Source organism: Oncorhynchus tshawytscha, linkage group LG07 (assembly GCF_018296145.1).
Source record: "Oncorhynchus tshawytscha isolate Ot180627B linkage group LG07, Otsh_v2.0, whole genome shotgun sequence".
In the NCBI taxonomy this organism is placed as follows: Eukaryota; Metazoa; Chordata; class Actinopteri; order Salmoniformes; family Salmonidae; genus Oncorhynchus; species Oncorhynchus tshawytscha.
In genome coordinates, this window is record NC_056435.1 from 46192442 (window position 1) to 46336620 (window position 144179).

General features: G+C 42.5%; 6 protein-coding genes across 9 annotated transcripts in view; 4 read left to right on the plus strand and 2 right to left on the minus strand.

Annotated features, from left to right (window-relative positions):
• Positions 1-847: 847 nt before the first annotated feature.
• LOC112254645 (protein mono-ADP-ribosyltransferase PARP3) lies at positions 848-19291 on the plus strand. The gene is made up of 11 exons (XM_024427371.2): positions 848-985; positions 1526-1741; positions 4446-4571; positions 4731-4913; positions 12785-12923; positions 13458-13675; positions 13881-14039; positions 14244-14330; positions 14546-14723; positions 14910-15053; positions 18440-19291. Exons 2-11 carry the CDS (start codon positions 1547-1549, stop codon positions 18607-18609), a joined length of 1599 nt encoding a protein of 532 aa, XP_024283139.1. The 5' UTR covers positions 848-985; positions 1526-1546; the 3' UTR covers positions 18610-19291.
• Positions 19292-20449: 1158 nt separating this feature from the next.
• LOC112255495 (probable G-protein coupled receptor) lies at positions 20450-26360 on the plus strand. Its single transcript, XM_024428474.2, has 2 exons — positions 20450-20865; positions 24143-26360. The coding sequence occupies exon 2, from the start codon at positions 24245-24247 to the stop codon at positions 25538-25540; it is 1296 nt and encodes a 431-aa protein (XP_024284242.1). The 5' UTR covers positions 20450-20865; positions 24143-24244; the 3' UTR covers positions 25541-26360.
• A 9159-nt stretch (positions 26361-35519) lies between these two features.
• Positions 35520-37186, plus strand: LOC112255282 (caveolin-2-like). Its single transcript, XM_024428305.1, has 4 exons — positions 35520-35580; positions 35810-35859; positions 36667-36854; positions 37036-37186. The coding sequence occupies exons 1-4, from the start codon at positions 35520-35522 to the stop codon at positions 37184-37186; spliced, it is 450 nt and encodes a 149-aa protein (XP_024284073.1).
• A 4157-nt stretch (positions 37187-41343) lies between these two features.
• On the plus strand, positions 41344-46270 carry LOC112255496 (caveolin-3). Its single transcript, XM_024428475.2, has 2 exons — positions 41344-41570; positions 45231-46270. The coding sequence occupies exons 1-2, from the start codon at positions 41454-41456 to the stop codon at positions 45570-45572; spliced, it is 459 nt and encodes a 152-aa protein (XP_024284243.2). The 5' UTR covers positions 41344-41453; the 3' UTR covers positions 45573-46270.
• A 2877-nt stretch (positions 46271-49147) lies between these two features.
• LOC112254647 (isotocin receptor-like) lies at positions 49148-68783 on the minus strand. Its single transcript, XM_024427372.1, has 3 exons — positions 68699-68783; positions 66991-68163; positions 49148-50665 (listed from the first exon to the last, which is right to left on the minus strand). The coding sequence occupies exons 2-3, from the start codon at positions 67910-67912 to the stop codon at positions 50412-50414; spliced, it is 1176 nt and encodes a 391-aa protein (XP_024283140.1). The 5' UTR covers positions 67913-68163; positions 68699-68783; the 3' UTR covers positions 49148-50411.
• A 70306-nt stretch (positions 68784-139089) lies between these two features.
• Positions 139090-144179, minus strand: part of LOC112254648 (E3 ubiquitin-protein ligase RAD18) — an 84366-nt gene continuing 79276 nt past the window's right edge. For 2 of the 4 annotated variants that reach the window (XM_024427375.2, XM_024427374.2), the window contains one exon: positions 139090-139966. In XM_024427375.2, coding sequence (XP_024283143.1) covers positions 139840-139966 — 127 coding nt within the window. In that variant the 3' untranslated portion in view covers positions 139090-139839. The remainder of the gene's footprint in view (positions 139967-144179) is intronic. The other 2 variants (XM_024427373.2, XR_002954175.2) reach the window with 2 other exon arrangements.

A 144179-nucleotide genomic window follows, 5' to 3' on the forward strand; every position in this document is an offset into this window, starting at 1 on the left:
CAACTCTGATCAGAACAACTCTAATTATGCCATCTGTTGCAGTGTTCTTCTTCTTCTGTATAATGGTGTTTGCAACAATTGCCTACCTGTAGTAGTATGTTAGCAGTTCCTTATTTATGAGGACCAATTGCCAATGCGTTTTCAATGCCTGATAATACTTTTGTATTCAATACAGAATGGCACAACATTGAATTCAGAAATTCAGATTGATTTCCCTATCAAATAAAGTGCACATGAAGGTCTCAGTGTGTAATATGAATTACGGACCACACCTTGAACGGACAGTCTCTCTGATGGGAAACATTGATGGGGGTGTTGGCCACAAAAAAATCTGAACTCATCATGAGGGGCCACAGTGGCTCGTGGGTCTGCAGTACCCACGTCCATACCCACACATGCACTCAGAGCCAGCACTAGCACTAGCCTTTTTCCCCCAAAGCATTTTAGCGGCCCCCCTCTTGACAGCAGAGAGAATGTTTCAGAGTTAATTTTCTGCAATTCTACACATTTTGCCATGGGGCATAGCATTTTTTTTTGTACTTATAAAGCAAGTTTGTTGCAAGTCTACACACTGCCATGGGGTGGAGAGAAATGTTAGCAGTTTTTGTTTATATGATATCTGAGTGAGAGTGACTAACATTCCCTCGACCATGATTACTACCATTTTAGATAGATGGCTAGACTAATTTACCAATCTAAAATGTTTTAGCTGACTTGGTCTAATGGAGTGACTGTCAGTGACTAACATAATAAGAGAAAAACTGCGGATGAACAATAACATTTCAAAACTGCACCTTGTGTGCGTGTGTGCTCTATAATGTACATTTGTATCTGCAACTTTCTGAATGCCGCTTACCCCGCCCCCCCTCCCTCTAAAAGCGGAAGTGGAACTTCCTCGACAGTCGTTGAGAAGTGTGCCTGTCAAAATATTTTGTTCTGCTACTTCTGACAGTGACCGCTCGAGCTGCCGAATACCTGCTCTAAGGTAAGTAGCAAGTCGATAAAGGTTCGCAAATTATTTAGCTAGCTTCCAATTCCTGTCAACTGTAGCGGCATCCATAGCCTTGTAGTTAGCTAGCTAACACTAGTGCGTGAACTTCTCGATACCAACGGCGTTAAGCTAACGTTAGCTAGATAGCTACACACCCACAAAATGAAGTTACTGGACTTTGCGCCAAGCTAACTAAACTAGGTAGCTATATACCTAACCATTACTGAGGGGTTGTACATGGAAATACAGCTAGGACCGCTGCTATAGCTAGCTAATTAGCACTCGCTCAACCTTCTCAGTGCCTCAGACAGGTCAGGGAATTTACCAGCCACGTCAAAGCTTGTCTGCTGTTTCTGCTGTGTCTGCTGCTACTTCTGTGTTACTGGAAGTACCACGCCTCACTCAGCTGTATCAAAACACCACTGCCATTGGCCAGTGAGGCAGAAAAGGTGAAAAGCGCCTGCCTCAAGTGCATCAATACTATCTTCAAAATGTAGTGTTTTGTTGGATGCATAATGTTTCTCTTTTCTGCAGTGATTGAAATATAGATAAGGGATGGCACCAAAGAGAAGGGCTGCTTCATCCACCAAAGCCAATAAAGCGGGTGGAAAGAAGGTCAAGCAAGAGCCTGACACACCAAAGGATGCATTTACCTCTGCCAAAGAGGCTCTGAAGGCTGCAGGGCCAGAAGTGAAGGGCAAAAGGAAGGCTGATGAGCACTGCTTGCTGTCAGAACAGCATTCAGGAAGGGTGAGTTGGACATCATGCCGTATCAAGGCAGGGAGTAGGCTATTTATTGGGCTGCCTGTGCCACCAATCATACATATATATTGTATACTATTTCAGCTCAAAAGTCCTCCTGTGCAGTCAGTAGTACTCATTGAGGTACTTTGAAAGTGTTACTGTGATTGAAGCACTTGTCAGTAGAGGTAGACAGATTTATGATTTTTCAACGCCGATACCGATTATTGGAGGACCTAAAAAAAAGCCAAAACCGATTAATCGGCCGATTTAATTAAATAAAAAACTATTTATTTAATTGTAATAATGACAATTACAACAATACTGAATGAACACTAACTTAATATAATATATTAATAAAATCAATTTAGCCTCAAATAAATAATGAAACATGTTCAATTTGGTTTAAATAATGCAAAAACAAAGTGTTGGAGAAGAAAGTAAAAGTGCAATATGTGCCATGTAAGAAACCTAACGTTTATGTTCCTTGCTCAGAACATGAGAACATATGAAAGCTGGTGGTTCCTTTTAACATGAGTCTTCAATATTCCCACGTAAGAAGTTTTAGGTTGTAGTTATTATAGGAATTATAGGACTATTTCTCTCTATACCATTTGTATTTCATTAACCTTTGACTATTGGATGTTCTATAGGCACTTTAGTATTGCCAGTGTAACAGTATAGCTTCCGTCACTCTCCTCGCTCCTCCCTGGGCTCGAACCAGGAACACAATGACAACAGCCATCCTCGAAGCAGTGTTACCCATGCAGAGCAAGGGGAACAACCACTCCCAAGTCTCAGAGCGAGTGACGTTTGAAACTCTATTAGCGCGCACCCCGCTAACTAGCTAGCCATTTCACATGGTTACACAAGCCTAATCTCGGGAGTTGATAGGCTTGAAGTCATAAACAACGCAATGATTGACGCACAACGAAGAGTTGCTGGCAAAACGCATGAAAGTGCTGTTTGAAAGAATGCTTACGAGCCTGCTGCTGCCTACCACTGCTCAGTCAGACTGCTCAGTCAGACTGCTCTATCAAATCATAGACTTAATTATAACATAATAACACACAGAAATACGAGCCTTAGGTCATTAGGGGCGGCAGGGTAGCCTAGTGGTTAGAGCGTTGGACTAGCAGCCGAAAGGTTGGAGATTCAAATCCCCAAGCTGACAAGTTTACAAATCTGTCGTTCTGCCCCTGAACAGGCAGTTAACCCACTGTTCCGAGGCCGTCATTGAAAATAATAATTTGTTCGTAACTGACTTGCCTAGTTAAATAAAGGTAAAATAAAAATAAATAATATGGTCGAATCTGGAAACTATCATCTCGAAAACAAGACGTTTATTCTTTCAGTGAAATACGGAATCGTTCCGTATTTTATCTAGGGGTCCATTAGTCTAAATATTCCTGTTACATTGCACAACCTAAAATGTTATGTCATAATTACGTAAAATTCTGGCAAATTAGGCAGCCCAAACTGTTGGTTAATATTGCCTGCTAACCTGGATTTATTTTAGCTAAATATGCAGGTTTAAATATATATATACTTCTGTGTATTGATTTTAAGAAAGGCATTGATGTTCATGGTTAGGTACACATTGGAGCAACGATACGCACCGCATTGATTATATGCATCGCAGGACACGCTAGATAAACTAGTAATATTATCAACCATGTGTAGTTAAGTAGTGATTATGATTGATTGGTTGTTTTTTATAAGATAAGTTTAATGCTAGCTAGCAACTTACCTTGGCTTACTGCATTCGCGTAACGTGGAGTGCATTGCACACCTCGTGGAGTGCAATGAGAGGCAGGTGGTTAGAGCGTTGGACTAGTTAACTGTAAGGTTGCAAGATTGAATCCCCCGAGCTGACAAGGGTTTGGCAATTTTATGTATCAATGATGTTTGACAGTCATTGTCGATGTCGTTCTGCCCCGGAACGAGGGGGTTAACCCACCGTTCCTAGGCCGCCATTGAAAATAAGAATTGTGTTCTTAACTGACTTGCCTAGTTAAATAAAGGTGTAAAAAAAATACAATTTAAAAAATCGGCCAAATCGGTGTCCAAAAATACCAATTTCCGATTGTTATGAAAACTTGAAATCGGCCCTAATTAATCGGCCATTCCGATTAATCGGTCGACCTCTACTTGTCACACACTGACTGTAAAGGCTATGACAATGAATGGCTTTTTTTTGTTCACTTCAGCCACACCCTTCATTTAGAATCAATGAGGTTTGACTACTTTCCAATATACAAACCTTAGAAGTGACATGTAGGGTACAGTAATAGTTTCAGTTGGAAGTAAACTCCCTGAGAGTGAGAGACACTTGCCCCTTGAATTCATCTAATGCAGAAGGGGACTATTCTCTTCTTTCCTTGTTCAAGACATTACCTCTGCTCAGTTGTAGTGTACGCTCCCCCAAGATACCTGAGATAATGAGTGTGTAAGGTCAATGTATACTGTATATGCTGCATTCAGTTATAGCTGTTTCAAAAGACCAATGTGTTGCTACACCATGTTTGCTAATCATTCATATATAGCAGAATCTGAGAAACTGTCACTAGTTACAGGTATTTGACTTGAATTGTTTGATCAGCCTTGCAGTCATATCAGCAGGACAGACTGCTGTGCAGTGCAATAGAGGAATGTGCTCATTTTTATCTGACTGCTTTCCTGAATCATGTTCCTCCTTTAATCTCCCCCACAGGTGTATGAAGATTATGATTGCATGCTGAATCAGACCAACATTGGAAATAACAACAACAAGTTTTATGTCATTCAAGTGTTGTGTATAGATGACTCTTACTACTGCTGGACCAGATGGGGAAGAGTGGTAAGCTTAATTTTTGACAGACACGATGGTAGTTTACTAGACATTCCTGTGTATACTTAAGTAGTAAATCTACATTTTCGTTAATTATGTTAAATACTAAGCTATTCATTTCTTGAGCACCCAGAATTGAAGCATCATCTTCTCCTCTCTCCCTTACAGGGGGAAACGGGCCAGTCAAACCTATCAGACCTCTCCAACAGCCCAGACAAAGCCATCAAAGACTTTGAAAAGAAGTTCAAAGACAAGACGAAGAACAGCTGGAAGGAGCGGGACAACTTTGTGTCTCACCCGGGGAAGTACACCCTGATAGAGGTGGATGGAGACCAGGATGCAGAGGTCAAGGTAAAGTGGTGGCTGGGTCTCAGTAGGACCACGGATTCTAAAGTAGGGTTTGGCAATTGTATGTATCAATGATGTTTGACAGTTATTGTCGATGGTAATGACATTGTAATATCATAAACTATGTTTTAGCATATTTGAACTTGATTTCACCACCGGAGTCTGGCAGCGCAATGCTGAATACACAGCATTGCGACAAGCCAAATGGCCTATTCCCTATTTGCCATAGCGTACATTTTTAGTAAACTTAGCAAAAAAACGAAACGTCCACTCACCGTCAACTGCGTTTATTTTGAGAACTTAACATGAGTAAATATTCGTATGAACATAACAAGATTCAACAACTGTGACATAAACTGAACAAGTTCCACAGACATGTCACTAACAGAACTGGAATAATGTGTCCTTGAACAAAGGGGGGGGGGTCAAAATCAAAAGTAACAGTCAGTATCTGGTGTGGCCACCAGCTGCATTAAGTACTGCAGTGCATCTCCTCCTCATGGACTGCACCAGATTTGCCAGTTCTTGCTGTGAGATATTACCCCTCTTCTACCAAGGCATCTGCAAGCTCCCAGACATTTCCGAGGGGAATGGCCCTAGCCCCTCACCCTCCGATCCAACTGTTCCCAGATGTGCTCAATGGGACTCGTCAAATGAAGAGCACTTTTTGCCGGTCCTGTCTGGTCCGGTGACAGTGGGTTTGTGCCCATAGGCAACGTTGTTGCCGTTGATGTCTGGTGAGGACCTGCCTTTACAACAGGACTACAAGCCCTCAGTCCAGCCTCTCTCAGCCTATTGCGGACAGTCTGAGCACTGATGGAGTGATTGTGCATTCCTGGTGTAACTCGGGCAGTTGTTGTTGCCGCCATCCTGTACCTGTCCTACAGGTGTGATGTTTGGATGTACCGATCCTGTGCAGCTGTTGTTATACGGGGTCTGCCACTGCGAGGACGATCTGCTATCCGTCCTGTCTCCCTGTAGCGCTGTCTTAGGCGTCTCACAGTACGGACGTTGCAATTTATTGCCCTGGCCTCATCTGCAGTCCTCATGCCTCCTTGCAGCATGCTTAAGGCACGTTCACGCAGAAGAGCAGGGACCCTGGGCATCTTTCTTTTGGTGTTTTTCAGAGTCCGTAGCAAGGCCTCTTTAGTGTCCTAAGATTTCATTACTGTGACCTTAATTGCCTACCGTATGTAAGCTGTTAGTGCCTTAATGACTGTTCCACAGGTGCATGTTCATTAATTGTTTATGGTTCATTGAACAAGCATGGGAAAGAGTGTTTAAACCCTTTACAATCAAGATCTGTGAAGTTATTTGGATTTTAATGAATTATCTTTGAAAGACAGGGTCCTGAAAATGGGATGTTTCTTTTCTTTCTTTCTTTTTAGTTTACATACAGTGCCTTTGGAAAGTATTCAGACCCCTTGACTTTTTCCACATTTTGTTACGTTACAGCCTTATTCTAAAATGCTTTAAATAAATTATCATTCTCAGTCTACACACAATATCCCATAATGACAAAGCAAAAACCTCATATTTATTACAAATAAAAACATAAATGCCTTTACTATGCTTTGCTATGAGATTAGAATTTGAGCACAGGTGCATCCTGTTTCCATTGATCATCCTTGAGATGTTTCTACAACTTGATTGGAGTCCACCTGTGATAAATTCAGTTGATTGGACATGATTTGGAAAGGCACACACATATAAGGTTCCACAGTTAACCGTGCTTGTCAGAGCAAAAAAAGTAATGAGGTCAAAGGAATTGTCTGTAGAGCTTTGAGACACACTTCGAGGGATAGATCTGGGGAAGGGTACCCAAAAATATCTGCAGCATTGAAGGTCCCCAGGAACACAGTGGTCTCCATCATTCTTAAGTGGAAGAAGTTTGGAACCACCAAGACTTTTCCTAGAGCTGGCCGCCCTGCCAAACCGAGCAATCGGGGTTGAAGGGTCTTGGTCAAGCAAGTGACCAAGAACCCTATGGTCACTCTTGACAGAGCTCCAGAGTTCCTCTGTGGAGATGGGAGAACCTTCCAGAAGGACAACCATCTATGACGCACTCCACCAAACAGGCCTTTTTGCTAGAGTGGCCAGACAGAAACCTCCTCAGTAAAAGGCACAAGACAGCCTGCTTGGAGTTTTCCAAAAGGCACCTAAAGACTCTCAGACCATGAGAAAAAAAGATTCTCTGGTCTGATGAAACCAACTCTTTGACCTGAATGCCAAGTGTCACGTCTGAAGGAAACCTAGCACCATCCCTACAGTGAAGCATGGTGGTGGCAGCATCATGCTGTGGGATGTTTTTCAGTGACGGGGACTGGGAGACTAGTCAGGATCGAGGGAAAGATTAACAGAGAAAGTACAGAGATTGATGAAAACCTGCTCCAGAGCGCTCAGGACCTCAGACTGGAGAGAAGGTTCACCTTCCAACAGGACCATGACCCTAAGCACCCAGCCAAGACAATGCAGGAGTGGCGGCTTTGGGTCAAGTCTCTGAATGTCCTTGAGTGGCCCAGTAAGAGCCCGGACTTGAACCCGATCAAACATCTGGAGAGACCAGAAAATAGCTATGCGGCAACGCTCCCAATCCAAGCTGACAGAGCTTGAGAGGATCTGCAGAGAAGAATGGGAGAAACTCGCCAAATACAGGTGTGCCAAGCTTGTAGTGGCATACCCAAGACGACTCAATGCCGTAATCGCTGCCAAAGGTGCTTCAATAAAGTACTGATTAAAGGGTCTGAATACTTACAGTACCAGTCAAAAGTTTGGACATACCTACTCATTCCAGGATTTTCTTTAATTTTCCTTTTTTTTTCTTTTTTTTTTTTACTTTGTAGAATAATGGTGAATACATCAAAACTATGAAATAACACATAACCAGGCAAGTGTTAAACAAATCATAATGTTGAATATTTGAGGTTATTTGAAGTACCCACCCTTTACCTTGAGGACAGCTTTGCGCACTCTTGGCATTCTCTCAACAAGCTTCATGAATTAGTCATCTGGAATGCATTTCAATTAACAGGTGTGCCTTGTTTAAAGTTATTGGTGGATTTACTTTCCATAATGAGTTTGTGCCAATCAGTTGTGTTGTGACAAGGTTGGAATACAGATGATAGCCCTATTTGGTAAAAGACCAAGTCCATATTATGTCAAGAACAGCTCGAATAAGCAAAGAGAAATGACAGTCCATCATTACTTTAAGACATGAAGGTCAGTCAATCTGGATATTTTCAAGAATTTGAACGTTTCTTCAAATGCAGTTGCAAAAACCATCAAGTGCTATGATGAAACTGGCTCTCATGAGGACCGCCACAAGAATGGAAGACCCAGAGTTACCTTTACCATATGCATGCAGTCCATATAAATGCTTCAAAGAGTTCAAGTAAGACACATCTCAACATCAACTGTTCAGAGGAGACTGCGTGAATCAGGCCTTCATGGTCAAATTGCTGCATAGAAACCACTACTAAAGGACACCAACAAGACAAAGAATTGCTTGGGCCAAGAAACACGAGCAATGGACATTAGATCGGTGGAAATCTTTCCTTTGGTCTAATGAGTCCAAATTTGAGATGTTTGGTTCCAACCGCCGTGTCTTTGTGAGACGCAGAGTAGATGAACAGATGATCTCCGCATGTTTGGTTCCCACCGTGAAGGATAGAGGAGGAGGTGTGATGGTGACACTGTCTGTGATTTATTTAGAATTCAATGCACACTTAACCAGCATGGCTCCCACAGCATTCTGCAGCAATACGCCAGTCCCACTAAGCCCAAACCAGATAGGTCATTGTCCTGTTGAAAAACAGATGATATCCCAACACACCTCCAGGCTGTGTAGGGGCTATTTGACCAAGGAGTGTAATGAGTGCTGCATCAGATGACCTAGCCTCCCCAATCACCCGACCTCAATCCATTTGAGATGGTTTGGGATGAGTTGGACCACAGAGTGAAGGAAAAGCAGCCAGAATGTGCTCAGCATATGTGGGAACACCTTCAAGACTGTTGAAAAACATTCCTCCTGAAGCTTGTTGAGAGAATACCAAGAGTGTGCAAAGCTGTCAAGGCAAAGGGTGGCTATTTGAAGAATCTCAAATATAAAATATATTTTGAATTGTTTAACACTTTGTTGGTAACATGGTTCCGTATGTGTTATTTCATAGTTTGATGTCTTCACTATTCTACAATGTTGAAAATGGTAAAAATAAATAAACTTTTGTTGTGTGTGTATAAATTGAGAAGAGCTTGGGGCCTAGGATCGAGCCTCCTTATTTTATTGTTTTGATGTCTTCACTGCCTGTCACCAAGGGAGTACCCCCAAGGCTCGATACTAGGCCCCACACTCTTCTCAATTTACATCAACAACATAGCTCAGGCAGTAGGAAGCTCTCATCAATTTTTATATGCAGAAGATAATCTTATACTCACCTGGCCCCTCCCCGAATTTTGTGTTTAACGCTCTAAAACAAAGCTGTCTTAGTGTACAACAAGCTTTCTCTGCCCTTCACCTTGTTCTGAACATCTCCAAAACAATGGTCATGTGGTTTGGTAAGAATAATGCCCCTCTCCCCACAGGTGTTAATTACTACCTCTGAGGGCTTAGAGCTTGAGGTAGTCCCCTCATACAAGTACTTGGGAGTGTGGCTCGACTTTACACTGTCCTTCTCTCAGCATATATCAAAGCTGCTGGCTAACGTTAAATCTAGACTTGGTTTCCTCTATCGTAATCACTCCTCTTTCACCCCAGCTTGCAAACTAACCCTGATTCAGATGACCATCCTACCCATGCTAGATTATGGAGACATGATTTATAGTAAGGGTGCTCTTGAGCGGCTGAATGTTCTTTACCATTCAGCCATCCTATTTGCCACCAATTCGCCTTATAGGCCACATCACTGCACTACTCTGTATACTCGTCGCAAGACCCACTGGTTGATGCTTGTTTATAAAACCCTCTTAGGCCTCACTCCCCCCTATCTGAGATATCTACTGCAGCCCTCATCCTCCAACACCCGTTCTGCCAGTCACATTCTGTTAAAGGTCGCCAAAGCGCACACATCCCTGGGTTGCTTGTTTTTTCAGTTCGCTGCACCTAGCGACTGGAACGAGCTGCAACAAACACTCAAACTGGACAGTTTTATCTCCATCTCTTCATTCAAAGACTCAATCATGGACCATCTTATTGACAGTTGTGGCTGCTTTGAGCGATGTATTGTTGTCTCTACCTTCTTGACCTTTGCTGTTGTCTGTGCCTAATAATGTTTGTACCATGTTTTGTGCTGCTGCCATGTTGTGTTGTGTTGCTCCCATGCTGTGTTATCATGTGTTTATGCCTTGCTATGTTGTCTTAGGCCTCTCTTTATGTAGTGTTGTCTCTCTTGTTTAAAATAACATAAGGTTGTCATTGGTAGGCCGTCGTTAATAAGAATTTGTTCTTAACTGACTTGCCTAGTTAAATAAATACAAATTCTACAATGTAGAGTAATTGGATAATAACAAATACATATATCACACACACAGTCGTGGCCTATAGTTTTGAGTGACACAAATATACATTTAAGTCTGCTGCCTCAGTTTGTATGATGGCAATTTACATATACTCCAGAATGTTATAAAGAGTGATCAGATGAATTGCAAAGTCCCTCTTTGCCATGCAAATGACATGAATCCCCAAAAAAACATTTATACTGCATTTCAGCCCTGCCACAAAAGGACCAGCTGACATCATGCCAGTGATTCTCTAGTTAACAGGTGTGAGTGTTGATAAGGACAAGGCTGGAGATCACTCTGTCATGCTGATTGAGTTCGAATAAAAGACTGGAAGCTTCAAAAGGAGGGTGGTGCTTGGAATCATTGTTCTTCCTCTGTCAAACACGGTTACTTGCAAGGAAACACATGCCGTCATCATTGCTTTGCACAAAAAGGGCTTCACAGGCAAGGATATTGCTGCAAGTAAGATTGCACCTAAATCAACCATTTATCGGATCATCAAGAACTTCAAGGAGAGCGGTTCAATTGTTCGGCGCCCAAGAAAGTCCAGCAAGCGCCAGGACCGTCTATTTAGTCAGCCACCAATTGTGCATGTTCTCCCACTTAAAAAGATGAGAGGCCTGTACTTTTCATCATAGGTACACTTCAACCAAGACAGACAAAATGAGAAAAAAAATCCAGAAAATCACATCGTAGGATTTTTAATGAATTTATTTGCAAATTATTACAAGTCCTCAACTGGTAGCTTCATTAAATACTACCCGCAAAACACCAGTCTCAATGTCAACAGTCAAGAGGTGACTCTGGGATGCCAGCCTTCTAGGCAGAGTTGCAAAGAAAAAGCCATATGCCAAACTGGCCAATAAAAGTGGTGTTTTTTTAAGATTAAGATGTGCAAAATAACACAGACACACAAGTCAGCTCCTGAAAATCTAATTATTTAGCCTATAACATTATTTTTAACACTTGAATAAACACTGGCTTTGGCAAAAAATGAATAGGCCAATTAGCATATGCTTTTTTGCATTTCGAACTGTACACGCGCTCCAGCAGGTGTATCTCACTGATCATCCCTAAAGCCAACACCTCATTTGGCCGCCTTTCGTTCCAGTTCTCTGCTGCCTGTGACTGGAACGAATTGCAAAAATCGCTGAAGTTGGAGACTTATCTCCCTCACCAATTTCAAACATCTGCTATCTGAGCAGTTAACCGATCGCTGCAGCTGTACATAGTCTATCGGTAAATAGCCCACCCATTTTTACCTACTTCATCCCCATACCGTTTTTATTTATTTACTTTTCTGCTCTTTTGCACACCAATATCTCTACCTGTACATGACCATCTGATCATTTATCACTCCGGTGTTATTAATCTGCAAAATTGTAATTATTCGCCTACCTCCTCATGCCTTTTGCACACAATGTGTATATAGACTCCCCTTTTTTTTCTCTACTGTGTTATTGACTTGTTAATTGTTTACTCCATGTGTAACTCTGTTGTCTGTTCACACTGCTATGCTTTATCTTGGCCAGGTCGCAGTTGCAAATGAGAACTTGTTCTCAACTAGCCTACCTGGTTAAATAAAGGTGAAATATTTTTTATTTTTTTGTAATCCTAAGTATAGGCCAAGTTACAAAATAAATAAAGTAGCCTGAACAAAAGTACTAAAATAACAAATGAGTCCAAAAAAACTATGCATGTAAGTCTAAGGGTTTGACAGAATATTTTAGTTTAATCTATAGGCTATGTCTTTCAAATAAGTTGCATCTGGATCTGAATATAGGCTACATTTAAATAAAGTGCAATGAGGAACTATTAGGTTTAGTTTTTTTTTTACCATGTCTTAGACCTACCTAAAGGTTTTTGGCAGCAAACACCATGTTCACCTTTTCTGCCCAGAGTAGCAAACTCTGCAGGATGATGGACTTGTAAATGTTGGAGGTTTGTAGTCTGTCCATCCATTGCCTGAAACCGAAGGACTGCTTAACACCACCAAGTCAGCCATTGTTTTTTTTTTTTCTGATTTAGGAGAAGGCAGACTATTCTATAGTTACTAAGTGAAATGCCTTTTTATTTTTATTATTTACAGTCTGAAGTAGCCTAAAGGAAGAATTACGCAAATGCCCTTACCCAGATGCTTAAGATGATGCAATAGCCTGCACTTGATATGGCTGTAATATTAGTTTTTAAAAGGTAGGCTAAAATGTAATTTCAGACATCGCCCATCCATACTCTAAAGAATAACAACATTTTACCTTCCTGGCTCCTGTAATTAGTATGTCTTACAATACACTCAGGTGGTCAGGCTGACTCATTATAGTTTTGCTGTGTCCAATTTTGTTCCCTTTCTAGAACATGCTCTCTTCTGGCTTTTGCAGGTGGACTGTGTTGATGGGAAGATTGGCAAAGGCCCCAGAAACATCCTCCCTTGCACCCTGGACAGCCCCACGCAGAAGCTCATCCAGCTCATCTTCAGCAATGACATGTTCAAAGAGGCCATGGAGTGCATGAACCTGGGTGGGTGTCAATCTGTCCATCATACCACCTGTACCCCTCCAGCACTGAAGCAACTTTCTGTTCCTCAGACAGTAAGCCTGGGTGTGGTCTATGTACACATGGTCTGTTATGTAACATACCTGTTGGACTGGACTGCTTGTTGTATTGTGTTTTACTCTGTCAGTGCAATGATATACTTGGCTGTTAAACTGAAGTCAGGGAAGCCCAGGCATCTGCTCTATGTGATCAGAGAAGAGCATCCTAAATCATTTGTTATTTTAAATGGGGGGGGTAAAGCCTGGCGATCTGGAGCTAAATGTCTAATCCATATAAAAACCTAGTCTGTCTGATCGATAATGTAAGTAGGACTGTAAAATGTATACAATGTTTATTCAGCTGTTGCAAGTTCCCTAACTACCACATTTACTAATGTAGAGGAGAGCAGTCAACAGACACCTGCACAGTTTATATAGGCCTAACATGTGAACTCAGACAGAGCAGTGATATGTGTGTAATTATATCCCCCTTATTGCTTCTCTCTCTTTGGGCCACCAGACATAAAGAAGATGCCCCTGGGGAAGCTGAGCAAGATGCAGATTGCTAAGGGCTTTGAGGTGCTGGAGGAGATTGAGGGAGCCATAAACGCCAGCAGGCCCAAACTGGAGGAACTCTCCTCCAAGTTCTTCACTACCATCCCACACAACTTTGGACGCACCAGGCCCCCGGTCATCGACAGTTCTGAGATCGTGGAGAAGAAGAAGGAGATGCTTCTGGTGAGATCACCTTGTACTTGATTAGACGCTGTCACCGTATTGTGCTTTATGGAATGACGGTACTATTTAGGGCCAATAGTTTTTTAATAGCCTACAATAAGAACCCAGTTTTCCCTGATCAAGTCTGGTGAAACTCCTGGCCCTAATCATGATGAGTGGTCTTGTCCAGGCCTGATCCCATTCCTGACTGTGCTGTCCCCTGCAGGTGTTGGCTGATATAGAGATAGCCCAGAACTTGAAGGCTGAGACTGAGAAGGCCCAGGAGCAGATGGAGGTGGAGAAAGTACCTCATCCACTGGACCAAAACTATCTGTCTCTCAGCTGCAAACTTGCTCTACTACAAAGAGATACACAGGAATTCAAGGTACCGTGGTCTCTAATAGAAGTTCAATTCTATACAAACACCACTGTATTGTTTCAAATCAGACAAGTCTTTAGTGATATGCGGATGGTCATATTTAAATGGGTGACTATATTTACTGTGACAAAGCATAATTTATACTACAAAAGAGAAGAATATTGTAAATGTTAAGCTTCCATTGTATTTCCATTCTTGCCTCATTTAAAGCTAATAGAGAGATACCTGAAGGCCACTGCATATAGCCACAACCAGCCAAAGATTATAGATGTCTGGGAGGTGGACAGAGAGACTGAGGTGGGTAACATATGGCACAACAACTTCATGTCATAATTCTTGTAGTATGTAATACAGCATTCATTGTTTTACTAATTTGCTGTGATCTTGATTTTTGTGCTGATGCATGTACAAAATAAATTTAAAAAATAATATATTGTTATAACTGTAGGTTTGTTTGACTAGGCGTTAGTATTTAAGGTGATTGATCTTTCTGTGGGGATTGTTCTCCCCAGGCGGAGAGATTCAGGGAGAACGACGGTCTAGAGAACCGGCGTCTGCTGTGGCATGGTACCAATGTGGCGGTGGTGGCAGCCATCTTGAAGGGCGGGCTGCGGATCATGCCCCAGTCAGGGGGCCGTGTGGGCAGGGGCATCTACTTTGCCTCGGAGAACAGCAAGTCAGCTGCATACGGTGAGGCTATAGCTACCATGTGGCTGAACTACCGGGATCTATTTTAGACGTCATCTTCGGAATATCCAGTCAATTTCCAAATGTATGTTCATGTAGTGAGTATAAGACTGTTAGGTACTACGACACTGTTCGTTTTGTGAAGAAATACCGTGCTACTTACTACATATGTGTCCTGTCCCTGTGTAGTGCGTACATCTAAAGACAGGGGGGTGATGTTTCTGAACGAGGTGGCGCTGGGGAAGGAAAACACCATCACTAAGGACGACAGCTCCCTGAAGGAGGCTCCTACCGGCTACGACTGCGTGGTGGCTAGAGGACAGTTGGAACCAGGTACAGTAGTCTGAGCTATGTTAATGTACATTAAGAAGAGCGTGGGTCCTAGGATTGAGCCTTAGGGTACTCCCTTGTTGACAGGCAGTGGCTGAGACAGCAAACGTTCTGACTTTATACACTGCACACTCTGAAGAGGTAGTTGGCAAACCAGGCCAAATACTCCTCAGAGACACCAATATTCCTTAGCCGATCCACAAGAATGGAATGGTCTACCGTATCAAAAGCTTTGGCCAAGTCAATAACTGTAGCAGCACAACATTGCTTAGAATCAAGAGCAATGGTGACATAATATAAGACCTTTACGTTGCAGTGACACATCCATAACCTAAGCAGAAACCAGATTGCATACCATAGAGAATACTATAGACCAAGAAAGCCAGTCAGTTGACTTTTGATAAAAAGGACAAGATAGGTCAATTTCTATGACAGTTAGGATTTTCCCAGTGCCTTCCAAGCACTGGGAAACTCCCCAGAGAGGAACGACATGTTAAAAAGGTGAAAGAGGCTCAACTATGATAGGGGCCACAACTTTAAAGAAGGAAGGGTCTAAACCATGTTAGGTAGGGCAGTTTGGGTACAGGTGGGTGCTGATGGTGGGTGATAGCATTCAGCAACAGTCAACAAATAGCTATTTGAAAGCTTAAAACCAGCTAATCAAGTTGGTTGGGAACAGACTACCCATCACTGAATGTGTTCCTTGGTAAAGATTGCCACGCCACCACCACCTTTGGAAGATCTGTCTTGCCGAAAAATATTATAACCAGAAAGGTTAACATCAGTGTTCAGCACACTCTTTCTTAACAATGTCTCAATAATGACCAACACATCTGGATTGGAGCTGTGAACCCACACTTTCAATTGATACATTTTGGGTAATAAGCTTCTAGTGTTAATGTGCAGAAAACCCAGGCATTTACGTAAGCAGAAATCAGTGAAGCAGAATTCGGAGCACAAGTCAGAATTGTGGCTAGCAACCATAGACGGACCAGTGTGTACATGCACATTTCCAGATATCATCAGCAGTAATACAATCAGTGCACGGCAAAGAACGGGGAGATCTGCGGGTTGATTTTTCTATGACATTTTGAATGTGCATCAGATGGCAACAAGATCATATGTGACTCACCACCTGGATTCGGTCTTATGTAGCAAACATTTTTATTGTTTTTTTTCCATTGGATAAAGTAAAGACTGAGCTACAAAATGGGATATCATACAGCATTTTTGTCAAACAATGGGGAAAGTTATTCTGCTTTGAAAGTTGATACACTTGTAAACTTAGTTTTGAGAAAAGGGCCTTGGAATGTTTTGGTACCTACTGGAGAGCTCTCCTTTGACTACACCCAACTGGAAGCTTCATTAAATATTACCTGCAAAACACCAGTCTCAATGTCAACCGTGAAGAGGTGACTCCGGGATGTTGGCCTTCTAGGCAGAGTCCCTCTGTCCAGTGTCTGTGTTCTTTTGTCCATCTTAATCTTTTATTTTTATTGACCAGTCTGAGATACGACTTTTTCTTTGCAACTCTGCCTAGAAGGCCTGCATCACTGTTGACGTTGAGACTGGTGTTTTGCAGGTACTATTTAATGAAGCTGCCAGTTGAGGACTTGTGAGGCGTCTGTTTCTCAAACTAGATACTCTAATGTACTTGTCCTCTTGCTCAGTTGTGCACCGGGGCCTCCCACTCCCCTTTCTATTCTGGTTAGAGCCAGTTTGCGCTGTTCTGTGAAGGGAGTAGTACACAGCGTTGTACGAGATGTTCCGTTTCTTGGCAATTTCTCGCATGGAATAGTCATCATTTCTCAGAACAAGAATTGACTGACGAGTTTCAGAAGTAAGGTCTTTGTTTTTGGCCATTTTGAGCCTGTAATCGAACCCACAAATGCTGTTGCTCCAGATACTCAACTAGTCTAAAGAAGGCCAGTTGTATTGCTTCTTTTATTAGCACAACCGTTTTCAGCTGTGCTAATATAATTGCAAAAGGGTTTTCTAATGCTCAATTAGCCTTTTAAAATGATAAACTTGGATTAGCTAACACAACGTGCCATTGGAACACAGGAGTGATGGTTGCTGATAATGGGCCTCTGTACACCCAAGTACAGAATCTGCCATTTCCAGCTACAATAGTCATTTACAACATTAACAATGTCTACACTGTATTTCTGATTAATTTGATGTTATTTTATTGGACCAAATTTTTTATTTTCTTTAAAAAATAAAGGAAATTTCTTAGTGACCCCAAACATTTGGACGGTAGTGTACACTCTGAAACTGTAGTTAGATTCTTACCCCTATACATGGATGAAAGCTTCACGGCAGCCTGCAACCCCTTTCATTAAATAAGACATCCTATGTCTTTTCCATTTAGTTTGCACAGCTTGTTTGGCCCGTTGTGATCCACTGATTTCAAAACTCAGGTTAATGTCTTCCGTGACAACACTGTTGATCGCCGTTTCTTCCCCATCACAGTCATCAGAAGACTCTACAATGTCTTCTTCAATTAAATGTTTTTACTTAAATCAGGGATTTCCTCATCTGATACATTTACAGAGTCCTAGAGAAAGTCAGCATGGCACGGTCGTCCTCCAGAAAGTAGTCCATCACAACTTTTTCCCACTGACCTTTGTCGATAGCGCCTGATAAATTCTGGGCAGCGGTGTTATTGAGAGCAGTAGCAACATATTTGCAGTTTTCCATGGCTAAAGTTATATCTTTCGAACAAACTGCAGTAGAAAGGATTATCTACGCATAACGAGCAGCTCATTTTATAGACACAAGATGCTACACCACAGAATCTGAAACTCATCTCTCGGCATGTCCGGCCCACTCATTATCTCAGCCAGTCATGGTTAGCGGGAATGTTCTTGGCTTTTTCTTTGGCTAAACCAACTAGGCTATTAATTTAACAACTTTATTTGTGTTTACAGGTGGCATAAAAGTTTGTTATTAAGGCACTTGAAAGTTCATGTTCTTGAAGACATTTCTGCCAGAAAACGCATTTTGATCAAGTATTTTTTACTTTCTAAAGTCTCTCCTGTGAAGTCGTGACTTGCGACATATGCCTAGTTTCCTGAATCGGGTCACATATTGTACAGCATTTATCAGGTAACGTGAATAAAAAGCCGGAGGGACGTAGTTGAATAGGATGGGAAACCAAGATTCTGTGTAACTGAAAAAGTTGTAGTTGCAAGTGTCTTTCTCCATATACACTACTGAAGTGGTTACTGTATGTCTAAACATCTGGTAGATGATTAGCAGATATCCAGAAGACTGCATAAGTCTAGTGAACACTTTTGTTGTTTATATCAGTACAGTGTCTGTATAGTAAACACTTGTGTGTTTCAGCTGTATGGTTGTGTAGTGAACACTGTGTGTTGTTTCAGACCCCTCTAAGGACATCTTCCTGACTCTGGATGGGAAGCAGGTGGCTGTGCCTCAGGGTGAGCCCATTAAGCAGCCCCAGTACAAGGACAGCTGCTTTTCCAACAGTGAGTATTTGGTCTACAAGGAGAACCAGTGTCGCATCCGCTACCTGCTGGAGCTCAAGTTTTAACCGGAGAGAGGAGAGGCACCTATGCACTCTAGGAGAGAGATGTCTCCTACTCTGTCTAATTGGTAGAATATCAAGAGTATTGATCAAATGAAGGTGGTTGTTGTTAGACCTCACTGTCACTGAGTACCATATTCAACCAAAGTTGTCTATAATGTATCAGATATACTTCTCTGTGCCTTATGCTTTACACAACAGGCTTTGAAGTCTTCCATTGTCAGTTTTAGTTGCAAGTCATTGGTGATTCTACTCTTAAACAGAGTATAAATACTGCACTCTCACTTAAAATTATAATCCTTATTGTAATTCCATTAGTCTACAATATTTACTTTGAGCAGACCATAGTATTGTGGATTTTCAATGTTATTGTACTATTTGGCCACTCATTTCTGTTATGGGAGAACTATTCTCTTTACCTTTACTGGATGTAGTGTGAATACTGTACCTTTACTAATATGCAATACAATATCTACCTGTATCTTTATTCTGCACTATATGTTTTCATTTAGCTGTGAGTATTTCCTACTCTGAATATACTTGTATAAAGCTTTATTTTCACTTACCTACTTTGTGAAAACATCTCTCTTCAGTAACTGTTTGAATGTTAGTGCATGCAACATAATTCAATACACTACATAGGCCTATATGCTGTATTGGCATGAAATAAAATGCATGATTGAAGGAATAACTGTAGAGTTGATCTGTATGTTTATAGAAGTTTGATTTGTATGTAGTGTGCGTCTATGAAGGAGATTTGTGCAGCTTTGAAAATCTATAATCCCAGTGCACTGTGTATGTTAATAATATTCATGTGTTACCTAGCAAGGCTCTGAAAGTTCCTGTGGTGATGATCAATGCTCTTGTCTCAGTTTATACATTTTCCTGGGCCAGGGTCCAGATTCACAAAGCGTCTCGAGTAGGAGTCGTGATCTAGGATCAGTTTTGCCTTTTGAATCGTAATGAATAATTGGAGGGTGATCTGATTCTAGATCAGCACTCGAACTCTGAGACACTATAAGACTATGGGGCTGTCTATTGCACACAGCAGCCTGTTGAGAGAATGTCCTTCTGCCTTGTAACCAGGAGGTGTCACTAGTGAACACTCAGTCTCAGACCACCTCTCTGAGCCTTTTTGCACCTGATCTATTTACTTGAAGGCTCAATAAACAAATAACCCTCCAGCTGGCTGTCAGACCTCTCTCCTTGAGGAGACTGCATATGCTTTCACCTATTTATGTAACTCAGCCCAGACCCCAGTGTTTTGACCAATCACTCTTAAGTTATTTTTTTCAGCACTTTTGATGTTACTTCTGTGGGTTGCCACTATTTAGTGGTTGTTGCCCAACATGTTTGCAACATGCTGTAGATGCACAGTTGGATGTGTTGACCACATTCTTCAGACAACACATTTCGATAAACCGCAACACCAACACAGTGTTGCTTACCATTAGTTTCTTCCATAAACCTATATTTTGAACAGTGTCATCCAGAGATTGGTGGAAATGTTCTCATATCACCACAGCTGGGTCAATCACTAAATCCAATATAGGAAAGTTCATGAGTCACGACAAGATTATACCTCATGTTTTTATAACCCTCACTGAGTAATGTGCTATTTGGTTGTAAAAAAACAAAACATGTATTTGCATCGAAATAATACAGACACACATTGTTGGAAAAAGCCAACATGTTAACTGCAACTGGCATTTACATGTTAACGCAGAGCTTTTGAATTGGTGTGCTCTAGGACCCAGGGAAAAACTCTCTTTAGTGGACAGTGGAGTGTGTGTCTGTCTGGGAGGGAGGGAGGGAATCACACAGTGCACAATGTGTGACAGTCACTGCCTTACACAGTGATAGAGAGGAGGAGGAGGGATGGAAAGCGCATCCTCACATCTATCAGGGACAGACACCATCCTGAGTGAAGTGAAGTGATCACCCTCTACTCACCTGCTCTCACACTAGTGTCCCTCTGTGATCACAGCCTGGTCTGGACCAGGGAGATTCCCTCTACACCTATACCAGAGACTTCAAAACCTCTGGAAAACCCACTGGCTAACTCTATCCTCAGCAGTGTGTATCTTGTCCTGCTCATCCAGTGGAAATACCCAGTGTAAATGGTCTATGTGGACCTGTTCACGTCTGGATCTGCTTAACTGATGTCTCCTCACTAAAACAACACCTGGGATACCCAGAAAGGACGAATCATAATATCCTGGTCTCTTTGAATTGGACTGGACATATCATAATCTCATATGGGTAGGTTACAAGACTTATTATCGTTCTACTCATTTTGGCTCACAAATCCATAAAATGTATCCTCGACAGGGGTCGTAGCTAACAGGTGTACATTCTGTTGGAGATGCACTGTGCATTTTTACATAGAGTGAAATCACTTTGAATGTTTCATCAGACAGTCATATAGATGAGCTGAAAGTTGAGGCAACAAGCTATTTTAAAGAGTTATTGTTTTTTGGGGAGTGGGTTTTCTAGTTCAGGTGCATGTATTTCAAATGCAAGGTAATGTACAGTATATCTCCAGTGTCCACTATATGTATGTTCTCTTAAGAAATTACTTATCTTTTGAGTAGAATAGTATACCTTATGAATGGAAATTTAACAGAAATGTTTTTATATCCCATCTATTCTCATTCATAATATACAGCCTTACAAAACATTTGCCTCTAAATCTATCTTTAGTTACATCCTAAATACAAAATGTAAATTTTAAGAAAATACTTTTAATATATTAACATTGAAGGATATTATACTGACTCATCTCAGTGGGTTACCCAGTTGACAGTAGCTGTGCAGGGACAGCTCGAGCTGAAATGGCTGGGGGAGAGGGAAGGGGTGGGCTCAGAGAAGGACAGGAAGTGGGGTGGGGGCAGTGAGGGGTACATTGGAGGGATAAGCATGGGTGACTCGTGTGACCTCTCAGAAAATAGCGCCATTTAACAGAAGTCATTGATCTTTCAGTGCAAAACATTATTTTTAAGTGTTATACTTTTTCTCCTGTCTGTAGAAAATACACCTTTCTAAAGATGGAAAGGACCAGGACATTCATTAAAGGGACTAATAACGGGCTTATGAATCAAAGTCAAAAGGCAAGGATAGAGTTGTTTTGCTTTCCTCTGTGAGTGAAAAGCACCACAATCCATCCATTGGCCCTGTGCACCACATCGTATCTAATGTTCCCTTTACTGTTACCTACTTCGTGTTCCCCAAATCCATGCAATGCTGACACCATGTAGCAAGGAGTAAGGACTATATGTTTTAGACATACTGTAGTAACCCACTGGGCATAGACGGCAGTTCATCTAGTTTTGATTTACGTTCAACTAACATGAATTCAACATGAAATTTAAACCAATTATTCACCATGTCATTATATTTAGGTTAAAAGTTAGGTAAAGAAAATATGATATGCCCTTATGTTGATAACTGTTTGGAAATCTAATAATTTTTCCAAGTTGGTTCATCTTCATCACATTTTTGGGGGGTTGAAATGACATATAAACAACATTGATTCAACCAGTTTTTGCCCAGTGGGAAGTACTTTATCTGAACTAAAACAGTTTTTTTCTAATTCCGAATCAACTTGTGCATCTGTTTTTCTTATCAAAACAGTGAAAATGCATGTGTATTCTCATTTCTTTAGCTGTCTTGGTTTTAGGTCCATGTGATCTGGTAATTTGGCTTCTCAGATAACGTCCAGGCAGTGAAATAGAGAGCGCTCAGGCCATCCTCTTGTGACAATAATGCTGTAGAAATGTAAATAATATCCAACATTTTACAAATTAATTTGCTTTGTTTTATTTTTATTCTAACTTCATTACTATATTAGATTATACACTGAGTGTACATAACATTAAGAACATCTTACAAATATTTTGCCCTTAGTACAGCTTTAATTCATCAAGGCATGGACTCTACAAGGTTTTCGAAAGCGTTCCACAGGGATGCTAGCCCATGTTGACTCCAATGTTTCCCACAGTTGTGTCAAATTGGTTGGATTTCATTTGAGTTTGAGTTTATTTTTATTTTTACAGGGACAGTGCACATTAATCAACGTTTCAGTAAAAGTGCCGGTTTTAGCCAGCCGGCTAATTTTCAACCGCAGTCCCTGGGCAGGTTATTAAAAACAATTACAATATAGACAATAGCAACATAGAACAAGCAAGACATAGCAACATAGGACAAGCAAGACATAGCATACAGACAGAGCAACATAGGACAAGCAAGATGTAGCATACAGACAGAGCAACATAGAACAAAAAGCAGCAAGACAAAATTCATAAAAGCAACAAAGTGTTTCCACACCTCACAAGCTACAGACAACAGACAACATGGAGAGCGGCAACACACAGCTAGGGACCATGTTCACAAATCTGATTGACCTTTAGCCATGTCTTCAAGCATTTTGTGAAAGTGTGATATGTGGTGCAGTTATGTGTGTCTGATGGCAGTGTATTCCAGACATGGGAAGCTCTCACAGAGAAAGCAGATTTACTAAAGGTGCTTTTCCTTAGGGGAACTATACAGTCACCTCTCATGGCAGACCTTGTGGATCTGCTGCCATATGTCTGGGTTTTCTGTTTAACAAAAATATTGAGTGGAGGGGGAGCCAGGCCATTAAGGATCTTGAATACAAGACATGCGTCGGTGTATTGCACAAGATTTTCCCAACTCAAGAGCTCATGCTTTCTAAGGATGTGACAATGATGATGGCTATTGGGCTTCCTATCAAGCACTTTGAGAGCCTGTTTGTAGACAGACTGAATAGGTTTTAATGTTGTACAGCAAGCTTGGGCCCAACTAGTCAAGCAGTATGTTAAATGGGGGAGTATCATAGATTTGAAGTACAGTTTTGCTACCTCTGTAGTCAAACAATTTCGTATAAATCGGAAATTAGCTAGGTTGAATTTGGGTGATTTAATGTTGTATTTAATTTAGTGTTTTACCCCCTAATTTCATGATATACAATTGCGATCCAATTACAATCTTGTCTCACAAACAGCTATTTTGACTCTTATTTTACCCTAAATGTTTTTTTGATTACCCTCTCATCCTCTTGTGTTTGAGCAAGGCATGAGATAGAAAGTACAGTATATTTCCACTCTTACCTTGGGCTAATTATCAACTCACCCCTAAATACGTTTTCTTTTTAGAACAAGACCTGAAAGAAATATAGAAATGCTCAGTGCAGCCTAGAGCAAAGACGTCATGAATATTCAACTTGTAGAAGGCTTAAAGGGTTATTTAATGTAGAACATATTCCTTGTTAATACAATGCGGTCTCCAGGGCCGTCTGAAATGGAATAAATCAATTAGGTCGTCCCTCACATGACAGGGATGAAGACTGATTTAATAGAAAAAGATTACCAGGCATCAAAGCAACATGTACTGTGAGAGTAAACCATATGTTCAAAGCAACATGTACCGTAGGAGCAAACCATATGTTAAGCTACATCAGCATGACATTTCAAGCTCCTATACAGTAAATGTTTAAATTGTGTTTTTGTCTCCTTAACAGGACATATCCAACATGATGACAAGTACGTGAAAAGAGAAGAAAGTTAACATTGCAATGGGGCCTGCTGCTGTAGTGATGCCTCTGACTAGTTTTCTGTGAAATATGGAGAAATCTGGTCTGATGCTGGCCTCTATTCCCAATCGCACAGGGGCCAACCTCACAACTGGCCTATGGGGACCCAACCCCACAGTCCCCGCAGAGGTGGGAGTGGTCACCAGCTCCCAGTCTCAGATCAAAGATCTGATTGGGCTGTTTGCAATGGTGACCCTTAATCTCATCGCCCTATTGGCCAACACTGGAGTCATGGTGGCCATCGCCCGCGCCCCTCACCTGAAGAGGTTTGCCTTTGTGTGCCACCTGTGTGCAGTGGACCTGCTGTGTGCCATCCTCCTCATGCCCCTGGGCATCATCTCCAACTCACCCTTCTTTGGCACCGTGGTGTTCACCGTGTTGGAATGCCAGGTCTACATCTTCCTCAATGTGTTCCTCATCTGTGCCTCCATCCTCACCATCACCGCCATCAGTGTGGAGCGCTACTACTACATCGTCCATCCCATGCGCTATGAGGTGAAGATGAGCATCAATCTAGCCATCGGCATAATGCTCCTCATATGGGTCAAGTCCATCCTTCTGGCCCTGGTCACCCTGTTTGGTTGGCCTGCCTACGGGGCCCACAGCTCCATCGCTGCCAACCACTGCTCCCTCCACTGGAGCCACAGTCGGTTGAGGAAGGTGTTCGCTGTGCTCTTCAGCGTGGTGTGTTTCCTGTTACCTGCCATTGTCATCTTTGCTGTCTACTGTAACGTGTACAAGGTGGCGCGCTCAGCTGCCCTGCAGCACGCACCCGCGACAACCACCTGGGCCTTGTCCAACCCAGCCAAACGTGCCAACCGTTCTGACTCCATCAACAGCCAGACCACCATCATCACCGCCACACGCAGCCTGCCCCAGAGACTGTCCCCTGAGAGGGCATTCAGCGGGGGTAAGGCTGCCCTCACCCTGCTGGTCATTGTGAGCCAGTTCCTGCTCTGCTGGCTGCCTTACTTCTCCTTCCACCTGCACTTGTCCTTCAGATCGTCCCTGCAGAGTCCCGGGGACGTGGAGGAGGCCGTCACTTGGCTGGCCTACTCCTCCTTTGCTGTCAACCCTTTCTTTTATGGCCTTCTCAACAGACAGATCAGGGAGGAGTTGGTCAAGTTCCGGCGCTGCTGCTCCTCCGGGCCGGTGGAGCTGGTGGCCTCCAGCCATGAGGGCTCCTTTCAGGAGAACTTCCTCCAGTTCATTCAGAGAACCAGCAGCACGGCCGACAAGCGCTCCAGCTGCACCACCTCCAGCCCCAGGAACACTCTGGACCAGGGGATCAGAATACCTGGCCAGATACCAGAGGAGCATGGCTAAACAGAGGCCAGTGGATAGCACACTTCAATTTGGACTGTTAATATGACAGCCATCGGTACTCGTAGCACCCTGAGTTTTTCCTGATTATGTGTCCTGACCAGGAAAACTATAGGGCCCTGAGATTTTTCAAGTCAGATCATGTGGTTGGTAAAAACTCAAGCCCCTACTCATAAGCTGTGCATAATATGCCTCTGAGTAGGTGTCCATTATTTATTGGTAAGGTCTCCAACACAAGACCAGTGTTTTAATGTGAAATATGAAATTATTGTGACAGAATTTCATTGACTTTACCATTGTTTCATGACAGGCCTAAACCGAAACATTCTGTTACAGTCTCCATATATACTTCCATTCATTTTTTCAGCTGGTACCAAGGGACCTTCAGATGAGTTTTGTAAGGCCTGTGGCCTCAACATCATGTTCGTTAGTCTCATCTTTCCATAGTTTGTAGGCCAAACCATTGGTAAGCTACAGATGATTTTGTGAGCAGACCGATTTTCGGGATTGTCTTGTGGTCTGACAAACATCGCTCTAGTTTTGTCACCTTTCACCACAGATGCAGAATTGTGATATAGGCAGATGTGGTGGATTGAGATGAGAGGCATCCAATCCCAAAACAAACACATCCCTATCTTAAATTGACAGATTTTTATGGGGATTGTTTTATTATTACAATTAGACTGACACAGGGGCGCGGAGATCGACCTTAGGGGGTTAAAGTGTATGCTTGTTTCATACAATGTTGAATGAATTGTAAACTCAGCAAAAAAAGAAACGTCCTCTCACTGCCACCTGCGTTTATTTTCAGCAAACTCAACATTTGTAAATATTTGTATGAACATAAGATTCAACAACAGAGACATAAACTGAACAAGTTCCACAGACATGTGACTAGTCCCTGAACAAAGGGGGGGTCAAAATCAAAAGTAACAGTCAGTATCTGGTGTGGCCACCAGCTGCATTAAGTACTGCCGTGCATCTCCTCCTCATGGACTGCACCAGATTTGCCAGTTCTTGCTGTGAGATGTTACCCCACTCTTCCACCAAGGCACCTGCAAGTTCCTGGACATTTCTGGGGGGAATGGCCCTAGCCCTCACCCTCCAATCCAACAGGTCCCAGACGAACAGTATGGCTGGTGGCATTATCATGTCAGGATGAGCCAGGATGTCAGGATGAGCCTGCAGGAAGGGTAGAACATGAGGAGGAGGATGTCTTCCCTGTGATGCACAGCGTTGAGATTGCCTGCAATGACAACAAGCTCAGTCCGATGATACTGTGACACACTGCCCCAGACCATGACGGACCCTCCACCTCCAAATCGATCCCGCTCCAGAGTACAGGCCTCGTGTAATGCTCATTCCTTCAACGATAAACGCAAATTCGACCATCACCCCTGGTGAGACAAAACCGCGACTCGTCAGTCCTGTCTGGTCCAGCGACGGTGGGTTTGTCCCCATAGGCAACATTGTTGCACGTGATGTCTGGTGAGGACCTGCCCTACAACAGGTCTACAAGCCCTCAGTCCAGCCTCTCTCAGCCTATTGAGGACAGTCTGAGCACTGATGGAGGGATTGTGCATTCCTGGTGTAACTCGGACAGTTGTTGTTGCCATCCTGTACCTGTCCCGCAGGTGTGATATTGGGATGTACCGATCCTGTGCAGGTGTTGTCACACGTGGTCTGCCACTGCGAGGACGATCAGGTGCCGTCCTGTCTCCCTGTAGCGCTGTCTTAGGCGTCTCACAGTTCAGACATTGCAATTTATTGCACTGGCCACATCTGCAGTCCTCATGCCTCCTTCCAGCATGCCTAAGGCACGTTCACACAGATGAGCAGGGACCCTGGGCAGCTTTCTTTTGGTGTTTTTCAGAGTCAGTAGAAAGGCCTCTTTAGTGTCCAAAGTTTTCATAACTGTGACCTTAATTGCCTACCATCTGTAAGCTGTTAGTGTCTTAACGACTGTTCCACAGGTGCATGTTCATTCATTGTTTGGTTCATTGAACAAGCATGGGAAACAGTGTTTAAACCCTTCACAATGATGATCTGTGATGTTAATTGAATTTTTTTGCTCAGTTTATATTCTGAAATAACATTTATGGACGTGTTTACTCATGTTTCCAATGAACAGGAAAAAAGGTATTGGAATACTTTCCTATTTTAAAATTGTACAGCAGGAATGTAAAGCTTCTAATTAACTTTCTCTCATTAACACATTATTTAAATAAAGTATAATTACAAGAGTAACAACAATAGATTTATCTTTTCTAATAATTACAATAATTAAAACCATCTTACAAGTGAAAAACTGTGTGTCATGTGCAAGTATATATTAATGCAAGGGATAAAAGGTAAAACTAGTATAAAACATCAAAACAGCAACATGGAGATTTAAAAATGGAACCATCCACCATGAATCTGAGGGATGCCTTAAATGTCGTCTGTGCCTGTCGTCATGGAAATGCAGTGAGGCAGTAGGCAGGGACACAGCAACAAGGTCCTCTGCTGCAGTGCTGGATGCTAGGCTTTTGATCCAGTTTGGGAGAGCATAGAGCGAAAGAGAGAGAGGCCTGAACCTGCTCTTCACATTACACAGGCTGTGTGTCTCATTACCCACAGCCTATAGCTACAGACATACAGAATGACAGAGCTTATTATCATCTGAATAAAGCCAGTGAAAAAGACAGGCCAGCATGAGACTTCTCAGTGATTGAATCTACCTGACTACATATAGTAGCCCTACTGAAGAGCTCAGTGACTTTCAACTTGGAACAGTCATAGGATGCCACCTTTCCAACAAGTCAGTTCATCAAAATTCTGCCCTGCTAGAGCTGCTCCGGTCAACTGTAAGTGCTTCTTATTGTGAAGTGGAAACATCTAGGAGCAACAATGGCTCAGCCGGGGTGGTAGGCCACACAAGCTCACCGAACGGGCCGCCGAGTGCTGAAGCATGTAATGTGTAAAAATCGTCTGTACTCAGTTGCAAAACTTACTACAGAGTTCCAAACTGCCTCTGGAAGCAACGTCAGCACAATAACTGTTCGGCGGGACATTCACAAAATGGGTTTCCATGGCCGAGCAGCCGCACACAATCCTAAGATCATCAAGTGCAATGCCAAGTGTCGGCTGGAGTGGTGTAAAGCTCGCCGCCATTGGACTCTGGAGCAGTGGAAATGTATTCTCTGATGAATCACGCTTCACCATCTGGCAGTCCTACGGACTAATCTGGGATTGGCGGATGCCATGAGAACGCTACCTGCCCCAATGCATAGTGCCAACTGTAAAGCTTGGTGGAGGAGGAATAATGGTCTGGGGCTATTTTTCATGTTTCGGGCTAGGGCCACCTTAATTCTACAGCATACAATGACATTCTAGACGATTCTATGCTTCCAACTTTGTGACAGTCTGGGGAAGGCCTTTTCCTGTTTCAGCATGACAATGCCCCAGTGCACAAAGTGAGGTCCATACAGAAATGGTTTGTCGAGATCGGTGTGGAAGAACTTGACTGGCCTGCACAGAGCCCTGACCTCAGCCCCGTCGAACACCTTTGGGATGAATTGGAACGCAGACTGCGAGCCAGGCCTAATTGCCCAACATCAGTGCCCGACCTCACTAATGCTCTTGTGGCTGAATTGAAGCAAATCTCCGCAGAAATGTTCCAACACCTAGTGGAAAGCCTTCCCAGAAGAGTGGAGGCTGTTATAGCAGAAAAGGGGGGACCAACTCCATATTGATGCCCATGATTTTGGAATGAGATGTTCGACGAACAGGTGTCCACATACTTTTGGTCATGTAGTGTATTTCATCCGTTAAAACATGTTTAAATTATTTATTTAAAGGTAGACTCAGCGATATTACATAGATGCATTAAGTAAACAGCCATTTCCGGAACAACTAAGAGCGTTGAACAGGCGCAACTTCTCTGCTGTTTTGGTTGCCTGGCTACCACACTGTACCAACGTGAAGTGAACCCGTGCACATGCGAAGATACTGTGTATGACGGTTTGTGAGTGCAGTCTTTCATCTCACTCATCTCAATATCTGCGGTGCTTGTGGCAATGTCTTTTCGCTGAATCTATCTACCTTTATGTCCATTATTTATTGAAATGTCTTTTAAAATGCCAGTCCAATGCATCCGGGGATCAGACATACACACTGGAGATCTACTAATGCGTCTAAAGGTTGGATAAAGCAGATGTTCCCCTTAAATCACCCGGGAAGCCAAAACTGGTAGGGGGTAATGTGCTCAGAGCAAATTCAAACAGAGTTGTCTATTTGAACCTGTAGTCAGCTGGAGGTCCTGGCCCAAAGCCCCTCTCCCTGATGATCTACAAAGATGATATAGAGTAGTGTCTGGCAAAGGTGAGGGCCACAAAGGGCTGCCTGCTAGCTTAGTAGTTGTATAATTCAATGTTTCTACACACACATTACTTAATTACAGTGCCTTCAGAAAGTATTCACACCCATTGACCTTTTCCACATTTTGTTGTTTAGTCTGAATTTAAAATTGATTAAAAATATTAACAATGTGTCACTGGCTTACACACAATACCCCATAATGTCAAAGTGGATTTTTTTTTTTTTTTAATGTTTACAAATTGATACAAAATAAAAGCTGAAATGTCTTGAGTCAATAAGTATTCAACTTCTTTGTTATTGCAAGCCTAAATAACTTCAGGAGTAAACAGGTTACATAATAAGTTGCATGGATGGTGCAATAATGGTGTTTAACATGATTTTTGAATGACTACCTCATCTCTGTACCCCACACATAGTTATCTGTAAGATCCCTCAATAGGGAGGGAATTTCAAACACAGATTCAACCACAAAGAGCAGGGAGGTTTTCCAATGTTTTGCAAAGAAGATGGGTTAAAAAAGAGGCAGATATTGAATATACTTTTGAGCATGGTGAAGTTATTAATTACACTTTGGATGGCGTATCAATACACCCAGTCACTCCACATATACAGGCGTCCTTCCTAACTCAGTTACCGGAGTGGAAGGGCACTCTGGGATTTCAGGGATTTCACCATGAGATCAATGGTGACTTGAAAAAAGTTATAGTTTAATGGCTGTGATAGGAGAAAACTGAGGATGTATCAACAACATTGTAGTTACTTCACAATACTAACCTGATTGACAGAATGAAAAGATGGAAGCCTGCACAGAATAAAAATATTCCAAAGCATGCATCCTGTTTGCAACAAAGCACTAAAGTAATACTGAAAAAAATGTGGCAAAGCAATTCACTTTTTGTTTGGAGCAAATACAATACCACACTTGCTGCGTACAACTCTCCATATTTTCAGTCATAGTTGTGGCTGCATCATGTTATGGTTATGCTTGTAATGGTTAAGGAATGGGGAGTTTTTAAAAATACAAAATGAATGGAATGGAGCTAAGCACAGGCAAAATTATAGAGGAAAACCTGTTTCAGTCTACTTTCCACCAGACACAGGGAGATGAATTCACCTTTCAGCAGGACAATAATCTGAAACACAAATCGGCCAAATCTATACTGGAGTTGCTTACCAAGAAGACAGTTCCTGAATGGCGGAGTTACAGTTTTGACTTAAATTTACTTGAAAATCTATGAAAAGACCTGAAAATGGTTGTCTTGCAATGATCAACAACAAATTTGACAGAGGTTGAAGAATTTTGAAAGGAATAATTGGCAAATGTTGCACAATCCAGGTATGGAAAGCTCTTGGAGACATACCCAGAAAGACTCACAGCTGTAATCACTGCCAAAGTAGCTTCTACAAAGTATTGACTTGGGGGTGTGAATACTTATGTAAATGAGATATTGCTATATTTAATTTTCAATACATTTGCAACATTTTTGAAAAACATATTTCACTTGTTCATTATGTGTTATTGTGTGTAGATAGATGGGTGAGACGTTTAAAAAAAAATCCATTTTGAATTCAGGTTGTAACTCAAATAAATGTGGAATAAGTCAAGGGGTATGAATACTTTATGAAGGCACTGTATATTATATGACAGATTAACAAAGCCACGGTGGCTTGAGTCACTTCTACATCATTTCTGTTATGTGATAAAGAGCAGGCACATCTCTGTCTCTGTCTGTGGGGCTCACCCACCAAGATGCCTGGTGCATTCCATCACCATGATTTCACCACACATCAATCATCACATCCAGTCTCAATACCCTACTCCAGAATGGCTGCTGTAAAAGCAATCCACCCATCAATACCTGGAGGAGACACTCCATTCAGTACACTATATCACCAAGTCGAAGCTTATTTCATGATGATTGTTGTCTGTATATTTATCTACACTTTGACTCAAGTCTGCAGTAAGCAGCAATGGGTAGTGGTACAGTACAGCAGACAAAGATGTGTGCAAAAACTAATTCACCCTGTCAGCTTGCATGTTTGGCAATTATGTTTCATGGGCTTCTAAATAGACAAATGCAGAGTAAAAAGTCTTGGCCAGCAGAGAGCGCTATAAAGCCATACATTATATCTCACTTCAATGGCTCTATTACAAGGCTTTGAACACACTGCTTGCTGGCTCTCCATGTCTGCAGACTGAAGGGCATACTGCGTCAGCGCCGTCTCCTGTGCTGTTCAACCAGGCGATGTGGATGACACCCCCAGCATGACAATAAAATCACATCACATCCATGTGAATCATGCTGGATGTGGATCTATTCAATCTATTGATCCAATTCAATGTCTGACACTTGTATATATATGCCCTGCGATACACTAGATGACCAAAAGTATGTGGACACCTGCTCAATGGACATCTCATTCCAAAATCTTAGGCGTTAATATGAAGTTGGTCCCCCTTTTGCTGCTATAACAGCCTCCACTCTTTTGGGAAGTCTTTACATTAAATGTTGGAACATTGCTGCAGGGACTTGCTTCAATTCAGCCACAAGAGCATTAGTGAGCCCAGGCACTGATGTTGGGAGTTTAGACCTGGCTTGCAGTCTACGTTCCAATTCATCCCAAAGGTGTTCGACGGGCTGAGGTCAGGGCTCTGTGCAGGCCAGTCAAGTTCTTCCACACCGAACTCGACAAACCGTTTTTGTATGGACCTCACTTTGTGCACGGGGGCATTGTCATGCTGAAACAGGAAAGGGCCTTCCCCAAACTGTTGCCACCAAGTTTGAAGCACAGAATCGTCTAGAATGTTATTGTATGCTGTAGCGTTAAGATTTCTCTTCACTGGAACTAAGGGGCCTAGCCCGAACCATGAAAAACAGCCCCAGACCATTATTTCTCCTCCACCAACCTTTACAGTTGGCACTATGCATTGGGGCAGGTAGTGTTCTCTTGGCATCCACCAATCCCAGATTCTTCCTTCAGACTGCCAGATGGTGAATCATAATTCATCACTCCAGAGAATGCGTTTCCACTGCTCCAGAGTCCAATGGCAGCGAGCTTAACACCACTCCAGCCATCACTTGGCATTGAGCATGGTAATTTTTAAAATTTATTTTACCTTTATTTTACGTTAAGAACAAATTCTTATTTTCAATGACAGCCTAGGAACAATGGGTTAACTGCCTGTTCAGGGGCAGAACGACAGATTTTGTACCTTGTCAGCTCGGGGATTTGAACTTGCAACCTTTCAGTTACTAGTCCAATGCTCTAACCATTAGGCTACCCTGCCTCAGAAGTGAGAGTTGCCACCGAGTACAGATGATTTTTACACGCTTCAGCACTTGACTGTCCCGTTCTGTGAGGCCTTCCACTTTGCAGCTGAGCCGTTGATGTTCCTAGAAGTTTCCACTTAACAATAACAGCACTTACAGTTTACCGTGGCAGCTCTAGCAGTGCAGAAATCTGACGAACTTGCATCCTATGATGGTGCCACGTTGAAAGTCACTGAGCTCTTCAGTAAGGCCATTCTACTGTCAATGTTTGTCTATGGATATTGCATGGCGGTGTGCTCGATTTGATATACTTGCCAGCAATGGGTGTGGCTGAAATAGTCAAATCCAATCATTTGAAGGGGTATATACTTTTGTATATACACTGCTCAAAAAAATAAAGGGAACACTTAAACAACACAATGTAACTCCAAGTCAATCACACTTCTGTGAAATCAAACTGTCCACTTAGGAAGCAACACTGATTGACAATACATTTCACGTGCTGTTGTTCAAATGGAATAGACAACAGGTGGAAATTATAGGCAATTAGCAAGACACCCCCAATAAAGGAGTGGTTCTGCAGGTGGTGACCACAGACCACTTCTCAGTTCCTATGCTTCCTGGCTGATATTTTGGTCACTTTTGAATGCTGGCTGTGCTTTCACTCTAGTGGTAGCATGAGACGGAGTCTACAACCCTCACAAGTGGCTCAGGTAGTGCAGCTCATCCATGATGGAACATCAATGCGAGCTGTGGCAAGAAGGTTTGCTGTGTCTGTCAGCGTAGTGTCCAGAGCATGGAGGTGCTACCAGGAGACAGGCCAGTACATCAGGAGACGTGGAGGAGGCCGTAGGAGGGCAACAACCCAGCAGCAGGACCGCTACCTCCGCCTTTGTGCAAGAAGGACCAGGAGGAGCACTGCCAGAGCCCTGCAAAATGACCTCCAGCAGGCCACAAATGTGCATTTCTCTGCTCAAACGGTCAGAAACAGACTCCATGAGGGTGGTATGAGGGCCCGACGTCCACAGGTGGGGGTTGTTCTTACAGCCCAACACTGTGCAGGATGTTTGGCATTTGCCAGAGAACACCAAGATAGGCAAATCCGCCACTGGCGCCCTGTTCCCTGTTCACAGATGAAAGCAGGTTCACACTGAGCACTTGTGACAGGCGTGACAGAGTCTGGAGACGCCGTGGAGAACGTTCTGCTGCCTACAACATCCTCCAGCATGACCGGTTTGGCGGTGGGTCAGTCATGGTGTGGGGTGGCATTTCTTTGGGGGGCCGCACAGCCCTCCATGTGCTCGCCAGAGGTAGCCTGACTGCCATTAGGTACCGAGATGAGATCCTCAGACCCCTTGTGAGACCATATGCTGGTGCGGTTGGCCCTGGGTTCCTCCTAATGCAAGACAATGCTAGACCTCATGTGGCTGGAGTGTGTCAGCAGTTCCTGCAAGAGGAAGGCATTGATGCTATGGACTGGCCCGCCCGTTCCCCAAATCTGAATCCAATTGAGCACATCTGGGACATCATGTCTCGCTCCATCCACCAACGCCACGTTGCACCACAGATTGTCCAGGAGTTGGCGGATGCTTTAGTCCAGGTCTGGGAGGAGATCCCTCAGGAGACCATCCGCCACCTCATCAGTAGCATGCCCAGTCGTTGTAGGGAGGTCAAACAGACACGTGGAGGCCACACACACTACTGAGCCTCATTTTGACTTGTTTTAAGGACATTAAATCAAAGTTGGATCAGCCTGTAGTGTGGTTATCCACTTTAATTTTGAGTGTGACTCCAAATCCAGACCTCCATGGGTTGATCAATTTGATTTCCATTGATAATTTTTGAGTGATTTTGTTGTCAGCACATTCAACTATGTAAAGAAAAAAGTATTTAATAAGAATATTTCATTAATTCAGATCTAGGATGTGTTATTTTAGTGTTCCCTTTATTTTTTTGAGCAGTGTATATATAGTGTATATCATTGTCTCACTATGTATTTTGTGTCTTGAAATCCGGCAAAATATGTTTTACAGGACGAAGCAGCATTACCAACATCATTATAATTAGCACAGTGTTATCAATGGACTCAAATCAACACATGTGCCTCAGATGTTTTTTGTATATAATTCGCAAATTTTACTCTGTCAATTACAATGTGGAGGACAGCTCCTCCTTTTGGAAAGTTCTCACACAGGTCAAAATTAGCTCCTTCATTTGGCTTGTCAGGCCTGTGAAAGCCAATTTGGGAATTCCACATTGAGGGAGTATGCACAGATGCAGTCACCAGTCCACTATGTCCCACTGGGGTGTCAGCGACTGGGCTGCTGGGGCGAGCGGAGTAGGATTGGTCTATGGTGGTCAACCTCCAGAGTGACCCCCCCGCCCTTCATCCTCTGTCCCAGCCCAGTGAAGGTGCACGCCACTGAGACACACACACCATGGCCACAGGGCGTTCACCAGCCAAGACCAGGCTAGACCTGGAGGACATAGTGGAGCAGGAGACTCCTCTGTGGGTCCCACCCCCGGGAATCCCTCCAGCCAGACACACAGCAGAGGGACTACTAGAGGAAGTAGTGGAGGTAGAAGCAGAGGAACCAGCCCAAGAGGATGACTCTGTCTCACTCTCCATCTCTATCCACAGTTACACCAGTGAAGGACAGGGACCCAAGGGGAGTCAACAAGTGTCTAAAGGTAACTGACACACACTGCTGCACAGCCCGGTAAACAGCGAGTTAAAGTGAAGGTTTATACAGACAGAGAGCACTCTGTGGGAGATAAAAGCACTGCGTGTGCTTGCAAATACTCCGATACCCCACATCCCCTGTCTGTTGACTTCCAGATAGGGGAAGGAGAGGTTTAAACACAGGCATGAAATAAGAGCAACAGTATGCATATAATCACGTATTGATGTTCTGAGATACTCTGGAAATGTTATGGTTGAGATAGGGAAGGATTTGGGTCACCTACATAGAGTTCTCTGTACACCATGAGCCATTAATGGTAAACTTGTTAGGTAATGTCTATACAATGCATACAATGTTCAGTGGTATGGATTAACTGGCTAGGATTTTATTGACATGAGCACTCATGTATCTCAAACCCCGTAGCTTTAATGGTAGACTGGACACACATCTGAAGGCAATAGAGAGGGAGATCTGGCATCCAACAAAGTGGAATCTGATGTTGAAAACTGGTGTGCTGAGCGACGCTGACCTCCTGTGGACACAGTTTGAACTATACCTCGTTTTTCATCTCGCCCCGTGACCATATTATAAGTAATGATTCAGTCCCATTGTAATGTGGTTATTGCAGTGAGTGTGATTCAGTTCATGTCTGTGGCTTCTCTGCATCACATTAAATAAATAAAAGATATGAAGTATTTGAGAACCTCCCAACATCCTTATTCTGACCATCCCTATACATAGAACTTCACTAAAGTCCCATGCTAAAGAGAGCTCCCACCAGGCCATGACCTGACTGTCCTCTGTGTCTCCTGAGGTGACGTTTGAGGACGTGATAGCTCAGCCCCCCTCGGTGCGGAGCTTCGATAATGTGTGGCTGTGGAGCCACGCCCTGTTTGAAGTGTCCCGTCTCTGGTGCTACCTGCTCATCTCCATCCTCCTGGCCGTACCCGTCTCTCTGGTAGCAGGGATCCTCTTCACTGTCCTCAGCTGCCTACACATCTGGTGGGTCCTCTCACCTTTGACCTCCTCTGATGTGGTCCATCCAATGTCTTCAGTTGGTGATTGATGGAGTCGAATGATGTGCCCATGGTTTCAATGAATTGTGTATAGTGTAAACTTGCTTTAAGAGATATTGCACTGGCCTGTTAATGCTCAGTCTGTCTGTCTGCCTGTCCGTCCCCAGGCTGATCATGCCCTGTATGCAGCTCTTCCTGATCAACATGCACTGGGTTCAGACTGTTTCGAGCAGTGTGTTAAACATCGCCATGACTCCCTTCTTTAAGAGTATGGGAAAGTGCTGTGGTAGCATCAACGTCCGACTAGCCAGGGACTGATGTTGGGCTCTGCCACCTTCTATGGGAGTGATGGTGGAGGGAGGGTGGAGGGAAGGAAGGAGGGAGGGAGGGAGGGAGGGAGGGAGGGAGGGAGGGAGGGAGGGAGGGAGGGAGGGAGGGAGGGAGGGAGGGAGGGAGGGAGGGAGGGAGGGAGGGAGGGAGGGAGGGAGGGAGGGAGAGGGAGGGAGGGAGGGAGGGAGGGGGGCTGGGCTGAAGCACACTACATTGGCACTGGTTGTTTGCAGTCATGTCTTATTTTCAAAGAAAAAATTACTTTGCAACCTTTACTCTGCAAAGGATGGATTTTAAAAAGTAGAACTTGTCATATTTATTTAGTAAATCTGTTCAATTATATTACACCGTATCTAAAAATAATATTATTTATTTTTTCTTATTTTAGTACAAAATACTAATATAGAACTATTATTGGTTCATTGGAGTCAGTTTCATCTCTAAACCATAGCTTGAAGAAATGTGTTAGCAATTAAGATAAAACATAATGAGCTACAGACTTGTCTCTGGAGCCTAAATAGACTTAGGCAATTATAGTTGCCCCAGCAATTCAAATTATGTAAACTTTAAAAGCACTGCACAGCTGTTGTGAGATGCTAATGCACTCTACCGTACTAATCATTGGGATTTCTGACCCTTAGCATGCATATACTACCATTCACAAACTTATGAAGCAACTATTTTTGTGATACAGTTCATTTTCAATGGAAATTGCAGTGAACCTTGCCTATACCACAGGGATACATTCTTCAATTTCTCTGGGATTGTAAGAAACCCTTTTAAGTTGTCTGGCAGACCCTACTGTTCAGTAAAGAAGTCAACATCAATGTCAAAACATCTAGGAGTCTTAGACGTTCAATTTTACTCCCATGCGGTCAATCTGTTGGGGTGCCATCTGTCTGTCTGTCTGGCTCAGTCTGTCGGTCAGGACCCACTGCAGTTTACAGCATTGACACACACAGGAGACACAGGCATGCCCTCCGTGACAATCAGGGATCTATTTCTGTCCCTCCTCCTTCTCCGTGCCCCGACCCCCAGCCCACCAGACCCCAGCCCACACTCTGATCCCATTCCACCACTCCCCCACCCCTATTTCCATCTCTCCCACTTTCTGTCTCTCTGCCCAAAGGGAACTGGTACAGGGAACATGGTCAAGCCACTGCTCTTCCCTAAAGACACAGTTCACTTGACTCAATACAGTATTTTTTGCATGCTACTGGACAGCAGTCTGTTGGTGGAGATAAATTGCAACAGGCTTACAATAGTGATACACTGCTATTACTGTTGCTTGCTTAGCTAACACTTCTTTTTCCTCCTCTCCTTCCTCTTTTCCATATCATCATAATGTTTCTATGGTCTTGTTTATGCAACAAGTAAATATAGGATGTAATGACTGATCGTGACAACTGCAAGAAATCCTAAAGATGATACATTTATTTTGAGAGAGTATTGTGTTTTATAGGGGTATTACAACAGAACATGGCCAAGATGTTCAAATGGAGGGTAAAAAAATAATAATCACAGTGGTTGTAGAGGGTGCAGGAGTAAATGTCAATTGGCTTTTCATAGCCAATCATTCAGAGTTAGAGACAGCAGGTGCGGTAGAGAGAGAGAGAGTCGAAAAAAGTAGTCCCGGGACAAGGTAGCACTTCCAGTGAACAGGTCAGGGTTCTATAGCCGCAGGCAGAACAGTTGAAACTGGAGCAGCAGCACGACCAGGTGGACAAGGGACAGGTAGTCCTGAGGCATGGTCCTCCGAGAGAGAGAGAGAGAGAGAGAGAGAGAGAGAGAGAGAGAGAGAGAGAGAGAGAGAGAGAGAGAGAGAGAGAGAGAGAGAGAGAGAGAGAGAGAGAGAGAGAGAGAGAGAGAGAGAGAATAATATCTACTTTAAAATACCACTAAAACACATGTCCATAAGAAGTAGAGATAATTTGTGCAGGCTTATAATACAAAATAGATACAAATTGCACTGGTGAGTTAGTTGAGCTTTTAAGGGTGATAAAGATAATTCATGAATAATAAAGGCTTATACGAAGTCAATGACAAGCTCTTGCTTTCTTCATACAGAATGCATACCATCAAAGAGGTGGATCCCTAGCGTCTATCACCTACAGTACAATGACGAGTTTGAGTATGCTCTTTCCCTGGTAGGTGATGGATGTGCCTGGGTTGACGGGAGCCATGGGATAAAACACTCCATTTCTTGTCTCCAAAGTACTCTAATTTAATATTGATTTTGATTTGTCAATGAAATCAGCTACTACTAACTAGGGTTGGAAAATTCTGGGTAAATTGAATGAATTCCCTGGTTTTCCAGAAATGTTCCATGGTCACTCTTGTTCTGTTCTGTCTTGCCCTGAGACTCATAAGGACAGGGTGTGAGGGTAGCAGGGTAACCTAGTGGTTAGAGTGTTGTACTAGTAACTGCAAGGTTGCAAGTTCAAATCCCTGAGCTGACAAGGTACAAATCTGTCATTCTGCCCCTGAACAGCCAGTTAACCCACTGTTCCAAAGCCGTCATTGAAAATAAGAATTTGTTCATAACTGACTTGCCTAGTTTTAAAAAATCTCTCTTTTACAGTAACTAGTCTTGCATTGGCACTGACTCACTACTATGTGCTGTCCAGCAATATGCCATAGGTTAAATTAAATACTTTATAGTGGACGTATTGAGACAGTGACACACTGCACAGTGTTCTACCACCAGTGAGGCTTGACTCATAAATGAAAATGTCATTTATTTTTTATTCTATTTGCTTGCTGTACAGCCCATAGAATTTGTTAATAGACATAATGGAAGTTGTCAATTATGTCACTGACTGCTTATTAACTGTAACATTTGCAATGTCAGCGGTAGTTTATCAATATAAAGCTAGACAAGATTCTCAATCAAATATATTTTTTATCACAGTGGGTGACAGCTTAATGATGACTGAAAATGAGCACCTCAAGAGGGCATTTGTCTACAGGGCTAGCTGAAACTCATTTGACATTGTATAATGATGGTCAGTTCACAGCTGAAATGCACATCATCCATTGCTTATTAAAAGTAATTACATTCCAAAAAATGCATATGTAAAGTGCATGTTTCTAATTCTTAATGTAGGTATGCATCAACACCTGCTGAACTACAATATGCTTTCTTGTGCTTTCATCAATACGTTGATGAGTAGAAGTGGACAAGTTTTACTTCAATGACCGGTGAGGATACAGAGAGAGGATCACGTTCATCTTTTCTGAATGAAGGGAAGAGGTAAAGACACCGAGCTGGGATTTACAACATAAACCTTGTGCTAGTGACCAGAGGGCTGAGGACTGTTACACAGTCAAACAACATTCAATGACTTTTGGCCTCGATAAAAACAAAAACAAATCATACAACAACAAAACATGGATGAATGATGAATGATCTGGTAAATCCAATATGTATACTTTCTCATTCTTTACTTGAACCCTTTATCAATTAAGTATCTTGTTTTGAAAATGTTCTATGCATTCACATATACTTTGTTGACTAAGCATAATACAGTGGATTACTGTTTATGACAAAGTCCTACATTCTTCCTGTCTGGAGGTTGTTGGTCAGCGCGGATGGTACTGTAGTGAACTGTTGGTGTTAGTGGGAGCAGGAGTAGGAGAGTCGTCACTGCATCACCCTAGAGTGGAAATTCATGCTACCATGTAAGCCCTGCCCTGCTGACCCCACAGCCCAGTGTGAAATTTGACACGGCTCTGGGGTCCCCTTTAAGACATGCTTTTGCTGTGTGTGTGTGTCTAGGTGTGTGAGTCTAGGTGTGTGGGTGTATAAGTGTGTGTGCATGTGTAGGTGTGTGTGTATAGGTGTATGTATATGTGTGTGTGTGTGTGTGTGTGTGTGTGTGTGTGTGTGTGTGTGTGTGTGTGTGTGTGTGTGTGTGTGTGTGTGTGTGTGTGTGTGTGTGTGTGTGTGTGTGTGTGTGTGTGTGTGTGTTTGTGTGTGTGTGTGTGTGTGTGTGTGTGTGTGTGTGTGTGTGTGTGTGTGTGTGTGTGTGTGTGTGTGTGTGTGTGTGTGTGTGTGTGTGTGTGTGTGTGTGTGTAGCAGCTGTCCACGGGAATTTCAGCCGTGTCGTCACAGTGGTAACAGGGAGGATCAGTGTGACTGAGGGGGCTGCCTGCAGTCTGCTTCAGTGGGTTCACACTCACTGTCCTCTGCCCCAGCCCTCCACCCCCCACTACTCTCCCTGCCTCTGCCCCAGCCCAGGCCCACGGCCCCACCATGGCCGACCAGTACCAGTTCAACACCAACGAGGAGAAATTTGTGAAAGACAGCCACACCAAGGAGATCGACCTGATCAACAGAGACCCTAAATTGATCAATGAGGATGTGATCAAGGTAGGTAAACCATGACGACGCCACCCACTCACACGCACACTGAATCTACAGGTTGAACTCGTTTTGCCTCAAGTAAGGAAAGACAAGTTTTAAACCTTAGTTTAAAATTAAGTCTAAAGTCTAAACTTAAACCCAACACTGAACACTTCAGTATGTTGCTGTGTTGCTGCCATGAATGTCCCAAAATAGTCCCAGGCCTGTTCCTTATGCCCCAGCACGGCACCCAGCGTTTATTTCTGGAATGGGGCTAAAGCGCTGTGACAGACAGGGATATTATGAGGTGGTTTCTTTTCAGAGCTTTATAGCTGCTTTTCCTGTGTTTGTCGTCATGTTTACATACAGTGAAATCTATCATGCGCTATATTTCCCCAGAGCTCAGGAGAGCGTGGAAGGAGATAGTCTACTGCCTGGCTAAACAGGGCATATGAAAAAACTTTTATTGACTTGAGTGAGTCATCTGTTAAGTATAAGTTATTGGTAATGGTTAGCCCCCAATACATGCTAACCTTTCCTGTTATTGATAATGGTTAGCTCCCAAGACATGCTAACCTTTCCTGTTATTGGTAATGGTTAGCCCCCAAGACATGCTAACCTTTCCTGTTATTGGTAATGGTTAGCCCCCAAGACATGCTAACCTTTCCTGTTATTGATAATGGTTATCATGTCTTGGGGGTGTGTTATTCACGATTCATTCAGGATTATCTGTAGTCATGGTATCACCCACATGTTAATGTGGAAGTGTTTAGAAACCCATTATTTACGATAAAAGTGACTCCAGAAGGACACAATACATTATTTTGCATTTCTATAGTGTACAAATAATCTGAAACCCAGTCATAATGAACTTCAAATGCATCCAAAACGTTTGTAGAGTCACAAGCTTGACGTAGTTACCACATGCTAGGAATATGGGACCAAATACTAATCTTTTGACTACTTTATTTCTAAGAATCTTTCAGGGTGTCAATATTTTTGAGAGAAATATTTTAGATATTTTAGATATTTTTAGAGAGAAAAAAGGTGTGACTTGTTACACTTTTTTTTCAGAGTATACTATAGCTCAGTATTTTCATTACTTACAGTGGCTTGCAAAATGATTCACCCCATTGGCATTTAACCTATTTTGTTGTCTTACAACCTAAAATTAAAATATATTTTTTTGGGGGGGTTGTATCATTTGATTTACACAACATGCCTAACACTTTGAAGATGAAAAATGTTTTTTTTATTATTGTGAAACAAGAAATAAAACAAAAAAACAGAAAACTTGAGCCTGCATAACTATTCACCCTCCCCCAAAGTCAATACTTTGTAGAGCCACCTTTTGCAGTAATTACAGCTGCAAGTCTCTTGGAGTTTGTCTCTATAAGCTTGGCACATCTAACAACTGGGAATTTTGCACATCCTTCAAGGCAAAACTGCTCTAGCTCCTTCAAGTCGGATGGGTTCCGCTGGTGTAAAGCAATCTTTAAGTCATGCCACAGCTTCTCAATTGGATTGAGGTCTGGGCTTTGACTAGGCCATTCCAAGACATTTAAATGTTTCCCCTTAAACCGCTTGAGTGTTGCTTTAGCAGTATGCGTAGGGTCATTGTCCTGCTGGAAGGTGAACCTCTGTCCCAATCTCAAATCTCTGGAAGAATGAAACAGGTTTCTCTCAAGAATTTCCCTGTATTTAGCACCATCCATCATTCCTTCAATTCTGACCAGTTTCCCAGTCCCTGCCAATGAAAAACATCCCCACAGCATGATGCTGCCACCATCATGCATCACTGTGGGGATGGTGTTCTCTGTTTGCTTTTTTCCCCTTTAATAATCAATGGCTTTTTTTCTGGCCACTCTTCCATTAAGCACAGCTCTGTGGAGTGTACGGCTTAAAGTGGACAGATACTCCAATCTCCGCTGTGGAGCTTTGCAGCTCCTTCAGGGTCAACTTTGGTCTCTTTGTTGCCTCTCTGATTAATGCCCTCCTTGCCTTATCCGTGAGTTTTGGTGGGCGGCCCTCTCTTGGCAGGTTTGTTGTGGTGCCATATTCTTTCAAATGTTTTTATAATGGATTTAATGGTGCTTTGTGGGATGTTCAAAGTTTCTGATATTTTTTTATAACCCAACCCTGATCTGTACTTCTCCACAACTTTGTCCCTGACCTGTTTGGAGAGTTCCTTGGTCTTCATGGTGCCACGTGCTTGGTGGTGTGCCTTGCTTAGTGGTGTTGCAGATTCTGGAGCCTTTCAGAACAGTTGTATATATACTGAGATTATGTGACAGATCATGGGACACTTCGATTGCACACAGGTGGACTTTATTTAACTAATTATGTGACCTTTGAAGGTAACTGGTTGCACCAGATCTTATTTAGGGGCTTCATAGCAAAGGGGGTGAATACATATGCACGCACCACTTTTCAGTTTGGAAAGCATGCCTACAACCAATTTTAAAGTTGTGATAATTAAAAGGAATAGACTGTGATTCAGTAGTAATATTTCAAATTCTAGAAATTGGTTTACATCTGTTAGGCATCTGTTGAGTGTAACAAGTGAATTACCATTCAGGGTTGAGTTGCAGATGTCTATGTAAGGACCAGGTGTTGGATACTGAATACAACAAGCAATTACAAACTGGGCCATCACAGACTTGCATTTTACGTGAAGAAACTCTGGGTTTCAGCCACTTTTCAGTAGACAACACAATGACGTCACACACTGACTTTTGGAGGCAGAAAATGAAAGCCATCACCATCTGCGCCCATTCAACATAGACCACATTTACATACTGTAGTTATTACTTCTAAATAAAACACGTTTTTGGGGTTCTCATACGCTTACAATGTTGTTTTGATTATTGCTTGAGCAGTTGCTAAGAGTATATTTAGTTGTGATCTTTGCCAAATACCTATTTTAGATTCAGTAGTTAACGCTCATTGATATAGTCTGTAGTAAAGTTAGCGAAGGGTATGTTTACCAGTTGAAGTTGAAGTGTTTCAAAAAAATGTTTTTTACGTATAATGCAGTTGATGGGCAACGATGACACACACATTATAATAAGCAGGTCATTCATGCAAGCTTTTACAATCCATTCATAATCCAAGGTAGTGGGAAATGCACTCATAAGCAACATGTAAATGGAGGCTTTTTTGCTAGCGGTCTATGAGAACTCCCTGTGTCCCTAGTGTGGCAATGTTTGCTAACACAGAAAGGGGTCTATTTGTTAGTACAGTACACAGAACAGATTGAAGTGTGGTATAGGCCCTCAGTATAGTTGTGTTTATTTCATCCACTATGTACCCCAGGCACTACTAATGATAACAGTAATGTTGTTAAGTCATAATATCACATGCATTTTTGCATAATCATATCCATTGATTTGTGAGGAAACTGGGCAAGGATTCAATCAAGGGTGCACTGTTGCTAAGCGCATTGTTCTTGACTTTAAAAGGGAATTTACACTTGTGCCGACATTCACAGCATTTACCATTACTTTTCCGTGAATATTAAGAAAATGACCTTCCAAAGGCATATTGTCGACAGTGCAATGGGTTTGTTGACAACACGTCGTTGATTAAATCCTGGCCCTGGTGTTAGGTACTCACTAGACTAAACACTAGACTTCCTTTCATCAGTGAGAATTCACTAACGTCGTCCATGGTATTCCTTCCCTGCAGGTAGAGTTTGAGGATGTAATCGCAGAGCCTGACGGCACACACAGTCTGGATGGGGTGTGGAAGCTCAGCTACACCACCTTCACCGTGTCCAAGTACTGGTGCTACCGCATCCTCTCAGCCATCTTCGGCATCCCTGTGGCCCTGCTCTGGGGCTTCCTCTTCGCCTGCATCTCATTCTGTCATATCTGGGCCGTGGTGCCCTGCATCAAGAGCTGCCTGATCGAGTCACAGTGCATCAGTCGTATCTACTCCCTCTGCATCCAGACCTTCTGTGACCCCTTCTTTGAAGCCTTGGGCAAAATCTTCAGCAGTGTGAAAGTGGCCCTGCGCAAAGAGGTCTAGACACTCACACCAGAGGTGGCTGGTGAGGGGAGGAAGGCTCATAATAATGAATGGAATGCAGTCAATGGAATGGATCAAACACATGGAAAGCCATGTGTTTAATGTGTTTGAGGCCATTCCATTATTCTGTTCCTGCCATTACTGTAAGCCTGTCCTCCCCATTTAAAGTGTCACCAGCCACCACTGACTCACACCCACCACAGTGTTTACATGTGTTTGGATGAAATGTTGCACCCTTTTTATATGCCAGACCAGATGACCAGTCCTGGTGTCCTCATATTTCCCAAGACACCCCCCGTTACCCTCACCCAGCCCGGAGCCCTGGGCCTCGCCCAGTCCATCTTGCCCTTTGAGTCCTGACATGCTCAGAGCGACCAGTGCCATTAGAGGCTCTGTGATAGCTGCAGCATGGTTGGGTGACAGCTCTGGCTCCGTTGGAAGGCAGAGAGCTGCCTGTTCATTGAGGGAATAGAGCGCTGGCAGCCATGGAATATATCTTGAGATGCTGAGGACAGTAGCTTCTCGGTCACATGACATAAACACCCCAGTCACTCTAACGACATTGCAGTGCCTGTAGGACAATACTGCCTACACAGGGCTACACAGGGCTCTCCAACCCTGTTCCTGAAGAGCTCCAACCCTAATCTAGTACACATGATTCTAATAATTAGCTGGTTGATAAGCTGAATCAGGTTAGTTACAACTAGGGATGGAGTGAAAACCTACAGGAGGGTCATTCACAGGAACAGGGTTGGAGAGCCCAATTCTGAATTGATATACAGTATATTAAACAGTCAGATGTGTGTGTGTGTGTGTGTGTGTGTGTGTGTGTGTGTGTGTGTGTGTGTGTGTGTGTGTGTGTGTGTGTGTGTGTGTGTGTGTGTGTGTGTGTGTGTGTGTGTGTGTGTGTGTGTGCGTGCATTTTGTGCCTGCTGATAAACTAGTTGATGTTGTACAATAGAAAAGAGAATTGTAGTGCTTCAACAAGATTATATCACCTTTTACAGAATCAATAAGATGCATTTTCTCAACTGAATAATTTTGATTAAACACATTCTAAATTGTACATTTTGCTTCACATTTCTTTCACATAAGCTACCAATAAATTGACTGTGTGGCTGTTGAAACTGTAAGAATGTTAGAAAGAAAGGAGACTCAGGTTTTAAAATGATAAGTAGAATTTTCTATTTGCAGGTCCTACAATTCAGCCAAGTATGTGGCATTAGAGTGTAGGCCAATTATCTCACTAAAGATATACGACATTGGTATTATTGCATTTGTTTATATATTGATTGAGAAAGAGAAGTACAAATATCTGTTGTCGATTTATGATGAGTGGGGCCTAACCTAATCTGTGGGGAATTTGCTCTATCGGCATTTGCACATAATTATTTGATGGATAAGACTGTGGCTATAAACATTCCAGAGCAGTATTTGGGTTTCTTTGAATTGATATCACAGATTATTATTATCCTCTTGGCCTCTATAGATGTAGGATCTTAATTTGATCCAGTTTACTACAGCAGTAAAATAATCCTGCAGCAACAGGAACTTTGAATTATTATGTGGATTATAATTCATTTTTGTATGGGTTGATACATTTTTCGTGAGGGAAAATCAAGTCTGAAATTTTAAAGTGGAAATTATAAACTTATTTTTGTAACCAGGTGGACCAGTCATTCTCATTGGAAGGTAAGGACAGAAAAGCCTATTGAGAACCAGTGGTCTGGAACCAGACACGTAAGGACATGCCTATAAAAGTAGCATTATCCCATCCCAAATATTTTTCCTATCTTTCAATGACATGTGCACATGAATTTAAATGTAAGATACAGAAGTTCAACATACTTTATGAGCTGGGTCATTCCTACAATGTGGTGCCTTTTCTGGCCCCAGGAAATATCACTTCTTATTTAGTGTAAAATGTGGATTCCAAAAGGCTTTAAGCAGAAGGTCGGTGTCCTTTACCTTAAAAACACAAATATATGGATCTTGAAAGGGAATTCTATGCATTTTTAACACTTTTTTTCAGTGGATATAGGCGTTTTTGACATGTCTCTGGGTGTTATCAAATCAAATCAAAGTTTATTTGTCATGCGCGCTGAATGCAACAGGTACCTGCTTACTTACAGGCTCTAACCAATAGTTTAAAAATGTGCTAGGTGAACATTAGGTAAGTAAAGAAATAAAACAACAGTAAAAAGACAGGCTATATACAGTAGCGAGGCTATAAAAGCAGCGAGGCTACATAAAGACATCGGTTAGTCAGGCTGATTGAGGTAGTATGTACATGTAGATATGGTTAAAGTGATTATGGATATATGATGAACAGAGAGTAGCAGTAGAGTAAAAGAGGGGTTGGCGGGTGGTGGGGGGGCGGGGCGGGACACAATGCAGATAGCCCAGTTAGTCAATGTGAGGGAGCAGTGGTTGGTCGGCCCAATTGAGGTAGTATGTACATGAATATATAGTTAAAGTGACTATGCATAAATGATAAACAGAGAGTAGCAGCAGCGTAAAAAGAGGGGTTGAGGGGGCACACAATGCAAATAGTCCGGGTAGCCATTTGATTACCTGTTCAGGATTCTTATGGCTTGGGGATTAAAAACTGTTGAGAAGCCTTTTTGTCCTAGACTTGGCACTCCGGTACCGCTTGCCATGCAGTAGTAGAGAGAACAGTCTATGACTGGGGTGGCTGGGGTCTTTGACAATTTTTAGGGCCTTCCTCTGACACCGCCTGGTGTAGAGGTCCTGGATGGCAGGCAGCTTAGCCCCAGTGATGTACTGGGCCGTACGCACTACCCTCTGTAGTGCCTTGCGGTCAGAGTCAGAGCAATTGCCGTACCAGGCAGTGATGCAAGCAGTCAGGATGCTCTCGATTTTGCAGCTGTAGAAACTTTTGAAGATCTCAGGACCCATGCCAAATGTTTTGAGTTTCCTGAGGGGGAATAGGCTTTGTCGTGCCCTCTTCACGACTGTCTTGTTGTGTTGGACAATTCTATTCATCAACTTCCACAAGAAATATAAGCATTAAAATAATAATACGTTTATTTTATAGTCCTAGTTAAATTCTCTATCATCAATAATGTTTTTTTCATGATTATTGTATTTATTATTATTTTATTTAAGATTTGCTGTGTGCCCCTGATATCACTTTGAACCGTATTAGTTTGTTATAGTTCACCAATAAAGAAAATAGCCCCTTTGTAAAATTAAACCACATTCAGAAATTGTCATAATTTCTTTGGTGGTAAAACAATGTTTTTGTTTTAAAATTGTATTGAACCTTTATTTAACTAGGCAAGTCAGTTAAGAACAAATTCTTACAAATTCTTAAATTCTTAAATTCTTACAATGACGGCCTACCGGGGAACCGTGGGTTAACTGCCTTGTTCAGGGGCAATTAATTAATGCCCCCCCCCAAAAGTACATGAGCTTGACTAGTATGATTTACTAAAAGTCAAACATGTCCTTTTTATCATAAAAAATATATATTTTTTAAATAAGTTAAGTTATGAGGTCCAAAAGGCTCAACTCCATTTGATGCACACAAAAATCATTTCAGACTCACTTGATAGAACACAAACAATTTATTTCAAATAAATAAGAGATACATACACTATGTACTTTAAATGCAAATAAGGAAATGATGTTTTCTATTAAATGTTCAGTAGGTTTAAGGAATGAAAACCAAGACGTTTACAGTAAAAGAAGAAGCCAACTTTGTAAAATAAAATAATACTGCCATTTGTGATGTGCACAAGGAACAGAGTTTCAAGTAGATTCATAATTAAGGCAGGTCACCCTCTTTATGCAATAGGTTCTACAATACATTGAATAATCCAGATAGTTCAAAGCAGGATTCATGGAATTGCTCTCCCAATTCTGAGTGTTCTGAGTGTCTGTAATCCATTTTCTCAATCCTATTTTGCAATGAAGAAGACGTCAGCCTACCACTCAAAAAGTACATACAGAGTAATTACGTAGGAGCATTTTTGCCAAAGTACACCACAATCTTCATAGAAATACATTTGGATGTTTATGTTCATCCTAGAAGAAAATGGTAGCTAGTTTATTGAGTTGCCTTCTGTAAAATTAAGTAAGTAAACATTTACAGCATGACAGATATGGCAGTTGTCATTTCACAAACTGTGTAATAATTGAAACGTACTGTGTGTGTGACCTAAAGGATGGTGTGATACAACAGACATGAGCAACATAGCACAGGAGACATCCTAAATGTCAATATGTGCAAAGCAATGCAAGAGGAGAGTAGCTTTACCTTCAGGCTGACAAAATGAATAAGAAATGTCACTGTCTTGGTCAGTATTCACAATCCAAACCACCATTACAGATCTGATTGACACAAAGTCTGTGGCATGGGAGGCCTATGTTAATGGACTTTAAGTCCATGGTGAGGAGAACACAGCTCCCTCCTCTCCTTGGTTGGGAGTGACAGACAGTCAGTGCTTAATTTTTCATTTACCATCTCCTGTCCTCCTCCACGGACCAAATATGTAAATCCATCAGTCTGAAAACACAATCAATGGATGACTCACTCTGAACTGCGACAGGACATTTGCCTGTAAGTGGAGACGTTCAACATGTCCCCAAATAAATCTCCATCTGTACAACAATCAATTTAAGTTCAATTTACTCTTGACAAACCATGTCTGAGACTAAATATAAAAATCAGTGCAATAGTTTTAGGTGAGCCTCCCCCGGAGCGGGACAACAGTAGGGGAAGGAGAAATGTGGGTTTGGGGCGGTGGTGGAGGGTGTGTGTGAGGGGTTTACAGTTCTGACTGGGGGGGTACCATTGTGGGAAGTGAGGGCGTCTCATGTGGTAGATGTCTGTGTGACGCTCCTCTGGCTACTGGTGCTCTTGATAACGTAGGTGGAGGAGTTGCTTTTGCGGCTGGAGTCGTTGTCACGCTCGCAGTGGCACTGGGATGACTTGAGGTAGCGGGCCGAGCAGCACACAAAGTTCTGCCTCAGGTCTGAGAACAGGTGGCCCGCAAAGCACATGTAGATCCACGGGTTACAGCAACTGTTCAGACTGGCCAGCAGCATGGAGATGATGAAGGGCATGGCTGGGGAAACAAGACACACACACACACACTTAGATTTTTATTGATTGCAAGTTGCCAATACATTAGGACGTCCTGCAACATTAGGACGTCCTACAGCATTAGGACATCCTGCAGCATTAGGATATCCTGCAGCATTAGGGTGTCCTGCAGCATTAGGGTGTCCTGCAGCATTAGGACGTCCTGCAGCATTAGGACATCCTGCAGCATTAGGATATCCTGCAGCATTAGGGTGTCCTGCAGCATTAGGACGTCCTGCAGCATTAGGACGTCCTGCAGCATTAGGACGTCCTACAGCATTAGGGTGTCCTGCAGCATTAGGGTGTCCTGCAGCATTAGGATATCCTGCAGCATTAAGGTGTCCTGCAGCATTAGGATGTCCTGCAGCATTAGGACGTCCTGCTGCATTAGGACGTCCTGCTGCATTAGGACGTCCTGCTGCATTAGGACGTCCTGCAGCATTGGAATGTCCTGCAGCATTAGGACGTCCTGCAGCATTGGAATGTCCTGCAGCATTAGGACGTCCTGCAGCATTAGGACGTCCTGCAGCATTGTAAAGTAGGTACTCTGTAATTCCATTGCTTTGTAGCTTACTTTGAGCCACAAAATGACACAACTTAAATCTCAAAGGAACACAATGATGATAGATGAATGAATAACTCAATACATTTCCTCTCATATTCATAACCTTGCTCTTGGATAGATGTGAGGTAGGGAAGGATATGAATGAATGAATACATCTTGGCATTGGATCAATTATCTTTTCACTGAGGCATGACAGGTGGTTGAGTCCCAGAGACACCACAAGGGGCACTAAGCAGCAGTCAAACAGACAAACACATTCTAACACTTACACACAGCTTTTTTGATCTAACTCTGTTAGGCAAAGCCAGAGCTTCCGTGTTTGGAAGTATTTACCAGTAATAATAATGGTCCAAATGTAAATGAATGTTCTGTATATGCTACAGTACATTCAATATATACTGTATGCCATGTTAAATAGCATTCAGTATATTGGGCTCCTGAGGGGCGCATTGGTCTAAGACATTGCATCTCAGTGCTAGAGGTGTCACTAAAGACACCCTGGTTCAAATCCAGGCTGTATCACAACTGGCTGTGATTGACAGACCCATAGGGCGGTGCACAATTGGCCCAGCATCATCCAGGTTTGGCCGGTGTAGGCAGTCATTGTAAATAAGAATTTGTTCTTCACTGACTTGCCTAGTTAAAAAAATGTCTTGCCAGATCATGTCTATAAAAATGTTTTATGGCTTTGTAAAAGGTGGATCACGGGTGAGAATGGGGCCAAGGAAGGAATTATGATGATAAATAACCTTTGGTAGATTAGCTCATGGTGCCGTTTACCAGGAGACGATCAATCACACTAAACTGGCAAATTAGAATCTTTCCCTTGATTCGTAAATCTGTTGTCGGGTGCTGTATTGACTGGTGGCCACATTTAAGCTCTTTAGCACATTCATAAAGGCTGACACAACATCAAACTATTTTATTTCCTCTTCTAAGAAAGACAATTATTTACAATCATCTGAGTTTAATATCAAGACTGCACTTCAGATGATTCACTGCCAGAGAAGCTAAGCAGTAGAATTCCAAAACAAGACTCTGTTTTGGCTCTCAGCCAACCACTGACCTGGCTATCAGATGCACTACACTATTAATTCCTTAAATGGAAGCTAGTACAATAACTCTCTATTTAGTATCTGATCACATGATTGTTTGAGTCGACACAACTGAAAAGGACTTCCGTGTTTTAATAAAAAGGCACATCTAACTTTATATTTAATAACACTTTACTAAGGCCTCCACAGTGCTAGCTGTGCCCCTAGAGATTCTGAGTTTGAGTCCAGGCTCTGTCGCAGCTGTCTGTGACCGGAAGACCTATGGGGCGGTGCACAATTGGCCCGGCGTTGTCCGGGTTAGGAGAGGGTTTGGCCGGCAGAGATGTCTTTGTCCCATCGTGTATGCACAGTGGTGCAGCTGGCTTCCTCTCCCGGTTGTACAGGGGCATTGTATACATGAAATTGAAGAAGTGCGGAAACAATTGAGTTGGGTTGAAAAGTTTCAAATGAGGATGCACGGCTCTGACGACCTTTGCCTCTCCCTGTTTATTAGTCTGTACAGGAGTTGCAATTGGATACCATGATCGGCAGGAATTTAGCTATGTGACAGAAACAATAATGTCTCAAAAGGAATTGCTGGGAGGAACAGAGAATGGTGGCAATATCAGCTATCTTGATCTACACAGACAAGCTAAATGATTTTTAACAACTCTGTTCCCTGCATATCTGCAGTCTCTCTTACTATAGAATTTCTACCACAGAATGCTGATTGATGGAGTCACTGCCAGTCAGCATCACACAGCAGAGCAGAGGGTGAGGCAACTTGGGGAGTATGAAGGCTGTACACTCAGGCATGGATGAGCATGGACACAACTCATAGATGGGATGCTGCAGATCAGCATCTGATAATCAATATTGAGACAACATAGGCAGCAAACTTTGTCTTGGTCCAAAAATGTTCTGGTTTAGCCAGTTTTCTTCATTATGTTGCCATTCAAAACAAATGACAATATCGTGTTAAACCCACAGGAGCAAGCTCAAAATACCCACATGAAAAAAGACTATAGTACTGTAGTATTACTATATGTATATATTATACAGTGAGTGTACAAAACATTAAGAACACCTTCCTAATATTGAGTTGTACCCCCAGGAGGTCACATACATAGCTTTCACCTGCATTTCACGGTAAGGTCTGTTGTTTTCGGCGCATGTGACAAATAACACTTGATTTCATTTGACTTGATTCACCTGGTTAGTCTATGTTTTGTACACTGTGTGTGTGTGTATGTGAATGTGTGTGTGTGTGATTATGTATTTACATGTGTGCACTCTAGAGTGTGTTTGTTTATATGAGTATGAGAAGGTAATCAAGTCCTAAATTCCTTAAATTTCAGCTATGGTACTGTTGTGTAGAAAGAGGGAAGAAGTACAGGTCCACATGAAGCTTCAATCAATGATATTGCTGTGGGTTGCTATGTTTGGGAATCATGTTTCTGCTGAGTTCACCCCTTTTCAGGGAAAGCAGGAAACAGAGAACTTGAACTTTTGTGTTTGCAGTTTGATTTTATTGCGAGAGTGGTGGAAAATTATCTTATTTGAGCCCATCTCTGGGGAGCCAATGTATAAAGTTTTTCGAGGAGGAAAAACACCACTGACAACCATTCTGTACTAACGGATGTTTTCAATTTATAGTTTAGCTTCTCTGTGGCAAGAAAAGGAAGCTACGGGTTATCTTAGCTCTATCAAGGGGTATGTCAAATAATCTGCTCTGTAATAAAGTGTCATGACTTAAATCCTACATTATAGTTTCATCAGAATAGTATTACAAGTGTGTCTTGATAGGTTGTTATCTGAATGTGAATAGGTGTAATGCTGACATCATTATCTGCCATGCTGGAGGTAATAGGCAGTGTGATGTGGTCCTTATCAAGCATTAGCAAAGTACTGCATGTGTTACTAATGGCCTCCTCAGTAATAGCCATTAGTCTGTACGGCTGTCTGGGCTCACTCTGCTGGCTGTGGTGCTGCTAGCTAATGGATACCTTATCTCTCCATAGCCACATGCAGCCAGGTTCTCTTCCATAATGGCTGCTTTCAAATAGTTTATAAGCTACTTTCTTTCCATTTTAAACCCAATATATTATGGATTTTCCAATTGTATTTTATGGAAACATATAGTGAAAATAAACTATTTGCACCATGTTGCATCCCATGCCCAATATGCCAATATAACTGCATTGGCCTTACTGCTGTTAGCTCATAGAAACTCAACAAATAAAAGATTCACTACATAGAACAACAGATAGTCTAACATGCGCTCTGGGAGTCGGGAAGCAAGTTCAGGGAAACACGAACAACGCACAGACATGAAACTGAAACAACAACCCCTGGGGAAGGAACCAAAGGGAGTGACATAAATAGGGCAGGTAATCTAGGAGGTGATGGCTTCCAGGTGAATGTCATTAGGCACTGATGCGTGTGACGATGGTGGCAGGTGTGCGCAATAATCAGCAGCCTGGTAACCTAGAGGCCGGAGAGGGAGCACACGTGACAGTACCCCCTACCTGGCACGGGGCTCCAGCCGCAGGACGCCAACCAAAGGGACGATCCCGGGGAACAGGAGCGGAACAGTTGCCTCCGCTGAGGAGCAGAAACCTGACAAACCGGCTGAGGCGTGAGATCCTAATGACCCAGCTGAAAACTCCCTGGTTGCATCGGCTGAGGCACGGGAACCTTTTCACCCAGCTGAGGCATGGGAGCCTATCGATCCCACTAAGGTATGGAAACCTGTCGATCCAGCTGATGCAGGGGAACCCGTCGAACCCGCCGAGGCATGGGAACCCGTCAAGCCAGCTGAAGCATGAGAGTCCGACGAACCGCCTGAGGCCTCCCTGGTAACTCGGGTACTGACACCCGAACCCGACATCACCTCCAACACAAAAACAAAACACCACCCCCTGATGCTTCCCTTTGGTGAGGCGTTATTCTGTAACGTTGCGCTGGGAGTTGGGAAGCAAGTCCAGGGAGTGAATTATTTAATCAATAAACATAAGCACACGTGACATAGTCCAAAAATAAAACAAAGGGAAGTTGGTTTTAAAGTGTCTGTTCTATATAAGAAAGATCAGGTAATTATTATTTATTATTTTTCCCATACAAAATATTTGGGGGCACTAAACCACTTCCATATATACTGTACTTCCTTCAGATGAGTCTTGTAAGGCTGGTGCAAAAAACGTCTCATCTTTCCATCGAGTGGTCATATTCATCTGTAGGCCAAACCGTTCTGACGCTACAGACGTTTCCGTGACAAGAACGATTTTCGGGATGTCTCATGGTTTGACAAACACAGCTGTAGCTTGGCAACCTTCCAACGCATACGGTTGAAGGCTGCCATTGGCGGATGCGGTGGATTGAGACGCAGGCCATGCAAAAACGGTTATCTCTAGCTTAAACAGGTGGATTGAGACGCAGGCCATGCAAAAACTGTTATCTCTAGCTTAAACAGGTGGATTGAGACGCAGCCCATGCAAAAACTGTTATCTCTAGCTTAAACAGGTGGATTGAGACGCAGCTCATGCAAAACTGTTATCTCTAGCTTAAACAGGTGGATTGAGACGCAGCCCATGCAAAAATTGTTATCTCTAGCTTAAACAGGTGGATTGAGACGCAGGCCATGCAAAAACTGTTATCTCTAGCTTAAACAGGTGGATTGAGACGCAGCCCATGCTAAAACTGTTATCTCTAGCTTAAACAGGTGGATTGAGACGCAGCCCATGCTAAAACTGTTATCTCTAGCTTAAACAGGTGGATTGAGACGCAGCCCATGCTAAAACTGTTATCTCTAGCTTAAACAGGTGGATGGAGACGCAGCCCATGCAAAAACTGTTATCTCTAGCTTAAACAGGTGGATTGAGACGCAGCCCATGCTAAAACTGTTATCTCTAGCTTAAACAGGTGGATTGAGACGCAGCTCATGCAAAAACTGTTATCTCTATCTTAAACAGGTGGATTGAGACGCAGCCCATGCAAAAACTGTTATCTCTAGCTTAAACAGGTGGATTGAGATGCAGCCCATGCAAAAACTGTTATCTCTAGCTTAAACAGGTGGATTGAGATGCAGCCCATGCAAAAACTGTTATCTCTAGCTTAAACAGGTTGATTGAGACGCAGCCCATGCTAAAACTGTTATCTCTAGCTTAAACAGGTGGATTGAGACGCAGCCCATGCAAAAACTGTTATCTCTAGCTTAAACAGGTGGATTGAGACGCAGCCCATGCAAAAACTGTTATCTCTAGCTTAAACTGGTGGATTGAGACACAGCCCATGCTAAAACTGTTATCTCTAGCTTAAACAGGTGGATTGAGACGCAGCCCATGCAAAAACTGTTATCTCTAGCTTAAACAGGTGGATTGAGACGCAGCCCATGCAAAAACTGTTATCTCTAGCTTAAACTGGTGGATTGAGACACAGCCCATGCTAAAACTGTTATCTCTAGCTTAAACAGGTGGATTGAGACGCAGCCCATGCTAAAACTGTTATCTCTAGCTTAAACAGGTGGATTGAGACGCAGCCCATGCAAAAACTGTTATCTCTAGCTTAAACAGGTGGATTGAGATGCAGCCCATGCAAAAACTGTTATCTCTAGCTTAAACAGGTGGATTTGGATTTTTTATTTTATTATGCTAATTATATTTCCATGGGGGAGCGGACATCTACTCTACTTTAAAAAAAAGATAACTTTGGCTGAGAATTGTTATTTCTATAGTTTTCCATACACTTGTAATGCAAGATTGTTTGGGGATTCTAATAACTGTTTACCACCTCCTTTTATTTCCTGGTGTTTGTCTTGAAATGTTGGGAAATAATTTGTGATGCTGCTGCTGTGGGAATCAGAAGGGAACAGAACAGAAGAGAGCAGTTGTGTTGAATATTATTATTTGACCCTGCTGGTCATCTATGAACATTTGAACATCTTGGCCATGTTCTGTTATAATCTCCACCGGCATAGCCAGAAGAGGACTGGCCACCCCACATAGCCTGGTTCCCCTCTAGGTTTCTTCCTAGGTTCTGGCCTTTCTAGGGAGTTTTTCCTAGCCACCATGCTTTTACACCTGCATTGCTTGCTGTTTGGGGTTTTAGGCTGGGTTTCTGTACAGCACTTTGAGATATCAGCTGATGTAAGAAGGGCTTTATAAATACATTTGAATTTGATTTGAATACATAGTGCTGTGCTGTACCTCTGATGTATTTCCAATGGATTGATGGTCTCACTTTGATTTACCATGCTCCTTAGCTGTTTACAGCAATACAGCTTAAATTATATATTATACCTCTTCAAAGGATAGAACATAAACAACATGGCAACCCCAAACAGTAGGCCATCTACTGTATTTAGTTCAGCGCAGATTGTCCAATCTCCCTCCCCTGCATACCAGAATCTGATTGTGAATAGGCCTGGCTAATGGGATACAGTATGTAAAGTGTGATTGATAAAGTGTGCCAATAATTACATATAAAGGGTTGGAGGATTCTAAAATAAAACCAAAAGCCACCTCATGGGTCTGCCAGAGGCAGCCAGCACAGGTATTGAACCCTCCATCTGTAGCAACACATTTTGAACTGCAATGCAGTATCTTAGACAGCTGCGCCACTCGAGAGGCCCCATCCACAATGTATCAAAATACAGAGAGATGTTGGCTTATATTCAGTCAACACACATATTTCAAGAATATCATGGAATATAATTGAAATTTTTTGTTTCTCCATGCTCAATGCGAAATGATACTGAAATAGTCATCCAGAGCGGGTAGGCTATATATAACGATATTTGAGATTATTTTGTTTTTTTTTAAAACGACAGTGAGTGATTGTAATCTGAATAGGCCAAAATAATATTTATTTAAAATAATATAAATATAGCCCTGCTAATAGCCATAATGGCGATGTACAACGTGACCATGTGTGTTTGAAAGAGTATTTTCCAGTAAGCAACAATTTGTTAACCTTCATTAGACAACATTGTTCTGATATTTCTCTAATTTAGTGATATTTATTCACATAGTAATTCGTTATGGATCCATAACTAAATAAACATTGGCATTTTGAAAGAGTATTTTCATCATTATTTTATTAACGAAAGCATAAATATGATGATTGAAGAAATACAGTACTGTACAGTATATGGTTTTACATTTGTATAATAAAGCATTAAAGGATTTTGAAGATATAAGCCACCTGCATTTATTTATTAGGCTGTAGCAGAACAGCATAATGGTCCAGACGGCCCTTGCTGTGCCTAGTGAGGAGTTGGTCAAGTTCTGTTGTCAGAAGAGGAATAGAAATGTCAGGGTGAACCGACGACCTGATGAACCCACCAGGTATGTTGACTCTGCCTGTCGGAGGTGAAGTTCCAGAGCTCACAAGTGTGCCTGGCATGGATCCTCGCCCTCTTCAACGCGTCATCCTCCGCCTGACTCTATGCCGATGCCGCCTGGCTCTGGACCAATGCATCAGCTGTCGCCCTTATCTCTGCCCTCAGATAATGTTTCTCTTTCTGCTGGTCTGTCTTCAATGACTCGATCTCGGTCTTCAAAGTTTGAATCGGATCCATGTGCACCTTCATCAGATGAGCAGAATGGTACCGCCCTGAGCCCCCATCGAATACAGTGGCCTATGATAGAAACGGTTGATCAATTAAGAATTAAAAGTGACTCCAACATACAAATGCTGCGTGTACATTTTAAGAATCTAGCAAAATGAGCCGTTTTCTTGGCAACCATGTGTTTTTTCGGGACGGTCCGTTGTCCAGCCGTTTGCTACCCAGTGGGGCGGGGTGGGGGTCCATCACCCCTCCCTTCCTCCTCCCCATTTCCCCATGGGGTAGGTCCGTCTTCTGTGCACGGCTCTGTGGCCCATCCCGTGCCCCCTGCCCTCGTGCCTTGAACCTTGCCCGTCCGTACATAATTCTAAATTAATAATACTAATCACTTTGTTTAAAAAATAACAATATTTTGGAGATTATTTTGTTTTCAAATAACGTAAAATTAGTGAACTTGGGGTGAGACATTGTTACTAATTCATAGCCAGTTTGTTATTTAGAATGATTTCTTTCTGTTTTTAGAGGGAGAGAAACCAAAAACCTACAGTCAGCCTTGATCTCCCTGTCAAGGACAGCACCGGGATTGAACCAGCATCAGTAGCAACATAGCTTCCACTCCAATGCAGTGTCTTAGACCTTTGCGCCACTAAGGAACATTACTGTACAGCATGACTGGTCAGGAGTAGGCTACAGTACTACAGAGACACAGAAACACCTTGGGACCCAAAGCATAATCAGTGCTCTAACACCCCCTTGCGCTGGTCTGGAGCAATGAAGTAGTGACGCAGGGTACTGTACTAAACCACAAATGAAGTCCCACAGCGTAAATTGCAAAACCTTTAGTGGAGCAACCACATTATTGGCTAATGGGGAGGCTATTTTTTAGAGGTGTAGGGTGGAAGCACGGATCTTTACAGGAAGCAGACAGACAGGAATTCCCTGTTACGCGGAGACCGTTACTACCCTACACCCCTAAAAAAGAGCCTCCAAATTAGCCAATACAGTCGCATACACATAATTTGTACTACACAAAGTGACTATGACAAACAAGCCGACTATCTGGATGAGCGTTTCAGACAACGGGGTTACCCAGAGGAATGGCTGCATGACGCAAGGGAACGTTATAAAAATAAGACCCAGGATGATAGCCTCACGCCCAAACCGCTGATCCACAACTGGAAAAGATGTTTAAAGAACCATGCACACAACATAATTCAATGGGTGGTGAGGTATGATCTTCCACCTGTGCCACGTAGTACCTTTCTTAACAATGTGGCCAGTGGTGGTTCTAGCTTCTATGGCTCCCAGGGTGAACTACCCTTCAGCCCCCCACCAACAACAAAGCACCAGTGTGCAGTAACTGTCATTTGTATTCAGACATTTGGAACAACACAAATAATTAATCATAACATTTAAAACTATATAAATATAAAAATATATACAAAAATAAGACTCGTAAATATCAAAAAGAAGTAACAAAGACAAATTGAAACAAATTCCCCACCCATTCCCCAACACTGTCAACCAAGACTCAAGACTAAACCAATTCACCTTGGTGGTGTACAGACTGGTTTTATATTATTCTTAACAATTTCGCACAACCCAGAAAAAATGCAACAATATGTCTGTGAACAATATTATGAATGAATTGTGGTTTATTTGGTAGCATTTCATAGTGTGACTGATTTTGCTAATTGCATTAGTACTGTACAAAGTTAGAGGTGCACTATTTCATAGATTCCGCGCTCCCCCTACCTCAGGCTTCCAGTGGGGAGACGTAAGGCTAACCTTGGTGTAATGTGTATGCCTTCCGGACAGCTATTATAGGCCAATTTGGTTGGAAAGGAATGTAAACAAAAATGGCATGCAAAACTCGAACTGCCAGCGGCGACCTGTCATTCAGGGCAGAGCCCCACCGGTTTCGAGCTCCACATTTTTAGCAAAAATAAATAAAGTACAATTTGGGCTTGCCTGTTTTACATGTTTTACAAACTTCTACAGATGCACAATCGAGAGCATCCTGGCGGGCTGTATCACCGCCTGGTACGGCAACTGCTCCACCCTCAACCGTAAGGCTCTCCAGAGGGTAGTGAGGTCTGCACAACGCATCACCGGGGGCAAACTACCTGCCTTCCAGGACACCTACACCACCCGATGTTACAGGAAGGCCATAAAGATCATCAAGGACATCAACCACCCGAGCCACTGCCTGTTCACCCCGCTATCATCCAGAAGGCGAGGTCAGTACAGGTGCATCAAAGCTGGGACCGAGAGACTGAAAAACAGCTTCTATCTCAAGGCCATCAGACTGTTAAACAGCCACCACTAACATTGAGTGGGTGCTGCCAACACACTGACAATGACACTGACTCAACTCCAGCCACTTTAATAATGGGAATTGATGGGAAATGATGTAAATATATCACTAGCCACTTTAAACAATGCTACCTTATATAATGTTACTTACCCTACATTATTCATCTCATATGCATACGTATACACTGTACTCTATATCATCGACTGCATCCTTATGTAATACATGTATCACTAGCCACTTTAACTATGCCACTTTGTTTAGATACTCATCTCATATGTATATACTGTACTCGATATCATCTACTGTATCTTGCCTATGCTGCTCTGTACCATCACTCATTCATATATCCTTATGTACATATTCTTTATCCCCTTACACTGTGTATAAGACAGTAGTTTTGGAATTGTTAGTTAGATTACTTGTTGGTTATTACTGCATTGTCGGAACTAGAAGCACAAGCATTTCGCTACACTCGCATTAACATCTGCTAACCATGTGTATGTGACAAATAAAATTTGATTTGATTTGATTTGATTTAGGCATTAATATGTGTCACATATCAGTTTGAAAACAATGTAAAAAAAATATACAGTGCCTTGCGAAAGTATTCGGCCCCCTTGAACTTTGCGACCTTTTGCCACATTTCAGGCTTCAAACATAAAGATATAAAACTGTATTTTTTTGTGAAGAATCAACAACAAGTGGGACACAATCATGAAGTGGAACGACATTTATTGGATATTTCAAACTTTTTTAACAAACCAAAAACTGAAAAATTGGGCGTGCAAAATTATTCAGCCCCCTTAAGTTAATACTTTGTAGCGACACCTTTTGCTGCGATTACAGCTGTAAGTCGCTTGGGGTATGTCTCTATCAGTTTTGCACATCGAGAGACTGAAATTTTTTCCCATTCCTCCTTGCAAAACAGCTCGAGCTCAGTGAGGTTGGATGGAGAGCATTTGTGAACAGCAGTTTTCAGTTCTTTCCACAGATTCTCGATTGGATTCAGGTCTGGACTTTGACTTGGCCATTCTAACACCTGGATATGTTTATTTTTGAACCATTCCATTGTAGATTTTGCTTTATGTTGTGGATCATTGTCTTGTTGGAAGACAAATCTCCGTCCCAGTCTCAGGTCTTTTGCAGACTCCATCAGGTTTTCTTCCAGAATGGTCCTGTATTTGGCTCCATCCATCTTCCCATCAATTTTAACCATCTTCGCTGTCCCTGCTGAAGAAAAGCAGGCCCAAACCATGATGCTGCCACCACCATGTTTGACAGTGGGGATGGTGTGTTCAGGGTGATGTGAGCTGTGTTGCTTTTACGCCAAACATAACGTTTTGCATTGTTGCCAAAAAGTTCAATTTTGGTTTCATCTGACCAGAGCACCTTCTTCCACATGTTTGGTGTGTCTCCCAGGTGGTTGTGGCAAACTTTAAATGACACTTTTTATGGATATCTTTAAGAAATGGCTTTCTTCTTGCCACTCTTCCATTAAGGCCAGATTTGTGCAATATACGACTGATTGTTGGACAGAGTCTGCCACCTCAGCTGTAGATCTCTGCAGTTCATCCAGAGTGATCATGGGCCTCTTGGCTGCATCTCTGATCAGTCTTCTCCTTGTATGAGCTGAAAGTTTAGAGGGACGGCCAGGTCTTGGTAGATTTGCAGTGGTCTGATACTTCTTCCATTTCAATATTATCGCTTGCACAGTGCTCCTTGGGATGTTTAAAGCTTTGGAAATCTTTTTGTATCCAAATCCGGCTTTAAACTTCTTCACAACAGTATCTCGGACCTGCCTGGTGTGTTCCTTGTTCTTCATGATGCTCTCTGCGCTTTTAACGGACCTCTGAGACTATCACAGTGCAGGTGCATTTATACGGAGACTTGATTACACACAGGTGGATTGTATTTATCATCATTAGTCATTTAGGTCAACATTGGATCATTCAGAGATCCTCACTGAACTTCTGGAGAGAGTTTGCTGCACTGAATGTAAAGGGGCTGAATAATTTTGCACGCCCAATTTTTCAGTTTTTGATTTGTTAAAAAAGTTTGAAATATCCAATAAATGTCGTTCCACTTCATGATTGTGTCCCACTTGTTGTTGATTCTTCACAAAAAAATACAGTTTTATATCTTTATGTTTGAAGCCTGAAATGTGGCAAAAGGTCGCAAAGTTCAAGGGGGCCGAATACTTTCGCAAGGCACTGTATATTGTTGAATTAATAAAGCTGCATACAAACGTGGTCTCTTTTCTGTTTTCTTGAGTAAGGCAGCTCCAAAATGTAGGTGATTCAGCCTAGCTCAGTGCTTTCTGTGGTGGTGGGGCAAGCCAGCAGAAAATACGGAGCGTTGTGCTGTGATTGGCTCTGTCACGCCTGCTCACGCTCTTCGCCCCCTTGTCACGCATATCAGTGATTTATTAGACTTACCTGGACTCAATCACATGTTTATTACCTCCCCTATATTTGTCAGTTCCCTGCTCTGTTCCCCTCTACTGCATTAATTGTCTTACGTCTGTATTACCAGGTTCTGACGCTGTTCCTGTCCTGTTCCATGTCTGTTCCTAATTAAATGTTGACTCCCCATACCTGCTTCTCTACTCTAGTGTCAGTCCTCACAGGCTCAGTGTTCTGTCACTCATGGGGACACTATGTCACCTCAAAAATTCAAGCCCCCTTGGGTGCTGCCATAGAATTACATTAGAAGTACCCAACCAAGAAGGCCTAAGGTCATTGGCCACAGATAAAATTACATCAAATCATGTTTTAACTACATTAGCTTTGATTGGACTGATCATGTCAACATCATACTTTAAAAATCTTAGCTCGCATTCATCATCCTCAATCAAGTCGACAATCTACTGGCAAATCATTTTTAATCCTTGTCATATGAAGATAAATAATTAATAGAAATTATAGATCAAATGTATCGGTGCTCATTGGCCATTGGACATAAACATTAACACACAACAAGTAGGAAATCGCAACTTCAACAATGCGTGGTTTGGAAGGAATCAGTGGCTAACTGCAAGCATTGCAAAGCAATCACTAGCCTGCTGTTCAGTGGAGTGGCCCCAAGTCTAAGATTAAGGGTCTCTTTTCCTAGTTTAAAATTATAAACATTCAACATTGGCCATGCTGTCAATGAAGCATGATTTGTGCAGCACTCAAAACAACTGTTAACTCAGAACTGCAAAATCTGACTTTAGTGAGTTCAAGATAACTGAGAACTCTGGGAAAAACGAGCCACGACTGGAAAAATATGTTTTAAACTTTTTTTTAAACTCAGAATTGTAAATTGGGAACTCAGGCCTCTTTCTAGAGCTATGACCTGACGTCATCATGATTCAAACTTTTTTTCTGCGAGTTCCCAGTTCTCCTGAAAGCACCATAAATCCAGAGAATGCCAGGCTTTGATGACAAAGTTTGATGACAAAATTTGCCCACAAAAGGACCACCGCACCACCTTCCTGTTCAAGTGAGCACAGCACAACAAGGTGAGTCCAAAAATGTATTGTATGCTGCTGCATAAATTATGTAATATGCCAGGGAGATATGTATACTGTAGCTAAGAAAGTAATACTCGGTCTATGTTATGTAGTAAGCTGTTAGTAGCCCATGTGACTCACTCTAATAATTTGGTTTATTTTCACCTCTTAAAATGTTGCTTACTGTTCTGACTTGGTGGTGCACATGTAGCCTATAACCTGTTTTTGAGAAATGTAATCATGAAATCAAATCAAATTTTATTGGTCACATAAACATGGTTAGCAGATGTTAATGTGTGTGTAGCGAAATGCTTGTGCTTCTAGTTCCGACCATGCAGTAATATCTAACAAGTAATCTAACAATTTCACAACAACTACCTTTTACACACAAGTGTAAAGGGATTAATAAGAATATGTTCATTTCAATATATGGATGAGCGATGGCCAAACGGCATAGGCAAGATGAGAATATTGTAAGAGCTTTCATTGTTTGCTTATATGCCCCATTTATTTATCTTATGGTTCTGACTTGGTGTACAGGGAGAACACTGTAAGAGCGGCCCATGTTCTGAATTCTTTATCTGTTCATTTCAAAAGTGTTGAACAAATAGTTATATTGACTATGTCTGTCCAAGCTCTCTCATTAATTAATCAAAATTATGGATTTCCTCTTATTCGCTTTTCGTCCCCTTATACCATAGTTTGTACATCTCAATTGTCCGTAGAAACCACATTTGTTTAAGCAAGTCAGCCATATCAGCTATGTTTTTTTAAAAGACAGTAAATGAGGCTGAATGAACTGTTTTGCTGCCAGACAAGGCTCAGCTGATAGCCAGGTGTAGCAGTGGTAAGATGTTGGACCTGCTGTTAGGACTCTGCTGTTGGGACAGCTTTATATAGGCCCTAACCGTTTGTGTGCACCGTTATCACCGTTATAGTGCAATTGATGTATTGTTTAGTGTTGTGTTGTGCACTGGCTTTGCTGGCATGCATCCCACTTTCTTTCTTTTTTGCACCACCAAGATTGATATGCTAAAATCGCCACTGCCAACAGCAATAGCATATTTGACGAAAACCAATGAATTAATGAATAACATTGGATGTGGCCATAAAGCGGGTCATTAAGAAATTAATTACAGTGGACTGTCTGCTGCTCCATCCAAGAGCTCTAGTGTGTCGTGCCGTGCCGCTGCCCTGTGTGCTGGACTGAGGAGATGACATGCGTGGCCCCACTCATGCGCACCGATGTGCCTCCCAGGTAACAATAGCTCGCGGTACATGTACACTCAGACTAATGATTAACTGCAGGCAGGCTCGGGAGGTTGGGCCTCAGAGAAGCACGCAAACCACGCAGGTTACACTCATGAAAGACTGCTTCCAGTGATTTATTTTGGTAGCATGTAAATTATCGTGCGTAGGATAATTTGCTTCGCTTTAGTGGAGGGGTGTTATAGCCTAATAAGATCACTGTTGTCAATGTTGTTGTTGTTCGTTACAGAGAGTGAATCAAATGTACGAGTGGTGGTGTTTTTTTGTCTTCATATAACAAACTGTACCAATTCTGGACAACCATTGTCAAATTCAAAACTTTTCAAAAATGAAGGATATGTTGATAGGACTATATGAAATTAATATAACGAATAATGTTTTTTTTGCAAATGTAACATTATCCCATACATATTCGGATCGTTGCACCCGCGTCTCCACAAGTCACAATACATTTCGATAGGTGGGCAGAGCTTCATTTGCAACATGGCATTTTGGTTGGCTGGAGGAATATAATGAGATGCTGCGAAATTATCTAAGTTTACATTGTCATTTTATCCACGGCGGCTACTCCATATGGTGCGTCTAATCTTACAATTGCATACATACTCTGATGTTCCTCAGGTTGGCCAACATTTCCTGGGTAAAAGTGCAGTGTCCAATATTGTGCGAATTTCATTTGACTGTCAATGGCAAAGGTTGTATAGTGTATCTTTGTATATTTGTATTATCATCGAGGCTATTTGCTATTCGTAATAATTAAAGTATTTACGTACACCATTACTGGAGCTGTGGGCTGCTCCGGTGCGCAGAATGCCGAAGTCTGATAAATAATACCACACCGCATGCAACATTACGCACGGCGTATGATAAACCCCAAGGCACAATACGTTCTGAGCGTTTTAAATTAACCATGGACATTCATTGTGGTTTAACTTTAAAATGTACATGTTAATAATTGCTTCAGTCTAGAATTGCGAAGTCCATCGTTAAAGTAGCTCCTATTACGCACATAATCTCACCACACTGCATTTTAATGGTTCTTTTCGAGGTGGAGTTTAAATTTACCTTCCCGGGGCGCCGCTGGATCCCAAGCCGTCCACATCTGCACGGTGAAGAAAGGTGTCCAGCAAACAATATACGCCAGGACTATGACAAATGTCATTTTAACGGTGGTTATCTTCGCTTTGGAGATGAGCTTTACACTGCTCACCCGGGCGAGCGCATGGCCTTTCGAAGTCTTCGGGGTGAGGCTTATACACTGCTCCCTCTTGGTTTTCATTCTAAAGTTTTGCCATATTTTAAAGCTTATTAGCCCATAGCAAAGGCTCAGTATGGCCACTGGTATGATGTAGATGGTAAGGCTAATCCAAGTTATATACGCTTTGGCACCCCAGGGCTCAACGAAGTCACCCCAGCAGTCATACACTCCGGCTCCAACGTCCTTCAGAGAAAATATGTACATCTGTGGGCTGCTGAACAATAGGCTTAGGACCCACGATATAATCACATAGAAGCGGTCCTTTCTCTTGTGCAGAGACCGAAGCGGCTGACAAATCGCCAAACACCTGTCTACGGACATCAAAACAAGCACATAGGTAGAGGCGAACATTCCGACGATTTGAAGGTATTTCACCAACCTGCACAGGATATCGGGTCCATAGAAACGGAAAGTAATGTCCCAGATAAGTTGTGGCAGGACCTGAAATATAGCCACCACCAGATCCGCGATGCTGAGGTGTTTCATGAAGTAATACATTCGGGACTGGGTGTGCTTGGTGGTGTGGATGGCCACCAGAACGCACAGGTTCCCAGCCAGGGCAAGGAACAGGACCAGGGCGAGCACGGTCACCTCCACTTTAGCCACCTCGTCGTTCCGTTTCAGGGGGTTAGTCTGGTTTCCCCCGGTGGTCCCGTTGCCAAGGGTTGAGTTCCTCCAGGATTTGTTGAATGACCAAAAGTCCTGCTCATTTAATATGGTATTTTCCATTGTGTTGATCGTATCCTCTGCCAGTCCTCGTGCGACGCCCAAAATGCAATTGCAGCAATGTTCAGCCACCGTTAAACAGTGGAGGGTTGTTTTAAAGTACCGCGTATTCTTTGGCTCTTCGTTTTAACAGGTGGCAAGGCAAAGCGTCCTAGTGTGGAGCTGTGTTGTTACCTTTTACGCACGTGGGAAAATGTAATCGCAATTTTGCGCTGAAGCCTTATTTCTTATTCATATCCGAATAGGATCAGACACTGAAGGAGAGGAAATAGAGGAAACACATAAACACCTTGTTTTCATTCAAAACAATTAAATTATATAATACCAAATTGAAGGGGCAATCTGAGATTGGTGCATCCATTTTTGTCATTTAAAATGAATGCGATTTGGCTACCCGTGGCTCCTAAGAATACACCTTATACATGCCCCATGAGCTTAGTTCAACTGTCGAACCCCATCAGAACCCAAAATATATGCTCATTTAATTGTAAACAAACATTTGACAGTAAAAAAAATATGGTTAAAACTATAATTTTGATAGCATGGAAGGTCTTTGTATTCATAGCTCTGTCTGCTTTGTTATTGTTTGAAATGTAGATAGCCCCTTTTAAACGAAAAAGGAATAGAACCAAATAATATGATTTAAGAAATTATTGATAGAGGCTCACCAATGTGAAACACATTGTCTATCCATATTCTTCAGACATCCAAATTATAATTTAACATAGCCTACAAGTAATAAATAGCCTATTATGATGGGTTTTCCTAATGTAAATGTAGACTACTTACATGTGAATCTGCTTTACCCTCTGTCTTGTAAATAGAATACTGGAACGTCACAGTGTTTTTCTTTTCATAAACCAGTGAGCCTCCCTCACTAGTAGCGATCGGAATGGCCAGCATCATGATATTTATACCACTGGTATCCCTGGCCAAGATGACACACGAGAAATGGATTTACACATTATTTCCACTAGGTGTCCATGTGCGCCACTCTTATAGATGATGGCCTAGTACTGAACAATTCACTCCATCTGAAATGAAAACATCTGAAATGAAAACTGTCCTATTTCCGAAAACGAAGTGGTCATCATCATCATCATTTACCCTAGTCAACTAAAATCATATAATGACAAACATAACGAACAATCATAATTAAATGACTAATTAAATAACTTCACACTAGAGATGAAATATATGGACACTAGCTATACAGTCGACAGCAGTCGATTTGGCTACAATACAGCCAATCTGTAAATAGCACACCCCACTACCTCATCCCCATATTATTACTTACCCTCTTGCTCTTTTGCACCCCAGTATCTCTACTTGCAAGTCATCATCATCTGCACATCTATCACTTCATTATTAATGCTACATTGTAATTATTTGAGCCTCTATGGCCTATTTATTGCCTACCTCCCTACCCTTCTATATTTGCATACACTGTACATAGATTTTTCTATTTTTATTTTATTTTGTGTTATTGACTGTATGTCTGTTTATGTGTAACTCTGTGTTGTTGTTTTTTTCACACTACTTTTGCTATATCTTGGCCAGGTCACAGTTGTAAATGAGAATTTGTTCTCAACTGGCCTACCTGGTTAAATAAAGGTGAAATAAAAAATGTAAATAAAAAATGGCATGTCTAGTGCAACTTTCCATTTAATTCCATGAATGCTTCTGAAACAATTGTGGAAAAAATGTTATCCCACTGAGCACACATGTTGAATTAATGTTGTTTCCACGTGATTTCAATGAAATTATGTTGAACCAACGTGGAATAGAAGTTTAATTTGTGCCCCAGTTGGTTCTTTCCATCGGCAGCCTGCTGCTCAAGGTAGGTAGGCCTAAATTATTGATCGAATTTAGGATGGTTGTAAATACAAATGTTGACTACATCCATGCCATGCATAACCTTGAAATGCCATATTTGTCTCATTGATGTTGTTTTACAAAGCCTTTCGGCACAGAAATCTAAATCAAATCAAATCAAATTGATTTATATAGCCCTTCGTACATCAGCTGATATCTCAAAGTGCTGTACAGAAACCCAGCCTAAAACCCCAAACAGTAAGCAATGCAGGTGTAGAAGCACGGTGGCTAGGAAAAACTCCCTAGAAATGCCAAAACCTAGGAAGAAACCTAGAGAGGAACCAGGCTATGTGGGGTGGCCAGTCCTCTTCTGGCTGTGCCGGGTGGAGATTATAACAGAACATGGCCAAGAAATCTATTCTGTATGCCTGTGATGAACCACACCGCACTATCCCAGCCACTGAAAGGAATGAGCTCGCCTGCATCCGAGTCCCCCGGGCCAGTAGACAAACTTCTTCTGAATTCTAAAAGTCGACAAGTTCCCAAAACGAGCCATAAGAAGAACTAAGAAGTATGGGGTTGCTGGACGATTATTGAGGAAGAAGTCGGCCTATGAGATACTATGCAGATAGCCTTAGAAGAGATTACTATGTGTGGACTGACTTGTCTTGGCCTAATCTTAGAACATTATTAGAGGCCTAGTTACTGCTCCTTTGCTTCCTGACTGCAGGTCAATCGGCCCACACGCTGATCTTACATGCCATAGTTTCGACACTGCTGCTTTTTATGTCACACACATTAGTTTACAACATGGCAAAGGTTAAAGGGGCTTATTTTCATAATTAGTGAATGGTGTCGCTTAACAGAACAAAATTAGGAGATCTCCATTGTAGTTCACTTATAAGCAGTTGAACTGGCAGCCGCTTTGCACTATTTCAATATGGTTTAAGTCATCAATCTTGCAAGATGGCAGGGCCTCCCGGGTGGCGCAGTGGTTAAGGGTGCTGTACTGCAGCACCAGCTGTGCCATCAGAGACCTTGGGTTCGCGCCCATGCTCTGTCGTAACCGACCGGGAGGTCCATGGGGCGACGCACAATTGGCCTAGCGTCGTCTGGGTTAGGGAGGGCTCGGTCAGTGGGGATGTCCTTGTCTCATCACACACCAGTGACTGTGGTGGGCTGGGCTCCTGTGGTGGGCTGGGCACAGTGTGTGCTAGCCAAGGTTGCCAGGTGCATGGTGTTTCCTCTGACACATTTGTGTGGCTGGCTTCTGGGTTGGATGTGCACTGTGTTAAAGAAGCAGTGCAGCTAGGTTGGGTTGTGTATTGGAGGATGCATGTCAACCTTTGTCTCTCCTGAGCCTGTACAGGAGTTGTAGCGATGAGACAAGATAGTAGCTACCACAACAATTTTTTAGGAACAACACAATGTTTTAGGAACATCGACCCAAAATATTTCACCTTCTTTAATATTTCACCTTCTTTATTACTTTACCAAACATATCATTACATTAGTGATAGTCAAAATCTGTTAAATTTGTGAATGTCTAAATCAACATTTGGGCCATTTAAACAGCATTTGTCCCTCCTATAGACAAGGGGAGATGGGCTGGGTTTTGAAATTCTGCAATGTGTCTGCCTCACACGTAAAACAAATGTTTGACTTCCACACAAAATTACTTCTTTACTTATTTTAGATTTAAGGAAGTGTGTAGATTGCATGCTTTATTATAGTTATATGAAAGTTATGTATTTAGATCTGCCTGCTCGAACAAATTCAGCGATTGCTTTGCCAAGTCTGTGCTGTGAAGCAGTCGAGCTGGATAAATGTTTTTCTAAGGAATGCCCATCTAACCTAAAGTTGCAGTGAAGTGATATAAATTGAATTAATGATGCACCCGACCAGCAGAGGGAGGGAAATACACATTTATTAGACAGAGGACGTTTACATGGTCATAGGAAGCATTTTTTAAGATATACCGCACAAAAATATAAACACAACATGCAACAATGTCAAAGATATTACTGAGTTACCGTTCATAGAAGGAAATCAGACAATTTAAATTAATTAATTAGGCCCTAATCTATGGATTTCACATGACTGCGCAGGGGCGTAGCCATGGGTGGGCCTGGGAGGGCATAGGGGAGCCGGGCGCAGCCCATCAGAATACCCCCCTATGATCCCGCTGGTGAAAAAGCCGGTTTTAGAGGTCCTGGGCAATGGCCACATGTGGTCTGCAGTTGTGAGGCCAGTTGGAAGTGCTGCCAAATTCTCTAAAACGACAGTGGGCTTATAGCCTTTTACTGTCCCCACCACAAAGTGCACATGTGTAATGATCATGCTGTTTAATCAGCTTCCTGATATGCCACACATGTCAGCTGGATGGATTATCCTGGCAAAGGAAAAATGCTCACTAACAGGGATGTAAACATTTGGAAAACTTCTGTGATCTTTTATTTCAGCTGATGAAATATTTTTGTTCAGTATAGTTCATTATAGTTATACTAGTAATTGTGGTAATGAATGATGAATGATGGTGGACCTTACATAAGCTCCCTAACTTGGCTCTCCCCACTTTATGCCCCGCTGTAGAATCCTCATTGAGTCTCCAGGGTCAACTTTAAGAAAACTCAACTATGTGACATATATCACTCCCAAAATCTACTGTATCCCACATCCTACCCGGAGCTCATCCCAGTCACTTCTACATTCTCCCACAGATTCCAGTGGCTGTGGAATTCCCACTGACGCAGGGGCCAGCTACAGAGTTAATTATTTCATAGCCCTGATGATGAGGATGGTGATATCACTAACAAAAGGATCACTGGTTGCATAAGCACACCCTGGGGCCCAGACCCTTCTCTTCTCTTCCCCTCTCTGTTAGTCGAGGCACATGGCCAGCAGACCCAAGTTACACATTCTAACAGGATGTGTGTTGTGATTCTACCCTTTAAAGTAACTGTTCTGTGTTTCCAGATTTTTATGAACATAATCCATAATAATTAATTACAATATGAGTGAAATGGTTTTCCTTCCAAAAATGTGTAATTATGTTAAAAAAATTGCTTTTCTATGTTAGAATGGAGTGGGTGCACCCCAATAACAGAATGTGAGTAGACCGCTGATTGGCCAGCTCAGCCTATGAGCCAACATGACATGTTCTGTGACGAAATAGCAAGCATTTTTTAAACGGCCTGTTTAAATACAATTTGAGGTGGGGTGTTTGAAGTATTTTTTCTCTGATTTATGCTTTGGCCACAAATAGTGGCCCACTCTGACAGCCTCAGCAGAGTCTCTTCAGAGCCTGACTCAGTCTGTTTGTAAAGTCAGGACCCCAGCCCTCTCGCTCCCAAACCATAGCAGGATGAAACTCCCCATGGTGTCTGTGGAGTGCCTCTGGGAGAGGTGTTTATTTGGGCTAGCCCAGTCTGAGGGGCACGGCGTGGGCAGGGGTGGTCAACCCTGGCCGCTCCTCAGGGGGAAATGAAACTAACAAGTCCAACAATATCCATCTTTCATTTCAGAGGATTATGTCCTGTTCATATGGAACAGAACACAACAAGCGAGGCTGCTGCTGTCCTGTATTTGCATCCAGTGTTAACTGAGCAACCAATTACTAGTAATTCACATTTGTCCTGTCTTCATGATGAAAACATCCATTATCATAATAGGTGGATCATAATAGGTGGAAATGCTTCTCTATTTCTAGGAGGAGTAAAGATGGAAACAGCTAGAACACAGTGATTCGAGGTGTTATTTTCATCCACTTTTCATTACAAGTGGAGTCGATGTCAGACCGGAATAATTGGGTTTTCTGAATTCACAATCTTATCGGCAACAGTCCTAAAAAAAAGCTAAATATTACTGTTTTTTTAGCTCCTCGTTAGTTTGACCAAAGAATACACAGCGGCTTGTCAGGTTCTCTTTCCAATACATATTCAACAAGACACAGTTTATGTACCCATTGGGTACAGATGTCAATTCAACATTTTTTCCACACTGGTTCAACGTAATTGAATTGAAATAATGTGGAAACAACATTGATTCAACCAGTGTGTGCCCAGTGGGGAGTCACTCTCCTCTTGCAGCTGTGCTGCAGCTTCTTTACCAACTGTATTATTTCATACTTCAGAAATAAGTATACTTTTATTCTTAAGAAACAAACTGATATGAAGTGGGGTCCAGAATTATTGACACGCTTGATGAAGATAAATAAAAATGACTGTATAAAATAAATACTTCAAATACTGAGCTACTGTATATTGTATGCTCAAAATATGGGAAAATTATATTATTTTATACTAATACAATTCATGGATTCTCATTTCGATGCCAAACCCACCACTGGTGTGCGTGGCTAAAGAGCTCTATTTTCATGTCAGCTGACCAATCAAAGTGCCAATGTAATTTAGAAAACTCCAGGCATTTCCATTTTTTAAATAACATGAAAATTAAGCTCGTTGGCTACACACACCAGTGGTGTGTTTGGTGTCGAAATGAGAATGCATGAGCAGAAAAAAACCATACCGACTGTAAAATATGGTGGTGGATCTATTATGGGGCTATTTTGCTTCCTCTGGTCCTGGGGCCCTTGGTAAGGTCAATGGAATTATAAACTTTACCCAGTAACCAGGATATTTTAGCCCAAAACTTGGTTGCCCCTGCCAGGAAGCTGAAACCTGGCTGCAAGTCGATCTTCCAGCAAGAGAATAAATAAATGATTAATTTGCCACAAAATCAACGTTTTGCAATGGCCATCTCATTCTACGGACTTTGAACCCCATTTTAAAAACAGTGGTTTGAATTGAAAAGGGTAGTCCATAAGCGCAGACGAAGGATATCAAGGATCTGGAAGGATTCTGTATGGAGGAATGGTCTAGGATCCCTCCCAGTGTGTTCTCCAACTCATTTTCTTGTTGTTGAAAAAGGCTCAGTGTCATTATCATCGCAAGGTGAGGTATTGAAAGATATTGAAAACAGGGGTGTCAATAATCTGACCCTTACCTTTTTTGAGATTTTATTTTATTACTTGTTCAACAAAATATTTTTCTCAGAGTAATTGTATTAGTATTAAATAATATCATTTCACATTTTTTATGTTGCATGAATACAGCTTATTATTTGAATTATATATTTTATACAGTCATTTTTGCTCATCTTTATAAGGGTGTCAATCATTTCAGACCCCACTGTGGGTAGCCTAGTGGTTAAGAGTGTTGTACCAATAACCAAAAGGTCACTGGTTTGAATCCCTGGGTCAATAACATGAACAATCTATCGACGTTCCCTTGCGCAAGGCGCTAAACCCTAACTGCGCCTGTGAGTCGCTCTAATGCTTCATTGACCAGACAATATGGATCTGCACGAGAGGGAAGTGTTATTGTCCAGTTACACCTGAGTACAAAGTCAACCAGCTGACAATCAATCAAATGTATTTATAAAGACCTTTTTACATCAGCCGATGTCACAAAGTGCTGTACAGAAACCCAGCCTAAAACCTCAAACAGCGAGCAATGCAGATGTAGAAGCACGGTGGCTAGGAAAAACTCCCTGGAAAGGCCGGAACCTAGGAAGAAACCTAGAGAGGAACCAGGCTCTGAGGGGTAGCCAGTCCTCTTCTGGCTGTGCCAGGTGGAGATTATAACAGAACATGGCCAAGATGTTCAAACGTTCATAGATTATAATAATAATCATCATAATAATAATAACAGTGGTTGTAGAGGGTATTTTGCTTCCACCTCAGCACCTCAGGAGTAAATGTCAGTTGGCTTTTCATAGCCAATCATTCAGAGTTAGAGGCAGCAGGTGCTGTAGAGAGAGAGTCCAAAACAGCAGGTTCGGGACAAGGTAGCACGTCCAGTAAACAGGTCAAGGTTCCATAGCCGCAGGTAGAACAGTTGAAACTGGAGCAGCAGAATGACCAGGTGGACTGGGGACAGCAAGGAGTCATCAGGCCAGGTAGTCCTGAGGCATGGTCCTAGGGCTCAGGTCCTCAGAGAGAAGAGAGAGAGAAAGAGAGAGAGAAAGAGAGAGAGAAGGAGAAATATAGAAAAAGAGAGGGAGAGGGATACCACTAGAGGGATATCTTCAACCACCAACCTACTACCCTGAGACAAGGCAGAGTATAGCCCACAAAGATCTCCCCCACGCATGAACCCGAGGGGGGCGCCAACCCGGACAGGAAGATCATGTCAGTGACTCAACCCACTCAAGTGACGCACCCATCCTAGGGACGGCATGGAAGAGCACCAGTAAGCCAGTGACTCAGCCCCCGTAATAGGGTTAGAGGCAGAGAATCCCTGTGGAGAGAGGGGGACCGGCCAGGCAGAGACAGCAAGGGCGGTTCGTCGCTCCAGTGCCTTTCCGTTCACCTTCACACCCCTGGGCTAAACTACACTCAATCATAGGACCTACTGAAGAGACGAGTCTTCAATAATAACTTAAAGGTTGAGACCAAGTCAGCGTCTCTCACATGGATAGGCAGACCATTGCATAAAGATTTAGCTCTATAGGAGAAAGCCCTGCCTCCAGCTGTTTGCGTAGAAATTCTAGGGAGTTAGGAGGCCTGTGTCTTGTTACCGTAGCCTACGTGTAGGTATGTACGGCAGGACCAAATCGGAAAGATAGGAAGGAGAAAGCCCATGTAATGCTTTGTAGGTTAGCAGTAAAATCTTAAAATCAGCCCTAGCCTTAACAAGAAACGAGTGTAGAGAGGCTAGCACTGAAGTAACATGATCACATTTTTTGGTTCTAGTCAAGATTCTAGCAGCCGTGTTTAGCACTAACTAAAGTTTACTTAGTGCTTTATCGGGGTAACCGGAAAGTAGAGCATTGCAGTAGTCTAACCTAGAAGGGAAGCATGGATATATTTTGCATTATTTTTGGACAGAAAGTTTCAGATTTTTGCAATGTTACGAAGATGGAAAAAAGCTGTCCTTCGTCAAAAGAGAGACGCAGAGGTCCTTCACAGTTTTATTTGAGATGACCGTAAAACCATAAAGATTAATTGTCAGATCCAACAGAAGATCTCTTTGTGTAACACCCGGGGTGTAGTGGAGGAAGAAATCAGGCGCAGGAAGCAGAGAGTTCAGGGTAGAGCTACTTTATTTGCACCACAATGGTGAAACGACGCCAATCCAAACAAATGCCCCAAACACCGGGAACTTAAACAGTCCAGCATAATGCAAAATACACGGACAACAGTGACCTACAGCCGTGTACAACATGTACACTGAAAACAATCCCGCACAACCAGCAGGCGGGCCGGCTGGTAAATAAAGCCCAACCAATTATCCTAAACTAAACACAGGTGCAACTAATAAACAGAAAAGGGGGAAAAGGGATCAGTGGCAGCTAGTAGGCTGGTGACGATGACCGGTAGTGGGTAACTAAACCCCACTGTGATGGCATTTAGACCTCTATAATTAATGCACGGGTGCAGACCTCCCTCCTTTTTCTTCACAAAAAATAAACTTGAGGAGACGGGTGAGAGGGAGGGCTGAATGTACCCCTGCCCCAGAGATTCCGTGACATATGTCTCCATAGCCAACGTCTCCTCCTGGGACAATGGGTACACGTGACTCTTGGGAAGCGCAGCGTTTACCTGGAGATTTATCGCGCAATCCCCCTGTCGATGAGGTGGTAATTTAGTCGCTCTCATCTTACTGAAAGCAATTGCCAAATCGACAAATTCAGGGGGGATGCGCACCGTGGAACCCTGGTCTGGACTCTCCAACGACGTGGCACCGATGGAAACTCCCAGACACCTTCCAGAACACTCCTCTGACCACCCCTGAGGAACCCCCTGTCTCCACGAAATCTTAGGATTGTGACTAGCCAGCCAGGGAATCCCCAGCACCACTGGAAACGCAGGTGGATCGGTAATGAACAGACTAATTCGCTCCCTATGATTCTCCTGCGTCACCATGTCCAGTGGAACCGTGGCCTCCCTGACCAACCCTGACCCTAACAGCCGGCTGTCTATGGAGTGCACGGGGAAGGGAGAATCTATCGGCACGAGCAGAACACCCAGCTTGATGGCGAGTCCGCGATCCATAAAGTTCCCAGCTGCACCTGAATCGACTAGCGCCTTATGCTGGGAAGAGGGGAAAAACATCAAGGAAAAAAATCAAGACAAACATGACCAACAGGGGGTTCTGGGTGAGTTTGGTGCTGACTCACCTGGGGTGACCGAGAAGCGTTCCGCCTGCCCTCTCGACTCCCAGACGGGCCTCCTCCTCCGGTACCCCTCGGCACGGCCCCCCCTAACTCCATAGGAATGGGAGCGGGGGCGCTGGGTGGTGGAACAAACAGGACCCTCTCCGAACGCCCACGGGCAGCCAGCAGATTGTCCAGCTGGACATGTCGATGAGTTCATCAAGGGAGAGAGTGGTATCCCGACATGCTAGCTCCCTGCGGACTACACCGGTAGTGGTCTATCAGGGCCCTGTCCCTCCAACCAGCCCCAGCGGCCAAGGTCTGGAACTCCAACGCGTAATCCTGTGCGCTCCTCTTCTCCTGCCTAAGGTGGAACAGTCGCTCACCCTGAATTCCGGGTAGTGCTCCTTCGCCGAGTCTGGGCCATTCCAGACCGCGTTCTCCCACTCCAGAGCACGACCCGTCAGGCAAGAGACGAGGACACTCACCCTCTCTGCTCCCGAGGGAGTGGGCCTCACAGTCGCCAGGTACAGTTCCAGTTGGAGCAGGAACCCCTGACACGCTGCCGCCGCTCCATCATAGTCCCTCGGGAGCGCAAGACGGAGAGCGCTGGAGCCGGAGGGGGAGGGAGGAGAAGGGGGATCCAGAGCTGGAGGAACTGAAGGTGGAGAGAGGAGACCACTCCTCTCCCATCGGTCCATTGTCTCCATCATCTGGTCCATCGCAGATCCTACCCGATGGAGGACGGTGGTATGGTGGAGGACACGTTCCTCCATCGATGGGAGGGGGTTGGCAGCTGCTCCTGCTGACTCCATTCTTTAATGGCGCGGGATTCTGTAACGCCCGGGGTGTAGTGGAGGAAGAAGTTAGGCGCAGGAAGCAGAGAGTTCAGGGTAGCGCTACTTTATTTGCACCACAACGGTGAAAGTGGGCTAACCCAAACAAATGCCCCAAACAAGGGGAACTTAAACAGTCCAGCAAAATACAAAATACACGGACAACAGTGACCTACAGCCGTGTTCAACATGTACACTGAAAACAATCCCGCAGAACCAGCAGGCGGGCCGGCTGGTACATTTTTTATTTATTTTTATTTTACCTTTATTTAAGTAGGCAAGTCAGTTAAGAACAAATTATTATTTTCAATGACGGCCTAGGAACAGTGGGTTAACTGCCTGTTCAGGGGCAAAACAACAGATTTGTACCTTGGGGATATGAACTTACAACCTTTCGGTTACTAGTCCAACGATTTAACCACTAGGCTACCCTGCTGCTACCTTAAAGCCCAACCAATTATCCTAAACTAAACACAGGTGAAACTAATAAACAGAAAAGGGGGAAAAGGGATCAGTGGCAGCTAGTAGGCTGGTGACGACGCCCGCCGAGTGCCACCCGAACAGGAAGGGGAGCCACCTTCGGTAGGAGTCGTGACACTTTGTTGCTTGGGACCTAGAACTAGCATCTCTGTTTTGTCCGAGTTTAAAAGTAAAAAAATTGCCGCCATCCACTTCCTTATGTCTGAAACACAGGCTTCCAGGGAGGGCAATTTTGGGGCTTCACCATGTTTCATTGAAATGTACAGCTGTGTATCATCCGCATAGTAGAGAAAGTTAAAATGATGTTTCCAAATGACATCACCAAGAGGTAAAATATATAGCGAAAACAATAGTGGTCCTAAAACGGAAGCTTAAGGAACCCCAAAATTTACAGTTGATTTGTCAGAAGACAAACCATTCACAGAGACAAACTGATATATTTCCGACAGATAAGATCTAAACCAGGCCAGAACTTGTCCGTGTAGAGATATAATGTTAAAAACTTGAGTGTCTCCCTTTATCCTAGGTCTTGGCAGTGTTGTGCAGACTCAGGACAACAGAGCTTTGGAGAAATATGCAGATTTAAAGAGGAGATCATGATCTTTTCGTCAAAGAAGTTCATGAATTTATCACTGCTGAAGTGAAGGCCATCCTCTCTTGGGGAATGCTGCTTTTTCGTTAGCTTTGCGACAGTATCAAAAATAAATGTAGGAGTTTTTTATTCTCCTCAATTCAAATAATAGGATGATCGAGCAGCAGTGAAAAAAATGTCGGAAGACAGTCCAGTTTGGTGTAGCGCCATTTCCGTTGCAAATTTCTCTATGCTTGCTTCAGGGCTCGGGGATTTTCTGTATAACAGGGAGTTAGTTTCTCATGACAAATGTTTTTTAGGGGTGCGACTGCATCTAAGGTATTATGCAAGGTTAAATTTAGTTCCTCAGTTAGGTAGTTAACCAATTTTTGTACTCTGACGTCCTTGGGTAGGTGCAACCGTAATAAAATGGTGGTCCGATAGTCCAGGATTATGAGGAAAACATTAAGATCCACAATATTTATTCCACTGGACAAAACTAGGTCCAGAGTATCACTGTGGTAGTGAGTAGGTCCGGAGACATGTTGGACAAAACCTACTGAGTTGATGATGGCTCCAAAAGCCTTTTGGAGTGGGTCTGTGGACTTTTCCATATGAATATTAAAGTCACCAAAAATTGGAACATTATCTGCCATGACTACAAGGTCTGATAGGAATTCAGGGACCTCAGTAAGGAACGCAGTATACGGTCCAAGAGGCCTATAAACAGAAGCTATAAAAAGTGACTTAGTAGGCTGCATATATTTCATGACTAGAAGTTCAAGAGACAAAAACGCAGTCATTTTTTGTGAGGCAAATTAAAATTAGCTAAATGTTAGCAGCACTTCCGTATTTGTGGGATGCACAAGGGATATGGTCTCCAGTGTAACCAGGAGGAGAGGCCTCATTTAACACAGTAAATTCATCAGGCTTAAGCCATGTTTCAGTCAGGCCAATCACATCAAGATTATGATCAGTGATTAGTTAATTGACTTTAACTGCCTTGGAAGTGAAGCCGTCTTGTGGAAACCAGTTTATAGCTCATGACTGATCCTGTCCAGTCAATAGCCACACGTGTCTCAGTCACTGGTCCTCTACCTGTCTAGTATCAACATTAGCCAGGGTTTAGGGATCACCCTATCACACCTGGCAACTTAATGTTGTTTGTCTTTATCGACAATCACACACAGCTCTATTCGTCTGCTTCAGAAATAATCTCTCTTTCCCATTACCACTCTGGGATTATACCTTTTTATGAATTAATTAAATTACTGATTTCTGTTAGAGAGCTGTAGGCTCTACTCTCTGAACCTTTATTTCAGATAAATGTATGTTTTTTTCCCCACAATGGACCAGCGTCAGCTCAAAAGTTAGAATCCAATCCATCCAGTGCAATAAAATTGAACAATCAATGAAATGCAGGTGGACCTTCAGAACACCACCATTCTAAGCAGGGCTCTCCTCTGTCTGTAAAAGCAGAAGGACCTTGAAGCCTAAGCTAATGCAAGGACAGGCTGGGAGCTGGGAGGGAGCTGCAAGAGCCTTGTAGGGCTGTAATGCTTGCTAATGGACAGTGCGTAGGCTGAGCCAAGGGCACTGTGGCCCTGATCGGGAGTGGACTGGATACCCTTCTAAAGTCACATGATACAGAGTCTGACTCACCACCACTGGATTGTCAATGTCACATTCACAGCAAACTGACTGGCAGCAGAGAGACATGCACTGTGAGATGGAGATTCCACTTTCACTAGGGAAATCAAGGTTTCTTAAATTGAAGTTAATGGTTATGAAAATTGCCAAGTCAAAAACATAATCATTATAGCGTAATTGCTACAGTGCATTGGGAAAGTATTCAGACCCCTTCCTTTTTTCCACATTTTTTACGTTACAGCCTTATTACAGCCTTATTCTGAAATGGATAAAATAACTTTTTTCCTCATCAATCTTGTGTGTACAATACCCCATAATCACAAAGCGATAACAGACATTTTTGCAAATGTATCCAAAATTTGAAACAGAAATAGCTTATTTACATAAGTATTCATACCCTTTGCTATGGAACTCGAAATTGAGCTCAGGTGTATAGTCTTTCCATTGATCATCCTTGAGATGTTTTTTCAACTTGATTGGAGTCCACCTGTGGTAAATTCAAAGGATTGGACATGCTTAGGAAAAGCACACAACTGTCTATATAAGGTCCTGCAGTTGACAGTGCATGTCAGAGCAAAAACACAGCCATGAGTTCGAAGGAATTGTCCATAGAACTCCGAGACAGGATTGTGTCGTGGTACAGATCTGGGGAAGGGACCTTCAATGCTTAAACATTTCTGCGTCATTGAAGGTCCCCAAGAACACAGTGGCCTCTGTCTTTCCTAAATGGAAGAAGTTTGGAACCACCCAGACTCTTCCTAGAGCTGGCCGCTCGGCCAAACTGAGCAAAAGGGGGAGAAGGGCCTTGGTCATGGAGGGAACCAAGAACCCGATGCTCACTCTGACAGAGCTCCCGAGTTCCTCTGTGGAGATGGGAGAACCTTCAAGAAGGACAACCATCTCTGCAGCACTCCACCAATCACGCCTTTATGGTAGAGTGGCCAGATGGAAGCCACTCCTCAGTAAAAAAGCAGTAAAAAAAGCACACAAAATAGCACATGATAGCCCGCTTGGAGATTTCCAAAAAGGCACCTAAAGGACTTCTCTGACGAAATCAAGATTGAACTATTTGGCCTGAATGCCAAGCGTCACACCTGGAGGAAACCTGGCACCATCCCTACGTTGAAGCATGGTGGTGGCAGCATCATTCTGTGGGGATATTTGTCAGCCGCAGGGACTGGGAGTCAGGATTGAGGGAAAGATGAACAAAGCAACGTACAGAGAGATCCTTCATAAAAACCTGTTCCAGAGCGCTCAGGACCTCAGATTGGGGCAAAGGTTCACCTTTCCAACAGAACAACGACCCTAAGCACACAGCCAAAACAATGCAGGAGTGGCTTTGGCACAAGTCTCTGAATGTCCTTGAGTGGCCCAGCAAGAACCCGGACTTGTACCCGATCAAACATCTCCGGAGAGACCTGAAGAAAGCTGTGCAGTGATGCTCCCCATCCAATCTGACAGAGCTTGAAAGGATCTTCAGAGAGAAGAATGGGAGAAACTCCCCAAATACAGGTGTGCCAAGCTTGTAACGTCATACCCAAGAAGACTCAAGGCTGTAATCACTGCCAAAGGTGCTTCAACAAATTACTGGGTAAAGGGTCAGATACTTATGTAAATGTGTTATCAATTTTTATTTTTTATAAATTAGCAAACAAATTGTGTATTTCGTGGAGATTGATGAGGGGGAAAACGATTGAATCCATTTTAGAAGAAGGCTGTAACTTAAAAATAATTGTAAAAAGTCAAGGGATCTGAATACTTTCCGAATGCACTGCATTGACGTGGGAAGACAAAAATAAGTCATGATTACTGAATGATGTTTATATTTTTTGGACTAATTTAGAGTTTGTCCATGTGACCAAGGTAAGACTGCTCTACCATGTTCATATTTAGTCTCTAAATTAGGATTTAAAAGGTATTGTCCAGCCCAACTGTTGTCCTACCATCTAACTGCTCTCCATCACTACTCAGGTAATGTAGGGAGGATGATAAGAAACAGGTTATTGGACTCCCATGTTATAAGTCTGAACAGACCCAACAGAAGCATGTTTGTGTGTGTATAGTATATGTATGTGTGTGTATGCTTGTGTGTGTGCAAGAGTATGGGAGGATAAATCATCCTTCCCAGAAGGGGCACATAGCCTAGTGGTTAGAGAGTTGGGCCAGTAACCAAAAGGTTTCTGGTTTGAATACCCAAGCCAACAATGTGAAAAATCTGTCCATTGTGACAAAAAAAAATGTGTTTGTGTTTATAATGACCAATACACCTGGTCACTGATCACTGTGGGGTTAGGTATGTGTGGACTGGAGGGGGTTAGTTGGGGCTCTCATATTTCACACCAGCGGGACGGCGTCCAAGGCTCTGCTCTTTGGCAAGGGTTTAGCTTTTGGCTCTCATTTCAGATTTAATTCATGTCAGACCAACTCTGCTATCTGTCACAACGTCATGGTGAGTTAGCATACCACAAGGGAACTCACAGTCAGGAAAACAACTCCAGTTATGTTTCTTTCTCGTGAGAAATATGTTTTTGCATGTTTATGTTTTGAGTTAGGATGGGAAAGAAGTTGGTAAAAATGCTAGTCATTATCGTATCCCAGCAGGCAAAATTTGCCATGGCTGCATCATAAAGACGTTTCTCACTTCACTGATTTTGGAAGCAGAGCTTCTTATAAAGACAAAATGAAATAACAGAGGGAACATAAAAAACACAGTACGCTTTATTTTCAATCAAACTAAAATCTGTGGACAGATTGTGATTGATCAGCCATAGATGGAATGAATAGACTAAGTGCTGTCAGAGGAAGCATCTGAAGGTTTGGCTTGGCCCACAATGCACTGGAGCACCTGAGACTGTATTATTATCCCTCAATCCCTCTCACCTCACCTCTCCACAAGGTTATTGTTCAACTGTTTTGACAGTACGGTGAGGTAAGAGACAAAAGGCCTCAGGAGGACTATACAGAAATGTCAGATAATGGGAAATATGAAAATTTATAGGCTCATATAAAACTATTTCCCCCATATTTTAAGGTTAAGAACAAAACTGAACAGTAAGGTACATCCAAAAAAGCTCTTTTGAATAATCCATGGGCTGTTTAGATTGTAGATGGATGATATCTGCCTAGCAGATTGCGGAAGCTTGCGTAACACTCATACAGTTGCAGAAAGCCATAGCGTGCAGGAGACTGCTCTTAGTAGCTTTAAGAAAGAACTGTAGCTCAAAAGCCTCTGCATGTGTCAGAAGTCATAAGAGTTTAATTATGTTATTGTTGGGCAGTAGGTGGGAATTACAGGAGTGAACTTTTGCCCCACTCCCAATCTCAGCACCAAGAGCATGAAATCACTGTCTGATAAATCTCATTTACTTGAAACAAAACATAATCCTCTTAGCTCTTGAAATGTAGTTTATTAGTAAGGCAGGGTGAGCCCATTAAAACTCTCCCTGCTCTTTTGTTCAGTTTGTCGGTCAGCCTACAAACATTTGTCAAGCTAGTTTGAGTTTTTCACTCCATTCACACTTTACAGGTGAGAGAAAATAATAATATACATTATATGCATAGCCTACTGCTGAATGACCACATAGTGAGATTAGAAGCAGTGGTTTGTTACATGCCCAAGGCATTACCTCATAGGCAATGTTACAGCTGGGCAGTTATCTGACTACAGAGAAGGCAACTCCAGTCAATCCATTTTCACTCCAGCTTCTCCTTCAATCTTTACAAGACACAAGGAAGTTGATTCTAGAAAAGGAATGAGAGTAAAGGGGATTCTTCAGATGAAGAAAATATCTGACGGTTTGTCAGGCAGTCCCAGCCAAGGTGATGCTTTGAAGCTGTCTGTGTTTAATCCTTCCCAGTTTCTCCTCTTCCTCTTCAGTTTCACCCAACATTCCTGTCTGGTTTACTAATCCCATTTCACTTCCCTGTCCTCCTATTATTGTTTATTTTGTTGGTTTGTTCCTTCTCTCCTCTACGCCGGGTCTCGTCAGAGGCAATGTTTGTTATCACACGGTGCTCGTCTTGGTTGCCCACGCCCATCGGTCGCCATAGACACAGCCTCTCCAATTACTGGACCAATTTGGATTACAGGACATGATATCAGTTCAATGAAGAGGATCCCATCAAATACAAATACAATAATGCGTATGCACTGATGTTAGAGATGAACTAAATAACTTTCCCTAATATCCTGCTTGGATGCAATATGGGTCAAAGGTGTCGGGAACTGCAATAAAGTAATCGGAGGAATTAGCAGGAGTAAATACAGATACTCAGGACCAGGGGTATTCAACTCTTACCCTACGAAGTCCGGAGGAATTCTATCAAATACAATAAAATGAATCTATTGAACTAAATCTGACAGGAATAAAAGTAAGAAAATATTGTCCATGACACTAATATTTAGTTACCATTTATGATGTGCTGTACTGCACTGTGTCTACTCTGATCAGAGGTTGGAATTTAAGACCCCACAGGAGATCTTAAAGTAGATCTCAGTGTAATTGTGATTTTATAAAGCAACTATTTGATCCTTTATCTGATTTGCAGCTTGCCAGATCATTTTAATTCACTGTATAATCTATCAAATGGACCTCAAATAAGATTATACTAGATTAGATTACTTGTGATTACTTAGATGTATTCCAGGCAAATGTAGTGGTCTACCTGAAACATAAAGCACTGATTACGTTGGATGTTACAGTTGCTGATAAAAAAACAGAACTGCAGGTCTACATTTGAAATACCTCATCAACCTGTAGAAAACAGTCAAGATTGGTACATGCTCAAATATGGAGTTTGCTCAGATTATCGTCTACATTGATACTCTTTACATGATGGGCAATTGTTAATGGACTTTTCAGATTGACGCATTATGTCATGCCAGGATAATGAAGAGCACTTAACCAATCAAGTAAACATGGTGTTCTTAAATGTTCAAGGCCCTATTTGTAATGGAAAATCTGGTTCATAAGTGAGTTATCAAAAACTGGTTTGACACAGAAAGGAGCATAAACAAGTGATAGAGTACTAAAGTGAAATTCAATGTTATGGGTCCCAATCAGCTACATGCAATCTCTATGACAGGATAGAATGAGTGTGTCAGAGAGGCTCCAATAAGAACATGTCTGGCAATGACATTGACCATTACTGTAGAAGTCTAAAAGTAGTAAACATAATACTGTGTGACAACACTGATGGCACAATTTCTCTTCCATTGATACTTGAATGACCAGGCAGAGGATAGTATGTTCAAACCATTGAAAATACTGCCGACTTAAAAGACAAATCGCAATGTCATAAGAACATTCTAGAAAGAAAGTATCCATTTCTATTTCGCAGGAAATTTGTTTGACAAAACCTCCTGCTTTCTAACCCATGGTATTTCCATTACACTGGGCAATTCAGCATATTTTAAGACAGGCTACACGATTAAAGACCCAGTGCAGCAAAATATTTTTTTCCTGTGTTTGTATCATATTCTACAAGAGCTGATGAAACTAACACTGTGATAGTGTGAAACAATGTCCTGTTAGTTGCTGGTTGAAAATACAATATACAGAGGACCTTCTAATCAGCAGGTTTTCATGGGTGGGAGGTTCAGCTTTCCATGGTTACATCACCATGCGGTAAATTGGTTATTAGACCAATAAAAATGTTGTTCCCAACCTCTCTGCCAATAAAATCTAGTTTTCAGTATTTATGCCCATTTTAATGAAAATCTATTACAATAAGGTACTTCATTGTTACCCAGAAATGATTTGATATTGATGTAAAAAAAATGGCTGCATTGGGCCTTTAATTATTTACAACAATTGAGTCGAAATTGAATTGGGTTATGGCTTGAAAATGATAGCTTTATCAAAAACACTTCAGAAACCCTTAGAAGGGTAAGACTGTGAAACTGAAGCCACTACACAGCTAATCTGATAGAAATCTGTTTGTTGTAAAATAAAATAAAATATTCATTATGATCTGTGACTAATTAAAACTGCTTTACTGCCAAAGGGAATGGAAGAAAGTGAGAAATCCTGGGCATATTGGATTTCAGTTTACATTTTGAAAGACTTAATGCCGGTTCCGCTTCTTTTGATGTTTTGTCTTAGTGCCAATGTGTTGCTGTTCATCTTTAATGAAATTTGCACAAACCTGTACTACACTCTAAAAAGAAATGGTTCCGGCAGGATCCTTCAGGAAATTTTAAGGTAAAACATTTACCTTAAGGTTCTTAGCGCCCCAAAACATAATACTTCCAGATCAACTGTAATGTCAATACCATTGTAAAGCACAATTTCTCCCCTTTCCAAAATAATCAATTACATGACCTAAACGCCTGCCCGTTTCTGCATAATTCAAGCAGGCAATGAGCCCCGTCAGGTCTTTTTAAAAATGGCAGGTGGGGAAGCGAAACTAATGCGTGATAGTGAGAAGGAGAGATGTTGTGTAGGAAAATTGTTTTTTTTCACTTGATCTATCCAACTTATCACCTTATCGCCTTTAAAATGTAAATAAAACACTATAAAGAGTTTATATAATGTGTCATTACATACCAATTTGAAGGTTTGTGTCGAATTTGAATCGGGTTTTTAGGGCGGTGCTAAAGTGATCTTAGAAGTTAACAGCGGCTTTGAGAATGATGATCGCATGCAATGATGACGCAAAAAATGACTAGGTATCCCCCTTACCCCTGTCATTGTCGATTTCTTGTTTTTAAAGGATGAGAGAAGTGCTACAACTGGTGGAGAGAAATTGTAAGACAGAAATAGTTGCTTTATGCATGCTGAAAGTTATGACATGACATGTCTAGATGTAAAGGAGGGTCCGTTTTTTCAACTTTTCTCCAATACTATAGAGCTATTACCATGTCGATCAACGCTTGAATAGAAACCTAATTCACACCCCTGATTTTGAAGTCAACACAGTCGCTACAGTCCCATTAGTTTTCTTTGTAGCCTCGTTTAATGTTGCGGTTGCGCACATTTGTATGGAATGGGGTGAGTTTACGTTAGCTGGAAATGGCTGACGTTTAATGGAATATCTACATAGGCGTACAGAGGCCCATTATCAGCAACCATCACGCCTGTGTTCCAATGGCACATTGTGTAAGCTAATCCAAGTTTATCATTTTAAAAGGATAATTGATCATTAGAAAACCCTTTTGCAATTATGGTAGCACAGCTGAAAACTGTTGTGCTGATTGAAGAAGTAATACAACTGGGCTTCTTTAGACTTGTTGAGTACAACAAATAGACACAAATGTAAAGGGGTGAATAAGAATATGTACATATAAACATATGGATGAGCAATGGTGTGCAGCATAGGCAAGATGCAGTAGATGGTATAGAATATGAGTTGAGTAATGTAGGATATGTAAACATTATTAAAGTGGCATTATTTAAAGTGACTACTGATACCTTTATTAAGTCTGTTTATTTAAGTGGCCAGAGATTTGAGTCTGTATGTTGGCAGCAGCCTCTCTATGATAGTGATGGCTGTTTAACAGTCTGATGGCCTTGAGATAGAAGCTGTTTTTCAGTCTCTCAGTCCCAGCTTTAATGCACCTGTACTGACCTCACCTTCTGGATGAGAACGGGGTGAACAGGCAGTGGCTCGGGTGGTTGTTGTCCTTGATGATCTTTTTGGCCTTCCTGTGACATCGGGTGCTGTAGGTGTCCTGGAGGGCAGGTTGTTTACCCTCTAGAGAGGCTTGTGGTCGAGGGCGGTGCAATTACCGTACCAGGCGGTGATACAGCCCGACAGGCTGTAGAGGTGCTGGTGCACATTCTTCACCACGCTGTCTGTGTGGGTGGACCATTTCAGATTGTCCGTGATGTGTACGCTGAGGAACTTAAAACGTTTCACCTTCTCCACTGTCCCGTCGATGTGGATGGGTGGGGTGCTCCCTCTGCTGTTTCCTGAAGTCCACGATCATCTTCTTTGTTTTGTTGACGTTGAGTGAGAGGTTATTTTCCTGACACCACACTCCGAGGTCCCTCACCACTCATCGTTATTGGCAACCAGGCCTACCACTCTAGTGTGTCGGCAAACTTGATGATTGAGTTGGAAGCATGCATTGCCACGCAGTCATGGGTGAACAGGGAGTACAGGAGAGGGCTGAGAACGCACCCTTGTGGGGCGCCGGTGTTGAGGATCAGCGGGGTGGAAATGTTGTTTCCTACCTTCACCACCTGGGGGTGACTCATCAGAAAGTTCAGGTCCCAGTTGCACAGGGCAGGGTCGAGGCCCAGGATCTCAAGCTTTGTTTGGAGGGTACTATGCTGTTAAATGCTGAGCTGTAGTCAATGAACACCATTCTTACATAGGTACAGTGGGGAGAACAAGTATTTGATACACTGCCGATTTTGCAGGTTTTCCTACTTACAAAGCATGTAGAGGTCTGTAATTTTTATCATAGGTACACTTCAACTGTGAGAGACAGATTCTAAAACAACAATCCAGAAAATCACATTGTGTGATTTTTAAGTAATTAATTTGCATTTTATTGCATGACATAAGTATTTGATCACCTACTAACCAGTAAGAAATCTGGCTCTCACAGACCTGTTAGTTTTTCTTTAAGAAGCCCTCTTAAAGGGCTTCTTAAAGAAAAGGTCGTAAAGTTGGCAAAAGGTCGTAAAGTTCAAGGGGGCCGAATACTTTCGCAAGGCACTGTATATCATTATGGACACTTACCACGCTGTACATTGGTCTGATCCTTGCTACTCCTCCTCTGAAGAAGAGGAATTCCGTTACAATTTACAATGACGGCCTACACCGATGAAATCTGGATTGACGCTGGGCCAATCGTCCTATGGGACTCCCAAATACAGTTGTGATATAGCTTTTCTTCATCAATCTACAAACAATACCCAATAATGACAAAGCAACAATTTTTTTTGTTGCTAATTTATTAAATGTAATAAACTGAAATATTACATTTACATAAGTATTCAGACCCTTTACTCAGAAATTTGTTGAAGCACCTTAGGCAGCGATTACAGCCTTGAGTCCTCTTGAGTATGACACTATAAGCTTGGCCCACCTGTATTTGGGGAGTTTCTTCCATTCTCTCTGCAGATCCTCTCAAGCTCTGTCAGGTTGGATGGGGAGCTTTGCTGCACAGCTATCTTCAGGTATCTCCAGAGATGTTCGATCGGGTACAAGTCCGGGCTCTGGCTGGGCCACTCACGGACAATCAGAGACTTGTGCCGAAGCCACTCCTGCATTGTCTTGGCTGTGTGCTTAGGTTTGTTGTCCTGTTGGAAGGTGAACTTTTCCCCCAGCCTGAGGTCCTGAGTGATCTGGAGCAGGTTTTCATCAAGGATCTCTCTGTACTTTGCTCTTTTCATCTTTCCCTCAATCCTGACTAGTCTTCCAGTCCCTGCCGCTGAAAACATCCCCACGTCATGATGCTGCCACCACCATGTTTCACCGTAGGGATGGTGCCAGGTTTCCTCCAGGTGTGACGCTTGGCATTCAGGCCAAACAGTTCAATCTTGGTTTCATCAGACCAGAGAATCTTGTTTCTCATGGTCTGAGAGTCCTTTAGGTACCTTTTGGCAAACTCCAAACGGGCTGTCATGTGCCTTTTAGTAAGGAGTTGCTTCTGTCTGGCCACTCTACCATAAAGGCCTGATTGGTGGAGTGCTGCAGAGATGGTTGTCCTTCTTGAAGATTCCCCCATCTCCACAGAGGAACTCTGGAGCTCTGTCAGAGTGAGCATCGGGTTCTTGGTCACCTCCTTGACCAAGGCCCATTCCCCCCAATTGCTCAGTTTGGCCGGGCGGCCAGCTCTAGGAAGAATCTTGGTGGTTCCAAACTTCATTCATTTAAGAATGATAGAGGCCACTGTGTTCTTGGAGACCTTCAATTCTTTAGAAATGTTTTGGTACCCTTCCCCAGATCTGTGCCTTGACACAATCTTGAATCGGAGCTCTACTGTGATTCTGTGATTAAAGTGTGTTCTGTGTTATTCCTTTGTCTTTTCCAATACTAACTGAGTGGTGAAAGAATGTATTTACAGTGTAATTATTGTGTATTATGTTACTCTTGTCTCTGTCCTCCATACTCTTCCTCTCCATACTGTCTTGCCATAATCACTGCAGCTGATAGCATAGCACATATTCAACTTTTACTTGATAATACTCAACGCCATCAAACAATGTCATTTGTATTCCAAACATAATTGTTAGTCTAAATGAATGTAATCTTATATTTTTCTATTTTGCTTTAGGTACCCCTCTAACCAGAAATACATGGATGTGTGCACAGCACTCATTCAGAAGTACTCCTCATTGAGAGACCACAAGGTGAAGGGATTTGTAAGAATTCTTCAATTTTCCTTCTCACATTATTCACACACTAATAACCTTTTTACACCACATTGTGCCTACCCAGATCATAATGTGCTGGTTTGGATTTTTTCTTCTCACATTGTTTATTCCATCACATTTTTAGCAGCATAACGAGACAATCGCAAGTTATGTAATTGACTGAGTCTGCTCCTCTGACCTCGGTCAAATGCAAAGTTAGAAGTAATACTGTGTAAGGTCAACTCAAATCAAGTAACATTTTATTTGTCACATGTGCCAAATACAACAGGTATTACCATTTCAGTGAAATGCTTAATTTTTAGCCCTTAACCAACAATGCAGTATAAAAACAAATAAGTGTTAAGTAAATCCTAAATACGTTTTTTTTTTAATGTAATTTTTTTTTAAATAATTAAAGAGCAGCAGTAAAATAACAGCAAGGCTTTATACAGGGGGTACCGGTAAAGAGTGAATGTGGAGGCTATATACAGGGGGTACCAGTACAGAGTGAATGTGGAGGCTATATACAGGGGGTACCAGTACAGAGTGAATGTGGAGGCTATATACAGGGGTACCAGTACAGAGTGAATGTGGAGGCTATATACAGGGGTACCAGTACAGAGTGAATGTGGAGGCTATATACAGGGGTACAATTAAGAGTGAATGTGGAGGCTATATACAGGGGTACCAGTACAGAGTCAATGTGGAGGCTATATACAGGGGTACCAGTACAGAGTCCATGTGGAGGCTATATACAGGGGGTACCATTAAGAGTGAATGTGGAGGCTATATACAGGGGGTACCGGTACAGAGTGAATGTGGAGGCTATATACAGGGGGTACCGGTACAGAGTGAATGTGGAGGCTATATACAGGGGGTACCAGTACAGAGTGAATGTGGAGGCTATATACAGGGGTACCAGTACAGAGTGAATGTGGAGGCTATATACAGGGGGTACCGGTACAGAGTGAATGTGGAGGCTATATACAGGGGGTACCAGTACAGAGTGAATGTGGAGGCTATATACAGGGGTACCAGTACAGAGTCCATGTGGAGGCTATATACAGGGGGTACCATTAAGAGTGAATGTGGAGGCTATATACAGGGGTACCAGTACAGAGTCAATGTGGAGGCTATATACAGGGGTACCGGTAAAGAGTGAATGTGGAGGCTATATACAGGGGGTACCGGTACAGAGTCCATGTGGAGGCTATATACAGGGGTACCAGTACAGAGTCAATGTGGAGGCTATATACAGGGGGTACCGGTAAAGAGTGAATGTGGAGGCTATATACAGGGGGTACCGGTACAGAGTCCATGTGGAGGCTATATACAGGGGGTACCATTAAGAGTGAATGTGGAGGCTATATACAGGGGTACCAGTACAGAGTCAATGTGGAGGCTATATACAGGGGGTACCATTAAGAGTGAATGTGGAGGCTATATACAGGGGGTACCGGTACAGAGTCAATGTGGAGGCTATATACAGGGGTACCAGTACAGAGTCCATGTGGAGGCTATATACAGGGGTACCATTAAGAGTGAATGTGGAGGCTATATACAGGGGTACCAGTACAGAGTCAATGTGGAGGCTATATACAGGGGGTACCGGTACAGAGTCAATGTGGAGGCTATATACAGGGGGTACCAGTACAGAGTCCATGTGGAGGCTATATACAGGGGGTACCATTAAGAGTGAATGTGGAGGCTATATACAGGGGGTACCAGTACAGAGTCAATGTGGAGGCTATATACAGGGGGTACCGGTAAAGAGTGAATGTGGAGGCTATATACAGGGGGTACCGGTACAGAGTCCATGTGGAGGCTATATACAGGGGGTACCAATAAGAGTGAATGTGGAGGCTATATACAGGGGTACCAGTACAGAGTCAATGTGGAGGCTATATACAGGGGGTACCATTAAGAGTGAATGTGGAGGCTATATACAGGGGGTACCGGTACAGAGTCAATGTGGAGGCTATATACAGGGGTACCAGTACAGAGTCCATGTGGAGGCTATATACAGGGGTACCATTAAGAGTGAATGTGGAGGCTATATACAGGGGGTACCAGTACAGAGTCAATGTGGAGGCTATATACAGGGGGTACCGGTACAGAGTGAATGTGGAGGCTATATACAGGGGTACCAGTACAGAGTCAATGTGGAGGCTATATACAGGGGTACTGGTACAGAGTGAATGTGGAGGCTATATACAGGGGGTACCGGTAAAGAGTCAATGTGGAGGCTATATACAGGGGGTACCGGTACAGAGTCAATGTGGAGGCTTTATACAGGGGGTACCGGTACAGAGTCAATGTGGAGGCTATATACAGGGGGTACCGGTACAGAGTCAATGTGCGGGAGCACTGGTTAATCGAAGTAATTGAGGTAGTATGTAAATGTAGGTAGAGTAAAAGTGACTATGCATAGATAATAAACAGAGAGTAGCAGCAGCGTAAAAGAAGGGAGGGGGGGCAATGCAAATAGTCTGGGTAGCCATTTGATTCTATTCAGGAGTCTTATGGCTTGGGGGTGGAAGCTGTTAAGAAGCCTTTTTTACCTAGACTTGGCGCTCCGGTACCTCTTGCCATGCGGTAGCAGAGAGAACAGTCTATGACTAGGGTGGCTGGAGTCTTTGACAATTTTTAGGTCCTTCCTCTGACACTGCCTGGTATTGAGGTCCTGGATGGCAGGAAGCTTGGCCCCAGTGTTGTACTGGGCCATACTCACTACCCTCTGTAGTGCCTTGTGGTCAGAGGCCCAGCAGTTGCCATAACAGGCAGTGATGCAACCAGTCAGGATGCTCTCGATGTGCTTTGTTGTTAACTTACTTAGAAATTTGACTTGAGCAACCTTAATCTTATTTTTTTTAAATTATTCTTACAGTGTGTAAAGTTCCCATCACCTACCATAAGAATAGTTGGGAATCCCTTTGAGGATGAGAGCCACGTCCAAGTCTTCCTGGATGGAGAGGAGCTACTCACTGAAGAGCCTGAGGACATCTCCATGTTATTGGGACTGGCAATGGGGGTCCATTTCATTTTTCATATTTAGTATGCAGCATCAGTGAAAAGCACTATGCTGTGCATTCAGAAATGTTCTGTGGGAATTGATGAGGGAGGTCAATTGCTAAATAAAAGTTGAATTGCAAACTTTTTGCAGCGGAAAGGGATAGGGGAGACCAGAGCACGAAGTAAGGCAGGTCAGTTGTAGTAACAGCCAAACTACTCAAATTACAAACCACTTAGAAGCTGTTATTCAATGTGCTAATGCTTTTAGTGTCTCTACATGCCTATGGGTTTTATTATTGGCCTGTGAAATATTTGTTTATGTATCTAAACATATCATTTGTATCTGTAAGATGGGGTCTTTTGATTGGGAAAGTTAATAACAATAATTGTTATTGTGTTTTTATTTATTGATTGCATATTTGGATTTCTGTAACTTTCAAAGTTAATACAATTAATTTGTGACTTTACAAGTTTGCCACTCAATGTTTTTTGTATTATTATTGTTAAGTATTATTGTTATTATTAATAGAGTACATGGGACATAAAAGGTTCCTACAGAAATGGAAAACCCTAGAAAGTTATATGAAGAACCTTTTTAAAAGGTTCCTCAGGGAAAAGGTTCCTGAAGGCACCTTGAGGGGTTCTGCCGGTGTTGCAATCTGAGGAGCCCCTAAAGGTGCCTTCAGGAACATTTTCTTTTGAGTGTACATCCCATGTGACTGAGATCATGGATGTTATCCCGGATATTCTCTCACACTAATGTGTATTCTCTATCCCATGTTGCCTGTAAGAATGGGATTATATAGCACTGTGATGACAAATGACATATACCTGGCCTCCTCAGTACAAATGAGAGAGGAGGATGGGTTCTTTAACTACAGTATATACCCCCGTAGGAAATTGGAATGAATGTTAGTTTTTCATATGGGACTAAAGGACCTTTACACCACCACTCCCCCGTACTCTGTGTTTCCTAAAGATAACAAAGCCCTTACGGTACATCATCAGTGCCAGTCGTGATGGATGAGGAATGTCATCATCCATACTCTGTCACCAGAGAGCCATGTCCGCAGCCAGTGTGACCCTGCAGAGTCGGCTAGTTTGACATGGAAACTGGCTGTGGACATGGATACACATCCCTAGGGGCCGAGGGAGGTGATATGTATCATATCAAAATGAGGCAGAGTGAGAGGGTGAAAATGTAAAGGTAATGGGGCTCATTTCAGAGGTGCTAATGAGGCCCACAGAGGCCAGTAATAACTCCGGACCAGCCGCTACAGCCAGGAACATTTGCTCTGCTGCACTGCAGCATGCAGCAGAGAACATTTGGCCTAACAGAATGTTGTCTGCACAACTCTGTCTACATCCGTCTGTAGTCAGACCAGTGGAAGAGACTTCCACAGCCTGTAGCTGGATGTCTGGCCCAACACAGCCCAGGGACGGAAGCCTAACTGCGGGTCCAGTCCGGGAAACTCCACCCTGGGGCATTCCTCAGGTTCTGACTGGAATGTTAGAACCTCCCACAGGAGTACATCTCCCAGTTTGCGGTCCATAGAAATGTAATGATATTTCTATATCTATGGTGCAGCCTGAATGGTGGAATGGATGTTTGTTCTGAAATATTCAGTGGAACTGTGACGCAATGCTGGAGAGAGGTCCCAACTTGAATATAACTAAGCAAAGGAGAAAAGAGATTTGAATAGTGAAGACATGGGATTGGTCAATTGCATGCTTTGATGCATCGGCATGTTGATAGATGCATATGGTTCAGAGGATTTATAGATGTGACTTCACACCTAATATGTGGTAAGTAGGAAGATATACAGTCGTAGTCATTTGCAGGTAGAAATTATACCTCTACCACATGCATCATCTGTCAGTAAGTGCAGTCCTGGAAATTCAATCTTTCTTAGCCCATCTCATTCCCTCCTCTTGAATTATATAGTGCTGGCATCTAATCCAGTAAATAACATGTGAAGGAGCTAAAGTGGTTATTACATAGTAAGAACACACAGCACTATAAGGACCTGTCTCTGGTGAGCTGAGCAGCCTTGCAGTGAAGCATCTTCGACTTTGTGAACATAATGTGCTGTCGCCAGGGACCCATTTCATTTCCCAGCCATTGGAATCATTACAGGCTCCATGTTCGGTTCAAAACTAATTCACAAAAGTGCTGATGGCTCCTTTATCCCTCATCTTATTACGCTCCTTTACAATCCCCATGACAACTGGAGGTGCCTTAATCAGAGAGGTCCGTTAAAAACATATTTCACCCTCTCCATTTCACATTCTGTCACAGGACCCAACATGGTTCCTTATGGCTCCACAGACAGGAATAGAATTATGGAGATGGGAAAGAATCAGGTCTCTTTAATACACATCAGGTCTATGTCAGCGCTCAGCTCAGCACTACAGCCGTTCCAACAGGCAGAGCAGACAGGCACGCCACTGTGCACCTTTTAAATTATATCCATTTCACACTCATAGAATTTTAACCTAGACCTCATCACTGACTGTAATCCTGAATCTGGCTATAGGAATATAGCACAAGACAAATTCACACTTTCATTCTGGACATCTGCGTTATAAGATGTGTATTTCTCTGAGGGAAGTTGTGGTTGCGTGGTCTCCAAACCCTCAAAAGAAATGTGAACCTCAATGTTCCGTGCCCTTTCATCACCTAGTAAATCTCCTCACACTGTATGTATGGAGAGGGATCCCTCCCGCAGCAGTGCCGAGAGCCCCCATAATAGACCAAAGATAAACATAATAACATGTAAACGGGCATATTTATATAATGAATATGAATTTGGAGGGCAGAAATGATTAAATATTAAAGCATTGGACCTCTCACTAAAGGCTTCAGTCATACAAAAACTATATTTACATCCAAACTGGATCTCTAGCGGATTAGTAAGAATGGCTCACCCCGTGTTCAAGATTGGCCCTTTTCACTTCATTCAGATTGCATTCTCTCACTTTTGGTTATTTGAAAATTAAATGAGCTCCAAAAAATTGCCAATTTTAAAACAAGCAATAGAAAGCTGGTTAATATTTCAGTTTAATCCACCTGAAAAGACAGAAAAAATATTACAACAAATATTATGGTTAAACTAAAATATACTAACTGATTCCCTCACACATGCAGTTAACAGAAATATATGGAAATGTCTGCTCAATCCCAAAATTACAACCAAATGATTGCAGCATTATTGCAAAAAGTGAAAAGGGTAGAAGGTAAGGAACTTGTCTGTTGGCATTAAAGACTAAAGAAAATTGTGCTAAATAAAAAAGTATGCCAGTTCCATTTAAGGACCAAAAAAAGTACAGCTGTGCCATACAGGTTGCAAAATAATTGGCAGGAGATTTTTGATGTACCCATTCCATGGCACATGGTTTATGAACTGATACACAAAACAATGCCAGGATTCAAAACGTAGAGTTTTTCTATTTTAATTATTATACAGGATTCTAGCAACCAATATAATGTTCTATATATATGGGGGATTCAACCATCCCAGCTCTGCAGATTTTGCTGCGAAGGGACTGAACCATTAGATCACTTGTTTTGGTACTGCTCATATGTAGCTTGTTTTTAGTTGCTAACTTGGAGCTAACTCTGCAAATAGCACTGTTGGAAGATTTGAAAAGTCATTGTCAATGATCGATATATATAATATCATATATATAATATCATATAATAATACTCTTCGAAAAAATTTTATCTTTATTTTATTATCTGTCGCAACTATGAGAATAGAAAGATTCGGAATTTGTGTTCATTAAACATCACAGCACAGTGGAAGCATATATGGCAGCTAAAACTGGATGGTGTTCAGAGATAAATGGGAGGGGTTGAGGGTAGCTGAAGGCTGGGACTAAAAACAAACAAAAGATAACTAATGTAAAATACAGTGTGCCCGTAAAATGTATATATAGTATGTATAAGCTGGAAGTAGAAGTATTGTGGTCCATTAGTTTACTCCAAATAGGGTAAGGGTGGCAGGGTTAGGGGGAAATAATAAAGAAGGAAAAAATATTTTTAAAAATATATACAGTTAAAGTCAGAAGGTTACATACATTGAGGTTGGAGTCATTAAAGCTTTTCAACCAATCCAGAAATTTCTTGTTAACAAACTATAGTTTTGGCAAGTTGGTTAGGACATCTACTTTGTGCATGACACAAATACTTTTCCCAACAATTATTTACAGACAGATTATTTCAATTATAAATCACTGTATCACAATTCCAGTGGGTCATAAATTTACATACAGTAAGTTGACTGTGCATTTAAACAGTTGGAAAATTCCAGAATGACACACGTATGGATTCATGTAGAAACCAAAAGAACTGTTAAACAATTCAAAATATATTTTAGATTCTTCAAAGTAGCCACTTTTGCCATGATGACAGCTTTGCACACTCTTGGCATTCTCTCAACCAGCTTCACCTGGAATGCTTTTCCAACAGTCTTGAAGGAATTCCCACAAATGCTGAGCACTTGTTGGCTGCTTTTCCTTCACTCTGCGGTCCAAATCATTCCAAACCATCTCAATCAGGTTGAGGTCGGGTGATTTTGGAGGCCAGGTCATCTGATGCAGCACTTCATCACTCTCCTTCTTGGTGAAATAGCCCTTTCACAGCCTAGAGGTGTGTTGGGTCATTGTTCTGTTGAAAAACAAATGATAGTCCCACTAAGCGCAAACCAGATGGGATGGCGTATCGCTGCAGAATGCTGTGGTAGCCATGCTGGTTAAGTGTGCCTTGCATTCTAAATAAATCACAGACAGTGTCACCAGCAATGCATCCCCACACCATCACATCTCCTCCTCCATGCTTCACAGTGGGAACCACAAATGTGGAGATTAGCCATTCACCTACTCTGCGTCTCACAAAGACACGGCGGTTGGAACCAACAATCTCAAATTTGGACTAACCAAACCAAAGGACAGATTTCCACGGGTCTAAAGTCCATTGCTCATGTTTCTTAGCCCATTCAAGTCTCTTCTTCTTAGTGATGTCCTTTAGTAGTGGTTTCTTTGCAGCAATTCGACCATGAAGTCTCCTCTGAACAGTTGATGTTGAGATGTGTCTGTTACTTGAACTCCGTAAAGCATTTATTTGGCCTACATTTTCTGAGGCTGGTAACTCGTATCCTCTGAACTTATCCTCTTCCTTTCCTCATGAGAGACAGTTACACCATAGCGCGTGAAGTTTTTTCGACTGCACTTGAAGAAACTTTCAAAGTTCTTGACATTTCTTGACCTTCATGTCTTAAAGTAATGATGGACTGTCATTTCTCTTTGCTTATTTGAGCTGTTCTTGCAACAATATGTACTTGGTCTTTTACCAAATAGTGGTATTTTCTGTATACCACCCCTACCTTGTCACAACACAACTGATTGGCTCAAACACATTAAGAAGAAAATAAATTACACATTAACTTTTAATAAGTCACACCTGTTAATTGAAATGCATTCCAGGTGACTTCCTTATGAACCTTGTTGAGAGAATACCAAGAGTGTGCAAAGCTGTCATCAAGGCAAATTGTGGCTACTTTAAAGAATCTCAAATATGAAAAATATTTTGATTTGTTTAACACTTTTTTTGGTTACTAAATTATTCAATTTGTGTTATTTCGTAGTTTTTATGTCTTCACTATTATTATACAATGTAGAAAATAGTACAAATGAAGAAAAACCCTTGAATGAGTAGGTGTGTCCAAACTTTTGACTGGTACTGTCACTGTCGGTCTAACGGTAAATGACCGTTAATTAACACAAGCACATTTAGCATCTCCGGGCTTCCACACATAGCCTACAAGCCGCTGATGCAGGCCTTTGGAACATCTACATTTTAAAAAGTCTAGTAAATCCATGTTATATAGCCTACACCATCACAATAAATCCATTATTTATTTTAGACAGTTCTAAAGAAAATGTAGTTGATTTCAGAAGAACAGAATAGCATACTCTTAGATGTCCTTATGTTAGGTCTGGATCTGGCTATGCCAAATTTCTGTGGGCTACACTAGTTCATTTAGCAGACCAGATTTGCTTAGAATTCCATGGCATTATTTTATAGTATGAAAAATACAATTGAACATAGCTGAATAAAATAAAAACGTCATTTTCTCCAAACGAGTTGAGTGAGTGCGCACATTCTGTGTTCTGTACTCTGTGTTAAACGGTTAACAAATAAATAGGTATTCCTATATGCTTAATTTAGTATTATTAATGTAACTTTAGTTGTTGTACAAACGTTGGGCTATATGTTCTGATTTTTAATACATTGTAGGGCTGCATGATGCGACTCTAATGATGTAATTTGAAAGGCATGAGCTCTGCTTTGTTTTCTGAGCAGGTGTGACACACTACATTAGTCACTCATTCACAATTTGACAGGAACTTGATAATGCCTAGACTTTCACAGCAGCATCCCCTTTGTGTGGCCGTAATGCATGCAAAAAAAAATCCATGCTGTTTGCGGCCAGTGGCGGTTGTGCCCTTCTCCCTGAGTGCTGTGCGCTCCATCAGGTGATCAGGTCTTTCTCACAGGTTACAAAGTAAAGACATCAGGGACGCAACTACCAGTGTCCTTATGCAATTCCGAGGTGCATATTGAAGATATCGGAAGAACTGTCCACATTTACTTTTCGTCAGCCAACAAGATGAGTAGGCCTAATGAACAGCAAAAGCACTAGCCTATGTCAATCTACTATCCCCCATAGTACAAAGTACAAAGCTTCCCCAAACTTGAATCTCACACGCTGTTTATGTATACCAGTTAGGCTCTACACCCCTTGTAAAGCTGATTAATGTGCTTAATTTTAAGAAGTTACTTGGCCATTTTAGTTGTGATACAAACCTTATTAAAACATTTAGATCTATGGGCCAGGCTACATTAGGTGTGTGACTATGATTTAAAAAAGTTTGGGGAAAAGGCATTGTTTCTTATGCTGGGAATCATTGATAATATATCATTCACAACTGAGCTAATATTGTCACCCATCAGACTATTCTTGATTTAATCTTGTCTTTACATATATTAAATAATATATGTGGGAAATTTGTTTTGATTTAGAATGGACCATTATCATGCAACTGTATCGAAACGGGCGGCAGGAACAAAATATATGCACTTAAATGGCAAATGGAGGTGTAACGGCTGTTGGTGGAAGAAGGTGAGGACCAAAGCGCAGCGTGGTACGTTTTCTTCATTTAATAAATAGAACTGAACACTAAATACAAAGTAACAAAAAGAACAACCGAAACAGCTCCGTCAGGTGCAAAACACAAAACAGAAAGCAACTACCCACAAAACCCTTGTGGGCAAGAGCTACCTAAGTATGGTTCTCAATCAGAGACAACGATAGACAGCTGTCCCTGACTGAGAACCATACCCGGTCAAAAACAAAGAAATACTAAAGCATAGAAAAAGGAACATAGAATGCCCACCCTAGCCTAACCAAAATAGAGAATAAAAGCCTCTCTATGGCCAGGGCGTGACAGGAGGACACTTTTCCCTGTGGTTTATTTTCATGCCAGCCAGGTAGGCCATACTCCTGTTGTAAATATAAGCAATGTGCTTAATGTTAGGAAAGTTGATTATTAAATATAGTAGGCTTTGCCTATAGAAAGCTGATCCTCCTCTTTTTAGTAGAGGCCACCCCTCTGTTTTCCGGTGCAATTGCATAGCTTATTGAAATGTTGCACAACATGAGCTTATGGGCTCTCATGAAGTGTTTGATTGGATTTTCGAATACATTTGCATTGATGTCACAGTGATTAGAGAGACAATAGAGTGCTGAGTATCAGGCAGTTATCACATTTGGTAGGCTACTAATGACCATCAGCATCAGATCTTAAAGAAGCCTAATTACTGTGACTAAACGGTCACATGGAATTTGACTGCCTTCATGATTCATGACCGCCGGTGTGGTGGTAATACCGTCACCACAACAGCCCTAATCACAGCCATTAATCTCTGTAACCATGCACAAAGGGATATTCAATGTCTGCTTATTAAAAATGTTTGCTCGACTGAGATAATTATATGTGTGGGGTACAGAGATGAGATAGTCATTAAAAATCATGTTAAACACTATTATTGCACATAGAGTGAGTCCATGCAACTCATTATGTGACTTGTTGAGCACATTTTTACTTCTGAACTTACACTACATGACCAAAAGCATGTGGAGGCTTTCCACTAGATGTTGGAACATTGCTGCAGGGATTTGCTTCCATTCAGCCACAAGAACATTAGGGAGATCAGCATTGATGATGGACGATTAGGCCTGGTTCGCAGTTGGCGTTCCAATTCATCCCAAAGGTGTTCGATTGGGTTGATGTCAGGGCTCTATGCAGGCTAGTCAAGTTCTTCCACACAGATATCGACAAACCATTTCAAACTCATCATCAAACTTTGATTATTTGAATCAGCTGTGTAGTGCTAGGGCAAAAAACAAAAGTGAGCCCAGGACCGAGTTTGGAAAACACTGTTGCAGGCTATGGGCTCTCCAACCATGTTCCAGAGGTCTTGAGCCTATAGGCTACGTTTGGAGTTATTTGGCCACTTCAGTTGTGATACAAACCGTAGCAAAACAAATAGGCTTATCAAATCAAATCAAATCAAATTTATTTATATAGCCCTTCGTACATCAGCTGATATCTCAAAGTGCTGTACAGAAACCCAGCCTAAAACCCCAAACAGCAAGCAATGCAGGTGTAGAAGCACGGTGGCTAGGAAAAACTCCCTAGAAAGGCCAAAACCTAGGAAGAAACCTAGAGAGGAACCAGGCTATGTGGGGTGGCCAGTCCTCTTCTGGCTGTGCCGGGTGGAGATTATAACAGAACATGGCCAAGATGTTCAAATGTTCATAAATGACCAGCATGGTCGAATAATAATAAGGCAGAACAGTTGAAACTGGAGCAGCAGCACAGTCAGGTGGAAGTTGAAACTGGAGCAGCAGCATGGCCAGGTGGACTGGGGACAGCAAGGAGTCATCATGTCAGGTAGTCCTGGGGCATGGTCCAAGGGCTCAGGTCAGTTGAAACTGGAACAGCAGCATGGCCAGTTGGACTGGGGACAGCAAGGAGTCATCATGTCAGGTAGTCCTGGGGCTTATGGGCTAGGTTACATGATGACTATGATTTGAAAAAGTCACAAAAGAAATGCATGGGCTGTGTATCATCCACAAGTGATAATATTCTCACCATTCAGACTATTCTCAATTTGATCTTGTCTTTACCAGTACTTACTTGAGCCGGATCCTGCCGGAACAGGTCCCTGCACCTCTCCGTTTTGGACTGTTTCGTTTCAGAATCTATTTGGCCGGATCCGGTACCTCACAATGCATGAAAAATCATTTTCACTTTTTGCAATGTAAAAATTATAATAAAGCAAATCTAAGTTTATTCGAGTTGCCTCTCCAGTAGTCCTCCTGCCACATAATGTGAAAATTAGTAAGTGAACAGCATGCAGACAAAACAGGTAATAGTTCAAATACAATCGCGGAAAAACACAGGTTGAAAAGCAATGACTCCTGCTGAAAAGAGAAGACTCTAATCCTTAAGCTGTAGGCTACCAACATTTTTGATCAAGTTCTAAATATTGTTTTAAGTAAAAGAAGAGCGAGATAGGCTTTTGGCACATACGCATCGGCCATGACCAGCGAGTGAGCTGCGCATCAATGGGTGAGTCAGAGAGACTGGAAAGCATTTTTTAACACAACCTTTGCCTCTCCCGAGTCCGGATGGGAGTTGCAGCTATGAGACAAGACTGTAACTACCAATTGGATACCACGAAAATTGGGGAGACATTTAAAAAAAAAAGTTTTAACAAAAAGTGAGCTCAAGAGGGGGGTGACCTGGGGAGCGGAATGAATGATTTAAAAAAATCTCTTTTATAATGAAGCATTGCATGCATATCATCGCATTTGCATAGTGGCATAGAACAGTAGAGTTAAGGTACTTACAGAAGTTGCACACATGGGGAACATTTTTAGTAGCCTAGGATACTGGAAAAATGTGTCCTTATATAAACGCATTTCATGCAAGTCATTTTAGATAACTGGAGACAGGCAAAATCTTTTTTAATATCGCACAAATTATCGAAATGACAGGCTACTTCGACACTGACAAACTAAGAATCTGAGATCAATAAAAACGACCTTGTCTTGAATCCATCACTACAACAGCCCTATGTTTGGCACCTACTACCATACCCCATTCAAAGGTACTTAAATCTTTTGTCTTGCCCATTCTCCCTCTGAATGCCTCAGATGCACAATCCATGTCTCAATTGTCTCAAGGATTACAAATCATTCTTTAACCTGTCTCCTCCCATTCATCTACACGGATTGAAATGGATCTAACGAGTGACATCAATAAGGGATCATAGCTTTCAGCTGGATTCACCTGGTCAGTCTATGTCATGGAAAGAGTAGCTGTGTTCGAGACCTAAAGATGGCGCAAGGAGGGTAAGGCTGCCGTCTTATCGGCTCTTAACCAACCATGCTATTTTGTTTGTTTTTACGCGTTATTCATAACTTGTTTTGTACATAATGTTGCTGCTACCATCTCTTATGACCGAAAAGAGCTTCTGGACAGCAGAACTGGGATTACTCACCTCAAATTGCACCAGGAGTTATTCTTCACTGAGTCAGATGGGAGGGATATACAACAGACACCGACCAGGCCGAGATCCCTGTGATTCGCTGGAAAAGGACATGTAGGTTTCGCGGAAAAAGATCAGGATGCCTTGTAAGGATCAGGCGACGAGTGGCTAATCTGCCCTTGCCTTTCGTTCTGCTAGCAAATATTCAATCGCTGGAAAATAAATGGGACAAACTGAAAGCACGTATATCCTACCAACAGGACATTAAAAACGGTAATATCTTATGTTTCACAGAGTCGTGGCTGAACGACGACATTAAGAACATACAGCTGGTGGGCTATACACTATTGGCAGGACAGAACAGCAGCCTCTGGTAAGACACCGGGTGAGGGCCTATGCATATATGCAAACAACAGCTGGTGCATGATATCTAAAGAAGTCAAGGTTTTGCTCGCCTGAGGTAGAGTATCTCATGATAAGCTATAGACCACACCATGTACCTAGAGAGTTTTCATCTCCATTTTTTTGTAGCTGTCTACATACCACCACAGACCAAGGCTGGTACTAAAACCGCACTCAATGAGCTGAATTCCACCATAAGCAAACAGGAAAACACTCATCCAGAGGCGGCGCTCCTAGGACTTTAATGCAGGGAAACTTAAATCAGTTTTACAACATCTCTATCAGCATGTTAAATGTGCAACCAGAGGGGGAAAAAATTGATACCACCTTTACTCCACACACAGAGACCTGTTCAAAGCTCTCCCTCACCCTCAATTTGGCAAATCTGACCATAACTCTGATTCCTGCTTACAAGCTAAAATTAAAGCAAGAAGCCCAGTGACTCGGTTTATAAAAAAGTGGTCAGATGAAGTAGATGCTAAATTACAGGACTGTTTTAAAATAAATCCCACTATGCCCTCTGCCAAACCATCAAACAGGCAAAGCATCAATACAGGATTCAGTTTGAAAAGTTCTACACTGGCTCTGACACTCGTTGGATGTGGCAGGGCGTGCAAACTATTACAGACTACAAAGGGAAGCACAGCAGAGAGCTGCTCAGTGAGAGCTGCTCAGTGACACGAGCCTACCAGACAAGCTAAATAACTTCTACGCTCGCTTCGAGGCAAGTAACACTGAAACATGCATGAGAACATCAGCTGTTCTGGATGACTGTGTGATCATGCTTTCCGCAGCCGATGTGAGTAAGACCTTTAAACAGGTCAACATTCACAAGGCCGCTGGGCCAGACAGATTACCAGGACGTGTACTCCGAGCATGCGCTGACCAACTGTCAAGTGTCTTTTTCAACCTCTCCCTGTCCGACTCTGTAATACCAACATGTTTCAAGCAGACCACCATAGTCCCTGTGACCAAAAACACTAAGGTAAACTGCCTACATGACTACCAACCAGTAGCACTCAAGTATGTAGCCATGAAGCTTTGAAAGGCTAGTCATGGCTCATATCAACACCATTCATCCCAGAAACCCTAGACCCACTCCAATTTGCATACCGCACCAACAGATCCACAGATAATGCAATCTCTGTTGCACTCCACACTGCCCTTTCCCCACCTGGACAAAAGGAACACCTATGTGAGATTGCTGTTCATTGACTACAGCTCAGCGTTCAACACCATAGTGCTCTCAAAACTCATCACTAAGCTAAGGACCCTGAGACTAAACACTTCCCTCTGCAACTGGATCCTGGACTTCCTGACGGGCTGCCCCCCAGGTGGTAAGGGTAGGTAATAACACATCCACCACGCTGATCCTCAACACGGGGGCCCCTCAGGGGTGCGTGCTCAGTCCCCTCCTGTACTCCCTGTTCACTCATGACTGCACGGCCAGGCAAGACTCCAACACCATCATTAAGTTTGCTGATGACACAACAGTGGTAGGCCTGATCACTGACAATGATGAGACCGACTATAGGGAGGATGTCAGAGACCTGACCGTGTGGTGCAAGAACAACAACCTCTCCCTCTAAGCGATCAAGACAAAGGAGATGATTGTGTGGACTACAGGAAAAGGAGGACCCCCATTCTCATCGACGGTGTTGTAGTGGAGCAGGTTGAGAGCTTCAAGTTCCTTGGCGTCTACATCACCAACAAACTAACATGGTCCAAGCACACCAAGACAGTTGTGAAGAGGGCACAACAAAACCTATTCCCCCTCAGGAGACTGAAAAGATTTGGCATGGGTCCTCAGATCCTCAAAAGGTTTTACAGCTGCACCATCGAGAGCATCCTGACTGGTTGCATCACTGTCTGGTATGGCAACTGCTCGGCCTACCACCGCAAGTTACTTCAAAGGGTAGTGCGTACAGGCCAGTACATCACCGGGGTCAAGCTTCCTGCCATCCAGGACCTCTATACCAGGCGGTAGGAAGGCCCTAAAAATTGTCAAAGACTCCAGCCACCCTAGTCACAGACTGTTCTCTCTGCTACCGCACGGCAAGCGGTACCGGCGCGCCAAGTCTAGGTCCAAGAGTATTCGAACACAGCTTAGGTGTTCTTAATGTTTTGTATAGTCAGTGTACATCTCCAGTTTGGCTTGTCTCTTCTGTTCCAGTTTGCCGCAGCACTGACAGATGTGTTGACATGACAACTGTGTGGGAGTTTTGAACACCTCTTCCCCCCCTTTTGCTCCATGCTGGCTGAAGACTTAGCTAGCCCTTAGCTAGGTAAGAGATAAGACGTTACCATTGATGTATTCAAATGAGAGGCTTCATGTGATGTCACACTAAGCCCTTAATAATCCTGCCTCCTGAATTAAAGTTTTTGACACGGGGGAAGGGGTCAGTAACTTTATGATCAAACTTGATCAATGTACCAGCAACAGTAATTTTCTATACTTTGGTTATCCTACTTTTCTGATCTGGTTTCATCCAAATATCATCAAAAGTGCATTGCACTTTTCTTGGTGTAATGCAGTGCTCTCCAAACCTATTCATGGAGAGCTAGCCTGTAGGCTTTTTGCTCCAGCCCCAGTTGTAATTAATCTGATTCAGTTTTTTAACAACCGGCTGATTATTAGAATTGGGTGCGCTAGATTAGGGTTGGAGCAAAAACCAGGAATAGGTTTGGAGAGCTCTGGTGTAATGTGTATGTAGTATTTTTATTTTCCGTACCATCATAATAAATGAAATACTATTGTGATGACATCAAATTACCTGTTACGAAATAACGTCACTGGGGTGATCTGATTACATCATTGTTATCGACTAAAGCAAGGGTTCTTAAACTGTTTCAGCCTGGGACCCAAATGAGAAATTCTGTGTTTTCCTGGGACCCAAGCTTATAAAAACATGCAACTATAAGTAAATATCGATACATTTCATTGCCCTTATGCTTAACACAAATGCAATATAGGCAGAAACAAATAACAATTAAATGAAATACCAACATAAGTATCAATTAATGTTTATTTTTCCTTGTTAATAACACATACATATCTGTCTAGGTTGAAACTGTTGCTGTTAAAATACAAGAAATGCATTTCATTCTGAACTGGAATAAACTGATTGATCACATCATTCAGATGTATAACAGAAAACACAAACACACACACACTCCTAATGAGAGGTGTGTAGCTGGTTGAAGTTTTCAACACGCAGGACTATTCTGGGCTCAGTTTTTGACAGTGCAGCACTGAGGTCATGCTCAGCATTGAGTCTGTTTCTGTACTTGTTTTTTAAGTACTCCAGAGTTGAGAACCCTGACTCGCATATGTATGTGGTGCCAAACTGGATCAGAACATCTACTGCTTTTTCAGCCAGGCAGGAGACCGCTTCCTGCTGTAGATGAGCAACCCAGAACTGTATGAGTGTGTTTGCCTCAAAAAGCATCTTGCTGCCATTGCTTGCTTGCAATGTCACTAAGGCCTCTATCTCTGTCAGACAGTCCTAGGTCTGATGAGGACACTGCCTGAAAGAGATATATCACCCATTTAAGTTTTTGAGATCTCTGTTGTTTAGGGAAGTACCGGTCAAAGTTCTGCTGAAGGCTGGCCATGTGATCTCAGCCATGTCCTTCTTCACAGTTTCACACATGGGTGAATTGATCTCAGTTCCCACAGCTCCAGGACCATCCCCCTGGAAACCACCTAACCTCACAATGAAAGAGCAGGTGCTCATGGTCTGCTCCCATCTCCTGAACAGCTTGTTTGAAGAGGTCTCTTCTGGATCAGATTCAACACCGTTACCGCCTTGTCTCAGGATGGTAAGTTGGTGGTTGAAGATATCCCTCTAGTGGTGTGGGGGCTGTGCTTTGGCAAAGTGGGTGGGGTTATATCCTTCCTGTTTGGCCCTGTCCGGGGGTGTCCTCGGATGGGGCCACAGTGTCTCCTGACCCCTCCTGTCTCAGCCTCCAGTATTTATGCTGCAGTAGTTTATGTGTCGGGGGGCTAGGGTCAGTTTGTTATTTCTGGAGTACTTCTCCTGTCCTATTCGGTGTCCTGTGTGAATTTAAGAGTGCTCTCTCCAATTCTCTCTTTCTCTCGGAGGACCTGAGACCTAGGACCATGCCTCAGGACTACCTGACATGATGACTCCTTGCTGTCCCCAGTCCACCTGGCCGTGCTGCTGCTCCAGTTTCAACTGTTCTGCCTTATTATTATTGGACCATGCTGGTCATTTATGAACATTTGAACATCTTGGCCATGTTCTGTTATAATTTCCACCTGGCACAGCCAGAAGAGGACTGGCCACCCCACATAGCCTGGTTCCTCTCTAGGTTTCTTCCTAGGTTTTGGCCTTTCTAGGGAGTTTTTCCAGAGCCACCATGCTTCTACACCTGCATTGCTTGCTGTTTGGGGTTTTAGGCTGGGTTTCTGTACAGCTCTTTGAGATATCAGCTGATGTACATTTGATTTGATTTGGTTTGATACAGTGCCTTCAGAAAGAATTCACAACCATTACATTTTTCACGTTGTGTTACAGCCTGAATTAAAACACATATCCAACACAAAACAACACATCACTGAGTACCACTCTTCATATTTTCAAGCATGATGGTGGCCACATCATGTTATGGGTATGCTTGTCATTGACAAGGTCTAGGGAGTTTTTTGTTTGTTTATAAAACTAAATGGAGTAGAGCTAAGCACAAGCAAAATCCCAGAGGAAAACCTGGTTCAGTCTGAGGGGTGTGAATACTTATATACTGTAAATACACATTTCACTGTAAATACATGTGCAAAAAAATTATAAAGTGATGTTTTCACTTTGTCATTATGTGGTAGTGTGTAGATAGGTGAGCATTTAAAAAAATATTTAATACATGTTTAATTCATGCTATAACACAACAAAATGTAAATTAAGTCAAGGCGTATGCAAACTTTCTGAAGGCACTGCATGTTCTTGCATTTCTAGGAAAGATTGCTCGATGCATTGAGTGGTGGGTGTCACCCACTTGATAATTTCATGTCCATTTCAGATTTTATATTTGTCATTTTGCTTTCTTCGTTGCCATTGTCTAACAAAAACAGAACATTAATTAATTTGAAGTGTGAAGATTGGAGGAATGAAAACAGACAGACGGGTCTAGGATAGAAAGGACAGTGTGCTTCCCCGTTTCCTCCAAATAGAGTGATAATTCAAAAAAAATATTCCATTGGATTTCATATTCAACTTGTACTAATTTCTCTTGGCTGGAGTGCTCACCATTGTTGAACAGTCTCCACTGACTGAAGGAGGTAAAGTAATCTGGACTGAACACCCCGGCCCCCAGACAGCCAGAGCAAGAACAGAACCGGCCCAGGAGTGGGGTTCCATGGCACCAAATAGAGGGGCTCCTTTCACAAATAATTAGGATGAAAGTGGATGAGGGGATGATAGTGTTTCTAAAAGAAGAGGCCTTCATTGAGTTGTATTTTATTTGCTAATTAAACCTCTTGTCCATTTCATTAGCAGATGTATTGCCCAGGCCCCTCCCCCTCTGCATCTTAACTAGCCGTGGGAGGAGGAGGACTGACAGGGGGGCTGAGGTTACGTGCTGGAGCAGAGAGAGGTTCAGTTGGCTCATGTTAGCCAGCTGACTCTAGGGAAACTGTCTGGCTTCATCATATGTCTTTCCTGAATCACATCATTACCAGCTGTCATGTAGCCTTTGATAAAGTGTATGTCAGCAAAGAAAGTTTTTGAGAGTCCTCTATCTATGGGAATCTGCCTATTCATCTTTGTTGATGTGCTATTAAAAAAACACAAGGCAATAGTTTAATCACCATCTCCAATCATTAACTACTTTACACGTTACTCATTGTGTATTTATTCCTTGTGTTATAATTGTTTTTCAATAATTTTCTCTTTACATTGATGGGAATGTCCCGTAAGTGAGCATTTCACTGTAAATCTACACCTGTTGTTTACGAAGCATGTGACACATGTAATTGGATTTGATTTCGACGATCCAGTTTCTTTCTCTCTCGCTCTGCCAAGTAGTGAAAATGAAGTTTCTCCTATGAGGGTAAAGAATTCTGTCTTTCTTCTCTATCATTATCACTTCAACGGGTGAACATTGCAACAGTGTAGTCGAGCAGAGCTCTGGTCTGGGGAAATGACTGAGAGAATGCTTCATGCTTTGTAGCTATTGGGAATCAGAGTCAATTACAGGCTGTCCAATGACTGATTGGAGAGGCACTCCAGACATCCCGAGCACTAGACTGCTACACACTAAAATGGAACAGAAACCATCCACAAGGAAATATACTTTTGGATGAGGTCAATGGTGTCCGTGAACCAATTTTCAAGCACTTCTGCTGGTTACAAAACCCATCTGTTGAGTGTGACAACGCAATCAAATAAAATGGTCAAATACACATATTTTGCAGATGTTATTTCAGGTAGAGCGAAATACTTATGTTTTTAGCTTCAACAGTACAATATAACTAACATTACACACTGAACAAAAATATAAACGCAACATGCAATAATTTCAAAGATTTTACTGATTTACAGTTCATATAAGGAAATCAGTCAACTGAAATTAATGCATTAGTCCCTTATCTTTGGATTTCACATGACTGGAATACAGATATGGGTCTGTTGGTCACAGATACACTATTATATAAAAGTATGTGGACACCCCTTCAAATGAGTGGATTTGGCTATTTCAGCCACACCAGGTGCGGTCAAGTGTATAAAATTCAGCACACAGCCATGCAATCTCCATAGACAAACACTGGCAGTACCAGTGTGTAAAGTACTTAAGTAAAAATACTTTAAAGAATACTCTTAAGTAGTTTTTTGGGGTACCTGTACTTTACATTACTATTTATATTTTTTTAAACTTTTACTTTTACTCTACTACATTCCCTATGAAAATAATGTACTTTTTACTCCTTTCATTTTCCCTGACACACAAAAGTACTCGTTACATTTAAAATGCTCAAGCAGCATATAACACTTCGTCATCCCTACTGCCTGTGATCTGGCGGACTCACGAAACACAACTACTGTGTTTGTAAATTATGTCTGAGTGTTGGAGTGTGCCCCTTTCTGTCTGTAATTTAAAATTATACGAAAATAGTGCCTTCTGGTTTGCTTAATATAAGGATGTATAGCATTTACTTTTACCCAAGTATGACAATGTAGTAGTTTTTATACCACTGTACTTAAATACATTTAAAACCAGATACTTATAGACTTTTACTAAAGTAGTATTTTATTCGGTAACTTTCACTTTTACTTGAGTCATTTTCTGTTAAGGTATCTTTACTTTTACTCAAATATGACAATTGAGTATATTTCCACCACTGGGCAGTACAATGGTCTTATTGAAGAGCTCATTGACTTTCAACGTGACACTGTGATAGGATGCCACCTTTCCAACAAGTCAGTTTGTCAAGTTTCTGCCCTGATAGAGTTTCCCGGTCAACTTTAAGTGCTGCTATTGTGAAGTGGAAATGTCTAGGAGCAACAACGGCTCAGCCGGGAAGTGGTAGGCCACACAAACTAACGGAACGAGATAGCCGAGTGCTGAAGAGCATAGTGTGTAAAAATCATCTGTCCTTGGTTGCAACACTAACTACCGAGTTTCAAACTGCCTCTGGAAGTAAAGTTAGCACAATAACTGTTTGTCGGGAGCTTCATGAAATGGGTTTCCATGGCAGAGCAACCGCACACAAGCCTAAGATCACCATGCAAAATGCCAAGAGTAGTCTGGAGTAGTGTAAAGCTTGCCGCAATTAGACCCTGGAGCAGTGGAAACGCGTGCTCTGGAGTGGGCCCCGTGCGGACCAGGATGTCTTGCTCCCAGACAGACTAAACAACTTCTTTGCTCGCTTTGAGGACAATACAGTGCCACTGACAAGGCCCGCTACCAAAACCTGTGGACTCTCCTCCACTGCAGCCGACGTGAGGAAAACATTTAAACTGTTAACCCTCGCAAGGCTGCAGGCCCAGACGGCATCCCCAGCCGCGCCCTCAGAGCATGTGCAGACCAGCTGGCTGGTGTGTTTACGGACATATTCAATCAATCCCTATCCCAGTCTGTTGTTCCCACATGCTTCAAGAGGGCCACCATTGTACCTGTTCCCAAGAAAGCTAAGGTAACTGAGCTAAACGACTACCGCCCCGTAGCACTCACTTCCGACATCATGAAGTGCTTTGAGAGACTAGTCAAGGACCATATCACCTCCACCCTACCTGACACCCTAGACCCACTCCAATTTGCTTACCGCCCAAATAGGTCCACAGACGATGCAATCTCAACCACACTGCACACTGCCCTAACCCATCTGGACAAGAGGAATACCTATGTGAGAATGCTGTTCATCGACTACAGCTCGGCATTTAACACCATATTGCCCTCCAAGCTCGTCATCAAGCTCGAGACCCTGGGTCTCGACCCTGCCCTGTGCAACTGGGTACTGGACTTCCTGACGGGCCGCCCCCAGGTGGTGAGGGGAGGCAACAACATCTCCACCCCGCTGATCCTCAATACTGGGGCCCCACAAGGGTGCGTTCTGAGCCCTCTCCTGTACTCCCTGTTCACCCACGACTGTGTGGCCACGCACGCCTCCAACTCAATCATCAAGTTTGCGGACGACACAACAGTGGTAGGCTTGATTACCAACAATGACGAGACGGCCTACAGGGAGGAGGTGAGGGCCCTCGGAGTGTGGTGTCAGGAAAATAACCTCACACTCAACGTCAACAATACTAAGGAGATGATTGTGGACTTCAGGAAACAGCAGAGGGAACACCCCCCTATCCACATCGATGGAACAGTAGTGGAGAGGATAGTAAGTTTTAAGTTCCTCGGCATACACATCACAGACAAACTGAATTGGTCCACCCACACAGACAGCATCGTGAAGAAGGCGCAGCAGCGTCTCTTCAACCTCAGGAGGCTGAAGAAATTCGGCTTGTCACCAAAAGCACTCACAAACTTCTACAGATGCACAATCGAGAGCATCCTGTCGGGTTGTATCACCGCCTGGTACGGCAACTGCTCCACCCACAACCGTAAGGCTCTCCAGAGGGTAGTGAGGTCTGCACAACGCATCACCGGGGGCAAACTACCTGCCCTCCAGGACACCTACACCACCCGATGTCACAGGAAGGCCATAAAGATCATCAAGAACAACAACCACCCAAGCCACTGCCTGTTCACCCCGCTATCATCCAGAAGGCGAGGTCAGTACAGGTGCATCAAAGCTGGGACCAAGAGACTGAAAAACAGCTTCTATCTCAAGGCCATCAGACTGTTAAACAGCCACCACTAACATTGAGTGGCTGCTGCCAACACACTGACTCAACTCCAGCCACTTTAATAATGGGAATTGATGGGAAATTATGTAAAATATATCACTAGCCACTTTAAACAATGCTACCTAATATAATGTTTACATACCCCTACATTATTCATCTCATATGTATACGTATATACTGTACTCCATATCATCTACTGCATCTTTATGTAATACATGTATCACTAGCCACTTTAACTATGCCACTTTGTTTACATACTCATCTCATATGTATATACTGTACTCAATACCATCTACTGTATCTTGCCTATGCCGCTCTGTACCATCACTCATTCATATATCTTTATGTACATATTCTTTATCCCCTTACACTTGTGTCTATAAGGTAGTAGTTTTGGAATTGTTAGCTAGATTACTTGTTGGTTATTACTGCATTGTCGGAACTAGAAGCACAAGCATTTCGCTACACTCGCATTAACATCTGCTAACCATGTGTATGTGACAAATAAAATTTGATTTGATTTGTATCCGTAACACCCTCATTCTTACTGCCAAGGCCCTCATCTCCTCCCTGTAGGCTGTCTCGTCATTGTTGGTAATCACTGTTGTGTAGTCAGCAAACTTAATGATTGAGTTACCACAACCACACAATGAAACATACACCTCCATTGTTCTTTTTCCTGGAGAGTTCTTTCTTCCTGTCCGTGCAATGGACAGAGTACCCCAGTGGTGGACGGGGACAGTACATCCGGAGAAAGATGTGATTCCGTAAAACAGAATGTGACAGTCCCTGATGTCTCTCTGGAATGAAATCTTCGCCCTGAGCTTGTCTACTGTATTGTCCAGGGACAATTGATCAAATTGATTTGATTTGGACTGAACGATAGCTGGTAACATACTCTGAAGCGTTGGATGGTATGCACACCTCCAAGGTCTGACTAGGAGCCCAGACCTTATTCCTCTTCTCTTTCAACGGTGTCTCGGAGCAGCCGCCGGGATGATTAGAATTACATTGTGAGAGTTACAAACAAAGGATCAAATTATACTGTATCTGAATATCTAAACAATATGGAGACAAACAAGTTTGATGTGTTGTATGCAGTCACAGTGAAGTTCTGTCCGATAGCTCCAACCCAAACGCAAATTTTGGTAAAGTTCAAAACCAGTGTAAATGAGGAAAGAATGAGGTTTTTCATATCAACTTCCATTAACAGGATATAAATAATGTTCAGAAATCTCAATCGGGGTAATAGCAGACAAAAAACAACCAATCATGTGTGTATGTTTGTGATATTAAATTCACAGTACTAGTCTATTTGGCAGTGATTGGCACTATGTCTGACAATTCCTCATTAATTTATTCTGCTGTTATTAGGGTTGCCAAATGAGGGTATATCTCTGGTAACTTTCAAAGTTTACCAGTAAACTACACACATTTTTGTAACTTTAAAGTTAGTGGCCTTTTTGGGTACTTCAGATTATCACAAGTGTCTGTAATTATCTCTGGCCCTGTGTGGCATTATTACATGTGAAATATATAAACAATAAAATAAGATGTCTTTGATATAAATGTTTTGGTGCAAAACTGGTGGCATTTGTGAAAAATGTTAATAGCTGAAAGAGTTGCAAATGCCACTGTTGATTGGATATATTTTTTCATTAATTAGGATATTTTCTCTTGAACCATATGGTCTATCAACTAGAAACGAATGGACAATATGTAGATACCAGACATGGATAGTATAGTATAGTATTATTATATCACACATTCAATAGTCAGTCCTCTGGATATTGTAACAGAGAGACACAGTTTGGCCCCTTAGAGAATGGCTGACTAGTCCTTGGCCATTGTCCTTTGTGCTTCCTTGTGTTCCTGGACCATTTGCAATGCAGCTCCAGGTGACAGAGAGCACATAAATTAGGGCCAAGCCTACATTACCATAAATTGCCATAGATTACCTGTTAATTACCAAAATTACTCAAAGTTCTAGGTAACTTTGGTAAATTACCGTTAGCTTTGTAAGCCTAGCTGTCATGTTACATAGAAACGTACATGAAACATATTGTACATCCAATCTATTTTCTATTAAGAGTTCCTCAGAGACCGAGGTCATCGCTCAGTGTCGCCAACACTGGTTTGTCACACTCTGCACCCTCCACCCCTTTTCCCCCCAGTCTGAAGGGCAATGATGAATATGGTCACGTTCAGAGCTCCTAGGAGATTTGCTGGTGGCACACAATGTGGCATTCTTCCCCTCTGACACACATACACACACACATACACACACACACAGGTCTGCAGGGCAATGGACAGCTACAGGTGTTGTTAAGCGTACGTCTCCATTGATGCAGCACTGATTAGCCACCCATAATGACTCTGACCTTTCCAGTGAAACTCCTTACAGACTAAACATGACGCACAAACACCTCTACCACACTGATAATTAAAATGAGGTACAGAGACAAGAATAGTCCAATTCAACAGCAACAAAACAAATGCTCAGAGCCATAGGCATAGACACTATGTGTCACGCCCTGACCGTAGATTGCTTTGTATGTTTCTATTTTTTGTTTGGTCAGTGTGATGTGGGTGGGCATTCTATGTTTTGTATGTCTAGATTTTGTATTTCTATGTTAAAGCCGTGTGTGTGTGTGTGTGTGTGTGTGTGTGTGTGTGTGTGTGTGTGTGTGGTTCTCAATCAGAGGCAGCTGTCTATCGTTGTCTCTGATTGAGAACCATACTTAGGTAGCCTGTTTTCCCACTGTTAGTTGTGGGTGGTTATTTTTAGTGGTTAGTTTAGTGTTTGTTGCACCTGTCAGAACTGTTTCGGCTATTCTTTTGTTATTTTGTATTCAGTAAGAATAAATCATTTGAACATGTACCACACTGCACCTTGGTCTTCACCTTCTTCCTCTGAATGCCGTTACACAGACACCAGCTCTGTGCTCCCAACAAAGAGTTTACTGCAGGGATCCATTTCCATATTGCTATCAGCACTATTATGTTGCTGCAGTCATCCAGCACTGCATACAGTAACTTCAAATCAAATGTTATTGGTCAGATACACATATTTAGCAGATGTTATTGTGGGTGTAGCAAAATACTTGTGTTCCTAGCTCCAACAGCGCAGTAGTATCTAACAGTGCAGTAGCATCTAAAAAACGGTTCACAACAATACATACAAATCTAAAAGTAAAAGAATGGAATTAAGAAATATATAAATATTCGATGGAGCAATGTCAAAGTGGCAATGACTAAAATACAGTAGAATATAATACAGAATATAAATATGATATGAGTAAAGCAGAATGTAAACATTATAGAAACATTATTAAAGTGGCCAGTGATTCCAAGTCTATGTATATAGGGCAGCAGCCTCTTAAAGCGCAGGGTTGCGTAACCTGCTGGAAGCCAGCTAGCCAGCTAGCCTTAAGTTGGCCATCAGATTTGATGCCCCAGCTTTGATGCACCTGTACTGACCACGCCTTCTGCATGATAGCAGGGTGAACAGGCCATGGCTTGGGGTGGTTAATGTCCTTAATGATTTTTTTGGCCTTCCTGTGGCATCGTGTGCTGTAGGTGTCCTGGAGGGCAGGTATTTTGCCCCCGGTGATGCGTCGGGGAGAACGCAACACCTTCCGGAGAGCCCTGCACTTGCAAACAGTGCTGTTGGTTGTACAAGGCGGTGATACAGCCCGACAGGATGCTTTCAATTGTGCATCTGTAAAAGTTTGTGAGGGTTGTAGGGGACAAGCCAAATGTCTTCAGCCTCCTGAGGTTGAAGAGGCTCTGTTGCGCCTTCTTCACCACATAGTCTGTGTGGGTGGACCATTTCAGATCGTCAGCGATGAGTATGCCAAGGAACTTGAAGCTTTCCACTTTCTCCCCTGCGGTCCCGTCGATGATCCTAAACTAGCCTCTCAAAGCAATTCATGATGACAGAAGTGAGTGCCATGGGGTGATAGTCATTTAGTGCAGTTACCTTTGCTTTCTTGGGTACAGGAACAATTGTGGACATCTTGAAGCAAGTGGGGACAGCAGACTGGGACAGGGAGAGATTGAATATGTCCGTGAACACTCCAGCCAGCTGGTCTGTGCATGCTCTGAGGATGCGGCTAGGGATGCCGTCTGGACCGACAGCCTTGCGAGGGATAACACGTTTAAATGTCTTACGTCAGCCACGGAGAAGGAAAGCCCACAGTCCTTGGTAGTGGGACGCGTTGGTGGCACTGTGTTGTCATCAAAGCGGGCGAAGAAGGTGTTTAGCTTATCCGGAACCACGACGTGGCTGGTTTTACTAGTGTAGTCCTTAATTGTCTGTAGACCCTGTCACACACGTCTCATGTCTGAGCCGTTGAACTACGACTCCCCTTTGTCTCTGTAGTGATGTTTTGCGGCCATATTCCCAGTCACCTTGCCATAGTTAAATGGCTACCCGGAACATATCCCAGTCTGCATGATCAAAACAATTTTGAAGCATGGATTCCGATTGGTTGGACCAGCGTTGAAAAGACCTTAGCACGGGTACTTCCTGTTTGAGTTCCTGCCTATAGGAAGGGAGGAGCAAAATTAAGTTGTAATCAGATTTGTTGAATGGGGGGCAGGGGAGGGCCTTGTATGCATTTCGAAAGGTTGAGTAGCAGCGGTCCAATGTTTAACCAATGCGAGTACTACAGTCAATGTGTTGGTCTAACTTCGGTAGCGTTTTCCCCAAATTTGCTTTGTGAAAATCCACAGCTACAATAAATGCGTACTCAGGATATGTGGTTTCCAGTTTGCATAAAGTCCAGTGTAGTTCCTTGAGGGCCGTTGTGGAATCGTTGTGAGGGGGAATATACAAGGCTGTGACAATAACCAAAGAGAATTCTCTTGGGAGGTAATACAGTCGGCATTTGATTGTGAGTGAACAAAAGGACTTGAGTTTCTGTACTAATCATGAGTGGTTAATCACGAAACATACACCACATCCTTTCTTCTTCCCAGAGAGTTTGAGTTTGAGTTTATTTTTACAGGGACAGTGCACATTAATCAACGTTTCAGTAAAAGTGACGGTTTTAGCCAGCCGGCTAATTTCCAACCGCAGTCCCTGGGCAGGTTATTAAAAACAATTACAATATAGACAATAGCAACATAGGACAAGCAAGACATAGCATACAGACAGAGCAACATATGACAAGCAAGACGTAGCATACAGACATAGCAACATAGAACAAAAAGCAGCAAGACAAAATTCATAAAAGCAACAAAGTGTTTCCACACCTCACAAGCTACAGACAACAGACAACATGGAAAGCGGCAACACACAGCTAGGGACCATGTTCACAAATCTGATTGACCTTGCCATGTCTTCAAGCATTTTTTGAAAGTGTGATATATGGTGCAGTTATGTGTGTCTGATGGCAGTGTATTCCAGGCATGGGAAGCTCTCACAGAGAAAACAGATTTGCTGAAGGTGCTTTTCCTTAAGGGAACTATACAGTCACCTCTCATGGCAGACCTTGTGGATCTGCTGCCATATGTTTGGGTTTTCTGTTTAACAAAAACACTGAATGGAGGAGGAACCAGGCCATTTAGGATCTTGAATACAAGACATGCGTCGGTGTATTGCACAAGATTTTCCCAACTCAGGAGCTCATGCTTTCTGAGGATGTAACAGTGATGATGGCTATTGGGCTTCCTATCAAGCACTTTGAGAGCCTGTTTGTAGACAGACTGAATAGGTCTTAATGTTGTACAGCAAGCTTGGGACCAACTAGTCAAGCAGTATGTTAAGTGGGGGAGTATCATAGATTTGAAGTACAGTTTTGCTATCTCTGTAGTCAAACAATTTCGTATAAATCGGAAATTAGCTAGGTTGAATTTGGTTATTTGAATCACCTTTTTCACATGCTTTTTAAAAGAGAGGTTGGAATCAAGTATGATGCCAAGGTACTTAAAATCAGATACCACCTGGAGCTTCTCCCCTGACACATAGACATCTGGCTCAGGAGCATCTGTTGCCCTCTTTGTGAAGAACATGCAAACAGTTTTTTTCACATTGAGATGCAAACACGAGTCACTGAGCCATTTTATAACTTGGACCATTACAGTAGTGAGTTCTTGTGCAGCTTGTTGTTTGCTCTGGATAGCCCTCATGTTCCCCCGGGGCCGGAGTATGCCCGGAGACTCCAGGACCGCCTGGAGACAGCCCACACTTTCGCCAGAGAGCAGCTGGTGAATGCAGGCATGAGGCAGAAGAGGAACTATGGTGTGCACACCCGGGGAAGACACTTTGTGGCTGGGGAGCTAGTCTGGGTCTACAGCCCTCTAAGGAAAAAAGGCAGATGCCCCAAGTTGGACAGTCACTGGGTGGGACCCTGCAGTGTCCTGGAGAGGGTAGGGGAGGTTGTTTACCGGGTGAAGCTTCCTCCCAGGGGGAGAAAGGTGACACTGCACCGGGACAGGTTAGCCCCATACAGAGGGGCCTCTTCTCCCCAAACCCCAGGAACCCCCACAATTCCCCTCTCTGGCAATGACATTCTCCAGGCACCTACCTCCAGGTGCCGCAGACAAGGCTCCAGACAGCCCACTCCCCCTGTCTCCCTCCCTGTGTCAACGCGTGGTTCCCCAAAGCCACGGACTGTATTACCTGTTCCCGCTTCCTTGTCCCCCATATCCCTGCCTTCCTCCCCTGGTTCCCAGCGGAGCACTCTGCGACCATCACGGCCACGCAGGCAATGGAGACCTCCTCCTCGGGGACGAGGGACTTTGTGGTGGGGGGGCTGTGTAGCGACCTGCACAGACAGCTGTGTGTTATGTATTAGGCTAGTAGGTGGTTGTGTTGTACTTACCAGTACCCAGTGTTCACGGGGTCCAACATGCCAATCAACCTGCTATCTGCCAATCACGGGAATGCCTGGAATGTTCTGATGCCGAGCATCCTGGCGGTTGGCGGAGTGGCGTGGAGGGGGGTTGGGCAGGGGGATGGAGCATTGGAAGTTAAGACCAGGTTTAGCCTTTGTTCTCTCTCTTACATCTGGGCTTCACAAGAGAAGGTCACGATTAGCTTGTGGGTTATCTTTCATTTATTTGGCGTGGGCTATGGCCAAACAGTAGCCTGTGTAAAGTTGGTTTAATAAACCGTCAATTCGTAAACTCAATCCTCTGTCTGGACAATTGTTCCTTTATGATCAAGTCAGGTCATTACATTATGATCAGATAGCCTAGTAACCATATTGAATGATTTAGTCACTCTCTCTGGTTTATTACTGAACACCAAATCAATCTGTGTTTTAGAGCAACAAGTCACCCTGGTTGAGGACAAAGGTATTAGTGATCTGTGTAAGGACAAAGGTATTAGTGATCCGTTTGAGGGTTTTCCTACAAAACTTGTCTTCATAATTCATGTTAAAATCTCCCATTAAGATTACCTCTTTCCCAAAGTCACATTCCCTAAGCATGTCATTAAACTGATCAAAAAACACACTTTTGGTGGAAGGTGGCCTATACATTCCAATAAGGGTAAAGACATTTGGGGAGACAGTGTAACGTTCAGGCCAATACATTCTAGTTCATTATCACATGACCACTCAATTTGTTTACATCGGATATGTTCTTTAATGTAAATCATCAGACCCTCTAATCTTCCTTCAATCCTGTCTCTCCTGAAAACATTGTAGCCAGGCACAATCAAAGCAGCATATGGAGAGTTTTTATGGAGCCATGTCACTGAGAGGCAGAGGAAGTCAAGGTTGGAGCCTGTGAGTAGATGTTGAATTTGATCACTATTTGGAATGACACTATGAATGTTCAAGTGCCCCCCTAGTAGTCCCTTGGGCTTAGCTCGTGGGTCCCAGATGACTCTAGAGTGATTGACACATTGAAAAAAGTTACATTTTCAGTGTTTTCTGACGGCTGGGTTTAGGCCGTTTTGTTTAGTTTTGATTAGGGGCAGTTCGGTAGCGCAATTAACAATCCCTCCCACCTGCACTGGATGCAGGGAACTAATTAAAACAGCTTGGGTACCAGAAGCAGAGTCAGGGATTGCATATAGCGACTTGGGTATGTTTGAAGAGTCAAAATCTATCCTGGAGCCAGGTGAGTTGAGAGAAACCATGGGACCATAGCACTCACCCACTTCCACAGCAGCGACGATCAGTGGATGAGGCCATCCACCTCTTTCCACTTGGGTGCGTATCGCTGGCTCGGTGATGTTGGGCCCAGGATTGAGTTGCACATCCCTGGAGAGCAGGAGGGTAGTGAACAGGTAGTTTAACAGTTAAATGTTGGACTTGTGTTTGTTACGCCTAAGCGGTTCAGTGGAATAGGGAGCGAGATAGACTTGGCCATCATTCAGAACATTATGGTACGCTGTGTACTGTCCGCTCCCGTGGAACGGTGAACCAATGTGTTTGGTGTTGATATTCTCAGGCAGTAGATTTGGGTCATCCCAGCAAGGAAGCACTGAGATTATCAGTAGAGCAGCTACATAACTGACAATCATGGCAGAGTACTGGAGATAAAACACATAATTGCGCTTTAACTCTTTGCATGAGTTACTTAGCTGGGGTCGGCGTACACCTGATGGTTTAGATAAAATTACAGTATTCGAATGAGAAGCGGCACCTGCCGCACCACCCTGCCTTCCGTTCGCCATCTTGAATAAAGAGAGTTCTTTATTCTTGTCTGCGCGATGTACTAAGAACACAGATGGCTGTACGGATGGGGACAGTATATCCCTGGGGCACAGGTTAGTCGAGGTAATTGAGGTAATATGTACATCTACAGTTGAAGTCGGAAGTTGACAAAATATTAGCATGTGTTGTATTTTGAAGCTACCCTGGCCTTAAGACTCCCAAGTGGCGCACAGCGTCTCAGTGCTAGAGGCGTCACTACAGACACCCATCTTCAAATCCAGACTGCGTTTCTATCAAAGTGCCTAATTACGTTATAATAGTTTCTGTGTGTCGTGTTATACCGTTTCTACTGTAGCTCACTGTGTGTATGGAGCATAATATATTTGTGTATATTCCTTATAACTGCGGACACGCGAGGAAACGTTACTCACCTTTTATGGTGTTATATTCAATCGTGCTTATGTAGCTAGTTACATTCTTCTATTAGCTCTGTAAAACAATGCTAAATGCGTCAGAAGTATTGGCATGTTGTATTTTGACACTACCCTGGAAAAATATCTTATTCTACTTGGTCGTTTTCTGAGTGCATTCCACAAAGCTGTTTATCATGTCAGCCTTATCCACTGCCCCCATTTTGAGGTTATAGTCAAGCAAGCAGTCTGGTTTGATGTTTCTCTGTCTGTTTGTTTCTCTCCTGTCAGGTGGTCCACCTTCCCTGTGGCCGACATGGTTGCTGTATGGACATTGGAGAGGACATGGACGTCTCGTTTGTCATGGCACTTTACTGCCAGCTGTTAACATTTCTTATTTTGTATAACGGGTCATTTAGGATGGAAGTAGCGTTGTTGATGAAATGCAGCAGAACTAGAAAGCAGTCTTGGGAAAAGAGGGTGGCAAAGAAGGGAGTTGCAAACATAGAATCTCTGCTCCAGTATTCTCTTAGGGAGTTCTTCTTTACTGTCACCAGGAATGTATACATTTCACTAATTGTGGTTGTCCCCCCACTCCTGGCTCTCTCTTATCCTGTAGCTCCAAGGCATGGCAATTGGTCTCTACTGTGTCTCCCACCAGCTCCTCTGTCAGAAACAATTTGAAGCACTCTCCCTCAGATGGAAATGGCAAGGGGTGTTGCACTCCAGACTGGGATTCATCAACACAAACAGCAGGGCCAGGAGGGGTGAAATGTTTGACAGCCTTCCAGCTACCACAGAACTCCTGTACTTCATCCACTGTCAGTCTACCTCCATCACCACCAGCATCTTCAAAGGGAACTGGGACTTTGTCAGTGGACAAGGGGTCCTCTGTCACTGTCAAAATCTGATTCCTGACTTTCAGACTCATTGTCAGAATTTTTTTGAAATCTCCAGAAATTCTGCATTTCTGAGTTGTTGTCATGCCCCGACCTTAGATATCTCTGTTTTTCTATATATTTTGGATAGGTTAGGGTGTGACTAGGGTGGATACTCTAGTTTTTGTATGTCTAGGTTTTTTTTGTGATTCTATGTTGGCCTGATATGGTTCCCAATCAGAAACAGCTGTTTATCGTTGTCTCTGATTGGGGATCATATTTTGGTAGCCATTTTCCTCATTTGTGTTGTGGGATCTTGTCTATGTATAGTTGCCTTAGTGCACATCAGTAGCTGCACGTTTCGTTTGGTTGTTTTGTTCAGTGAGTTTCGATTTATTAAAATTATGTGGAACTCTACTCACGCTGCGCCTTGGTCCGATCCTTATGACGAACGTGACAGTTGTCTCCTTTTGAAAGACATTGCTAATGCTACAGCTTAGCTCATTAGCTACGTACATAACAACACTGAATGGCTCAGAGTGGGAGTGAGAGGTTACGTGATTGACTGCCTGCACGCACCATTTGTATCAATAAATCACTATAAGAAAAGGTTTTGTGTGGTATTATTGACATATTTGCCATTTTATTCACATTTTCAATTACTGGTGATAAATCATGCATTCCGATTGTAATGGGCACATTGTATGTGTGTAAAATAATGTTTTGAAGGTTGTACTGATTATGATGAGGTAAGCTAATTCCAGCTATGTGTGTGGAGCCATGTTTGTTGACATACAATGCATTCTGGGGTGAGTAAGGGTGAGTAAAATGGGGTGAGTAAGGGTTCACTCATTTTTTGAGAACTTCAGGAAGTGAATGTGGGATGTGAACGATGGTAGACGACACACACCTTCAACATGCATATTATAAACAGACCGAACTCATCTTGTCTTCTCTTATCTTTGGTTTCTGTGAGGAATAAAAGCCTGGATGCGTGGTGAAATTAATCGTCAGATTATTTTCGATTTTTAGAAACTGTTTTACTCAATTATTTTGATCAACACATGATGTGATTAATTATACATTGTAATTCCTATTAGCTAGTTCATATTGTAGTATATGTCAGCCGAGAGTTCGAAAATAGACTTTAAACTCGCTTGTGTTGCTCAATCTTTCCTCAGCGCTAGGACAAATGTAGCCTACATTTTTCCGGTTAGGATGATCGTGTTATATTATATATACACTTCTGTGAATATCTGAACATTGCAACCAAAAATAAACTGCTCACATTCTGGACATAACTTTGTAAGGACTGTGTTTGTGTAAATAGTTTCTGAAAAAAGTGTGGCAGCTCAAATGCTGATTGTTGCGTCATTTCTAACTGGCCTTTCTAAACGAGTTTTCTAAATGAGTGTTCTAATCACAAGGGGTGTGTGTTGGTACATGTGAAAGGGTTAAAGACTCACAGAGACAGCAAGGGCATTACCATAATCTCTAGGCAGTGCCGAGTTCAACGAAATGCCCCGCTTGACCGTAGCTTGCTCGGTCTGAGCGTAGGGAACATCAAAAAAAGTAGGCCCATTATGAAGCCTGGACCTAAATTTCAAGTCCTTTTGAGTGACAGCGGGAGAACCGTTAGGGTTAGAAGCACAATTCGACCTCAGTAACATTCCTGAGGTCCTCCCGATCTGTGCAAGCCTAACCTTGACCATGTGGCATTAACCCTTAACAGTGAAAACAGGGCTTTTTCATCTCACAGTTTACAATGATATCTCTCCCCATAGACATTGCCTGCTCCCCTAAATTAAACCTGAAGCCTATGTGGGTTATGAATGCCTTATGAACCTGTCTTCGATGACAATTCATCAGGCCACTATGAGGCCTACCTGTGTTGATTCTAAGCTTCCTGGACCAACCGGAAGTGGTTAAATTCGCCCTAAAGGGGTTTTGATGTACCAAACCTGCAGTTTGTGATAATCACTGCATTCAACCCTGTGTAAATCAGTCAATTATTAACGTAAAGACTTTAAACTCAGGATTCTGTAAGAGTATATCCCGATGAGGATATGTGTTTATTTTCAGCTTCCTGTGCCAACCGGAAGTCTCTTAAATTGGGGTCATAGGGGCTGTTTCGAAGGGTTAAAAGAGTCAGATCTTTCCAAAACTTCATATGTGTGATTAGGCAACTGTCATGAACTGTAAATCAGTAATTTCTCCCATCAGATTTCCAAGAAAAACTCTCACACACACACAGCAAGGATGGAGTGACACAGGGTGGGGCTTACAGCCACACAGAGCCTGCAATAGTTGCCTTTGTTCGAACTATCAAAGAACCGTCAGACCTAGAGCTCTGAAACTTTTGAAACCTGTTCTAGAGCTCAAGTCGATAGTGCACAGTGAGTTATGTGGCTCTAGAAGGTTTTCAGACCGAGAAACAGCCTCGTACATTTGCAATAACTTCAATTCATTTTGACCATCACAAAAATGACGACAATTAGAAAAGTCCCAGAGTCGCAAGACTCAGTGCATTGAAACCACCTCGGCCCATAGAGACGGACCCTAACGTTTCTGTCCGATAGCTCATTCAAGGACCCCATAGCAATGCCTGGAAAATGTGGATTTTCAGCACCAATTAAGGTCGCTGCTCGGGCTCCAAATGACCTATCGAGCCGAAACTTGGGATTCGGGGTTGACTCAGCTAGGCCTACATATAATGTCAGAACTGGACCTGCAGCTAGAACGTAACTACGTGTTTTATGTTTTTATTTTGGTTTAAACAGAAGACGCTGTGAATTTCGGGCCTGCTCTAAAATATGTGATAGTTGGCTTCTAAACGAGTTGGAAAAAGTGGGTGTGGTGTCAGTTTGTATCAGTTTGGTGTCAGAATGATATCTAATTGACTAATGGACAGTGACTTGCTGGCTGACTTTTGTCCATTTGCAATATGTTTAAACAGTGATAGATCACCAAATTGACATTCTGAAATCAACACCAACGAGCAATGGAGAGGAACCAGAAAAACTGCCCGGCCATCCCGAGTTCATCAAACCAGTCAATTTCGCATTCCTGCAGTTGTTTTGAGCATGTCAAATTCTTGATGGTAAATGCCCATTGAAACATATTGCAAATGGACAGCCTGGTTATTGGAACGGGTTACCAGGAGCACATTTTTAAATGGGTTTTTAATGCCTTTAGAGGGGTGCAAGGGGTCTACGGTTGGGTAAGGAGCACCCCCCACCCGTGCCCATCCAATAGGGAGCGCCCCTGTTCATTTTGGACGTTTTTCAAAAAATCTTTAAAAAACAAGAGTCCCACTTCTCCCTCATCATACATGACAAATATACCATCTAGGTTGATTCATGGCTAACATAGTGCTATATATCATTTGGGCAGTATAAATGCCATTTGGACTTTTGGGTTTGGAAACCGACTTCCAATGATTGTACATGGCAAATGGACATAACATCCTGATTTGGCACTTTCAATACTTTCATATTGTATTTGGACATTTCTTATGGCATTTGGCAATGGTTCAGTGACTTTTGACTTCCTATGAAATCATATTGCAAAATGACAAAACATCCTGATTTGGCATTGCCTTATGGACAATAAAAAATGACAAATGTATGTTCATACAGTTTTTTTTACATTGTATAATTGACAACAAAAAAATATAAAGATTTTCAAAAAATGGTCCAGAAAGCACTTTTTTAAGGCTGTGATAAGTTTTAGATTTTTTTTTTGAATTTTCCAAATTTGACCTTTGGGTCTTGACTTGATGTGCATTTGCAATATGAAAATTTACCGTGGAGCGCACTCACCATCTATTGGAATTTTGCTGTGTGACACTTGGAATTTGCCATATGGCATTTGCAATAAGTTTTGAATGAAACGACATCCATTTGAGTGATAATGTACATCGTGTATATGTTTCGTACGGTGCCGATAAGTTCCCATTAATTTTTGTCCATTTCAGGTTGGAGTCATTAAAACTTGTTTTTCTACCACTCCACAAATTTCTTGTTAACAAACTACAGTTTTAGGCAAGTCGGTTAGGACATCTACTTTGTGCATGACACAGATTATTTCATTTATATCATAATTCCTGTGGGTCAGAAGTTTCTATACACTAAATTGACTGTGCCTTTAAACAGCTTGGAAAATTCCCGAAAATTATGTCATGGCTTTAGAAGCTTCTGATAGGCTAATTGACATAATTTGAGTCAAATGGAGCTGTACCTGTGGATGTAGGCCTACCTTCAAACTCTGTGTCTCTTTGCTTGACATCATGGGAAAATCAAAAGAAATCAGCCAAGACCTCAGAAAAAAATGTAGACCTCCCCAAGTCTGCTTCATCCTTGGGAGCAATTTACAAACCCTGAAAGTACCACGTTCATCTGTACAAACAATAGTACGCAAGTATAAACACCATGGGACCACGCAGCCATCATACCACTCAGGAAGGAGATGCTTTCTGTCTCCTAGAGATTAACGTACTTTGGTGCGAAAAGTGCAAGTCAGAACAACAGCAAAGGACCTTGTGAAGATGCTGGAGGAAACGGGTACAAAAGTATCTATATCCACAGTAAAACGAGTCCTATATCGACATAACCTGAAAGGCCGCTCAGCAAGAAAGCAGCCACTGCTCCAAAACCGCCATAAAGAAGCCAGACTACAGTTTGCAATTGCACATGGGGACAAAGATCATACTTTTTGGAGAAATGTTCTCTTGTCAGATGAAACAAAACTGGACCTGTTTGGCCATAATGACCATTGTTATGTTTGGAGGAAAAAGGGGGAGGCTTGCAAGCCGAAGATCACCATCCCAACCGTGAAGCACGGGGATGGCAGCATCATGTTGTGGGGGTGGTTTGCTGCAGGAGGGAATGGTGCACTTCACATAATAAATGGCATCGTGAGGATGGAAAATTACGTGGATATATTGAAGCAATATCTCAAGACATCAGTCAGGAAGTTAAAGCTTGGTCGCAAATGGGTCTTCCAAGTGGACAATGACCCCAAGCATACTTCCAGAGTTGTGGCAAAATGGCTTAAGGACAGCAAAGTCAAGGTATTGGAGTGGCCATCACAAAGCCCTGACCTCAATCCCATTTAAACAGTGTGTGCGAGCAAGGAGGCCTAAAAAACCTGACTCAGTTACACCAGCTCTGTCAGGAAGAATGGGCCAAAACTCACCCAACTTATTGTGGGAAGCTTCTGGAAGGCTACCTGAAACATTTCACCCAAGTTAAACAATTTAAAGGCAATGCTACCAAATACTAATTGAGTGTGTGTAAACTTCTGACCCACTGGGAATGTGATGAAATAAATAAAAGATGAAATAAATCATTCTCTCTACTGTTATTCTGACATTTCACATTCTTAAAATAAAGTGGTGATCCTAACTGACCTAAGACAGGGAATTTTTACTAGGGTTAAGTTTCAGGAATTGTGAAAAACTGAGTTTAAATGTATTTGGCTTTTTTTTTATTGGTCCGCAAAAGTAAAAATGACTACTTTTATGTGAATGAATGAGGCGGAACACACCTCATTTCAAACTGTTATTAGAAAATAAAAACCTTGTTAGAAAATAATAAATAAATGACAAATAAAAACAGGCTGTGTGCTTTGGTTTGAGGGCAGGCCTCTGGAATCGAGAAGACGTTCTAACATCACGTGCATAAAAAAACTCATGCTGGGGCGACAGTTAGAAATATTTGGAACTCACGCATGAAAGTGTTAAGCCCCGCACTGTGTCACTCAATCCTTGCTGTGTGTGTGTGTGTGTGTGTGTGTGTCTGAGGTTTTTCTTTGACATCTGTTGGGAGAAATGACTGATTTACAGTTCACGAGGGTTGCCTAATCACCATATGAAGTTTTGGAAAGATGTGACCTTTTTAACCCTTCGAAACAGCCCCTATGACCCCAACTTAAGGCACTTCCAGTTGACACAGGAAGCTGGAAGTGAACACATATCCTCTTTGGGGTAGGCTCTGACAGAATGTTGAGTTTGAAGTCTTTACGTTAAGAACTGACTGATTTACAGAGGGTTGAATGAGTGTGTGTGATTTCAGAAAATCACAGAAATCTCGCGGCGCTCCGAAACCCACCTTAACGGATTCGTCTGAACAAACCGCAACTGGATCTGTAACTTAAAATGTAAAAAAAATAAAAAATCTTTTAGCATCACCAATTGTACATTGTACGATTTATCTTAATTACGATAGATAAATGGCTGGTTCTTTTTTTCCATGACACCGTAGGTTCATGTACTTTGACGTGAAGCGGTCAAATTAGCACTCTATTTACATTTTTGACCTTTAATCCCAGAAAAATGGCCTTAACTCAAAAAGTGTTGAGGCCTCGATGCCATTTTTCCGGGGCTAAGGAGGAGGACCCATGCCAAATCTTTCAGTCTCTCGAGGGGGAATAGGCGTTGTTGTGCCCTCTTCTCGACTGTCTTGGTGTATTTGGACCATGATAGTTTGTTGGTGATGTGGACACCAAGGAACTTGAAGCTCGTAACCTGCTCCACTACAGCCTCGTCGATGAGAATGGAGGTGTGCTCGGTCCTCCTTTTTCTGTAGTCCACAATCATCTCCTTGTCTTGATCACGTTGAGGGAGAGGTTTTTATCCTGGCACCACACTGCGAGGTCTTTGAACTCCTCCCAATAGGCTCATCGTTGGTGATCCTTGTCCTGAGCTTGTCTACTTTATTATCCAGAGACTGAACATTAGCGAGTAATATACTCAGAAGTGATGGATGGTGTGCATGCCTCCTGAGTCGGACTAGAAGTCCACTCCAAATACCCCTTCTCCGCTGGCGGTGTTTTGGAGCAGCCTCTGGAATAAGTTAAATTCCCCTGGGAGGTACGAACAAAGTATACAATTCGGAAAAGTCGTATTCATGGTTGTAATGTTGGTGAGTTACCGCCACTCTGATATCCAAAAGTTTTTTACGGCTGTATGTAATAACACAAAAAAATGTCTGGGCTAATAATGTAATAAATAACACACCTGCCTTCTAATCTTTATTTGGCGATGCACAAGACTGCAATATTTAGATAAATATAAAGGCTCCGTGTTCATGGCTGCATGCTTAATATTAAAGTGGAATCCTGCAGTGTTGATTAACCATATTTGACCAGTGCTAGCCTAAAGATCTGGGCTCTGATAGCACATAGCTCAGGCTGATAATATGCCTCTGGGGAATGCATTGCAATTCTGTGGCAATTAAATGGGAACTTTTCATCACTCTGTAGTCCGTACCACAGCACACCGCACACATGTTCACCAGTCACTCACAGGATGTCTAAAGTTTAAACAGGCTGTCAAACTCTGCCCCTCATCTCAGAATTAAGTTAGAACTGATTTTCAGTTTAGTATTTGACTGCCTGCTTCATGTATCATTAGGCATACTGCAGGATTTACAATATACCTCTGAAAATAAATGCAATTAGATAGGAAGAAAATTCAATAACCCGTAAATGAACCGCATGAACATGGGTCAAATGCTTTTTCCCCATCTTAATTTCCCCATGATGGACAGGCTGAGCAATGGATGGGGTGCTGAATGTGAGAAGAGCATCCCAGCGCTAAGACAGACTGGGCCACTAAGGCAGGAACTCAATATAACCCCTCATACCAATGTTAATACATTGTCTTTGTTTACAAGACTTGGCACATCTTATTCTGAAAATTGGAAATGTAAAACTAGGCCCTACTGTGTAAATGCTGCAATGCAGTAGTAATTGAATTGAGCCCATAATGTACTGCCAACCCAGCAGTGGAGGAGTTCAACAGGCAGACAGGGTGGTGTGGTGCGTGACTGGCTGTGTGTGAAGGAGAGTGGGATAAGCTGGCCCTGCCCGAGGGAGAAATTGCTCTGATCCCTGACTGTGACATTGAGATTTGACACCACTCTCTGGAGGCTGGTGGTCCCCATGAGGGTCTTAACTGGGACAACCCTACTGTCTTCTAGGATATTCTTGTACCTTGTGTTACAGGTTTTTGGTTTTGGAGTTTGGTTCTATTTGGGGGTGAACGTGCCCTGATTGGAGTCACCCACGTTGGTCAGGATGTGTTGCACTTGTCGCCTCGATAGTAAGTCATTAGTTTCACCTGTGCTGGCACAGGTGATATTTAATAGCTGCAGAGCCAATGCTCCAGGTGGCATGGGAGATGAACTCTCCCTCTTTAAAGCTGCACTATGTAACTTTTTGGTCGGCATGACCATATTAATATAGAAATGTGTTATAGATGTGGCATTCTCATTGAAAGCAATAAAAGAAGCTGTATTAGTTCTATGTGTGCTATTACTATGCTTCCCATTCTTAAGTTTTGTTTTTGTGTCTTTTACTTTCGGTTTTGCACGGAGGGAGGAAAACTGGGAGAGTGAGGAAGCAGTGTGCCGGGATGAGTACGTCACTTTAATATTGGGCCAGTGTCTGTATCTTTGTGCCGCAGTGAGGTGCCCCTGCCCGTCTTTGCTCAGTGTCCAGTCAGCCCCTGCAGTGAGGGGCCGAGACGCCTCCCTGCTCTGGTCCAGTGACTGGAGCAACACCATGTCACAGTCCTGCCTTGCTCCAGCTATGTTGTTTTCATTTGAGGTCAGGTCTCCAAAGTGCTCCTGCTTTTTCACCCCTACATACAAAACCGGCAGGCCTCCTCCTTACAGTTCTCTCGCTCTCTTTTGTTTTCATTCTGACCTTGACTACATATTGAATTATATTGGCCCGCTCTATGCTTTCAAACAAACCCAAAATCAGTTTGAGAGCTGTTTATACATAGGCGCTCAGCGTGAATTGCAAATGACAGGCAAATCCAACCCGTCTCAGCTCCAGCTAATCTGTGGCAGACAAACAGCAGGCCAGGCATGGGAGAAAACACCTGATGTGGGGATTGAGGGTCGGACAAACATCCAACAACTGAACAGGCACAGAGCTGGGGAAGGGCAAGGTGAATTACCAGAAGAATCATCCTGGTCTTTCACATAACTTTCCTCTTAAATTTGTAGTCCCTGGGGTCATTTGCACAACTGCAATTTTAAGCACAATAGCAGAGCTCCTCCAGAGAACATCTCACCTAACCCCTGCATATGTGTACCAGGGTTCATTGTACACAAGACGACCTGTATATTGAGTCCCCGGTGCACTGCTATCAGGGGTGTCATGCACAAAGTATGTGAGGAAGGGGGGGGTCTTTATTCTATATCTAGAGGACTCCTGATATCTCCAAGTATACGTTGTCTAGTATTGTCCCTTTGCTACAGTTGAAGTTGGAAGTTTACATACCCCTTAGCCAAAAACATTTAAACTCAGTTTTTCCCAATTCCTGACACTTAATCCTCATAAAACTTCCCTGTCTTAGGTCAGTTAGGATCACCACTTTATTTTAAGAATGATAAATGTCAGAATAATAGGGGAGAATGATTTATTTCAGCTTTTTTTCCTTTCATCAAATACACTTAATTAGTATTTGGTAGCATTGCCTTTAAATTGTTTAACTTGGGCCAAACGTTTCAGGTAGCCTTCCACAAGCTTCCCACAATACGTTCAGTGAATTTTGGCCCATTCCTCTTGACAGAGCTGGTGTATCTGAGTCAGGTTTGTTGGCCTCCTTGCTCGCACACACTTTTTCAGTTTTCCCCACAAATTTTCTATGGGATTGAGGTCAGGGCTTTGTGATGGCCACTCCAATACCTTGACCTTAAGCCATTTTGCCACAACTTTGGAAGTATGCTTGGGGTCATTGTCCATTTCGAAGACCCATTTGCAACCAAGCTTTAACTTCCTGACTGATGGCTTGATGTTGCTTCAATATATCCACATAATTATCTTTCCTCATGATGCCATCTATTTTGTGAAGTGCACCACCCCTATTACTAGCCTGTTCAACCTCTCTTTCGTGTCGTCTGTGATTCCCAAAGATTGGAAAGCAGCTGCGGTCATCCCCCTCTTCAAAGGGGGGGACACTCTTGACCCAAACTGCTACAGAACCATATCTATCCTACCATGCCTTTCTAAGGTCTTTGAAAGCCAAGTCAACAAACAGATTACCGACCATTTCGAATCTCACCATACCTTTTCTGCTATGCAATCTGGTTTCAGAGCTGGTCATGGGTGCACCTCAGCCACGCTCAAGGTCCTAAACGATATCTTAACCGCCATCGATAAGAAACATTACTGTGCAGCCGTATTCATTGATTTGGCCAAGGCTTTCGACTCTGTCAATCACCACATCCTTATCGGCAGACTCGACAGCCTTGGTTTCTCAAATGGTTGCCTCGCCTGGTTCACCAACTACTTCTCTGATAGAGTTCAGTGTGTCAAATCGGAGGGTCTGCTGTCCGGACCTCTGGCAGTCTCTATGGGGGTGCCACAGGGTTCAATTCTTGGACCGACTCTCTTCTCTGTATACATCAATGAGGTCGCTCTTGCTGCTGGTGAGTCTCTGATCCACCTCTACGCAGACGACACCATTCTGTATACTTCTGGCCCTTCTTTGGACACTGTGTTAACAACCCTCCAGGTAAGCTTCAATGCCATACAACTCTCCTTCCGTGGCCTCCAATTGCTCTTTAAAAAAAGTAAAACTAAATGCATGCTCTTCAACCGATCGCTACCTGAACCTGCCCGCCTGTCCAACATCACTACTCTGGACGGCTCTGACTTAGAATATGTGGACAACTACAAATACTTAAGTGTCTGGTTAGACTGTAAACTCTCCTTCCAGACCCATATCAAACATCTCCAATCCAAACTTAAATCTAGAATTGGCTTCCTATTTCGCAACAAAGCATCCTTCACTCATGCTGCCAAACATAGCCTTGTAAAACTGACCATCCTACCAATCCTCGACTTTGGCGATGTCATTTACAAAATAGCCTCCAATACCCTACTCAACAAATTGGATGCAGTCTATCACAGTGCAATCAGTTTTGTCACCAAAGCCCCATATACTACCCACCATTGCGACCTGTACTCTCTCGTTGGCTGGCCCTCGCTTCATACTCGTCGCCAAACCCACTGGATCCATGTCATCTACAAGACCCTGCTAGGTAAAGTCCCCCCTTATCTCAGCTCGCTGGTCACCATAGCATCTCCCACCTGTAGCACACGCTCCAGCAGGTATATCTCTCTAGTCACCCCCAAAACCAATTATTTCTTTGGCCGCCTCTCCTTCCAGTTCTCTGCTGCCAATGACTGGAACGAACTACAAAAATCTCTGAAACTGGAAACACTTATCTCCCTCACTAGCTTTAAGCACCAACTGTCAGAGCAGCTCACAGATTACTGCACCTGTACATAGCCCACCTATAATTTAGCCCAAACAACTACCTCTTTCCCTACTGTATTTCATTTATTTTGCTCCTTTGCACCCCATTATTTTTATTTCTACTTTGCACATTCTTCCATTGCAAATCTACCATTCCAGTGTTTTACTTGCTATATTGTATTTACTTTGCCACCATGGCCTTTTTTTGCCTTTACCTCCCTTATCTCACCTCATTTGCTCACATCGTATATAGACTTGTTTATACTCTATTATTGACTGTATGTTTGTTTTACTCCATGTGTAACTCTGTGTCGTTGTATGTGTCGAACTGCTTTGCTCTATCTTGGCCAGGTCGCAATTGTAAATGAGAACTTGTTCTCAACTTGCCTACCTGGTTATATAAAGGTGAAATAAAAAAATAAAATTCCCTCCTGCAGCAAAGCACCCCCACAACATGATGCTGCCACCCCCGTGCTTCACAGTTGGGATGGTGTTCTTCGGCTTGCAAGCCTCCCCCTTTGTCCTCCAAACATAACGATGGTCATTATGGCCAAACAATTCTATTTCAGAGGACATTTCTCCAAAAAGTACGATCTTTTTCCCCATGGGCTGTTACAAACCGTAGTCTGGCTTTTTTATGGCGGTTTTGGAGCAGTGGCTTCTTCCTTGCTGAACAGCCTTTCAGGTTATGCCAATATAGGACTCATTTTACTGTGGATATAGATACTTTTGTACCTGTTTCCTCCAGCAGGTATTGGCTGATTTATTTGGATTTTCCCATGATGTCAAGCAAAGAGGCACTGAGTTTGAAGGTAGACCTTGAAATACATTCACAGGTACACCTCCAATTGACTCAAATGATGTCAATTAGCCTATCAGAAGCTTCTATAGCCATGACATACTTTTTGGGAATTTTCCAAGCTGTTTTAAGGCACAGTCAACTTAGTGTATGTAAACTTCTGACCCATAGGAACTGTGATACAGGGAATTCTAAGTGAAATAATCTGTCTTTAAACAATCACTTGTGTCATGCACGAAGTAGATATCTTAACCGACTTGCCAAAATTATAGTTTGTTAACAAGAAATTTGTGGAGTGGTTGAAAAACGAGTTTTAATGACTCCAACGTAAGTGTATGTAAACTTCTGACTTCAACTGTATGTAGAGCCATCTACTTGAAGTGCTGTCTGTCTTCCCAGTAGCCTACTTGGTGTGTGATTTGCTGACTGCTCATAATTTGCAGATGATTGTTGACACATCAACCAGGATTAAGGGGCAGGGCAATTTGTGACTGTTGTTGTTTCCGTAATCAGTGGCAGTATTGGAGGGGGAATGGTATCTCCTCTCCTAGGCAATCAGCAATTACACTTAACAAAAATATAAAGGCAACATGTAAAGTGTTGGTCCCATGTTTCATGAGCTGAAATAAACATCACAGAAATGTTTCATATGCACAAAAAAAGTGTATTTCTCTAAAATGTGGTGCACAAATTTGTTTACATCTCTGTTAGTGAGCATTTCTCATTTGCCAAGATAATCCATCCACCTGACAGTTGTGAAATATCAAGAAACAAAAAGCATGATCATTATTACACAGTTGCACCTTGTGCTGGGGGACAATAAAAGGACAATCTAAAATGTGCAGTTTTGTCACACAACACCACAGATGTTGTTTTAGAGTATATGGCCTCACAACCGCAGCCAACGAGTAACCACGCGAGCTGGACCTCCACATCCATTTCACTGGTCACCCCCAAAGCAAACTCCTCCTTTGGCCGCCTTTCCTTACAGTTCTCTGATGCCAATGACTGGAACAAATGGCAAAAATCACTGAAGCCGGAAACTCATATCTCCCTCACTAACTTTAAGCATCAGCTGTCAGAACAGCTTACAGATCATTGCACCTGTACATAGCCCATCTGTAAATAGCCCACCCAACTACCTCATCCCCATATTGTTATTTATTTTTTTGCTCCTTTGCACCCCAGTATCTCTACTTGCACATTCATCTTATGCACATCTTTCACTCCAGTGTTTAATTGCTAAATTGTAATTATTTCACCACTATGGCCCATTTATTGCCTTACCTCCCTAATCTTACTTAATTTGCATACGCTGTATAGACTTTTCTATTGTGTTATTGACTGTACCTTTGTTTATTCCATGCGTAACTCTGTGTTTTTTGTGTCACACTGCTCTGCTTTATCTTGGCCAGGTCGCAGTTGTAAATGAGAACTTGTTCTCAACTGGCCTACCTGGTTAAATAAAGGTGAAATAAAAATATATATATGTATTTCTGCAATGCATGTAACCATTTGGCTGTACCGTTTACACCTTCTGTGGAGACCCATCCACTTAGAAAGATGTGGCCAGTGGTGTAAAGTACTTAAGTAAAAATACTTTAAAGTACTGCTTAAGTATTTTTGGGGGTATCTGTACTTTACTAATTATATTTTAGGGCAACTTTCCCTTTTACTTCAGTACATTCCGAAAGAAAATAATGTACTTTTTACTCCATAAATTTTCCCTGACACCCAAAATTACTCGTTACATTTTGACAGGAAAATTGTCCAATTCATACACTTCTCAAGAGAACATACCTGGTCATCCCAACTGCATCTGATATGGCAGACACTTTAAACACAGATGCTTTGTTTGTATTATGTCTGAGTGTTGGAGTGTGCCCCTGGCTATCCGTCAATATATATATATATATATTTTTTTAAATTTTATAAAAAATTGTGCTGACTTTATTTATTTATACTTAAGTACATTTGAGCAATTCCATTTACTTTTGATACTTCAGTATTTTTTAAAACCAAATACTTTTAGACTTTTACTCAAGTTGTACTTTACTGGGTGACTTTTACTTTAGTTATTTTCTATTAAGGTATCTTTACTTTTACTCAAGTATGACCATTTAGTACTTTTCCCACCACTGGATGTGGCTGGGGTTTATAGAATTTCTTTCACATGACCCATCAATTTAGACAAGTGTGTCTGGGTAAGCGTAATCTAATATTTATAAAATATTTTTACTTTCTGTTTTCCTGGAATTTTTCCTTATCGTAGGCTACTACTTTACGTCTTAATCTTTACTACACTACTCACTGTTTAGCACATGACCTCACATGTGAATCCTTAAAGAGATGGGTGGGGCTGGCTTAACAGGGTCTGAACAATGCTGAATGCGTATGGACAAAGGAGAGGTCTCCAGTAGGTACCAAAACATTCAAAGGTCCTTTTCTCGAAAGCGAGGTTAAAAATGTATCAAGTTTCAAAGCAGAATTAGTTTCCCTTTGTTCCTCAAAAATGCAGTATATGATATACCAATTTGTAGCTCTGAGTCTCTACTTTTATCCAGTGTTAAAAAACAATTACACATATGTGCTCTTTATGACAGAATGTTACAATTAGGTGAAATAAACTGGGTTTTTCTCCACCAAGTTTCACCACTCAAAATGTATCTAATTGGTGGAACAACCAAGTTATAAAATGACAAATAAAATGTATTGCTTAACATGCTATACCCTGAACATTTGCTTAAAGAAATTAGATAAAGGTGAAGGCGTTTAACAGAGTTCAGCTCGACTCCTTCCTGTCCTCTTCCCAGGTTTTCCGGGCTCGTTTTCCCAGGACAAGTGGCAGTGAAGAGTCTTCCTCCTTGGAGCAGGAAGCCCGTTTCCCACTCGAGGCGTTCTCCAAAACTCTGGGGAGAGAAATTCTCAGAAGTGAGTCTAGGGCCTTTCATCATATATCAAGCCCCAGGTTAATAGAGCAGAAAGGCCAAATCACATTATTAGAAAATAATAAAGTAGAACAATGCAGGACATCTATGGAGATATTCTCTCACAGACAAACTGAACAGCAACAGCTGTCTATGAGTCCTGGTTCATGTGGTTGTTCCCGGGGGAAAGAACAGAAGAACATTATGGTTATATCTCCCATCCCTATGTGGTATCCCCACTAATGATATAGCTAGATTAAAGCACTACTTGACAACAGTGTTTCCAGGGAAACTATGCTGATGTGTTGGTCATGGTGGTCAATGCAGTACAGTGCAGATCCAAATTGACTGTCTACGGTCACTGCAGATGGCTAATAACATAAAGGATCTGCTCTGTTCTCTTCTCACATTCCCTTGTTGCCACATACCCATGAATACAGACAGAAGGTCAACATGCGGAGGTCATGTCTCTGCAGAAGGTCACAGACCCCTCTACACTGTCAGGCTCAGTAGGGCCCTGTGGAGTGAATATAAAACACCACTACATGTAAAGCAGGGATGGGCAACTTTGATGGGAGTGGGGGCCACAGAAAAACGGAACTCATCCTGAGGGGCCGCAGTGGCTCATGGGTCTGCAGTACCCACATCCATACACCCCTCCTGCAATTCAACACATTTTGCCATGGGGCAGAGAGAAGATTTAGCAATTTTATAACGGATTTCCTACAATTCTACACATTTTGCCAAAGGGTGGAGGAAAATGTTTGCAGTTTTTAATATAACTTTGATCAATGGGCCCTATCCCAGTTGGTAATTCAACCATTCTTAATACAAGTTTAGATAGCCAGACCCTGGACTAACTTACCAATCTAAACATTTTTTGCTGACATGGACTAATTGACTGACAGCTGATGCACAACCACATTTCGAAATTGCACCTTGTTTATACAATTATTCTAACTCTTAACAGTAAGTTATTAGTCTGCAGTTGCCCATCCCTCCCTTTTTCAAGGGAGCCCTGCATGAACACAAAATATAAAATGTACAACATTCTAACAGACAACGTAATAATAGCACACAATACTACAATTAAGTTAAGAAGCAAAACGCATTCCTCAACAATGAGGTCCTCCATTATCAACTTGAACTGCCCTAAAGGCACCAGAACATCAAGGTGCAGAGAGCTCCGCAGATCATTCCATATACAGGGCGCATGCAGATACACCTAATTCCGTAGAGATCAACCGGACATCTAGAGTTACCCATCCCTGTGATCGGGTCTGCTGACACGTATGTCTGTAATTTAACAATGAAGTAAGGTATGGCGGAAGTTTGCAAAAGAGGGTTTTTATAAAGAAATAGAGAACAGTGCATTGATCTACGAGACTTAAAAGAGGGCCAGCCTACTTTCTGATACAGAATGGAGTGATGTGTACTGAAACTGTAACCCATAAGAAAGTGCAGTGAGTGCACTGACAAAAATCCAATGGTTTCAATACAGAGCAGGCAGCATTCATATAGACAATATCACCATAATCTATAACCGGGATGAATGTCAACTGAATGTCTGTTTTTTTCGTTGCTATTTAACGAAAGGCATGACCTATTCCTATAAAGCAGTGGTCACCAACCGGTCGATCTCCAAGCAATTCCTAGTTGATCACCAAACATTTCTGTTTTTTTTTTCTTTCTTCATGCTGTTAACAGTACGTGCACTTGATTCAGCAGCCTAGTGCCGGGAAAGCAAAGTCTTCTCATTTTGAACAATTGAATGTGTCTGAAGGCAGAACTCCGCCTAGCCGTCAGCCCCAGAGTGCAAATCAAGTACAACTATAGGCATACCACTGGTCAATCAGACAGCTCAGATCACTGTGTCTGCACAGTTACCTTGCACCAGACGAGTAAAAAGAAGCCTTGAATGCACAGCAAAGTTGATCATGTGAAATTTCAACTTTTAAAAATATGACTAGAGACTCAACAAATACAACACAGAGCTGCTGTTTTTATGAGTAAGTTCATGTTTGCGTTGTTATTCAGCACTGTCAACACTTTGTTCAACAGTTTCCTAAGCCATAAATGTGCATTTCGATAAGTTTGCGTTATTATTAGCGTCCTGTGTCTTTTTTAATATCAAGGAATATTTCCCTTTCTCTAGTCATAGGAGTAAAAACATGAATTGGTGCATGAGGCAGAAGTAATGCAGTGCGACTTAGGCTCGCCATGAGCTGGAAGACTGTGTCCCATTTTCTCAGCGGAGGGAGAGAGGAGGGATGGTGAGTCAGGTGGGAGGCAGCCTTACCACTGCTCTCTCCTCTGATTGACCATCAGATGCAGGCCATCAGATGCAGTCCAGTAAAAAAAGTAAACAAAAGATTATGCTCACTCAGCTGTGCCTCACAAGTATTACAACAAATGATCTAGTACCAGTGGGATCAAATACCTAAAATGTTGAAATATAATTTCTAAATGGTATGAGAAGAACCACACTGGCAGAGAAATTCAAGCGTAGCCAATATGCGGTGAAAATGTATTGGGCCTATAGTCTACTGCACAAACCTTATCGCTACAGAACAGTTTTATTTGGTTAATGTTGCATAGGCTTGTTTTTTTTGTTTAAAAGAGTGATAGATCTCTGCTTGCATTTTGACTCAGAAAAGGTTGGTGACCACTGCTATAAAGGAAGACCATTTGAATTCTTAACTAACTCATCAATATGCTTCTTGAAAGATAGCTTTTCTTCAATCCAGATACCCAGATATTTATAAGCCAGGATACAAACAATGTGGGCACCATCCAAAGCACATATGCAGAAACCATCAGATACATTTGAAAGCATTTTGGAAAATAATACACAGTTGAAGTCGGAGGTTAGTCATTAAAACTCGTTTTTCAACCACTCCACAAATTTCTTGTAACAAACTATAGTTTTGGCAAGTCGCTTAGGACATCTACTTTGTGCATGACACAAGTACATTTTCCAACAATGGTTTACAGATGATTTCACTTATAGTTCACTGTATCACAAATCCAGTGGGTCAGAAGTTTACATACACTAAGTTGACTGTGCCTTTAAACAGCTTGGAAAATTCCAGAAAATTATGTTCTGATAGGCTAATTGACATCATTTGAATCAATTGGAGGTGTACCTGTGGATGTATTTCAATGCCTACCTTTAAACTCAGTGCCTCTTTGCTTGACATCATGGGAAAATCAAAAGAAATCAGCTCAAAAATTGTAGACCTCCACACGCCTGGTTCATCCTTGTGAGCAATTTCCAAACGCCTGAAGGTACCACATTTATCTGGACAAACAATAGTAAGCAAGTATAAACACCATGGGACCGACACAGTCGTCATACCGCTCAGGAAGGAGACGCGTTCTGCCTCCTAGAGATGAACGTACTTTGGGGCGAAAAGTGCAAATCAATCCCAGAACAACAGCAAAGGACCTTGTGAAGATGCTGGAGGAAACAGGTACAAAAGTATCTATATCAACAGTAAAACGAGTCCTATATCGACATAACCTGAAAGGCTGCAAGAAAGAAGCCAATGCTCCAAAACCGCCATAAATGCCATGGAACGCCATGGCATCATGAGGGAAGAAAATTATGTGGATATATTGAAGCTACATCTCAAGCCATCAGTCAGGAAGTTAAAGCTTGGTCACAAATTGGGTCTTCCAAATGGACAATGACCCCAAGCTTACTTCCAAAGTTGTGGTAAAATGGCTTAAGGACAACAAAGTCAAGGTATTGGAGTGGCCATCACAAAGCCCTGACCTCAACCCTATAGAAAATGTGTGGGCAGAACTGAAAAAGCATGTGCGAGCAAGGAGGCCTACAAACCCGACTCCATTACACCAACTCTGTCAGGAGGAATGGGCCAAAATTCACCCAACTTATTTGGGAAGCTTGTGGAAGGCTACCCAAAACGTTTGAACCAAGTTAAACAATTTAAAGGCAATGCTACCAAATACTAATTGAGTGTATGAAAACTTCTGACCCACAGGGAATGTGATGAAAGAAATAAAAGCTGATTTTTTTTGGGATCTCCACTATTATTCTGACATTTCACATTCTTAAAATAAAATTGTGATCTTAACTGACCTAAGACAGGGGATTTTTGCAAGGATTAAATGTCAGGAATTGTGAAACTGAGTTTAAATGTATTTGGCTAAGGTGTATGTAAAATTTCGA

Coding starts and splice junctions, on each gene's coding strand:
- LOC112254645 (XM_024427371.2), top strand. CDS start 1,547: ATGGCACCAAAGAGAAGGGCTGCTTCATCCACCAAAGCCAATAAAGCG. Junction 4,914..12,784: donor ACCAGGATGCAGAGGTCAAG/GTAAAGTGGTGG, acceptor TGGCTTTTGCAG/GTGGACTGTGTTGATGGGAA. Junction 14,724..14,909: donor CAGCAAGTCAGCTGCATACG/GTGAGGCTATAG, acceptor GTCCCTGTGTAG/TGCGTACATCTAAAGACAGG.
- LOC112255495 (XM_024428474.2), top strand. CDS start 24,245: ATGGAGAAATCTGGTCTGATGCTGGCCTCTATTCCCAATCGCACAGGG.
- LOC112255282 (XM_024428305.1), top strand. CDS start 35,520: ATGGTGGTCAACCTCCAGAGTGACCCCCCCGCCCTTCATCCTCTGTCC. Junction 35,581..35,809: donor TCTGTCCCAGCCCAGTGAAG/GTGCACGCCACT, acceptor CTCTATCCACAG/TTACACCAGTGAAGGACAGG. Junction 36,855..37,035: donor CTCAGCTGCCTACACATCTG/GTGGGTCCTCTC, acceptor GTCCGTCCCCAG/GCTGATCATGCCCTGTATGC.
- LOC112255496 (XM_024428475.2), top strand. CDS start 41,454: ATGGCCGACCAGTACCAGTTCAACACCAACGAGGAGAAATTTGTGAAA. Junction 41,571..45,230: donor TCAATGAGGATGTGATCAAG/GTAGGTAAACCA, acceptor CCTTCCCTGCAG/GTAGAGTTTGAGGATGTAAT.
- LOC112254647 (XM_024427372.1), bottom strand. CDS start 67,912: ATGGAAAATACCATATTAAATGAGCAGGACTTTTGGTCATTCAACAAA. Junction 50,666..66,990: donor TCCAGCGGCGCCCCGGGAAG/GTAAATTTAAAC, acceptor TTGTTTCCCCAG/CCATGCCCTTCATCATCTCC.